Source organism: Nyctibius grandis, chromosome 11, assembly GCF_013368605.1.
Source record: "Nyctibius grandis isolate bNycGra1 chromosome 11, bNycGra1.pri, whole genome shotgun sequence".
NCBI lineage: Eukaryota > Metazoa > Chordata > Aves > Nyctibiiformes > Nyctibiidae > Nyctibius > Nyctibius grandis.
In genome coordinates this window covers 12,912,257-13,056,435 of record NC_090668.1, presented here as the reverse complement: position 1 = coordinate 13,056,435, position 144,179 = coordinate 12,912,257, and the positions used below count along the sequence as shown (strand labels likewise).

The following is a 144,179-nucleotide window of genomic DNA, read 5'->3' as shown; positions in this document are numbered from 1 at the left end:
CAAAAATCCACCAGAAGGAACTTTTGGGGAAAATTCAGTCATGGTGAATATATGCAATCACTAATCACATATTTTCGCTGTTACATACTTCTACACCTTTGGAACATGGCCACTGTTTTTAAATAGCCTGCAGTATGTCAAAGCATATAAAAGTATTATAAGTTGAAGTAATTGTCCTCAGAAAATAGAGCTGTTTATATTACTTTCATTTTCTTTTTGAATATTTATAACTATGCCAGTAGTGCTCTGTAGTGTGGATGAATGATCTGTATTTCATATTGATCTCAGGGAACTCAGCAAAGGCTTTCTTTAATCTATAATTAAAAATTAAAACCTTTAGGGAAGCTATTCATCTGATAGTCAGTTTTCTTCCTGCTGCCCTCTGCCAGTAATTAAGTTCTGCTAGCACTTTCAATTTTTATAAGGACTTAGTTTGTTATAATTTTCTTCAAATTTGTTGCCACAAAACACCAGAGGCTCATGTGAAAACAACTTCCATTTTAAAAAACCCTGCACCATAATAATGATAATGTATTTAAAGTGTTTATTATTACCAAGCTGTGTTCTCCAAAAATCTGTACTGCATATCCATCTGTCTTTACACTACTCCTGTTACAGGTAAAAGCTACAGTTCGCAGAAAGCAGAATGTAGGTATCACCATTCTGAAATCCATTTTGTTAGTTTAAAACTGCCTGGGTTTACCTAGTGTCTTTGTTTAGTCCGCACCTGGGGCTAAACCATAACAGTTTTTCTCTCACCCAATATCCCTTTCCCAACTGAGGAAGGAAATTGGGAAAAAGAGGGAGACTCATGGGTTAAAACTAAACAGATTTAATAAAATAAAGAAACCAATATAAATGCTAACACAAAACACGCAGAAGTCTACTTAGCTACCGTTTGCATCAACTTCTCCAGGAATAGCAATAGTCAGCAATGAGGGGGGGGGGAAAAAAAGTGAGGCCAGAAGAAAGGAGAGCAAAAACAGCCCCACCTTTCCCCAGCAAGCCCTCCCTTTTATAGTGAACTTGATTGTTAATGATATAAAATACACCTGTGGGCCAGCCAGAGTCAGCTGCCCTGGATTTAACTGCTAATGGCCCTGCTCACCATGGCTGGCCACAAACTGAAACAAAATCCCAATGAAACCAAGACACCTAGTAAATTCAATCCACCTGACTAATAATAAGAAAGGATTGATACCACAAAACAACACCTAGTTACCACGTTGAAGTCAGAAACGTGTGCTGATGAAGTCTGAATGTGTTTTGTGCAAGAGTATTCCTTCTGTGCTGCCCCAACGGGACTAACGCTGATCTTTGTATTAACCGCAACATTTTCCACCTAAAGAGCTCAGTATTAACCGCAACATTTTCCACCTAAAGAGCTCAGAGCACTTCTCTAAGGCTGAGCATAATATCCCCATTTCCCAGGCGGGCCAGGCACTCCCATGACTAGCCCAAGATCCAATTCTAAAGAAACAAATGTTTCTCTAGATTTTCACCAAACCTTTTCACATTAGACTAGTTAATATGCAGAAACACCACCAGCAAAATGTCTCAGTAATATCAAACAAGCAGGGTATTGAACTCCCTCGCTGCCTAAAAAATATTTGCCTTTCATCTCTGCTTGTCAAATCAGAAATCATTAGTTTACAATAGAGAAATCTGGCACTTGGCACTTTCCTCATTAGAATGGGAGCTTGGGCAGAAAACATGATACGAACAGCTCTGCAGCAGCACACTCCTGTGATTAGGATATTGGCATGTGGTGCTTGACACTGCAGGTCTTGCTAGAAGGAAAAAACTACAAAGCAGCTACCAGCCTTCCCCACACCTATCATTAATTGTAACCTTAGGACTTAAAAAATTAATAATAAAGATAGGATCTGAATACCTTCCTGCTGTGTTACACAGTTTCTCCAAAAGGTTCTCAATTACTAGCCTGCAAAATGCTATAGGAGAGATAAAAATTATTTCAGTTAAACAGCCAGGGATACACAAAGGATCATAGCTAAAGCAAGCAAATCACTGTGCTGCTGCATTTCAGTGAGCATTTAGAATTTCAGCCCACACTACTTATTTTTTTTGTCAGTACAGATAAAGAAACATTAAAGAGTTTAGATTTTAGCCAGATTTAGAGTGTCAAACCCTGGAGCTAAAATGTTCAATGTCATCAACACTCTTCCCACTTTTATAACATTTATTCGAATGCAAAGCAAAGCTAAAGGCTCTAACAGGCACTCAAGCAAAATAAAGTAGGTATTTAGAAAAAGTCTTTGGCATGCCTTTTCATGCCATACTAAGAGGTTAAATATATGTCCATGGGTAACATAATTAGTCAAAACAATTCTGATATGAAGGAGATAAATTTCTCTTTGGTCTTAACCAGAAGAACATGGAACTTAATGTGTATTATCCCAGAGATAAGGCTGTAAGTTTAAAATGTGGGTGCACAGAGGTAAAATTGAAGTATTTGGTGAATCTGATGCCAGCATTACCCCCAACAGTTACTTTGCTTCAGTTCCAATTTAAAAGCACACAGCTGTGAAGATAACTATTTTGAAAGACATTTAAATTTCTTAAGAAATGGAATGAGAACATGAAAAAAACACCAGCGAAGTAATCTCAGCAAAAACTCAAATCCTGTGACATTGGCAATGCCCTGAGGATCATAGTCATAGCTTGGAAAAATCATATATTTTCTGCAGAGACAGTTCTCTGTTTCAATTCATACCCTTGCATATTTGTGAAGCCCAAGAAGGAAGTGACAAATTTACTTTGTAGGAGGCGAACATGTAAACTGGATGCTGGGCCTGCTTATTTTACCTGGGATAGGAGGATTACAGGAAAACATTCCTGTAATTTGACAGTCTGTGTTCACTGACTATCGCCATTATAGTGTTTAGACATATTTAACTTTCAAAAAGGAAAATGGCGTATACCAAAGCTCTGTTTCAATAGTCTGAGATCTCTCGCATTGTACTATTTCATATTTTTCTGAACTGAAGCAATAATACTGTCCTAGATCCTCCCACCACCAGCATATGCCAGAAGAACAAAATTAGAAAGATGTTAGAGGTTTTGGCTGTTTGGGGCTTTTTACCAAAGGCTGCTTTTCTTCTTCATTATTCCTTTTTCAAGAGTCCGTTTCTAAATTGCTGGACATATTAGGACATAAATTCTTCTCCTTTGATTGCCATATATTACAAGACCTGAACTGGCCAGTACCTCAGAGTGGAACTGTTTCACCACTTCAAAGCCAAAAGGCACCGAAGGGTTCCAATCTGCAAAGCCAGGTTTCATTAAAATGAAACATATGGAAAACTAGACCAAGGTAACCTTTTAAAGCAAGAAAACATAGACCTGCTGGGATGGACAGATTAAAATTAAATGAGCTAAGAACAAACCTCTTTTTCCCTTCCTACCGTGTCCTTGCACAGTGCTTCTTTCCACTGCTCTTAACTTTCTAATACAGCAGTTTTCAGTTCTTCGTGATTTACAACAAACTCCTCAGGCCCAGAAGCAGCCCTTATGAAGGTGTCCTCTCTCTCAGCCACAGGGCTGACTGTGGGCTGCTCTCCTGATGCAGGTTCCCGGTGGGCTGTGCCTCTCACCATGGCTGCTTGCCTGACTGTCCTGCGTAATAAACACAGTCTCCTCTCCCCCACAGCCCTGCTCACCCTTCAGCACAGGGCCTCGACAGGGTGGACAGGTTGCCCTCCCCCTCCCACCCGGCTGAAGCTGCCTGAGCTGAAAAAAGTACCACACCGTAAATGCAGTTCTGACATCCCTCGCACATACAAAACATTATTTCTGTCTTGATAGCTTTTTGTGAACCAGCATATTCCCAAGTCATCCAGTGAAGCAACCCTCTCTCCCTGCTGACGCCAGTAGGAACGCTGATCTTACTCTCTGCACCTCTCATAGCTGTAGCCCAGGGAAAAGACAAGACCTGCATGGCCACATGACAACATGCCACAGTGAAAAAGAAAGAATGCAACACCCATTTCTGTACAGGCCACATGTTCAGAGAGGAATCAGCACAAGCTATATAAAAGGCATTATTTCACAGAAAGCAATACAGCCCTCACACTCAATTACAAGCATCATTCTACTATGCCAATTTACGTTTGCTCATGACAAATACATGTTTCCATAAGCAAAAATACTTTCATAGCACTGCAGCTAACATTGCTTTGTTTCACTGTACCTGACCAAGCAGCTCTCATGGAGAAATTACACTGAAGCGGCAGAGGAGAGAGTATGTGCCGACCTTGTGAATGGGAGGAAAGTAAATTCCTATGTTTTATTTTTTCTTCTAGAGAACTTCTACATTCTGTTACTTCAGTGTCTCTTTGCATGATTCACTGATCCTCAATCCCAAAGGGACATAAAGTTTGGCAAGTTTATTTTCTCTTGCTTCCTTGTTTTCGATTAGCTGTTAGTGTGAAGATATTGGATTTTTTCTTTGATCCATGAGAAGAACATCAATCTTTCTGAAGAAAGACAAGCAGAGAATTGTCTACTGACAATCATTGTTCATTTGACTTTTTCCTGTTATTTGGAAGGCAGCAAATGCCTCATTCTACTGTAACACTACTTGTATTAACACCAAGTATTCTCCAATGTTTTCCATTTTACTACTTTATGTAATCTTTATTACATAAAAGGCTTAAAAACTATAAACTTCAGAGTTCCACCTCATGTCCAAACTCAGCCATTTTCATATCCCCCAGAATGGAATCTGACCCAGGAACCTGCTGTGAGTGTGGCACAGGTGATCTGTGCATGGGCAATAAAGCCAATGTTTCTGATACATACTGTGTTTGCTAGCTGGGCCCATATGGATGAGCAGCCCATGTTGGCATGGCAGTAAGGTGTACAGCCTGTTGTGGTGTTTGGAGCACAAATGGTTGAGAAAAGAGCAGAGGAGGCTCTCCTAACATCCTAGCCTTCTGCTTTGTTCAAGCAAAGTTTTCAAATCTTATTTTTCTAGGTGTTAGTTTGCTACAATCAGTTAGTAAGCACTGCCAAGTAAATTAGAAAACATAGAAAAATATTTGCATCTGGTTAATAACCCAAATTTCAATCAGAAAACTTGGAAAATTGTCTGAGGTAAAGTAAACCATGACACGAAAAATGATTTGCACTGGAAAATTTGCAGAAACCAGCATATTGTCAGTAAGTTTCCTCACATGAATATGCAAAGCTCTTGTTAAATTAAGGAGGGAGAGACAAAATCAACAACAAAGTATATGAAGATTAGTTATATTCAAACATCATGGTATACATTGTTCTTTTTTCCCCTGGGGTCAGACAGTAAAGTTGATTTTAAAATTCTGTTCATCTGCCTATATTAAAAGTGATCATCAAAAAAACTTGATCTCCCCCAAATACTATCCCCTTTGGTAGTCCCTCTGAAGAGCAGAAGGGAAGGCATTATAACTGACATGTCAACAATACCGTAAACAGCTTTTCATACTTCAGAGGTGACAAGGATGTAATCGAAATTCCATGCTTAAAAGGCAAGGCAAAGAAAGCAAGACAGCTGCTATGAACAGATCTGCTAAAAAGAAATAAATAAATAGATAAATAAATAGAAGCCACTTTTCTGAGAAATGAGGTACAAGACCCCGCAGGGCAAGAGGTGGCTTCATTAACAGTGGCAACACTGTCACAGAGAGTAATAGACACCATTCCTCTTGGGTACTTGCAAAACGAAAACAAGATGGGCATTTTTAGGGACCTGTAAATGTACACACTGCAGAAATCTCACAGGGTACTGTTAGATTGCAGTAAAAAAAATGTTAATTCCTTAAAATCTGCTCGATTAATTCAGGCGTTTTCAGAGCGAAATCAGAAAATATGAGCTCAACAAAATGGACCAATAGACTAGTCTGTCTCTAGTCTAGTGAAGAACTAAGTGAGAGTAGTTCCAGATTTTATAGTCAGGAAACGCTGTGACTACCCCAGCCTCCTAGAGCGGTCTCCCAGGGTATCAGTGGAGGGTACCAAGTGCCCTTCGCTGAGGAGTCCATGTCAGAGACCACCTTGCTGCCCTCACTGAAGCAACCTGCCCTGGCCCTGCAACCCTACTCCAAGGAGCACGGAAAGTGAGGTGACAAATCCAGCCTGGCAGGGAGGGTGCTCTTTGTTCAAAAGCAGTGCTGTTCCTCAACAAACACAGACAAAAATTTTCCATCAGAAAAATCCAATCCAGCAAAATTTTGCAAGGACAAGTCAGTTTAGTCAACTCTAATGACTGAAGCTTTCTGGCTTCCTCCCCACTCGCCTGTCTCCTTGCCGTCCCACCTGTCCCAGCTCTTCATAGCATTTCCCGGTTTCCTGCAATAAAACTGGCAGCCTGGAAGAGCCATCCTGAGCTGAGATTCCCAGGGCATCACCCCTTCAAGGCTGCAAGTAGGGCAGGCATCAGGGGTCCTCATCTATTATGATTATTATTACTGTTGTTGTTGTTATTATTTTAGTAAAACATACATTCAGAAGAGTCAACGAAGAGCATGCTGAGTATCCAGGTATCTTCAGTAATGCTTCTATCTGCCGTTATATTAAAGCCCAGAGCTCCAATATAAGCGGTCAAAGGAAGGGGTCCTCTCAAGAATATCATTCATTTCCTCACTAGACGCACGTTTACAATTAGAAGATATGTCTACAGCCCAATTAGCTGCTGTCAGGACTTCATTAACCACTGCCAAAAGCAACCATAGAAAATTAGAAGTGCTGATGTTTTGTATATTAATTTCTAAATATTTTCTTTCATGGAAAAGAGATTCTTTTCCAGTAAGATGAAAGGGAGAAACACAACTGAGAGAAGAGTAAGGGAGAGGAGAGGATTTAATTCAGAGAAAGAAATTAGAGCTTTTTCCCCCATAAACATACATTTTTTATTATTGTCACGAGACTTAGGGCATGGTTTACTGCACATACAACGTATATGTTAACTTCAGTCTACTTTAAGTAAGATTTTGACTAGCTATAGAAAATTAAGAATCTCACTGTGCCTCCTATAAGAGCAGGGAATCAGTCTGCAATGCAACCAGAAGACAACATTCAGGATGGCTGCAGAAGTTTATAGAACTAAATCATTTTCAGAAGTGATTGTCTGATTAAAAGAAGAGTATTTTAAATGTGTAACAGAAAATATTTCCAAATGAGTTTACTATTAGACAAGGTGTTGGCTTGACAGTGAGCCCCTGTTTTGCTGGTTTTCATTGTTACTCAGTTCATCACAGGCACAGATATTTGCTTTCACCCAGTTCTTCAGGCTCAGTATATGCCTTTCTGCACTGATGGGATACACTGACAGCTGATACTCTGGGCTTCCTGTACATCTTGCAAAAAATCAAAACTGAAGAATATTTTAATACCTCCCTGTAAAATGTAAACCCTAGTAATATTCGGTTCCTGTTAAATTCCAGCGGGAAAAACCTTTAGGAATCTATGATCTTTTGTTATAGAAAAATATATTTTGGAAGGAAGCTCTATAGGTCTAGTTCACTTTTTTGCTTAAAGCAGGCCTAACATTAATGCCTTTTTTTTTTCCTGAGATACTAACTTACATTAAATCACATTGGAACATATAACAAGGAAAAAATCCCAAAAAATGTCAGAAAAGGGGGAAGGGGGCAATCAAAATATGTTTAAAGGTCAACTGTTCCAGCGTGAACATCCATGCTTTCATGCAAATTAAATGATCCCAGTTTGCATAACTTGCCCTTTGAATACTAAGTTTGTTCCCCACCCACACAGCTATAAGTAGTTGCTTCCCCAAGGAGGATTTTTCCAGGAAAGGAGGGTCTTGCATTGGTATTCCTCCTGAAAAAAACTCACAGCGTTTTATTAACTGTTGCTCCTTCAGTAGGTAGGTAAGTAGGGAGATAAAGCATGTTTTTATACCCAATCTAATTACATAACTACATTAACTGAGCCACTTACTCTCTCATTTATTTCTGAAGTTGCTAATGTTTATAGCAATTCAGTGATTGCACAAAATGTATAAAAAGAACCTAAAGATATTCTAGTGCCACTATTTATTTGCCTTGCTACAGACTTTCCATGACTTTGTGATATTGATTTATGTTGAAAGGGCTATTTTCATCGTAAGAACTGCAAACCCTTTGAGGGTAGCCAGGTTGTTTGTTCTGTGAATGAGATGCTGACAGCCTCACCAACATCAGCTCCGAGATTTCTCTAGGAGCGAGAGCTGAGCTCAGATGATTTAATCAAGAGCAGTGCTATTATAACAGTGCAAGACAAACATTAATTTTAGTGATTTATAGAGCACCTATGCTGTCATCTTACCTCTCATGAAAGAGCCATCAATTACCTGATAGCAGTTTCACAAAAATAACTCCTAGCTTAATTGCAAATACACATTAAACATTCTCTGAATCCAGCCACTTGAAGCTTTACGGCATAAATTTTCACTTATCTAGTTTTTCATCTGATGATGAGAAATCAGTTTACAAAGCTTAGTACTGAAACAGTTGGGGTCCCAAGAACAAGGAGAATGTTGTAAATATCTTAGACACTCAACTAACCTAGTTATATAAATAAATAAAGGAGAGCCTTTTTAATGAAGATGGCCATATCTCACTTCAGACAACTGGGCCTTGAGAAAACAGAGGCACAGAAACATAAAGATAAGGGAGTTGAGACAGCTGCCTCGAAGGACGTGGCCTACATGATCTCCGCACTGAGTTTGCGCAGAAGCAGGGGTCAGTCAGAGAACACAGTGAGGAAGACTACTGGCCTTCATCTGAAGACCCCTGATGACCACCAGGGAAAACGACTGCGCATGCAGAGCGTACATTTGCATATTTCATGGTTATGTAAATGAGTTCTCAGAAATCCTATGACTATGTATAACTTTATGGTACATATTCTCTGAAAATTTGCCAAACCGGTGGAGCACTCATGGTGGATAATCCCCAGTGCTGCCCAGTGCTGCAATAAAGAATGCCTGCTTAATAACACTCTAGTGTTATTGAGTTTCCTTTCAGACTCTTTACCCAGCTGCACCTGGCTTCCCACTTCAGTGAGGAAAGTTAGAAAGCAAGGGGGTTTGGAGATTTCCGATTTTTGTATCAGTATTTTCCCAATGCTTCTACAAGTTGAGTCTCATTATCATCTCAGAAACACGTGCTACAAATTCATCAAAAACATCAGAAGTAGCAACAGAAAAGGCTGATGTCTAACATAGATCACTTGATTAAAAAACAGTTGATTTGCAAGCACTATTGCTTCAGCATAAAAGAAGGCTTTTCTCCTATTTTATTATCAGGCTTCTCTCTGTGGAAGACCATCAGCCTGCAAACAGCTGTGCTTTACTTGAAGAGCAGAGGATTCACTTGGGAACGCTGCATTGAGAATAGTTCTTGCTTTTAAGATAAAGGAGCCGTGACCAGTTCACAGGGCCCTTTGAGGCATGAAAGAAGTAAACACGTGTTGAAGGTCAGTTCTGAACACAGAAATGAAAACAAGGAATGGTTGTTGATGTTTTGAGCCCAGAACACTGTGGCTCTTCCCAGAATGGGTGATGAGTGCTTAGCGTGTGAATGTTCATGTCTTCAACTGCATAGTCCAGCTCCTGCATTGTACATTTAAATAGGGTAGTGGAGTAACAATAAAGGAGCCTTAGGCCTTTCGGCTTTTGGCCCTTGCCTCCTCGATTGCAGATTCTGTGCCTTCTTTTCTGCGCGCCATATCTCTCACTTGTAGTAATTAAGTATAATTTAAATTCTGCTTTTTAATATTTATTAAATTATAATAAATAAGGCAAGTAAAAGCTACCGCATTTCTCTGTACTTTATATCTGAATCTGAATTTAAGCTCTTTATCTTCTTATTATCCAGATTGCAGAGCTTTATTTTTCATCTTCTCTTAGATAAGAAACAACCAAGTATTTATATTTAAAAGAAATGGCTAAATATAAAGTATTTGGTGCAAATATTCAATTAAATCCTTAGCAGAAATGGAAGAAATCTCCCTAAATGTTCCAACTCTTTTTAAACTTTTTTCAGTCACAGTTCTTTGCAGTTACATTATTTCAGAAGTACAACAAAGAAGGTTCAGTGGAAGATGAAAAGTTAGCATATGCTGCACAGACATGGACAACTGTAATTTGTACAACATAAAACTTAGCTCAGCAGATATGTATAAACATATGTAAAACTCAAAAAGTCTCAAAACAGTAAGTTCTGCAAGTAGAGCCTTGCAGTCCTCTCTGGATTTTACCATCTGGATTTTATCTGTATCCTCTTAAAAAGTAAAGGGTTTTTTTCCCCCATCTGGAATTGCACAAGACCATTCCATAACAGGCTTTTTAGACAAATGTGTCTCTCCTTGCCACAATAAACTTAAAAAAAAAAAAGTAAGGCAAGTTATTTGTTGTATTCATGTGGTCTCAGTGAGATTCATGGTCCTCTGGGAAGGAGCAGGGCCTGGTGGAGAACCCCAGAGGAAGGGGCAGACAGGACCCAGAGAGAAGCACAGTGATGTGTGGGGCAGGGGAAGCGGTCAGAGGCCCAAGCAGAAATACAGAAAGAAACAGGGAAGAAAAAGCTGCTCAGGGTAGAGCTTCCCAAGGACTAACGGGAACTGAGCAGAGTTTGCTGGCATCAAAATTTGTTGACTTAGACAGTACAAAGCATTAGTACATAGACTCACCTGCAAGGACAGTGGGCTGGAGAACCATGTATAAACTCTAATTCCTGCTCCATATTCTCTGGGCTTTTTGGATTTTTTTTGTTTTAAACTTTAAATCTTTGAGTTTAATTCTAATAAAACGTTCTAGAAGGGCGTGGTTTAAAGCTTTTTGCGTGTTCTGGGCACCTCACTTAGCAGACTGTCTAGGCAGGTACACTTCAAAGCTCTGTCTGCCTTGGAGCCCCATCACACCAAAAATTAAATCAAGAAATTATCTTTTTTATCATTTGAATGTATATCTGTTAGTAGATGTAAGCAAGGAATGTCAAGTTTTTCAATATGTCCATTTTTAATTGTTATTTGTTCCTCACAAAGTCCTTTCTTCTTGACCCTCACTCTCTCAAAATATAGCCCTTTTAGTGTGGCAGTTACAAACTGGTGAGAATAGTTTGCAGCCAGAAAGAGAGTTAGATGGAAGATGACAGACCAATGGGGTACACGTAAAGGAACTGGCCTTGCTGCTGTAAGGCAGTAGTCAGAAAGCAAGGAAAATTACTGAAGGAGAACTCAGTGCTGCAGTAGGTCACAGAAAAGTGTTGGATTTAAGTTAGCCTGGCCCAGAGCCACTCTGCTAATTGTTACTTGCTGTGAGCACCCACCCTTTCTCCTGTTACTGCTGTTTTGGAGTAAAAGACCAGGGCTGTGTGAACTGCAATCACAGCAGCTGCTCTGAGCATTCAGAAAATGCCACTAAAATATTTGCTGGGCATCTGTCACAAACACTGACTTTTCCCTGAACAAGTTTTTATATCAGCTTACAATTGTCAGTGCTGAATCTTTATGTTTAGACAAGAATAATATTTTTAAAATTATGGCTTGCTGAAACATTTCATTCCAAATCACCCCCCTGCCAAAGCTGAGTTTTGTCTTCCTTGAAGCACAAATCATACCACAATACACAGCATTAATACAGCCTGCATTATTTATAACTGTCACTAGCTACATTTTAGCCCTACTAGAGACAGTCATAAGCCTGAAAAATACTGTAGAGCATTGTTTCAGAATTTAAATTTGAAGTGTTTGGGGTGGGGAAAAAGCTGTCTCTTGTCATTTAATTAATACAAAACCAAAACATATACCATTGCCTTGATTCCATTTACTTTTATCTTCTTCATCAGAAAAATAATTTTAAATTCCTAACTGGTTTTATTTGTTTGGGTTATGGAGTCCCACAAGACTGCTTAAAGTCAGATTATTTGTAACTGAAGTAATTTGGCAAAATTCCAAACTAATAGGTGCAATTTGTATTGTGACTGAGCACTAGGAACTCCCTGGAGTGCAAACTAAGAGCATTTGTGATACAATACCTTTTCCAGAGTAGAAAATTTATTTTCAATGGAGCTCAGAACAGCTACAGAATAAAGGACACCTCACAAAAAAATCTGCTTTTGAGGGAAAATATAAAACTTCCTTGCCTTTGTAGCATAAAGTTGCCTCTCCTTTGCAAAGGCGAGAAGGTTGGAGAGGGAGAGATCTAGAAAGAGCTCAAGGTTTAAGACTTCAGCATTTAACAAAATGTGAACAAACATATCACAACACATTGAAACTATGGAAAGATGAAAGGAAAAATTTTATAAACAGGTTTGAGTGTCTCTGTCTCCTCCCTTTAGTTAGACTGATGGACTGCCATAGCCATTTACATAGGAGCAGAATTTAATACACTGTTACTAACATCAAGTAAGTGCAAAACATGTCATCACTGAGAATGTTTATCCAAGCAGACTGATCTGACTTGCACGCATACAATGCCCAGTTGGAGAAAAAGCACCAAAGAAAAATGAAGTATTACTCAATACTTAGTTCCAATGCTCCATCAGAAAAGACTGATTCACTGATTGCCTGCCTTCCAGGCAGTATAAAACACGCCTGTCCGCAGCTATTCAAAAGCTTGAGAAGATGTTGTAATTACTGCACCACTGGCCAAATCTCCATTTTTCACAGGCTAATTGAATTTCAGCGCCAGTTTGGGCTCTCTTCTGCCGTGACTCATTACTTCAATCCATTACAGTAACAGTGGAATGAAGACGTTATTTAGAGGTAACCAAAGGTTATAAGTAGGACTAAGGCATAAAATGGAGAGAAAACTCCAGATGAACTGAAAATTGTCCCTACAAATTGTTACACAGAGAGCAATTATAGTTTACTGGGAAGTGAACAAAAAAAAAAAAAAGAAAAAGCTCCTTTAGGTGTTTGGCATGCCAACTTTCTATGCTTGTATTATGTTTTCTGTGGAATTTTTCTCAAATGCACACTTTGAATAAGGTGAAAAAGAGTCTCCCAAGCACTGGGCTGGAGAGAAACGCCAGACTGTAGAGAACCTGCTGGTGTCTACTGAGGAATTATAAATTATATGGTGTTAGCTTCCCTATTCTGATTATAAACTGAAATAAACAGATATTGTAAAAAGTATTTAATGACTTTTCTGTGCATAGAATTGATAAAATAGAAGTACACCTGAGAATGTCAGAAACCTCTAAGAATGTGCAGCACAGCCTCTGAATTTTCTTCAAATACCGTAAGAGAAACACTGAAAAAAACAAAAAATCTCAGGAGGTTATTTAGGCAGATCTCACTGTCCATAAAACTCTGGGGTTTAATATTTGTCCTAATCATTCCACATGATTTTTTTTTTTTTTAAAAAAAATAGTGATACAATCATGATTCTCTTTAGATCAGACCTATATGGTTTCAGAAAAGCTTTCCTCCTGAATCTATTATATTCTTTAATCTTTCCTGAAGGTGGCAAGATTACCAGAGACATATATGAATGTTGTCAGTCTTGAATAATTTTGGGTTTAGTGTGGAAACCCAAGTGATGAATACGCAGACCTCAGAAACACCTTGAATCTTTTAAAATTCAGCCACAGAAAGGAAGGGGAGAAAGAAGGTAAACTAACAGCCAAACATTTTATGTGTATTTTAAAAGTTTTTATATGAGTGAGTAGAAGTCTTTTCCTACACCTTACCAAGTCACACTCAGCCTACAGTTAAAAGATTTCTTCTTAATAATATGAACAAACCGGCACCACTTAGTAGCCCAAAAAAACTTCAGTTAATTTTCATTTGTTTAATGCACAACAGAAGTGCAAAAGCAAACTACAGCCCTGAATGCATTCCTTTATATTACAGTACAGACCAAATTACTCATTAGCTAACTATTAATATAGCTGTAATGAATAAAGTGCCAGCCATTCTGCCTTCTCCAAAAAGCTGGCATCTCCCTGGTGTACGATTTGGGACAGTAGTTATCAGTGAAGAAGCCCATTCTCGGTAGATCATTTCTTTCCAGGGTTTCCATCCACAAATACCTCTTTATAAGGCTAGTCATGATGCAGCTCCCAAGATCACCATTGTAAATTCTTTTTTCAACATGAATTTCAATGTAAGACAAAATTCTTTTCTCTCCAATGAAAAGGCTTATAATCATCAGGAAACGTAATAATATTCATGATAAATTACACACAGATTCTGTTTACCTTGACAGAAAATGTTTTGCCCAAGGGACAGTAAAAGCTAAGAGTTACATATGCCACCATGGATTAAATGACGTTAGACAACTGAATCTTTCAAAGACTGACACTGTCCAGCTGATAGGACTTACAATTCAATATCCTTCAGAATAAAAGACATTGAACACTACAGAACACTGAAGGAAACTTCAGTATAATAGCATTAAGATTGGTACAAGTAAAAATTTTGAACTTGCATTGAGAGGAGATAGAAGATTATACACAAAAGCATCTGCTGCTTTTCACCTCCTAAGGGTTTAAAAAAAAATTCAAACAAACCACCAAAGCTACAAGACTCCAAGACAGAGGTTTTTCTTTTCTACATTTTATGGATATAAAATCTCAAGGATGTCATACACTAGAAAACAGAATGAAGAAACAATTTCTCCACAGTAAAACGTGTCAAAGGCACTAGTTACCAGTCCTACCCAGGTTGTCACTGCTTTGTAAATGCAGCAGTAACAACCTGTGCTGGGCATTTGGAAACAGAAGTCTGAGAAGAGGTCAAGTTGGCCAGACCTTTCTGCTGGATCTGGTTAGACCTTCAAAAAAGCAAAATAGAAAAATAAACACCCAGAAGACCCTTATACTAATAGATGGAACTCAACTCAGAAGAGAAGATAGAGACAAGATTTGCAGACAAGATTGCTCCTGTCCCTTGTCCTGGCAAGTGGCCTTTGTTTCCAGGCTTGCCACTTCACCAGTTTCTGAGCTGCAGTAAACTCTGCCCAGTTCCCTTTGGTCCCCAGGCAGTTCTGTATTTTCTTGTCCTAGACATGGCAGGTTGCACCCTGCTCCTCTTTGCAATTTCTTTGCACAAGGTGCAGACACCCAGCTCCCTGCCATGCCTACTTCACCTACCGTGTAGTCTGTAAAGCCACCTCTTCCCCAAGAGAAAGGCCAACAAGTCTCCACAGCCTCAAAGGTTATCTTATGTCAGCTTCGAAAGAAATAAACAAAGATGAGCAAAAAAGAGATCAAAGACATAGGACATTACAACAGAACTGTTTAAATAGTAATTTTCTGATACTCTTTGTCAATACACGCAAATGACTAAGCCACTTAAAACTAGACTATTTTCTTCCTTTAATCCATATTTACAACACATTGTTAATGTTTAAGTACTACTCCTTGAGGGGTTTGTTTATATATATAGACCAAGATATTTATGCATCATTGATCAGACTGTGTTTCAGTTTAGTCCCTAGAAACAATGCAGCCACTATGGAAATGGCTTTAAATAGTTTTACTATTTGAGATGATTTGCAATCTTCAAACTGAGGCACTTTCCTCAAAAAAATGAAAAAGAGTAATTGAAATGTCAATTAGTGCAGTTACAAGTAAATTTGTTCAAGTGGCTTGATTTCAAGACACAGGACTAGACCAAAAACCCTTAATAAAATGCTTGTTTTAAAACAATGACTAAAACTTCTAGAAAATGAAGTTGTTCTTGGTTCTATTTTTCTAGTTGAAAATGAAGTTCCAGTTCCTCCTAATTTTGTCTCGATGGTCATACCAGCACCGTCCATGCCAGCATCAACCTACACAGTGTTCTACAAAGCACATTCCAAATCACAGCATCCATGGAATGACTGAAAGGGAAGCTGTTATCATATCAACTGGAAACTATTCAGTAAAATAAATTGTGAATATTTTTGTTGAATAAATTTTAACTGAACTATATGAAAATATTAGATAAATATAGTTTCTTTCTATACTCTTCAGATACTATTATCAGTCAAAGCATTTGGAGTGACAGAACAAGCAAACACATCAGAATGGAGTCAGAAGTGTGCATTCAAATATAAAGATTTCTAATTTGTAATTATGGCCTCAAACAAGACTAAATGAGCCAAACCTCAGGGAGATAAAATAGTGTTTAAAGCAATATTGTAACAAGCTCAATATTTTTCTTATTCCTAGACATAAATGTGATCCCTGGTTACACACTCAGCTGGTTTAAGGGCAACCTGAGGAAGACGCAAACAGAACACAGAAAACCAATCTTAAAGAATTTGATTGCTCTGCATTTCTTTATATGTCAGTTATCAAAAAAAGTAGTTGGCAGACTACTGCATAAACCTCTAATTTGGTGCTATGCTATTGATTTTCCCAGCAGGTCTCTATACAGTTTGCTATTTCAAAGAGTCACATTATATTGTCACTAGGTGAAATTTACTATATTAAAAGCCTTTTCAGTGAAATAATAATCCCTGTTTGCTGAGACAGTCTCCCACATGAATCAGCACAGAAGAGACAAACACGTTCACCTTCCTCTAATTTGCTTTCAATTGCCATGTAGTCAGCTACATAAATCAATACACCCAAACAGACAATAACTGTTTTTTTACTTTAACATTTACATAACAATGGATGCACAGTAACCCCGTTCCCACTTATTAGGAGCACTATTTGCAGTACTACAGTTATGAATCTGTCAGTTCAGTAGAGAAACCTATTTACAAAGGTTTATGACTACATGACAGAAATTGTCCTCAGGCGGCAACATAGTATAAAAAGTTTCAGATGTGGTTTTTAGGGGCTTAAAATAAAGAGGAAGGGGAAATAATCTTGCTTCATAATTCCTATATCAGATGCCAAACAGAAACAGCATGGGAACAGCTCAGAGGGTTCTGACTCTACGGACTTTGGTGTCTCAGAAAGATCAGCAATCCAGAGTATTCATCACCATTACAGATTCTGTGGCATGTTTTATTATGGCTAAAAGGTGTTCATGACAGTGACATGCCCTAGTTCTGATCAAAGAGAATATCCTGCTCACACAATCTTTCTGGATAGTTTCATTTGGACAGAGAACCCATCCTTGCTGTAATCCAATCTATAGTATTGTGGACTTTATTAATAAGCCACTGTGGTGCACTCCAGAGACAGCTGCTCATTAGCAAGTTAAATTATTTTTATATGTGATTATTTTTAGAAAGAGCTATGCCAAATGCCTCTGTCCTTTCCTGTTTCTACATTCGGATCGGAACACCATACACAGAGGCTGTCCATACCACACAGCAGCTGACTGCCATTCACCTGGAGTATGACCTCAGGGAAGAGGTGGGCAGGCAGAGACTTGTGCTAAGGTTTACAGGAGACTTCAAGTGCTGCTAGATCTGGGGCACTGGCATAGGCTACCTATATCCCTGTTTATTTGGTGTAGGAAAGTTTAATTAGAATGTTTGCTAGAACAGTTTTAGAAGAAATGCTAGTACTTTCTTTTCAAGTAAGTCTGATGCTCTTAAAACTTGCCTGTGTACCTCCACTTTAACCACAGTGTGTATCCAGAATTCCCAGTTCAAGGGAAAGAATGTTCAAAAATAGGAGCACACCTGAGCCTTGACTTGAGAGGGCCAAGAGCAGTACAGGGCATCCAGTTAATTTAATCTTTAATATCTGTGCTGTCTGTGTCAGCCAGGATAGGAAACCACAGCAACTGATAGATTTTTTTTTTTTTAACTCCCCACTCACCCTGGTATCATGGTGACATGCTCTCCAGACTTAGCACAAGGCAAAACCAAATACACATTATTGCCATTCAGGTCTCAGAGAATAATTGCTTTCAGGCAATAGTCAGTAGGGGCTTTCAAGAAAGGGCTATTAAAAGCCCTTTGTCGTCTTCTGAGTGACCTGAACAAATCTATCTTTGCCAAGTGCTTTAGTATTGCCTTGCTTTCTGCAGGATGTGAATTAAATGTGCTCTTTTGCAGGGGAAATATAAAGCTGTGCAGAGTTCTTAGTCACCATTCTGCAGAGCTGCTAATACCTTTCCCTCTCACAATACCTAGCAGGAACTTGGAGACATAAGGCAGGCATAAAGCAGACAGGCTCCACAGGCAGGGACAATCAAATACAGGGCTTTTTGCATTTTCTTTGCTGTCATACCTGCTATTTCTACAAGGCCAAAAGGATGTTTGAGTACTGCCAGAACTTTTAGCCTTTTCCATGACTTAACAGCTCACCCTGCTCTAATTTAATTCTACAGATCAAGAACAACAGATAGATAACATCATTTTGCATCACAGGCAAGAATTTATTTTTCAGTTTTTCAAATTTGATTTTTGTGACAATTACCCTCTGTCCTGAGAGGTCTAGCCATGCGGCACGAAGGAAACTACTGAAGTCCCAGTACAGGTCCCAGTGGGCATGGAAGCAGAGAACCAAACTACAGACGTGATATCAAGTCTCCTTGTTGTTCAGTAAAAGCATTCAGATACAGGTGGCCCACGTACCTCTGCCATACAATGATCAACGTGTTTTCTAATACAGGAGCTATCCTCTGCCACATGAGTCTCCTTGATGGCTGAATAATTCTACTTTACCAAGGAACAGGAATCTCTTCACCTGTCTTGGGTCCCCTTGATGGAAATGCATAAGAACAGTAGCATTTTTTAAATGCTGAGTTGCAGAAAGGTCTGATCACGCAGCAAGTATCAGCTTTTCTTCTGCACACTGAAAGGTGAAGATCATTTGTAACTCCTTTTAAAGCAAGATCTGAATCAAGATTACTTAGCTCTTCTCAGTCTGCATCTTTTTTTTCTGTAGGGCACTACCTTTGCCTGATTTTACAGGTAGAAAAAACTGCTAAACTGCAGTGGAAATACTAGGTGGCCAGATATAGAGCCTCTGGAATACCTCTCTCACATATCACACAATATTCCCCCAATTACAGAACTAGAAGACAGAGTGTTCAAAATATGAAAAACTAGAAGACCCAAGATAAAAATCAAGGCAGATAATAATCTGTATTTTTTTAGCTGAGCACTTCACAAGCTGTGGAAATCTTTGTCATTGTTCACTGTTCTCTATAAAGCATCACTTTGTAATGAGGGCCAACCTTGAGGTCTGTTTTGTAGTCCAGCTCTCGAAACAAAAAAGAAACCATTTTAAAGCAACAAGCCCATTTGTAAATGGTGCATGTGAAGGGACTAAAACCAGACTGAGCATGCTATAATACCTAAAATACAGGACTGTATGTCAGACATAAATCCAAACACTAGTGAAAATGAAACTAGAAAGCAAATTCTATTATAATTATCTGCAGAAGAAAAACAAGGTAGACTGTTGCAATGCTGAGGCACCAGCTGGCTCACAGAGAAACCCTTAATCTAAACAAAGATGTCAAGAAGACTTGAAAAGATATGCAGTAACTTGTGGTCTGCATTTTAAAATCACTAAAACTTAACTTAAATCCACTTTGCAAACACACAGTGGGACACAACATTTTGATCACTTTTCTATACCCATCAAAAATGCTTTGTCTGTATAAACGGAGTTGAGCAATTTTTAATCTCTGGAAGACCACAATCAACAGAAGTTTCCATTTGTGAATCACTTTCTACAGAAAGCTGTATTGTACTATCCTCCTGATGGGGAGGGAGAGCTCATATCTGAAATCTGATCCCTACTTTAGATGGAAGTTAATTTTGCACGCTTTGTATTAGTGTTTTTCAGATCTCCTGTTCTGACACATGGCAGTTTCAGGATCTACCCTATTAAGTTACAACATTAATTCCAAAAGCACTTGCACAGCTGAAATGTCAATCATTGGCGAAGAAAGGAAGGTGAGGGCAAGAATTCCATTGAAAACATGGCATGGTATTTCTGGTTTATACCCTTTCATCTCAAAGATACAAGAAACAGAGATTGCCATCCTCACATCTAATCTGTAACTCCACTTATCACTACATATGAAAAAATATCTCCTGACTGTAATTTTACCAAAATGCAGAAACCCAGCAAATCCTACATCCTCGTCAATTGGGAAGTATTTCAAACCCATCTAAGACCATACAGTGCCCTCTGCAGGTTTTCCTCCTACATTACAACTCCAGGAAGTAGATGTCCTGCAGTCTCTTCACAATGGAAAAATAAACTGAACTTTTATCGTAAAATTCTATCTGCTAATCTTTGAAATAACAGCGTAAGTACTGTAAGCTGAAAGGAAGATAAACTAAATAGAAATATTCTCTTTTAAAAATAGCAATAATGCTGTTAATTTATCTAAAAACCTTGGAATTACAATAGATAATAATGTGCAGTTTTAACTTATTCACTACTTAGGTGACGGAATTGAATGACAGCACAGAAAATATGTAACTGCTACCTAAGCATGTATTCTCAAGAAAAGTCTGATAGTAGTTTTTACAGGAATTCCACTTGGTTTAATTGTTATCACTTTTAGCAGGAGCAATTACCATTACAAACTCAATTAGCACTTAGAAAGTCAGAAAGAAGATTAAATCCCATCATACCAATTTGCACAAACCTTTTCCTTCCCTAGCACCTGGACGCATACAAGCTAAACACTTAAAGCCATAGCCACTTTGGCCATTACACTTAAACACACAGCCCGAAACTCAGAGGTGGTAACGCATGAAACAGTATAGATATAGCATGACAAAACTTGTTCCTTGGCCTACTTTTTCACATAATGGAGAAGACACAGATACAAGTTATTTTTCATTAGTTGCATTACACACACAAGAATAAATTAGTATTCATGAGAAGTTAACTCAGCATCTTTAAAAAGATTTACAAAAGTACATCAAATTCTACTCAGTGCAAAGGTAAAACTTACTGAACTTCAGTACTTCTACTGAATTGCGCCATGTTGCAGTAATGCATCACAGTAAATTTTGCCAGCAAATGGATCAATGACAGTGACAGGAGTTACTTTCTTTTTGAATGTGTAAAACCCAGACAGAAATAAAGAGGTTTTTATCTGAGGAAGCAAGGAAAAAGATTAATAATGTTGTCATTTTCCTTCCTTTGTATATGGTATGATTCAGTGGCATGAAAACCCCTGTTAAAAATATCGCTGAGCAAGAAGAAACGTCATCGCAATAAAAATTAGTTTCATGACTACAAAAAGTATCCTTTGTTGAGGTAGTTATGCCCTGCATCGGAAGCATGGCAAATAGATACGTGGATTTTATATAGGTATGTGCATGCACATGTAATAAACAAACATGCAATGGTCAGTTTGCTTTATGTAGCAATTCTTTTTAAGCTACTGAAAAGGAAAGTTCTAGATATATACCCAAACCACTTCACTAGAATTTCATGACTCAGGAAGAGCAGAGCAAACGTCTGCTAACTCATCAGACGTAACCACAAAACAAAGACATCCTGACAAGCCACAGAGCAAAATGGAGTTAATAACCCAAGTGGCAGCACTCCAAAAGCAAACCTGATGAATTTGTTTATAACCTCCAAAGAATACCAGCAGACTCTGGCTTTGCAGACAAGATTAAAGGAAATACTGTCATTATTAATATGCAGCCTTTTGACAGTTTCAACACTAACAGGAGCAACATTCCATTAATATTTTAGCCACCTAGATTTTTTTCCTAATATGCAATAGCATTTTCGCCTAAGAGAAAAATACTGATTTTTCTACCTTTTCACAAAATGCCTAATGCCCCCAGCAATCCTGGGTCTCTAGCAATCCATGGTTTCTCTCCCTTGCCTTTGCTAATGTGAGGGGAAGAACAAGCAAGAAATCTTAAAGGGAAGAGAATGGACAAGTGTTGTTATCCCAGCAGATCTCATCACCAGCTGGGTGCTGCAAACTGCTCCGAGCATAAAAGTTTGAAAGATGTCAATACCCCAAGACTCCGAGATACACCAGAAGTTCATCACTGATGACTAGTAGGGAAGCTGCAATCTGACTATTCATTGTCTTTTGAAAGGACAGACAACCATGCAAGAATGGGTTATGAGAACTGCAACACTTTTCTGATGGCTGTCCTCACACAGCCAGTGTCAGCATGAGAAGGGTAAGTCATGTCCAGGAGTGCCATCTCCCCTAAGGTTCAATCAGAGGGGCAATAGCACTCTGCTGCACAAAGCCAGAAAAAAAAAAAAAATTGTTGAGAAAAAGCAGAATCAGCCTCGTTGTCCCACTGGATAAAATTATGTCCGGGAGAGAAGAATGAGAAGCAAATTGCTAGCTCATGTGAGAGGATACACTGGTCACGTGGTATGTCCCCTTGAGAGGGGCTGCAGCACAGACTGGCTCCTTGACTGCAGCTCTAAGTGGATTCAGCTCCAACAGCAAAATAAACACAGGTTACACAGAGTGACATGTCTGCAGTGCTGCTGATGAGGAGCAGGCTTACATGCTGCATTACAGTAGAAAAGTGAGTGATGCTTCACTCAAAACCTACCAGTATAAAATGGCATGTTTTGATTTCAGATGTTCATTAAGCAGGACGTTATCCATTACACAAATGAAACACTGACAGTTCAGCCTTCCCTCTGTGCTGCCATTGCTGCTTCCTGGCAATGGCAGCCTTCACCAGGTCGTTTCAGGGTAGTGGCTGTCTTCTGTGATTACAGTTTACTGTAGGGGTGATATCCTCCAGGGAGCCTTGCCCTGTGACAAGGAGTAAGATTCAAGAATTAAACAACTGTTCTGATGCTCAGGTTGATGTTTATAGGGAAGGCAGATTTTCCTGCTTTACTTCAAAGCAGGCTTTCATTATTTTGTTAGCACAGCATGTACTGAACCATATGGCCCCAGGTCGCTGGCTTTCACTTCATAATTTAATGTTAAAGAAAACCCAGTATCTTACCCTCTAGCTTTCAAAATATGGACACAGCAACCCAGATATACCTCAGGGAATTGTATGATTATGTTCCCACAAGCCTGTGTGTGTATTTAGAAGCAGAGCCTGTAATTTGCCAAGTGAACAGCTCAAAGTCAATTTCTCCATTGCAGACGACTAATATTCTCAGCCAAGGCCCTGGTCACAGGAGGAATTCCAAAATGGGTGTTCAGGCGGCAGCCAAAAAATTATATTTTGTTGTGTTCCAAGTAGAGAAGTTCATCAGGAATTAGCCATATGTTAGAAAACAGACCCAAATCCATTTGGAAATTAAATGAATATTTTCATTCCTGATAATCAGTGAAATATCAAGTATTCTGGTGGAACTGCAGATTTATGTATTTTTTATATGTCTTTGATGATCTCTGCATTGCTTACTTGAGCACAGAAGTGCACAAGCTCGGTGCAGCTGCTACAGGTACGACAGATGCAACTGTTTCCTATGGCCCACACACTGTATGCAGACCCTGGGTGACGTCAGGTGAGCTGCAGAGCACCTCAGTCTCTTTGTCACAGCACTGACTTTGAGGACCTCTCCCAGTATTGCCCCTCTCCTCCTTTTTCCTTCTCACAATAGACAAGAGCTGAACACTTTCTCAAAACAAGCTGGACCTGGCAGGGGAACACAACAACCAGCACTCACACATGCATTTAATAGAAACTCTCTTATCACAATAAGGCCAGTTTTCACTGAGGCATCCTGACATACAAAAAACCCCACTTCTGTCTCCTCGAGAGCAAGATAAATATAACCATTACCATTTTACCAACAGGGAAAGAGAAGATGACTTTCCACCAGCACTGAGCACCCAGAGCAGGACAGCATGCCAGGCAGAGCTGTCTATGGAGATTTGCTGCCTCACACATGCCTGCTGAATCTGGATGTGGATAGGGACAACCACAAGAAACTGATCTCTGAAATTAAACTTTTGGTAAATTGAATAACAGTTTCTTCTCCATGTCAGAATGCAATAGGCAGTCAGACTGCAGCTGACATGCAAATACAAAAAGCAAATCACAGTAACTCAGAAAAGCAAGATGAAATAAAAGACAGCTTGCTTGTGTCTACAGCTCTAAGGAGACAGAAAATAGATAACTCACTCCCAGAACCCTGTCCTGCCATCCTGGGCTCTCATATGCCACAATTATTCATAACACTTCTGTGCCTCAAGAAGCCAAGAGCTGAATGTCTCCAGGCACTCAGTACTTGAAATACAGGAATGCCACAAATGCCAGCATAAAGCAACTGCTGCAGTTCCCAACCAAAACCAGTGGACTCTTCTCTTCAGAGTCTACGTTTATGTCTTCCTTTGGGTACACTGAACACCAGATTTTGAAGCCTGACTTTGCAGTTGGATGCTGACATCATCCACTGCCAGGAAAGCAAATCCAAGTGCCTTCTTGAGAAGCACCATTTTTTAGTTATTGATGAAACTCTGTTTTGCCCTGACACAAAGTAATATTTTGCATGTACTGTTCACCAGTAACCACCTCTGAGCCTAAATATGACTGATCATTCAGGCTAATGGCTTGTCCACAAAATGAGTCACACTACTCTAAAGTAAGTGCAATTATTTTTTAACCAAGTTAATTATTTCAGTACAGAAGGTTGAAAAGAGTTGAGTTTAATTCAGATTGATTTTAGAAGTCAGTTAGGAATATACTGATACTAAACTGAAAATGAGAGTATAGAACAAAGAAGTTTCAACCAAATGAAATAAATCAAAGCAAGTTATATATCAGTAGGCCTATAAAGGCCATACTTAGGGTAATAATTTACTCCAATTATTTTAACAAATGTAGCAATTTCACACTAACTATAGTTTTAGAGATGCTTTAGAGGATCTTTAATGGTTTATATTCAAGTGTTATTTATCCTGAGACCTGAAGGTCAGTAGAGTGACTCTTGAGAAGTTTATTTAAATCTTTTTTCAGAAACTCAGAATATTTTCTCACACACAAAACTTCATTTAATCTAAAAAATCAGATTTCCTTCTACAGCTTTAATTACAAACTAAACCCAAGTTGTAAGCAAAGGCAAATCTATTTTTAAAGCTAAGATCACTAGCACACAGAAGAGCCACTAGCCTGTCTTCCCCAGGCGGTTGAACACAATTTATACTCTGCTTGTGAAAAGTTGTTTCATAAACCCTCGATTTTCAATGTAATGTGTACCAATTAACATAGTATCCTAACTTAATGAACAGCATTTAGAATTTAAATAAATCACTCTTTAGTGTATTATCATAAACAAAACTGCTGCAACACCAAAGAGAAAAAAAGCAACAAAAACAGAGCTCAGCCAGTATGCAGGCTCCTAGCCCTTTGAATGAGAAGACAGCCACAAAATCCAGATTTGAATACATCTCAGATGAAAATACCTAGGTCTACATTAAGACTTTACATCTAACTAAAACCATTTTTTTTCATTTAATTTGAGATGACACAGCTAATCTGCAAGGTTTTTCAACAAATTAAAAAGTACGTATCTCACCAGTCAGTGAAAAAGAGCTAATGAAAATTGTACATTCCCCTCCCCATCCCCCCCCCCCCAAAAAAAAAGATATTTTAATGAGGCAAATAATTCCCTCTGCAAATTTCTGGTGTACTAACTAGCAAGAAGGGATAGACATATATTAATTGCTAGGCTTCCATACAACAATAACAACTTAAAAATTTGCATTTCACAAAATAGGAGAGCTTAAATCTCCAAAAGCCTAAGTCTTGCATCATAATGTTGCCTCTTGTGGTGACAGCAGTCAGAATCTGATGGGACTCTTGTATGTTTTATTCAGCTTTCAGTAGAAAATGGCTTTAGTTCCTGTGTTATTCCTGTCACTTTAGCAGTTCCATATGTAGTCATTTTCACAAGATATTAGAAGTTATCAGAAATTAAAGGAAGCTTGAATTTTTGAATACCAGGTTAAAGGTAGGTAGCTTGATCTCTGGTATCCACCGAGCATTTCATAAACATCAGCAATAAATTTGTAGGAGGAAAATAAACTCTTGATTTGACAAGGAAACAAATGAGAAAATTAAAATTTGCAAGACAGAGATTTCATCGAATTACTAAAACCTGCAGTGACACAAGTGAAGTACCATGGTGATGGCCTGCAGTAGCCTCATATGCTTGATTCTATTGTTTGGTCACGAAAACAAAAGACTTCCCCACAGACAACTTACATGGTATCTGTTTTTCTACCAAGAATTCAAAGAATGTCACCAGCAGGCTGCTATAAAAGCAATCACAGCAAAATGTCTTCCACCTCACAAAGCATCACAAATTCAGAATAGAAAATTGGAAGTGTTTCTATATTTTTTAATGATATTCTAATTTTGAAGTTCATCTTTAAGATTATGTTTAATTATTCTCCCTGGATTTTTTCTGTATTCACTACATCACAAAGAAAAATTATTACACTAACAGTACAAATTGTTTCATGGTTACTTGTTGCTTCCTTCTCTCTCTAGTATTACATTTATCCAGTCTGAGCTCACAAAAATGACCCTGAATAGTTTGCAAATGAAGTTCACAGGACAAAGGTGCTTCCTGATATCCACAACTTGCTACCATACCCACTTCAGATAATCATTTCTTAAACTAAAAGAGTTGCTCTTGAACTCCCCTTTGACTTCTGCTATAGTTACATTGTCCAAGAGTTTTATTCTCCTGACAGTTAATAACTTTACTTCCAATCCAAATTTATTCACTGACAGTTTATGCCCATTACTTGTTCCAACATTTATCTTGCAAAACTTTTTCCCTGGAGTTTGTTGTTTAGGCATATTTATATAGTAACACATCCATTCTCAGGCTTTGCTTTCCTGAGCCGACCAAAGCTTCCTCACAATATATATTCTCTGTTACCTGATGAGCCTCGCAATTCCTTCTGCGCCTGCTCCAGCCTACACCAAAAGGGCTGTACATACTTGCACTGCTAAGGGCTTACCAGGGCCTTGAGCAATGGCCCTCAGAGTTGCTTGCCCTCATCCAGGGCAAGAGGAGAAGCATGAGTGTAATGCCAGCCTGCAGGATGCTTGGGCAGCACAAGAGAAGCAGGCGAGTGTCCCACACCTGGTGCCCCACTAGCTCTGCAGCCCTACCACAGCACAGCCCCAACACTTACATTGGCAGGGCCCTGCTGGCACCCCGTGCTGTTAGAGCATCCCACCCATACTAATACATCCATCCAGCACCAGCTGGGCACTTAGCCAGCCTGCATCCAGCCGGGCTGACACCAGGCATAAAACTAAACCACTTGCATCTGAGCAGCTCGTTTGGCTCAAACCTACCACAGGAGCTGTACAGCCAAATTCCAGCAATGCAGGCCCACAGCTGACAGATCCCGCCAGAGCCGAGCTGGATCCATGCAGTGCTAAGCCCTGTGTCTCTGACAGTGTGACCCCATCCATCTGCAGCTGAGGTTATTCACCCATGAATAACAGAGGGTCAGCTGTACGACCCTCCAGAAACATCTCTGTATAGATTTATGACTCCATCACACTGTCTCATACTCAACCTGGGCTGCTACAGTGCAGAAATCAAAACCAGTCGTATTCTGCATTTCCTGTGGGACTTGGCCATTGGTTCATTTCTTTGTTGGTTTATCAACAGAAAAAAAAAAAATGGTGTGGGTTACAATAATCAATTTCTTTCTAATCAACTATTGATTTTTCAAGATTTTTTTTCTGGACAGTAGCCAGCCCCACAGGGCAGTAGCCAGAAAAGTTTGAGGTTGGTGCCCACAAGCACATCTTGCATGTCCCCCCAACACTGGAAATGCAAGAGCAAAACAGCTCAGCTGGAAGGAGACCTTCTCACTGCAATCCAATTCTGCTAGACCCCAAAAGACCACTACAGTTATTTCAGTTACGTTCTTATGCTGTATCCATCATTGTGTGCCATTTGCTCTTTCACCAATACAGACGATACATTACGGAAGCTGCAGTCTGCATGCCAGATTTCGAAATCCTTTAGCAGCTGTTTCAATTGACAATAATGCCATAATGCATCAGGGTGTTGAAACAGTGGTGTGTACCTATATGTCCCTCTGGCAACACCCATCTGGTGTGACATTTGCCTGCTGCATCTTTCAGTCTAGAAGAAAAGCCATCCTCTCAGTCACATTGTGTTCAGTAAAAAGCTATGCTGCACGAACTAAGCCATCAGAGGCAAAAGGAGAGACAGAAAGGAAGAAGCTGAGACTAGCTACATGCTGCATGTATTTCCTGACCTTAACAAGTCATGAATAGAGTCTGCCACTCTGTAGTGACAGATCAGTAGGAAGGTATCCTGGATAAAGGAAGGAGATAGCACTCCAGTGATGGAGGAGAGAAAAGAATGAATAGGGGAAGAATTCAGAAAGGAAACAGAAGAACTGGGATTCATACATATAACAATGGGGGGCAAATGAGGGGGAGGAAAGCAACAGAAGAGTAGCAAAGAAAAGAACACGGAAGACAAGGATGGGGACTCGAAAAGAAAGAAAAGTGACTTTATAAACACAGAGGATGAGTCAGAAATTATTCCCGATTTCATTGGCAGCAAGTTCCTTTGCACAATAATTGCTTACAAAGCTGAACTGATTTTGGCAGCTGCGTAACTTGAGATAGCAGGCCTCACAGGTGGCAAAAGGAACAGGAAACTCTGCATGCTGGTGAAGCAAGCTGAGGCAGAATTGCAAAAGGAGAGCCGAGACTCCTTCGTTCCAGAGCTACATGCACACTAATTTCCCTCATTCCTCTGTGTTAGTGGGGAAGAGATCCTTTGCAATGGCTGAAGAACAAGGCAAATTTTTTTGCACGAAGTTGTATTTTAAGAGGTCTCAAAATTCGGAAAACGAACGTTTGTTTTGCAAAGACTTCAATAGATTGGTTATTTTAAAAGGAACAAAAGGCAAGGTCCTGTTACTGTGTAGGTGCTGAGCACGATTATTTTTCCTTCACTGGCAACTCCAGCATAAGCAGCTCCAACCTCCATTCCCATTCTGGCTGCTGCTCATCCCTATCCCAGGCTCCCCCTCCTGGTCCTTTTGGGACACCAGTCAGTGGGAGCCCTGCTGTGAAACAGGCCCAGAGAACAAACCTGCCCTCAAAAATCACCACTGCTGTCAAAAGAAATAGACACATACCTCTGAATTCAGTTCAAACCTCAAAATCATTCAAGCAAATTTTTAAAATGTTACTATGAAAATTAAGAATTTATTCCGTGATGAAGCGAGCAAAATGGCCTCATGGCTAAAGCACAACTCAGTTCCTAGTTTTGCCAATGAATCCTCTGGGACCTTGTCACTCTCCTCTGTGCCTCAGTTCACCATCTGCAGACACAAGCTTTGCAAGAACCCATTCAAGATTGTTTGGGACATCCACACTTTAATCATGACAGCCAGAGACAAGCACACCAACCTTTCAAACAGTAGGAGGAAAAATTCTAGGAATAATAAAGAACCCAACTGCCAAGCACACAGACCAGAGAAAACCATGGGTGTGATAAGGAAAGGGAGGAAAGAGAAGAAAGAAGACTGAACACATCAGAAGTGCCGAGTGTTCAACCATGGCAGGGGCCACCCTACAGAGGAGCAAGAGCCACGTGCCCTGCAAAAGCAGCACACACATTTGGGAGCCAGTTCTTCCAGATCAGGACCCCCAGCTCTCTTATTGCAGTGCTGGCTGAGAAGAATTTGCTAGTGCCAGCTGAGATAAGAGACATGCAGGTGAAACGGCGAGTTGGATTAAGATATATAATCACAAGGTGCAATAACAGAATGGTTGCCAGTGTGGTGGATAACATGGGAAACACTAAAAGTCACTTTCAAAACAGAGGCCACTATTTTCACTCATAAGAAAAACAAGCGATTTTTTCTCCAAATCACCAGCTGCTAATAGCATATAATATGAGCCAATTAACAGAAATAAAACATTCTGTAAAATACAGTTTACATCAGCTGGGGAACTACAACAAAATCATTACAAGTCTCGAGACAATGGAACATATCCTTTCTGGTGTCTATTAGTACAGTTCCCTCTATTTCAAATCCAGTTTACACCAGTTAACTCTTGAGAGTCACACCACCAAACATGTGCTAACAATAACACCAGGCATGTTATCTATCAAAGGGATGATGACAGGCACTCTAATCAATGTCAGCCACTTGTTCTAGTAACTGCCGAGAACCTGAAAAACAGGGAAACATGGGGAACATTCCTCTAGTAGAAGTCTACATGAGAAATGTGGAATAGTACGAGCCTATAGGCATAGTCTGAAGATGTTGGAATTAAGTCTAGTGCATTTTTTCACTTGTGTTGTGGTGTCTGTGCAGGGCTAGACTGTGAATGCTCAGGGGGATATCCAGGAACTGATTTGTGAAGTGAGATGTAGGTGCCTCACTGGAGATTTCACCTGCCTGACTTTTTCTGTCATAAACAAGTTGAGTGCAGACAAGAGGCTGTCTCTTGACATCAAGGTCAGTCTTTCAATTTTTCCTACTGCTGGCATTTATCTTCTTGCTCTAGTGAGATTTGCAAATCAGTAAAGGTATTCTACTATAAAGTATCTTGGGAAAAGCAAAACAAAAGCATGTGATGAAGTATATATTTGCTTCAACAGAACTGCATCACTGCACAAAAGATGCAAACATCTTCCTAAACATATTGCAATACTAAGTTCTGCTTTGCAATCAAATCTGCTTTAAAACTGTATTTCAGCTATACATTAGAATAAGACAGTTTGTACATGAAACTGCCCACAGAACAGCAGTTTCCATCACTTTCAAATCCCTCTCCATGAAAATGCTCATTCCTCTCCCTTTATATTCTTCTGGCTGTGCTTTTATTTTTACTCTTCCTTCAACAAGATTATCAGCATCTTTTTCTAAGGCAAGATAAATGAGGAGGACCTTCTCCGTCCTAGAGAAGGTCCACCAGCAATCACACTATTTTTTAATCAAAATCACCAGTCAACCAATGTGTGTTTCCAATGAAATTGCACTTTTCTTTGATAAACCTCTTTCTATGATTTTTATCGAGGTTTTCCCTGCAGCTGATTTTGGCTGATATGCTTGTAATTGACAACTTGACACAAGTCAGTACCTTTTCTGGATGCTCATCATGTGGTTTACTCCCTAGTCCTTAGAAATGTAATACTAAAAGCTAAAAATATTATTTTTCCCCTCTCAAAACTCAGAGACCTGGTGTCAAGATTTTTAGGCCTGATTTGCAGCTGCAGCAATATTAAAACTAAAGCAGCTTTGCTAAACCTCACTTTTATGTAGGCAAATCACCTGCCAATATAGCCATGAGGTGGTAACACTGAATAGCTTTGGCCAGCAGGATCAAGCTCCCAAAGACTACTTACTCACATTTTACATATTTACCATCAAGTTACACCAATATTTTCTCTCAAGACACAGGAGAAATGACTTTTTTACTCTAGCTACTTGCCTCCTTGGCAGGTGAGATCACACCTTACATGGGCGGAATTCCCGGGGTCAATGGAAGATTTTACAGAGCATATGAAACCAGGCATCACTAAAGACAAATTACCAATAGGAGTGGTATTTCTTTATTGCACATTCCCAGTTCCCATTTATCAGAGGATTGGTTGTCTCTTCTCATGCCCTAGCTGCAACATACTTTCAGCAGTATATTGTAAACAACCAGCTAGGGCTTTTTTTAGCTGTGCAATTAGAGGCCGTTGCTTCTCTGTTTAATTTCTCCTTCTGTAATATAGCTCCCAGTTATTACCAGATGGCTATTGTTACTCTTATTACTGACCCTGCTGTCTAGATACCTACTTACACTTATTATCCACTCTTATTTTTCCAAATAAGGACCTTAATGAGGACAAGCATAGTCATTATCTCCACAATTGTGTATTAAATATTTCAACTTTAAAATTCCGATTGTAAGCAGTGAGAGAGCATATGTTAAGAAAATGTTTTTTGAAAGACCTCCTTTATTACACTGTCAAATGATTAAGTACTAATGATATTTTTGCAGTCGCTAGAATGCTGATGTTTTATAACCGCTACCTTATTTATTGTACAGGGTTTATTTCCTTGGATTCGCTCCCAAATAGCTTTTGGCTGTTCAAAAAATTAAAAAGATGTTGTTGAAAAAAAATGCATCCTGGCTTAGCTCTAGAAATGTGTCCACATCTTCAGCTTTTTTCTTAAAGGTTGTTGTTCCCCTTGACTAATTATAACTAAAATTTGATACAAACTATTTTTCTTCTCCCACAAGCTCCTCTTAATTATAAATTTTTATATTTAAAGATTTCCTGATCTTCTTTCAGTCACTGTCATGGGGATGTAGAGGATCCCAAAACAAAAAAAATCACCTCATTACCTTCAGTGTCCATGACTTCCATCCAAGTTGTCCCTGCTGTGTCAGCCAAAAGAAATGTATCACTTCTCCCCATCCACCAGCACCATCCATCAACGCCCTTTTCTGCCACGCTTGCTTTGTTTGCCTATCCCTTTGGCAAACTTTGCACTTCAGCACTTTAACATCTGAAGGTGGCTCTGAAGAGCTTGGTACTGAGCAAACCTACCAGGCCCCATGGCAGGAGGGCAGGTAAAAGCAACCCGCCGGGGCACCCTGCTGAGGCTGGTCCTGGGAGGCCAGCCCAGCAGCTATACACACACCTACCTGAGCAAGAGGCATCCGATCTTCCACGGAAAAAACACTTTATGTAAGTGGACGATCTGCTTTTGTAGCAACTCACTACCAGTTGTGATTTAACAACGTACCAACATGAGCTGAAAGCTGTAATTCTGAGTATATTCTTGAAGCTTGGGATACAAAGCTCAAGATTACATAGCAAGAGTTAGTGAGGTTCATAGGGAGCATACTCAAAAACATAGGCAAGTTTTAGTGATATATAAAAGAATATCATTAATATGTTCATAGCTTGGATGAGTATGCTGTGTCAGTAATAGTAATACTGGATATATCTAGGGAGGGGATTGAATATTTTTCTTCAATTTTTAAATCAGATATTCCTGGCAAAAAAAAACCATTCAGCATATACAAGGGAACATAACAGTAACACATTAAAATAACCGAGTTACATTCATTACAGGTTTTAGTCAGCAAATACTAACAAGCACCATTTTCTGCTTTGCACACAGCCTTCCCTCAGTATTGGCCTGGGGAACTTAAGAGATAATTGAATTTATTGTCCACCAGAGCCCATGCTGAGAAGGTTCTAATTAGTTATGAAGATGCAAATATCTAAGCCCTAGTATCATCTTGCACAGGCCGCTGTACAAGAGAGTGAAATCTCTTGAAGATAGCTCATTTGAAACTTACTCACATTAGCAACACAGATGAAAGCTCAGACAAGACTGTCAACAATACTTGGCATATTATCCCATGAAATTTATACTACCCCACTTCTAAAAGTGCACCACTTATTTTGGCTACAAGTCACAATTCATCAGAATTACAAATTATTTCAAGACACCCTTAAATTCTCCTCCCTCACCCTCATTTAACCTAAATTTTTTATACTATGCATCACTAGCAGCTACACAAATTCTCCTCTATTTTTTCTTCAACAACAAAGGTATTTGCTAGCATCACACCAGGACATGGCATGAATACTTATGAAAAGATTTATTAGCTTAAACAGATACATTTATAGATTCATTTGTTTTTGTCAAAACAATTTGTACCATTCATTCTAATTCCCAACCTGGATAGCTCTTTGCTGACTCAGAAGCTTGCATTTGCAATGCCTTTCCAACTGGTACGATGCTGAAAATATCTCTGTCCTCCATCAAAAACAAGAAAAGCCCCAATTTTATTGAAATTTTTCCAACAAGCTACCCTTGGATCAGCCAAGAACGGTGCTTTCACTGAGAATTAGCAAGTAAATTCCTATCTCAGTAACATTGCAAAGATGTCCTCAGCTACACACTAAACAATTCAGTAACAATCTGAGAATTTGAAGCGCATGAAGCCTGGCTCTGACAACAGCAAGACTAGAGATCTGATGACTCAGCAAATTAAATTTCCATAAGGTTTTGATTTCATTGACTATATTTACATCAACAAAAGAGAAAATCTCAGAAGTCATAACGTGGATTAGTGTAGTCTAATGAAGCGCACAACAGAGGGGAAATCAACTCAATAGTGTACCTTCTATTTCCCTTATTCTAACTAGTCATTTGATTAATCAGTGAGTTAACAGCATTCTTGGTAAAAACCTCCAGGATGAAGTATTTTGCATTGGGTGCACATGCAGGTATGGCCATTGAGCAGGAAGTCCCACAAAGCAGAAGCCAACATGCAGGCAGCATACAAGCCCTTTACAGATGGCACTACAGGGCATTGATCATGCTTTGGGACTAGGGCTTATCCCCACACCTCCAGCAGCTGTCTCAGTGTGTGTGAAACCAGGCTTCCCCCTCCTCATTGAGGGAGGCCCAGGGTAGGCAGCACCCACCAGGCATGTGGAGAGCACCTGCAGCCATCCCGCAAGCCCAGGCAGTGGAGACAGTTTACAGCTTCATTCAGTACCAGAGGTAGCAGAAAGGCAGAACTGAGACGAAACAGAAATATAAACTCAGACTTTCTTGCCATTTTTTAAGTTTCTTCCATGATGGCAGGGTACAAGTGCAAGTTCTTCAGGAAAAAGAATCTTCTGATTAAAAACACTCCACTTAGGGGAGCCAGGGCTGAAATGAAAAACACTAGCCAGGACAGTTTGAGGCTTGGGAAAGGCTCCAGCCCATAAATCTAATCTCTTGATGTAATGTCAGCCCCAACTGAGTAATAGTCAGGCTTCAAAAGCCAGAAGCAGAGCCATCCCTCTTCCCCAACCCCAGTGTATGGTGGTGGAGATGTATCACCTTCCTGCAATTTAAGGCCCCCGGTCCTGACAACAGGGAGAGTCAGCAGCGCTCTCAGAGGACCCAGACCCCACATAACTGCTTGCAGGCAGCCTTGTTGCCTAGAAATGGCATCCCCTCCTTCTTGTATCCTAAATAAACTCATTCTACACCCAGTTTGCCCACTGTAATTCTAAGGGAATGATCCGTTCCCCATAGTCCACCTCCAGACTAACCTTTAATTATGTAGTCACAATCTCTGCAAACAGGCTCTGCTCTTTGATCTTCAGGTTAGTGCTGCCATAGATGTTCTTAATCCCTTTTTTTCCAAGTACACTCGTAAAGGCACGGAAAGGAGAATAAAGCAGAACAAGTTCCTGTTAAAGCTATGGGAATTTTTGTCCCAACCTAATAGCAGAACTGCTTTGAGCTGCTGGGGCCTCTTCCCTCCTGTCTCCTTTGACAAAATGGAGATCCGCATGTGGAGATGGGCTGAGTGAGCACCCAGGAACCTGTTGGTGCAAAATGGTCTGAAGACTGTATGCATCCAACAGGCAGAGGTTACATACACCTAATCTCTTCATTTTCAGTTCCTAAGTGGCCTATCCTGAATAATAATCAATGGAAAATAGAGGAAGCAATTATTTATATGGGCCTTCTAATTTATCAAAGCAAGAAGCTATAGGTTCAGCACACATTAGGTCAGAAGGCAGACTACAGGGAACTTTCAGCTTCTTCCAGCTACCAAACTTGTGATTAAATTAATTCTGTGGCTACTTTTCTCACACAGCTGGGCACCCATCAATCACACCCCCACAGGAAGTCCACTTCCCTCAGCTTATCTCCAAAGAGCAGTTACGCATGCACAACATTAGCCACTTCTGGTAGACCGCATGCTGTTAGCAGGCTGTTTGAGAGACACAACCACTGTCCGAGCAATGATCACTCACTGTTCAGTCCCCCACCACTCCCATCCTGTCTGCATAATTAAAAATCTGTTACCTTCTCTTACTTGGCTAGCATTTGGTGGCTCTTTCACAATAGTGCTCAGCACACATAGGGCTTTAACAGATGGTAAGACAATGACGTAGTTCAAAAATCTAAACGTGATGCCACAAGATGAGACTGGTGCAGATTTGGTAACAAACAAAATGAAAAGCATGACAACTGCGGGACCAATAAGCTATAGATGAAAAAATAAATGAAATGCTCCTCTCATACAGTAGGGAGTGGGTGTAATTTGTTGAAGGATAAAAATAAGAAGCTTGCTTCTCTGGTGTGTTGCAGTATCTGTAGAACCTCTTTATGTTTCCCTACTAATGATACTGCAAAGCAGTATTAACCAATAAAATAGCTCCTCATATTAAACATCCAGGCACCAAGAATTAAAAGATGTAGTACATAGATTTCATTCAAGTAATTTTGCTGTACATACCATCAGCTGTTTCTTATAGAGGTAATGTACCACAACTAAAAATGGGGACTGAAACTGTCTTAAACATGCTCTGATTTTGCACCTTGCTGCTTTGCTAAAAGTGAAAGCATGTGTAAAAAGATTAAGTAAATTGGATCTTCTGTTTTCATCTATCACTATCAATATTCAGAGAAGACAGGCTGAAACAGACTAGAGAACGTCTGAGATCAGATCAGGATAACTCAAAAGAAATGCTCAAAAATGGATGTGAAAAACAATGTCAAAAATTACTTCTCTAATTTATGAGTTTGTTAACTTTTATGCAAAAGTGTTTAAAACACCAGCATCTCACGCTGTGCTTCCTTCATATCAACTTATATGAAATTATGCCTTTGGTTCTTGAGCTTTTGGATAAACAACCAGTATACCACATGATGGACGAGTACCTAAAGACAATGTGAAAGATACCTATAAAACCACTAAAAATCCATTACATATTTCAGCACTTAAACCATGTATCACATCTCTGTCTGGAATTATAGGCAAAGAGCAACACAGCAATTATTACACACCTAGCTCTTGTGGCCTAGTGTTTTCTGCTGCTGTCATCATCCGAGAGTGGCATTAAATCACCCAGATCATGCAACAACAGTAAGAAAGTTATCATGTAGGATTTATTACCTATGTCCCCATAAAAGTTCTGGGCTGCCAATACGTGAGGTAACTGAGTAAGACGGCAAATGTACAGATACAGACAAGTAGAATACTGTGTCCTTGCCCCAAGGCAAAGCAACATCATGCCATTTTAGGTCATTTTAGCTCATTCAGGAAGTTAATATGCTTCCTTGGAATAAAAAATTCAGGTCAGGGATTGGGTTTCACTTGAACACTTTTTATATGGAGCTTTCAAAATGCAGCTGAAGTATTGATCATGTGTTACTATTTCCCAATATGTGTTTATCATAACAGCACCTATGGACTAAGAAAGGTTCAGACACCACCATGCAAGGAGACAGAGGGCAGGTATGGAGGGAGCTGCAAGGAAAGCTGTGAAGGATGACGATGATGGCTGGAGTAAACAGCTGCAGGGCAGCAAGAAAGTACAAGAGAATCTTCTTAATTATTGAAAGCTGTTGCTCTGGCTGTTACACAGCCTGCACAAAAGCTGCTGTAGAGTCAGTCCCCCTTGAATAAAGGATGCCCTCAGATCCAGTTTGCTTCTTTCTAGCCCAAGACATAACACATCCAAGACAGACTGGATGTTATCCTTGCAAAATATTTAGCTTTAATTTACAGATAAAACAACAGCAGCAGCAATGAACTCCCATTGCACAGAAAAATCATCTCTAGTGCTCAAGGTATCAAACAGTACTTCCTCCCCTCTCCATGGCTCAGCCTACACACAAACCCACTGATTCCACCCAAGATTACTACTGATCTTCAGGATCTTGAAATTAGTTTCTGAAAACTGATGGTGCCCCTGAGGTACTAGGATTAACCAGGCCACTCCGACTCTCACTGTAGGTCCTAGCACTCTGAAGGATTTGGGTAAATTTCATTGTATCTTTCCTGATCTCCCTGCCTACATACGCTCTGTGTTCCCAGGGCACTTGGACACCCAGATTCCCTCCATTCCCTCCCCAGGAAAGCCAACCTTACCCAAAGGATCCTTCTAGAGTACTGTAAAGCAATCTGGACGTCTATAAATCCATGGGCCCTGATGGGATGCACCCGCGGGTGCTGAGGGAGCTGGCGGAAGTCATTGCTAGGCCACTCTCCATCATCTTTGCTAAGTCGTGGGCAACAGGAGAGGTGCCTGAGGACTGGAGGAAAGCGAATGTCACTCCAGTCTTCAAAAAGGGCAAGAAGGAGGACTCGGGTAACTATAGACCGGTCAGCCTCACCTCCATCCCCGGAAAGGTGATGGAGCAACTTGTTCTTGATTCTGTCTCTAGGCACATCAAGGATAGGGGGATCATTAGGGGCACTCAGCATGGCTTCACCAAGGGGAAGTCATGCTCAACCAACTTGATAGCCTTTTTATGAGGATGTAACCCGGTGGATAGATGATGGTAAAGCTGTGGATGTGGTCTATCTCGATTTCAGTAAAGCGTTTGACACGGTCTCCCACAGCATCCTCGCAGCTAAACTGAGGAAGTGTGGTCTGGATGATCGGGTAGTGAGGTGGATTGTGAACTGGCTGAAGGAAAGAAGCCAGAGAGTAGTGGTCAGTGGGACAGAGTCCAGTTGGAGGCCTGTGTCTAGCGGAGTCCCTCAAGGGTCGGTACTGGGACCAGTAATATTCAATATATTCATTAATGACTTGGATGAGGGAATAGAGTGCACTGTCAGCAAGTTTGCTGATGGCACAAAACTGGGAGGAGTGGCTGACACACCAGAAGGCTGCGCAGCCATTCAGAGAGACCTGGACAGGCTGGAGAGTTGGGCGGGGAGAAATTTGATGAAATATAACAAGGGCAAGTGTAGAGTCCTGCATCTGGGCAAGAATAACCCCATGTACCAGTACAAGTTGGGGACAGACCTGTTGGAGACCAGCGGAGGGGAAAGGGACCTGGGGGTCCTAGTGGACAGCAGGATGACCATGAGCCAGCAGTGTGCCCTTGTGGCCAAGAAGACCAATGGCATCCTGGGCTGTATTAGAAGGGGTGTGGTTAGCAGGTCACGAGAGGTTCTCCTCCCCCTCTACTCTGCCCTGGTGAGGCCGCATCTGGAATATTGTGTCCAGTTCTGGGCCCCTCAGTTCAAGAAGGACAGGGAACTGCTAGAGAGAGTCCAGCGCAGAGCCACGAAGATGATTAAGGGAGTGGAACATCTCCCTTATGAGGAGAGCCTGAGGGAGCTGGGTCTCTTTAGCTTGGAGAAGAGGAGACTGAGGGGTGACCTCATTAATGTTTATAAATATGTAAAGGGCAAGTGTCATGAGGATGGAGCCAGGCTCTTCTCAGTGACATCCCTTGACAGGACAAGGGGCAATGGGTGCAAGCTGGAACACAGGAGGTTCCACATAAATATGAGGAAAAACTTCTTTACGGTGAGTGTGACCGAACACTGGAACAGGCTGCCCAGAGAGGTTGTGGAGTCTCCTTCTCTGGAGACATTCAAAATCCGCCTGGACGCGTTCCTGTGTGATATGATCTAGGCAATCCTGCTCTGGCAGGGGGATTGGACTAGATGATCTTTCGAGGTCCCTTCCAATCCCTAACATTCTGTGATTCTGTGATTCTGTGAAACTCAATTAACCTGCAGGAGAACAATTAATTGAAACAGATTCTGCACAGCATTCAAAAAATCAATCCTTAATTACAAATGGGCAGCCTCCAACCTCAAAGACTGAGGCAGGTGAAATAGCCTCACCAAAAAGCCATAAAAATGGATTACAAAAGATAGAGGGGTTTAAAAAAAAAAAAAAAAAAAATGTTTAGGTCTGTTTTGACAGAACTTCTTCCACTCCCCCATTGCATAAGATCTAGGGCAGTTGATGCTGTAACTGTCGCAAGTTCACCAGGTACTGACTTTTACTTTTTGCAGCTCTTCATCCCCACATCCACCCACACTATCTCCAGAATTAAAATTTATTCTGCAAACTCTAAATCCATAGAACAAAAGCTTTTTCAGGGCATTATCCCAAATGTTTCATAAAGGTGTTTTGCATCCTCTCCCCAGCAGAAGCTTTAGAATACTACAGAGGAAAAACTACAGCAAAAAATAAATGTGCATCTGACAAAAAAAAAAAAAAGGAGTAAAGTTCTTTGTTAACTCCCAAATTCAACAAAGCACCTAAATATGTTCCTAACTTCAGGAAGGAAGAGGGATTTGAGTAGTTATTTCAAGTCTTTGCTGAACTGAGGTCCTACACACAAAAATTTCTTCCTTTTCCCTTTCAGAACTTTGAGTTTTCTGAAGCTACGTGAGCATCTTTAAATAAGTATTCAGCAAAAAAGATTCAGATCACAAGCTGAAATAGCATCAGTAAGCTCAAGCTTCTGATAATGTTTACCTCTATTTCATTTTCCAAGTACCCAGAATGCCAAATCCCACTTGCTTTTCATATGCAATTAATCCCAGGAAAATCCCTTGGGACTACTTCTGAAAGTAAAACGAGCAGGATTTAGTTTATAATCCAACATCAACAGGATGGGAAAATGTGATATAGTATTTTATGCCTAGCAAAGAACCCTGGCACTAAATCCTCATGAGTGATTAGAGCGTCAGTGCATATTCTGCAGCTAATCTGGCAATGGGGCAATTTCCTGTTTGTAATTTATATTTTTGCCCAAACGACTGTATAGAGACAGATGGTCACACCAAGGGAGGATAGTTCTGGAAAGTAATCTCCTTCCCTCAGGAATACTTCACAAGATCAGTCTGGGGACTGCCAAAGCAGGATCTTTTGCCAGGCAGCCAAATCACAATACACTGAATACCTTTTTTAGGTTCTGGCTTCTATATCAAATCCTTACCATCCAATAAATATAACGCCAAGGAAAGAAGAGCAAAAACACATTTCCGTGACTGGAGAGGGCTTTGAATGCTAATGAGCAGATGTTGAGACTCATGTCAAGTTTTTATCATCCAAGAAAGCAAAGCTTTTCTTACTGCATTTTCTGCATCCTTAGGAGTGCACCCTACATTATTGATTATCTGGGATCCCATCATCAAATTTTCAAGAAAGGTACTTGTTTCCTTCAGGCTGCAACGGCTCCAGCAGATCAAGTTTCTAAAGCACAGGCCATACAAATCTGATTTCAGCCAAGTGCTTTATCCTCCCTCATAATTTTCCAGTTCTCTGACACCAATTAACTGGGCCTTCTTTGTTTTGTTTTAAAGAGAAAATGAGGAATTATCTACAAAAATACATTATATAGTTAGTATAGCAACCCATACATTCTTTATTTGAATGCTGAATTTGCCTTTCTCTGAATTTTCAATATGCCAGAGAGATTTTTATCATCAACAACAACTGCAGCTTAAAAACTTTCAGGGTTTTCAGGTAGTAAGAGTGATTTTTGGACAGTGAGAGGAAATCAAATGCTGATGTGATCAACATGCTGAAGAGCTGCCAGTTTTGATTTTGATTAACCCAAGTTTCAGAATTAAAACTCGATTTAGAATAGCGGAAATCTGTCTCACCTTTTATCTCTGCATTTTGCTTGTCTGCAGACTGAATAAGACATCACTTCTTTAAGGCATTCATACTTGGCTGAGATACATTCTTCATAAGCTTGAGGGCTAAGGAAAAAAGTTTTAAATTACATTTTAAAATACTGGATTACATTTCATGCTGTAAATCATGAAATCTGCAACCTTGGAATCACAAAATACATGTGACCATATCCTTAGTGAACAGTTTAGGAATATTTCAGCTCTTTTGTCCTGTCTCCCTGGTGATAATAAATACAGAGATTTCACTGCTAAACTTGCTTGCTTACTAGACTTACACTGGTCTATTAGGATTTCCAAATTACTTAAGTAGTGAGACTTTCTGAAACGTGGCTTAAGTGAAAAAATCATATAGAATACAAAGTGTTACTAGGTACAAGAACTACTAGAATTTCCAATTAGTTAACTTCAGCAGAAGAAAGAGAAATAAGTAAGATGTCCCATGCCCTAGGCATTCACCTAGTAAAACGACAGTCAGCTTGTTTGTGTGGGAGCTTCTTTACTTCCAGTCAGGTGTTCAGGGTCTGACCAACAGTCATTACTGAATGGCACCGTGTCTGATTTGTATTATACTGATTTGTATCAGGCACACACATTAAGTCTCATCTGACTTCCACAGCAACCAGTAAAATGGTCTCATGAGTGAACCTGGCCCTAGAGGCCCCAGTCAGTGACACAAACCTTCTTAAAAAAAAAAAAAGAAAAAAAAAAGATGGAAAGGATGAATGAAAGAAACTCTGTCTGTTTCACAGCTGGGAAAGTAAGATTGAAATTACATAAAAAACATCCCATAGGCTTCTAAGATAAAATTAAGGTTAATTGCTGGGGTAAGTCCCACTTCAGTTCCTTACTATGTGTGGAAAATTGGAAGAGAGGGAATGTACTCCTTGGGATCAGGTAGACCATTTTAGACAGGACTTAGAAAAGCTGAACACCTTCAATAAAATTACTGAGGAAAGCAGAGCCAGGAATAAAATTCAGGTCTGCTGACTTGTAGCTGTCTACTCAGCTATTGCACATAATCTGTGGGAAAAGAAACGGCATACTGTATTTAGGGTGTCAGAATTTACTTCTAAAAAGGTAAATTATTCATAACACTCCATACTAGTGAACACTTCCCTGCATCTATGATGAACTATGCTCAAGCATTTAAAAAAGCAGCACCACTTGCTTCCAAGTCACAGTTCTCATGAAGGAAGAGCATTCAAGGTGATATTCTTGGCTTGTTAAGAGCAGCAGATGCCCATCTGTTGAGATCTGTTTTGACACCTTTTGTGTGGCTGTTTATTTTTTTATAATGCTGTCTATCTTGCTTCTCTTAAAAAGCAAAATCCTAACCATGATGTCTGATGCATTCAGGTAGCCATGGACTTGTCTGTCTGTTCGCTAAAGATTTAGAAAGAGAAAACATAGCAAATGACCGGGCAAATTCTAAATCAAAAGAAATGTGAACAGCCATAGAAGACTGGTTCACCAGCAATTTCCAAAGAAATCCCTAAAATACTGACTGTTTGAATTTGTGAAGATAAACCATGGAAAAGGTCACTCAGATGCATGCTCTGTTATACTTCTGTGAAAGGATTTGTCATACTGGCCACAACTGCTAGTACTAGGTTAAATGGACTTCAGATATGAACCAGCATGAAAGTTCCTCTATTTTTAGTCTAAGGGCTTTAAAGGTTTCCAGACTTGGACTCAACATGATTGTCATGAAGAGTGAAAAACTTAACAAATTTTGGACAAACAGATGAAACTCATGTAAATAACACAGATTTAAATGACTGCTAAAAAATCTACACAATCTGGGAGAAGTACTTCAGCAAAAGTTGGCATATCATTAGAAAATAAGGAGAGTACAGTTTAGAAGTTCCTCATATGACCAGGTTCATGTAGATTATTACCTATGATACAACAAGAAAATAAACTGAGTGAAGTGCAGACCATGATGATCACTGGAAAAGCTTGCAATATTGCTGCCTGCAGACACTATGTTCCTATCAACAGAGAAAATGGATAAATTTGTTATTAGAGTCCTACAGGTTTTTATCCTGCTCAAGCACCTTTAGTTTGACCTAAGAATGCCTCCTGTGTTCACAGCTGTATGTTTTTAAGCAGAACCTGAATTCTATATATCTGCTGTAGAAAGCCTTCAACAGCCAGTAAAAGCAATTTTCAGAGAGCCATCTCCTTCCTTTTTGAAACAAATGAATCTACATCAGCTGTGAGAAGTGATGAATGCTTCCTGTCACCTTTGTATCACAGACTTCTGACAGCACCAGTGACAAAATCTGGAACACAATCTCCTCCCAAGTCAACACCAGACACAGAGGTAGATATCTATGGCAAAAAAAGCACAAGTTCTTTAAAAGCAGTATCACAGTATTCCCCAGATATCCTGGAGGATCCTCTAGATGAGGCATCCCAAGCAACAGCAAGACCATGCCCTAAAGAAATCTGGATTAGAGCGTGCTTTGTGCATAGATCATTCTAAATTTATTCCTAGCTCAAGGATAAATACTATTTCTTTCTAAATATCACACATAAATTAGGATCACATATCTGTATCTTCTATTTCAAAAGAAAGATTTTCCCCAGAGATTATTTACAAACTGGGCAGAGCTAATCAAATTAACCTTGAATGACTTTCCATCTGCACCCAGGCACAACTAACCAAACAGAGAAGGCAGGAGCAGCCCAGCAGGGCAGCCTAGCTGGTTCTTTCCAACTTCTAAACCCACCATCAGATTGCTAGGCTTGTTAGATGAAAAAGCTGTCTTCACAGCTGCGTCTGAAGATTGCTGGGTTCAGGTCTGCCACCCTTATGAATCATGATAAACCTGTACAGCCTGTACTACTCTGTCCCCACATTTTGTGTCAGGGAGTAAATAAAGCCTGAATACACAGGGATTTGAAGTGCAATCTGAGCTTGCTCAATGCTGGGAATGGCAGGTGATGGTGGTTGTATGAGAGAAAGTGGTTTGGTCTTTCCACCGCTCCCTTACCCAGCACTGCTTTTTAGAGTCAATTTCTGCAGTGAGGCTAAAAGAATGAAAACATTACCTTTGGCAATATCTTGCCTAAACAGAGATACTGTAACCAATGCTAGCTTCAACACAAGAGAGAATTTCTGACAGCTTTCTATTTTGTCAAGTAGTAAGAAATCTCTCAAATTCTCCACTCAGGAATCACTGCAAAGTGGATTACCAAAGCAATTCTCTTAATCAGCAAGCTTAGTGCACAGTGGAGCCTTACAGAAAACAGCTTATGTAACTGTAAACAACAATTTCTTTTCAATTATGCAGAGACCCTGTCTTGATTCCAGGTGGTAAGCAGTGGATGCACATTATTATTGCCTTATAAATAACACATCTATTTCCACTCAGGAGTCAGTTCCCTGTACTGAAATGATGTCTCTAATAAATCACACTGCTTATAGAGCTAGAGCTGATATCCCCCTTTAATCAGTACATACCTTTACTGCCATATACATATATGTAAGATAAAATGGTCTCTGAGTACTTTTTAAAGGTGCAGCAATAGCAGTTTAAGAAACATGAGTGACTTTACCAAACTAAATATAACAGGAAAAACCTATGTGAGGAAAAAAAAAAAACACACCACAAAAAAAAACAAAACCAGCAAAGAATACCTTCCAACTCACCTGCCTCTAGAAATCCTTGTTTCTCCCTCTGTTCCTACCCAGTCTCAAGTAATGCTTCTTGTTCAAAACACTAAGGCTAAAATCAGGTCAATTAGGAAAAAAAAAAACTTCCTTGTATTTAGCAAACAACATCGAAGACTAATTATTACTGATATCAACAAAAAATAATCCTAGGCATTTCTCCGCATAAGGCCTTTTTAAATTGAGATCTAAAAACAGAGAGACAGACAACAAGCAGACTTAAACAATTTTATCAGTGGTTGATTTATTTCAGCTTTCTGCTCTCCCTGGTCGCAGTTCAGTGCAACCCATAAATAAGTTAGGCTGGTGAAGGAGATTGCATTTTTGAGGCCAGAACAGTAATTGAGGAATCGAACAGCCTGGAGGTTGAAACACCATCTCCTGGGACATAAGCCTTTGGACCTATTAGCATCTGTCTATATTGCTTTTCCAGCCATTGACACATATGGCCATGTCAACATATTGAACTGATTTATAGGGGTTTTTTGTGTCGCAAAAGGACAGATCTTGTACGTGTTTTGGGCTCCATCGCACTGTTACTCTAAGAGTAAGAACATCTCAAGTCAGTTAGCTATGGAAATTACAACACATGCCAACATTTTCCTGCAAACTAAAAGTCACCAGTCACCATCAAGTTTCTCTGAGGAACTGTTTTTCAATATTTAAAAGGCATCCAATCAAATCTAATATTTAGGAGGTTAGAAAAAAAGGTTGAGCAAAGCTTTTAAGCTGCAAGCTTTTACAGTATAGTTACAGGAAAAGAATAATCTTATTTCGAAAACGTGTTTACTGTATCTAACACCATTTGTTTCTCAGCTAGTTTGCAAAATTACCATTAACCACAAAAATATCAAAGATTTTTACCTTGCCAAGTACTAAAAAGCCACATCTTTCAAAAATATGGGAAGGCCCAATTTCCTGTGAAGAAAATCTGCACCAGTTCAGCACAATTTGATTATACAGAAAGCAGTAATTTTCACTTTTTCTACACTATATTTGTCAGGACTTGCAAAGGAAAGACTGAAAGGGAAGCCTAAGAATGTTTTTGCTTTTTTTTTTGTAAAAACAAACCAAGCACAACAAAAAACCCCACCATCACCCACTTCTTTTTTTTCAGTTGTCCTCTCAGGATCAAAATTTCACAAGAAAACAAGAGCCTCCACAGACAACCGAAGCAACAAGCAATGGATTGCAAAACCAACCTGTGACCAAAGGCAAAAAGAAGTATCTCCAGGTCTTACTTCGTAGGAAAACATGGAAATTACCTTAGCAAAAGCGCAGGCCCACAGAGGACACCCGAGCTCTCCATAGGGTGCAGCCGCTGTTTCGGGGCGACCTCAGGGGCCTTTTTACCTCAGGAACGTGCCCCGCCCCACCCGGCAGCTCCGTGCTGCCACCCCATCACTGCTCCTCCACATCTGGCCATAAATGCACATTTGATTCACAGACCGATACATGGAAATAAATACTTCTTTCCCTCCCTCCCTAATTCAGCATCCCACGAAACCTGAAGCAAATGTTATTTCTAAGATGGCGGCACTCAGCACGGGCCACAGGCCTCTGAGGCGTGACAGAAACGGCTCCCCACACAGCACCCCTGAGCACTCGGGTTTTGGAGAGTTAGGATGACAATCACATACCAAAAAAGAAACAAACTTGATAAAAGATCTAAAAGGCATCTCTGGAGTCTCAGGGTAGGGCTGTAAACCCCGGGGGGGCCGCAGGCCTACTCAGGGCTCTGCAGCACGAGGAGGCGAGGCAGCAGCCAAAATGTGTTAGCACGAGGCTCGCCTTCTGCTGAAAACAAAGCCAGCCCTTAACTTGAAATCATTAAAGTGATGGATTAAAAAGGGGAAATATGAGAAAAAGTCACGTCATAAATCACTATTAAAATCCACATTTCCACCTTTTGTACAGTCTGTAAAAAAGGAAAACATACATATGTGTTTGTTTTGTAAGAAAAGACAACAGCAACTAAAACTAAAAAGCATTTCTTAGAAATAGAGTATCACATTTGTTCTGATCAAGCCCATCATACTTTGTTTTGAAGAAAGGCTCCCAATGGCACCAAGTACAAACACAAAATGGCAAGAGTTTGTTGGATCTAGTAAATGCCAAGCAAGATGCACTGTATACTGGAATTAAGTGCTACTAGTTATTCATAAACAAATTATTTTTCTGATTAAATATTGAATCAAATGGACACATCATCATCTGCCATGTAACAGACTCTACTCATAGCACCTTGAGTAGAGCACATAGCAGAGCATGTGCTCTGCTCCTACTAGATCTCAACATAGACAGGATCAGTGATTTGGACAGAAAACACTAAAAGAGATATCTCTTATGAACAAAGACGTGCTGCTCATTAAATACCATCTCTCTGACTTGCTATTGAAGGGGGAACTGATGGCATGTCCTACCTCCCCAAAGGGCTGGGCACTGCTCAGCCCCACAGTCAGGAGGCAGACAAGGGCTCCCAGTTTGCACTCCTCTGCAAGCCAGTGTCTGAGCTAGAGCTGTTCAAACAGAAAGAGGAATGCTTTTACTTCCTGATACTTGGCAGTATTTCTCCATGACCACCAGAATACTGCTCAGTTGGACATTTTCTCTCTAAGTCTTGTAAACAAAATCCAAAATCTAAAGGAATTTTCAGTCAGCTTTGACTTAGGTGAAAATTTTCATCCTAAGCAAGCAAAGAAAATAATAACCCTTCACCAAAATGTCTCTGAATTAGAAATGTGGTTCGACAGCAAGTTCCTAAAAGAAAAAAAAAAGAGAAAAACCACCACTCCTCCACAGCTTAGCATCTCCTTGGGAAGGTCTCTGCATGCAGTGGGTTATGCAGAGGTGTGGAGGATGGAGGATTGCCAGCCCCATGTTGTTGCTCAGCTGCAGTTGTTCCCCCCCTCACCATGTGCTGTCTCAGCAGCATCCTGCTCCAGCTGATACAGACAAGAAAACAGGACACTATAGCAAATGAAAATTAAAAAAAAAAAAAAACAACACAAAAAAAACCACAAGGGCACCTTCAGAACAGGTGCTGTAACCATGTTACTTACGACAAATTTTTAAACTTAACTACTTCCTACATACTCCAAGGTATACACAGTAGGCTGCAAGTCTCTGCTTCTCGGGGAAATAGCACACCTGCACAATGATGGACAACTTCAGTATTAACCTTCAAATAGCCTTTTCTTGCAATTATACTATTACACAGGCTGTAATAAGGTAGGCAGCTTAAGCAACTCACACAACTGGCAGGATGTTTAGGATTTATGGTAGTAGTGTACTCCCCAAATGGCTCTTCTCAGCTGCTGCAAAATGACTGCTTCACTTACAGACCCTTCATAGGAAAGGGTTAACAATCCCACAGACTTTTATACAGCACACAAACAAGATGAGTATTGCAGTTCATTTAAAGATATGTGGACAGAAAAACTACAGATACTACATAATATAAACTATTTAATGCTAAAAGTCATCATATGAAGTAAAAGATTGTATATAAATACTGCATAACATCCAATAGGATTCATCACCTTTCTCTGCTTTGCACAGATTCACTTTACTATTTTTGGATAAAATTAAAACTTAGCACCCACTGAACATCATATCTTTAAAACTCAGTAAATAAAAAAATAATCTGTAATAAGATATTTAGATAAAGTATCCCACTTCAAGGATTAAGGACATCAAACGCTATTGTAAAACAGGCCACGCAAAAAACACGTTTCCCGAGCTGAAATACTGAGTTAACTTGTATAGTCACACATAAACATACTAATTAACTGTCTACATTTAGCCTGCACCCAGGGCTAAACAATAACCAGTTATTCTATCACTCAAGACCCCTCCCCAGATGAGAAAGGAATTGGGAAAATGAGGGAGACTCATGGGTTGATATTTAAACAGATTTAATAAAATAAGGAAACCAATATCAATACTAACATGAAAGACACAGAGTTATACTCAGCCCATACAGTGGCAGCAAGTTCCCCCAGGTATCACAACTTTGAGGAGAAGGAGAAAGAGGAAGAAGAGAGCAGAGCAAAGAGCCCCAGATTGCCAGCAAGCTTTCCCATTTATAGTGAACGTGATGTTAATGATATAAAATACACCTGTGGGCCAGCCTGGGTCAGCTGCCCTGGATTTAACTGCTAATGGCCCTGATCACCATGGCTGGCCACAAACTGAAACAAAACAGAAAATTGATTCTATAAAATTTTATCCCTGCAAAACCAGGACATTAACATTCTGTGAAGGTGTCCCTTCACTATGTCCAAAGATCACACTGTAGCACCTTAGTGATTTCATCCCATTCACAAACGTTTTCTGGCCAACCTACCATATGCTTTTGAGATGTTATTTATATTACAGTTTACAGGGGAAATACTTATCAGCTATCACCTTATCAGCAAATTTTAAATTATCGCAAAATTTTAGACAGAATTACATATTTTTATTACTATAATTCAGTTATTTTTATCTCACTAAAATACAACAAATTTTTCTAAATATCTAAACATAATTCATAAATCAAGAGATGAAAAACTGAGTACAATGCCTGTTTATTTCACACACTCCCCACTGCCCCTTTTCATATGTTCAGATATGACTCTTTTCTGAACTACACAATACACATGTAGGTGGTAGGTATGATGAAGTTTTCCTGTGCTTGATATAGCACATACCGAAGTTTGGAATAGAACTATAAATTACTATTTCTCAGAATAGCTAGCACTGACAAGAAAGAAAACATTTTAAATGCCTTTGAAAGTCTTCTCTGATCACACTGTTGTAGATAAAACTGCTGACAGTTTAAAAAAGCAAAGTATTTATGTCAGTACTGATGACACACTGAACAAACATAAATATCACCACAATATGCAGAATACCTACACTTTAACATGATCATCTTTTTCATCAAAATATCACGAGTGGTAGGTAAAAAGCCAAAAGCGTGATTTAGTGAGCATTTCAGCCTGATTACATGTCAGATTTGAATTTTGGTAGGTCAGGAGGACAGCAGGTCCAACTTCAGACTGGATGCTCTCACCATTACTATTTTCCAAACAGCAGTACGTCCTACATCAATGTTAGCTTTGCCAGGCTTAGGTGTCAACTGCAATGTAATCCTGGTGAAGCTGACATAAAAAGTAGATAAAACAAACACTATATACATTCATAACAAACTGAAAAGTTTTCCCAATGATGAGAGTGAAAATAAGTCTGGACTACACTTGACTGATGAAAAATAACACATCCTGCCCCACCTTGTAACCATTAAGATACATTTTTATCTGCTTTTACCACTATGAAAGAACAACAGACAAAACAGGAAAAGCTCAGGGCCAACATCTTTTATTCCTTGAATTATCAGGGAAAAGTTATCCAGAAAGAAAGTGTAACTTTCCAAGGAGCAGAGAGCATCTCAAACAATATGCCTTATTCCCCATTCAGCTGTCAAGGTTTTCTCAAATTACATAATTATAAGTACTGCCCAAAGCAGTATCCATCTTATTATTTTTTATAAAACCAAAAATAATTCAAACCGTAAATGATCACTATTTATTAAAACGTGTTTTTCTTCAGCTGTAAGCACAGTTCTGAATATCAGGTGAGGCAGTAAGGAACGTAACTGCTGAAGAGATATAAATAAAAAATAAAAGCATTTTAAGAGTCTTCTTCCATAGCCACATCCTCTTGTAGCTTCTGCACCATTTTGTCCTCCAGCTGTTTTGGTGTGCCTTCAAAGCAAAGAAAAAAATAAATTCAAGATGTCTCTCTAAACCCAAATAACTGTTTCTCTTTGAACAACCTATGTGTCTATTCTAGGTGAGACAGCCTACATATATTGCTTAAAGAGTTGTTTAGGAGTAAACCCATCAAGCTTACAAGTATTCATTGCTAACCTCCATCACCACCTAAAACTACTGAAGAATTGTTCTATGAGAAAAACCGATGCAGTTTTTACGCAAAATCTGAAATGCAGTCACCGTGTACTTTCACCTAGTATGATGAACTTTGATACAGCTGGCAATACCTAGCAGAGCCTTGCAAAGGACTATAAAAATGCATTACTTTTAACAGATCAATGGCCTTCATACATTAGTTTTTATATAAAGATTTAAGCCCTCCTGAATGCTATGTTGGATGGCAATAGAGTTATCTCTCAATAATACTACCAAAAAGAAAAAGAAAATAAAATCCAGGATTGACATTTGATTCTGCTTTGTTTAAGGCCCATCAGGAACTGGAAAACACTGAAAAGGGAGCTGTTGTTTGACCAACAGATGTACTATCTGCTATTGTGCATCATTCATTTACCATAAGCAAAGTCAAACCAAAGAAATAAACACTCAGGTTTGTTCTTCTGAATTCAGACCTTTCTTCTCTTTCTTCCATCAAAAAACAAGGGACAGATTAAACCAAAGTTTAAATATATCCTGACAAAACCTTGTTTCACATATATACAATCTTAGACTATAGCTAATGCAAACTGGAAGAAAAAACACAGAATTCTAGTTAACGTCTAATAATACGTCACATCTACAGCCATGGAAACAAAATCACTAGTAATTTTTATAAAATAACTACCAATGGGAACATTTTTAACTTCTCTCCATTACTCTACTGCATTAACTCTATTTTAAAAAAAAAATCACCTTTACAATCCACTTTTATCAACATCATCTAACACAAGCTAGTACTTGTAATAAAGAGTTTAGAAATCAGAAAATTATTTAAGAGAAACAGGTTTCTCCAACTGAAAAACTCAGTTCACTAACAAAGAATATACATTATTATACCTGAACTAGGCACAGATTTTAGTGAAAATTTGTAAAATCACCATGGTATTTAAAAAAATGTTAGGCTTACACTGAAGAAACAGTATTTTCCTGTAAGTTTCATTATACACAGTTAACTACAAAAAAAAACTACTCTCACAATTAGCTAACAAATTCAAAAAGTAGAGTTTAACTACTGTATTTTCTATCAATTAGTGGTCCAGTCTGCTGAGTTCAAATAATCAATTCAAAGGGAAGACTTAGGTAAATGTACTGGTTAACAAACATGCAGTTCAGAGAGTACCAAGTATTGAGTGCAGTTTAAAATACTCAAATAAGGAAAAGAAAGGATGAATGCAAGACTACATAAATAAAAAGGGATGTTTGATTCACAACAAAGATACTGTTTACATTTAGTAGCAAGAGCTATTCTCCATATTCAATAGACAAATTAACTGTAAGAAAAAGGCACAGGATTACTGATCTGTAGAATTAGTCATATAAAAAAAAAATCAATATTCATCATAAAATTGTATACACAAGTTAACCTAAGCAAACGAGGTAAAGCAAGTTCTTACCTGCATGTGGAGCACGAAGAAGGTGGATATTCTGTTTGACTTCTCTGATGTCTTCTGCCTTCTGCAACTCTTTGCTCTTCTTTAATCTGGGGAGGGGGAAAATTAAATTTAACTACCTTCAAAGAGGAGATGTATGTTTTCATTTTAAAGCATGACACACATCTTTAGCTAAAGGTATGTAAACTGTAAATAACTATGATTATAAGGAAATGAAGGTAAAAAGTATTTGAAAACCAATTCAAGCATATACTGGATACAAAACCAGAAAAAAAGCCAGCACTATATCAACTCTTACCAGAAATTTGTTTAAATCTAAGAGTCTATATTACAAACAAGGAAATATAACTTATTATCATCAAGTGTCCAAAAGGTACATTTCATTGGACAGCCAATAAAGCATAGTAGTTTGGTAGCGTAGTAGAACCTACTCAAACTATTTTACCCCATCACTTGTACAACTGTGTATGTACAAAGCAAATAACCATTTAAAACTTTTGATCATAATTTCTCTGGAAAGTTTGACTGTCTAATACAGATTTGTGAGAGCCCCCATAATACAAATACTTCTCCTCACCTGTTCATAATAAATCTAGCTTGGCGTTTTTGCTTTATTTCCTCCACTCTCTTCATTGCATCAACTGAAATAAAGCAGAAGTTGTTTTAAATGTGCTTACATACCTCCAGTTGAAAATGCACACTGTTTTGCAGAGCAACGCTACCAGTATTCCATAATACCAATGTATCAGAGGCAACTCTTATACTATAAAGTTATTCCTTCTTCAAACAGCAGAGTAGGGGAATATTCTATGTACCAACTATCATGAATTGTATTTTAAAACTTATTTATGCTTCCACTTTTGTGCCTACACATATTTTCTACAATTAACCATCACTACAAGTTGCAAGTTACTACCTTCTCCTTCGTGGCATTCATTCATTACATAAGCAACTCTTCCATTTTATAGCAACTGATTTATTAAACAAACTGAAGTGAAATGAGCGGAAACAAAGAAACAACAGCATCAGTATAAAAGGCTTACACTGGGAGACTCTTAAAAAGCTGGAGAACCACTAACGTTTTTTGAAGATAATAATTCGAAATAGAGGAATTCTGCAGCTCATTTTCTAACCAGTTTCTGAAAAAAAATTAAATCAAGTAAAACTCCACACCTGTTCACAACTCAAACCTCCTCCACACATAAGAGTTTGGTCATGATTCCAGTAATTTCAAACACAATGACTACAAAGCGTCACTGTTCTAAGAAGTCTTCTGAAAACATGTTCATGTAGAGTAAAAGTTCACTTCCCATAGTTCATCTTTTGTTTTGTTTTTTTTCTAAAATGACTCACCAGTCTTGTTCCACAACTCTCTCTGGTATTTCACTGGTTCATTTCTACGTTTTTCAAACTCAAAAGAATTATCCTATATTAAGAAAAAGTAAATATAGATTATACATAGAAGCATATTTAGATCAATACATTCTTACTATAGCACTCACGCATATAACAATATTTTATGTGATTTTTTTTTTCCCCTTTCAGAATCTCAGTTCCTATACTTTAACAACCTTTAGAGATTACTAAACTAGAAGGAAATAGCGTGGAGTGTTTGACCTCAAAGTGTCAGAAGTCACAGTGATTTGTCTGAAGAGACCTCTTTGCCAGAACATCTCCTTCGGCTATTTTCTTTTTTAGCAACACAAAAGGACAGAGAAGACCAATGCAGAGTAGGAAATAGAGAGCAGACTAGACAGGTGGAAGGCAAAATTGAAAATGTGTAGAGTCAAAAGCATTTAATGCAGGTCAAGTAAGTTCTACTCAACAGCCTGTAATTTTGAAACAGTTCAAAAAAGAAACATTATTTCATTTTAAGAATATTGAAACAATATAAAGTCACTTGAAATTGTGAAATATTTCAATTGATGACATTGTGGTGTTTAGGGCAGCTGGGGGTTTTTCTTTTTGTTGGTTTTTTCCTTCCCAAGAGTCTAAGATAGAAAAACAGTTTCCTGGGTTTTTTTGCTAGGCATACATCAAGCAAAATATCTGAAATACAAGCTGTAGAGCACACAGTACACTAACATCTACGTGCCGTTCTTATTCTTAAAAAAAAAAAATAATCTGGTAATCCAGATCATCTGATTGTGCAGAAACACAAATACCAAACGCATATGTACAGAGGGCAGAAGATTTATAGACGACAAAAAAAGTGTCTTGATATGGGAACCGCCACGTATAACCGACGTAGACACCTGATACACGGGCTTCCACACGGAAGCTGAAGTTCCAAGCTTCATGCAAGCTAAGTGAACAACTCTCTCTGAAGAAAACTCTCACATCCTCTTCCACAATCCCTCTTTTTTCCACTTAATCCATCCTTCGTGCTCGCCTAATTAAATGATAACGCATTGAGCTAGCTAACCCAACCTGTCTGCAGCTGGAAGAGGCTAGATTTCTGCCATTTTAGTGTATGGCAGAATGTAAAGTGTAAACCAGTTTAACTTCTTACCACTGTCAATTCTTTGCCAGCTGCTTTCCGGAATGCTTTGGTCCATCTCATCTTTCTGGGATTTCGCTTCTTTTTAAAGTTTCTGTGGCATTTTGATTTGCAGAATCTAAATATCTTGAAGAAAGAGGGGAGGGGAAAAAAAAAAAAAGAAAAAAAACACAACTTACAGTCAAATCATGTTATTCCTGCCCCATTGCAAGCATATCAAATACCGAAGCTTCTCTACTGCTCACTGAACTAAAAATATTGAAATTTGAAAGATGAATGTCATTTTCAAATATAGCTATTAACAAACAGAACTTCAAGCACTATTCTTGTTTTTTCATTATAAAGTCATTTTCACAGTTGTCAGGGACATGCACAAGTACTTACAACTAAGCTGATTACAAATAAAATATATCGGAGTTGTGAGAATTATCATCTGTAAAAAAACCCTATAAAACTAAACCTGTCCTATGAATAAACAATTTTCTATACCTATCAGCACTTTTTAGATACAGTGCCATCCTGACAACAACAAAAAAACCCTCACACCTCTCATGTAACGTTTTTCAATGCAATACACATACATACACACACACCAAAAAAGTCTATCTTCTGGAATGTAGCTTTAAGCCTTAAAGAATACCCTGCAGCAGGAGTCTTAAGCACATTAGTTAAGTCCTGGACTGAATTTACTGAAAGCTGTTAAAGCATATATCAAAACATTCTAACTGTGCTTTTTTCTTTCCCCTCCTTTCCATTTTTCTACATATTCTACAGAATGCTAGACTCATTGTAGGCACCTGCCACTGCTCACCATGGAAGCACCTTATGTTCATCCAGGTGATGTTTTCAGGCCCATTAAAGATGCATAAAAGAAACTTCACTATCCATACTTGATATTTCCCTTCAATTAGTATTGAAATTATGTAACTAAAGGCCAAGCTAAAGAACAACCCCCTATCCCAAACTCTCTCAAATCCAACAGACATTTTCCAGTCAAAAAGAATATGGAGCAAGATGGCAGTAAGATAAGACCACCAGGGCGGGGAAGACATAATCATATCCCTATTTACAGTTCTTAATCTTCCCTGAATTTGTGCATCACTTTGAACTACCCTGGGCTGTCTAGTATTCAGAGCAGAGCTGAAAGTTTACTTAAGAATACTCAAAATTACATTTGTTATTCATGAGTTTTTGAAAACCCTATTTTTCTTCAACCATACTCTCCTTCCCATCTAATAGTCACTTCTAAAGAAAACAAATAGAAAATATGAAACCTCTAGTAAAGGTAATAATCTTCAATTGTTTTTTTCATTCTTCTATCATATTTTTTCACCTTAACTCAGCCAAATCTGCCATAGTATTTTGCTCTTTCATAGGTTATCTGTCCACAACTAACCTACTATTGTATTTTTTTTTTTTTTTTTTTTAAAACCACACACCTTGTGGCCATTTTCTAGTAAATGGAACTGTGTCGATCTACATCTACCTGTAAATTCCCAAATGCTGTGACTCAGCTGAGCAATACAGTTGAGCCAGTATTTGTTTTGACATCTGAGCATAGGAATGAAGCTATTTGTGGAAGCTTCATTTCACACTGGGGTCTCCAATGCCCTATAAGAGGGATAGGGAGCACAGCAGAGGCTGGGAAACGACACACAACATTTTATGTACAAAATTGTCACCATAATGTAAAGCCCGATATGCTATGCACATCCCGTTATGACAGCCTCAATTAGGCAAGTCACATCAGACATATGAGTCAGTCACAACTTTTAGTACAGTACCACAAGAGACATAAACCATCAGCTTTAGTACGCAGTGCCTGTGACCTAGACTGTTCAATCACTTGCTATTGATGTGAAGCCTCCAATTCTCCAAAATCAGAAAATTAAACAATGAAAGTTTTGCATTGCTCTGCAAAGCATACAATTTCTTAATAAAAACTGAAAACAAATAATTCAGCCCACACTCTTCCTGACAGCCGCAAGAGTTGCTAAATTACACTATCGCCCCGCACAACGGCTCCCACACAGCACACAAACTCGCGCCGTAGATGAGGCCACCCAGCACCTCCTCCTGAAAGCCAGCAAGGCTGGTGGGCTGCGACTATGGGGGCTCCAGCACGACCAGGGAAACGCTGCCTGCCGTCCCCGACCTCCTCAGACCAAAGGAAGCTCGGCAGGAGCATAAGAAGCTGCACCCCGGCCCGGGACAGGGGCACCAGCCCCAGGGTGGGGGGGGCGGTTCTTGGGCCTTGGCAACGGTCTGTAAGCGAACCGCGTGAGAAGGCGGACACAGCGCGTGTGGAGGAGAGGTTCCCGCCCCCGCACGGCCGGTACCTTTTGGGGCCTCCACATGCACAAGGGGAAGCCCCCCGGCACAGGCCCGGGCCAGCGCAGGACAGGTCGAGAGCGCCCGCCGCTAGGCCAGGCCCAGGCAGGCTGCAAGAGGGGAGCGGGTCTGGGCCCAGGGCACCGCCGCCGACAGGCGCTAGCCGCACCCTCCCCGCGGCGGGCCGGTACCTTGCAGTCGTTGCGCACGAACATGACGCCGTGGCCCGGGTAGATGGGCCCCTGAGCAGAAGTAGCACTTCTCGATCCGCATGGCCGGGCCCCGCCGCGCCGTCAGGCCCAGCCGGAAGGGCGCGCTCAGCTTGTACCGGAAGCGGCGGGCGCCGCCCCGCGAGATGCGCCCACGGCGCCCCCTGCCGGCCGCGGGGCGCCAAAGCGCCCGCCGGGGCGGCGCAGGACGCAGACGCTCCCCGTTCGTCCCGCCCGCCGGGGGAGGCTCCCCGCGCCCTCACAGGCCCGGCGAGGCAGGAAGGGCGCTTCGTTGTAGTGATTTAGTGGCGGACCTTAAACAGAGCCGCGTCTCCAACGCAGCGCCGCTAACCAGGAGCTTTAGCAGCCCCGACACAGGCACCTGGCTGGAAACAAGCAAGTGCTCGCTCCGGGTTTCCGGCCGAGCCAGCCCGACTTGAGTTCTGGGGGCGACGGAGCGACAGCCAGCCGTAACGCAGGCAAGCGACAGCCGTGTGAACTGCTTCCGCAGCAGGCACAGACACAACCCCCCCGCAGAGCCGCCAGGCCATTTCACATCGCATCGATAGTGATACTAACACCAGCAGCATGCTAGGTGTTAGAAAACGCACTCTGTCGCTGGGTATCTGGCACAAGAGCCAGCGGCCAGCCCAGCCCCGCCCAGGGCCCCAAACAGCTCATGTTGCACCAAGGACGTATAACAGACCAGGGCCGTATCTCTGCACCACCTACTCGCTGGGAAAACGGCACTTCCGATTGTATCAGGGGGCCGTGGAAGCCTCTCCTCACACCTGCTCCTCTGTCGCACAGTATAGGCACCTCAGGGACCTACCCTGCTGAAGAAACCAGCAGCCTGAAACTAAAGCGATGCCCCCAAGTCGTCTTGTAAATAGGATGACATAAAGCCTACCTGAAAAACAAAGAGCTCCTTTTCTGCACATGGTTGAAGAGACCAGACACAGCCACTGTTCGTGATCACAGTCTCTGCCAGACCGAATTGGAAATAGGAAAGACGGCTCCTGTTGGACATAAACCCCTTTACAGCACGACATAGGACTGACCCTTCACCTCACCAAAACCAGCATACTCCTGACTACATTCCCTCACAAGGAAAGAGATTCTGGAAGAATGTGTCATTTTTTAATTCGGGGATTTTGGTTTAACTCTTGAGTAGTAGAGTAGTGTAAGCTTTTCAAATTGGTCTTCATTTCTTAGGCAGGATTTAACCATTGTGAAACAAAAGGACCATGAAACTTATTATGTTTTAGCAAGATCTCCTTAATAAAACAGATCAGTCGTATATAAAATGTGGGAGATTACTGCTTCAAAAATGAGAAACTGGGCCACGCAGCCACCACATGAACAATGCTGAGACTATAGTTTGTGTGGAAGTTCTCACTGCTGTGCTTTCTTTGAAGCTGTCAGAAAGCTCCATTTATTGGCTGATTGGAGCCACAATTTCTAAATCATCATACAAACAGGTTACTGGGGGGAAAAGGGTGAGAAGAGTACCTACAAAAGCAGTAATATGCCAAAACCCACAAACACGCTACATTCACTCACCGGATATACACATCAGCCACATGCATGCTAACTGTAATCCATTATATTAAGAGCATGGTCCGTCCTTTGATGTCACCAGAGAGAATCCTGTTGAAAGCTGGAAGATACTCATGCTCATGAAAGTATTAAAAAAAACAAACAAACAACAACAAAAAAAAAAACACCAAAAAACAACCCATACACAGAAACAAAGTTGGGATGAACTATTAGACAATACTGCATCTTTAAAAGTAAGCTGACTTTTCTTTTTCCCAAATGACACTCTGCTTCCCTGAAACATACATTTATATCTTTGTATCGAAATTAAATACAAATTAAAATATTTTGTGATCAGTTTGTGTTTGATCCCCTCTGGCTTCTCATTATAAATGCAAAATATTGTTCTAAATGTGAAAGATGAATGAAGCTGAAATGGCTCAGTATTAACATAAGGATAGAGAACGTAACCAAGAAAGGAAAGGGAGTCAGACATAGTTTTTTAAATCTACAGCTGATTTACTCTAGAATTCAGGCAAATCACTTGCTGCTCCATTTCTGTATTTGTAAGATCCAAGTCTTCTACAGGGGAATTAATTTTTAAAGCAAACTTTGAAGTACTCTCTAAAACCGATGGCTCTGCACACATTACTCTAAGGAACGTATTACTCCTTCTGTTCCCCCCTCCTACAGAGTTACCTGTTTATTGTCAAAGGACCTAAATGCTAGGCTCTGTACCTTCCCAAATTTTTTGGAATTTGAGAGGGCTCTTCTCTCTGATCTTCAATCTTAGGATGCTGTCCCAGCTCAGTCTGAACCCTCCTCACCACATAAGGCTTTACCACCAGAATTCCATTTAAAAGAAATTAACTGAGTTCACTATTTGGTGAAAAATCCATGTGTTGAATTGCATGTGCCTTTAGGGCAGTTTTTGCTTTCTGGTTTCTAGAACAACAAAAAAGGCAGTCAGCTTGGGGCTATATTAAGAAAGATGGAAGGAAGAAAAAAAACCTGCTTTAGCACAGTAGAGTCACTAGCCTTATCAGCACAGCACTTGTCTCCAATCTTCTTGAAAACCAGACCTCAGCCACATCCTATTGCAGGAGACACAAGCTACACCATATGACTGGTGACTAGTACTCACACCCGGCCCGAAGGAACAACAGCTCCGAACTGACTCGGAGACAGAGAGCAAGATAGGACTGTGCAGGATATTAGTTAGTCTCATGCTCCATGTCAGAGGGAAGGCTCTGTGGCTGTGACAGAAGATGGCAACCCAGCTGATAAGAGGAAACAGTAGAATCACATACACAAAGCAATTTTATGAGGGAAGCTATGAAGACACCAAGTTTACAACTAGAGGCAAAACCAAATAGTAAACAAGTTTGCTTAGGTCTAGTGCTGCTGTGCTTTGGCATATGCAATTGCAATCCTTCTTTTTCAGTTTGATTACTTTTGCGTTTCCTGCCCATGTGACTTTTTTTGCCCATGGGCTGTATTTATTTCACTGAAGACAGCTTTTTTCCTGGCAGAGTACTGTATTGTGAAGTCTTTGGTGGCTTCTACAATTTAAACACTGTGGATTACAGACTGCCACCAACGCCTCCAGCAGACAGATGGGATGCAAGAGCACAGTGATACTACAAGTATTTACAATTGGATTTTTTTCCCCCTCCTTTTTTCATATCAAGGCACTAATCTCCTCTTCAAGTACAAGCCATTATGCTGTGGATTTGAAGTGCTTATTCCTCATCTAAAAAGGCAATATAGATTGAAGGTTGCTGGAGCCAGAATCCAGATTAATTATCAAAAAAGAATACATACTTCTACTCCATTAACAGTTATTCACACACAGAATTAAGTATCCAGCTGAAAAACAGCCTCGCTGGAAGTAGGGGTTTTGCAGCAAACTGAGTGGCTCATTTGTTTGATTTTTGACACAGATTACCAGAGCAAGAATTGTTTCACCAAACATCTCAACTCAATACCTTAAACTCACAGCAAAGCTCTCGTCAGCAAATATTTATGTACTTGTCCAAGTTTCCTAATAGAAGTAAAAGAACTGTCATATACAGCTCATATAAACTGTCATATATAGTCCTATAGAAGAACTGACAAATGTCAGGCGTGTGCATTTGTAGCATTGTGTTCACAGACCATATAATCATGTTGGTTGGAAGACACTTCTGGAAGTCATCTAGACCAAAGTCCTGCTCAAAGCAGGACAAATAAACACCAGGTGGCTCAGTGCCACATCCAGTTGAGTTTTGGGAGTCTTCAAGGATGGAGATTCCATAACCTTCCTCAGCTCCTGTTCCAATTTCTGACTTGTGTATGGTGTAATGTCTAATCAGAATTTTCTATACACCAACTTTTCTCTGTTGCCTCTTTCCTATCCTTGTGCTCTCTGAGAAGCATCTGGCTCCCACTTCTATATACCCTCCCATGAGATAGTTCAAGACAACAGAAAGGACACAGACTGATATTGAACTGAGACAACAGGAAATGTTACAATTCAGGTTCAACAAATGCTGACAAGGTTCAGATCAGAATCAACTATTTTATATTAATAAGAAATCCTAGGACAAAGCATCATAATGGAAATCCTTTCCAAAACTTTGTTCCACTACAGTTCAACATTTTTGTCTGACTCTGGATGGAAACAGCTTTTCTTGAAATAAGTTTCTCATCATATGAGAATTCTTCTTTGTTTGTTAAAACCAGTCCTAGACTAGTAAGAATAGTGTAATTCCCTGTCAAGAACACTTACCATGATTCTCATGAGAGCTAAAAAGGGAACAGAAGTTTTATCATAGCATAATTCAAGCAGATAAATCTTACGGCACATTTCAAAGCCTGACATCAAAGCAATTTTATGTAGACTCTCTTTATACAGTAAATAGTCACATATAATATGCATGACAAAAATATGAGTTTCAGTATAATATTTAATATCCAAACTAAACATAAGTATTCAAAAGGAAATATTTTTACACCATTTCAGTAGTCACTTAGCTCAGTAGTTGGCTGCAATAATCCTTACTGTTTTCAGGAACTGGATGGAGCTATAAGCACAAAAACTCCCATTGAAGTTTAATGCACGACAAAGTTTCACTGCAACCTTCTGAGAAGCAAAGAATTACATTAAAAGAAATCCAGACACTGAAGTACATTGGAATGTATTGTGTCCTATAGTAGAGTTAGTGACTCTACTGGTCAGAAACGTGATGGGAACTTCAAAAGGCACTGAGTTAAACTACAGTAACTCCGGTCCACGAGCATTTTAAAATCTTAGTATTGTATAGTAGAAAAAAACCCTATATTTACTCAATATAAATTGTTTTATTCTCTGTCCTAGCCCCAGAGCAGTCAAATTATATTGCACTTTTAAAATATTCTGTGTAGGCTGTGATAAAAATCTAATATTTACATGTTGTTTTTATTAAAGAATAATGCATTACTTTGTAAAATATTTTAAGAACCAAGTTTCAACACTTATTGTTGCATTATTAACATAACCAGAGGCTACATCAAAGATACATATATTTTTTTTATGAGCTCCTATTCTAGAAACATTTTTGGTCCTTCAAAAAATTTGTTATGCTGCAATTCATGTCCACAACTGGTATCAATGTTTGCCTGAAACTGCAGTAGTTAGAATATTTAAATAAATAAATACATAATTTCTAAATAAGTAATAGCTTTGGAGTTTTGTAAACAAACTGCTGTGATAAGTCCATAAAAAGATACAATTTGGCATGTTACGACTTCAATTGGCAATACTTTACACTTAGACAACCTCTGCCAGGGTAGAAAACAGTTTGGTAGGCACATCTTATAAATCAGTCTGGAAAAAAGACCCCCAAAATACTGGTTGTTTCTTAGGTTGTATGAATAAATAAAAAAATATCAAAGAGTAACATGATCCACTGAAACCAAAATTGACATTTATGTGATCTGTAGGGAGGGAAAAAGAAAAGCAACTCTATTCTTTTTTAAATACAGCCTAAAGGAAATGAACAAGCCATAAATGAATATATGATAACCAAGATGTACAGGACACAAAGGCTGGCAGAATAAAATGAGCATTATAAATTTATAGAAATACTGAACTAGACAGAACTGGTATCTTAACTGCATCTCACCAGAAGTCAATCATCATTCATTTTTCAATCCAAATTTGAAGAAACATTCCAAATCTGTGTTTGGTAAAACAAATTCAGTGCAAAGCACTAGCTCTTATGAAGTTTTGCTGACATCTAGGTTGCCCTACATTCCTGTTAAAACATGAGTGGTAACATAAAAGAAACGTAACAACAGATGTACAGCTATGGCATTTAGATATATGTAAATGCATGTTCTAGAAATGCAAATGATGTCAGGAGGTCTCATAGGCTGTGTTGGATATATTTTATATAGTACAGTTGTAGTTTACATGTTCAATTTCATGACATACCCAAAGTGCTCTACATATGCACCCCTGTGCTTCTCTGTAGTTTTTTACCCTGTTTAGAATGGCTTTCTTTTGGTTTTCATCACTAAAATCTGATGGTTTCAGAGAGCAAGGAAAAGCTACTCACAGGCTTTTGTGGAAAACACAGGATTTGCTCTTTAAGATTGTTATTGATTGATGAAATGATTAAATGTTTCTGTTCAAAACCAGGAACCATGTTGGTAAGCTTGCTGTTAGTAGAGACTAAGAGCTGTCACAATATCTAATCTAAATGCCTAGTCTGTGTAGTTAATGGAGCCTTCAAAGGGCAATTGAAAATCCTTCAGTTCAGAAGCCCACCCTTTCTCATTGCCCATAGAGATGTTTCTGAATTTGGTCATGAAAATTCCTCTCCCTCCCTTCCCCCCAAAGTAGAAAATTAGAGGAATATCCAGTGCTACACCAAATTAAACCTCTGTCCCATCTCTAATAAACTGCATACCTTGCAAGCAAAGGTCAATGTTGTTTGAGAGGAAAAAACAAAAATTAGTATCAAGAATTAATATAGCTCATTAAATAACTACACAGTGTGATTTGTCCGTAAGTTAAACAGTTAAGCTGCAACTGTACTATACTTTAGCATATACATTAAACTTAATTGTAACTGAGTTAACAGCTGCATTTGCCTTTTTCTTCCTCCTCATTCAATTGTTCTGTAGAGCTGTGCCCATTGGAGCGCACTACCCCTTCTGGGATCCAGGATTTATCCACACACCGTTCCATGCGCTTCATAATGAGGTCAAGCAGAGTTTCAATGGCTTTGTTTACATTATTCCCATTAGCTGCACTGGTTTCAAAATACGGTATTCTGCAGAAGAGAAAAAACACAAACTTGCATCACACAGTTTATATTCATAGAAAAAACAATACAAGATTACTGCCACATACTTAGAAACCACGTAAACGCTGTTACTGCTACTCCATAGCAGTAAGACACTAAGTGGTCAGTGGTCTGAAATGCAAAAGACATTAACGAAATGGCTGACTCTGTGGTAGGGCAGAGATAATCTTTAATTTACATCATGGAGTCCACAAGTTACAGAGGCACTGGTCAGTACGAGTTCCCAAAGTTATGCTCCTGAGGTCTGTATTTTTTCAGCTCCATTCCCCACAAGAGATGCAATTACTTCATATGGCCTTGTGTGCATAAGTGTTCTCCTTACTGATTTCTGTCTACATCAGCTAGGGAGTCACTGCAAGAGAGGGAACACTAGTATGGAGTTCCCCTGCAGGCAAGGCAGTGAAGACTCCTAATGTGGAGTTTATCACTACAAAAGGTGACTGTTTCTTCTGTTGACACCTCAACTATAAACTCTCTTACATTTTAAAAAAAAAAAAAACCCTCAGTGCTCAGACCACCTATGTCTTTGTTAACAAAAGTTTCTGGGCTCCTTAGTATTGAAAATACATTGCTAGTTTTCATTACCATTGTGGGTCACCATGTTTCAGTGGAGGGTCTGTAGGCTTTGACCTTCTGTGCTCAGTACTCCCCACAGGGTGGTGCTAGAGTGGTCACATTAGTGTTACTCCCCAAGTGACTGATATATATAATCACTTGATAATTTTAAGTATTTCTTAACTTGCAAGATTCAATGAGTGGTCAAAAATATTCTATTACTGCCTCAGTGTGTATGTGTCCTGCAATCATTTTCAAAATACATCATTTACCAGTACAAGGTCTTTCCACAGAAAGAGGATATTAACTGTCTCACACTTTTATTCAGAAGACTGTTCGCTGCAGCAGGATTTATCTTGCTTCCCCTCAGGAGTGACTCCTAGCAGCTATCCTGTCTCAGCTCTACAGGGCAGAGAACTTTGTAACCGCCTACAGATTGGATGTGATCTATAACTTTGACTTTTACCTCCCTATTCCTAAATTAAGTTGGCATTTTCAGCCACACAGATAAACATCTCAGAAATTATTTCCAGAAGTCACATGCAAAGAGATTTCTTTCATATCTTTAAGAAATGGCCACATGCCATCTGCTGCTGTTTACAAGTTTTTGCTCCTTCACAAGCAGCTGGTTAAAGTACTATATGCACTTGCTGTTGGCTGTGTGACGTGGACTTCAAACAAGCATTTTCACAGGAGAAGGAAAAAGAAAGAAGGTAATATTGCACTAAACCCATTTGTCTCTAATAGACATATTGCTTCTGATTTGCCTCCAATGATTCTTCAAGGTCAAGGAAAGCTAATTTGTGGCTATGTGACAGGAAACAGCAAGGCACAACAGGACTAGAGACCTGCAGAACAAGGCAGTTAGCACTGAGGACCTAGTGTTCACACTATGCGTGTTTTGTGGGCTTTACTTTTGACGAGCTCTGATCTATTCCTACCGGACTGAACGCAGATTACTGGTTGGAGAACATAATCTAGTTTGGTTTTCAATTGAGAAGGAATCCAGCTCACATGCTAGAAAGCTGCTCCACTATGTGAATCGAACCACAATAAAGGGATCAGAAGATTTGCTTTGTAAGTGCCCTTCTGATCCACGCTGAAATGCAAAGGTAATCCAGAGATGAGACCCATGGAAAAGTTAAGGGGGTATAAGAGTACTATGGGACTAATTAGTATCTGATAGGAACAAAGATTTCACATAGTTCCTTTAGGGAGACGTGACCTGTGCCTGTAGGGAAGGGGAAGGGCAGGGCTAGCCTGTCTCCCTGCTGGTCTGACTCAGTTTTCAGACTCCCTGGGAGTCTGTGAGAGTTCAGATGCCTGCAAGACAACATGGCTGATCCCTTTGAGGCAAAGTCACTAAGAATTCACCTAAGGTACAGTCCTAACAAAATTGCTTGAACAGTTGAGGGAAGATTGAATGGGGAGAGGCAGAGAACTGGGGGAATCATGGTCCGGACAAGAACCGCTCTTCTGTGGGAACCAGCAGACTCTCTGAACACTGGTGAATGGGTCCCAAGGCTCTCAAAGAAACTGAGGCTACCTGTTTCCATGGCCATGCCAGAGAGAACGGCTACGCTACAACAAACTTTTGTAAAACAACTCAGCTTGTAAATTAGGATATCATTGCTTGGTATTACTTTTGTTTTCCCTAAAATCATCACCTCACCAAATGCTCTTTTGGATTTCACTTTGGAAGAGACGTGGGTTTTCTCTGCCCCATAGAAAGCCTCAGCACAAGGAAGAGCAAAGAATTAGACCGCCATCATTCACCTGCCTCTCCAGCTAAATTCTCTTTTCCAGAATGTTTGTGAAAATTTACTTTGTTTACTGCCAAGAAAAGAAGATGATTAACAAATCTGCAGTGCAAGATTATTGCAAGACTAAGTATGAATTTTTAGGCAATGCAGAAAACATTAATCCCCGACAGAAAAAAAGATATCATACTGGCCAGTTAAGCATTCTAAAACACTTATCTCACAATAATCTTTCAGTATACAGAAAAAGCCTTACAGAAAACATTTCATTCTGCTTTAAACATAGCAATAACTGGAAGGAAGTTACTTACCCGTATTTTTCTGCAAGTTCCTTAGCCGCCTCTTCTTTCACTGCTCTTTGGTCTTCCAGATCACTCTTGTTTCCACATAATACAATGTCAGGGTTTTCACAGTATGCATGCATTTGTAGCTGACCTAACATCAACAACAAGAATAAGGGTCACAACTTACTGTCACACATAAAGCTCACTAAGGACACTACCACATTTCAGGGGACACAAAGTCCTTCAGAAAAACGACTCTTTGAAAGTCAGAAAACAAGTACGTTCTCTGTTATCTCACAGGACTTCTGCTATTGCACTGAGGAGCCAGAGAACAGGTGGACATTCACTATCATGTACCCAGTGAAAAAGCCAGGGAACAAGCTAGGGGAGCAGAAGCCTGACATAGCACAGAAGCTGGGTATTTGTAGCTTAAGGAGTTATGCTCACCAAGCACCTTCAGTGAGCTGCCGGGAAAGGATATACTTCCCTCTCCTGATGGATCATGCAGTTTGGGAACTCCTTCACCTAGATACACCAGGCTAGTAACATTTGCCTTCCAGTAAGTTTTGCTGACAAAGCTTCAGGTGAGTCAAAGTATCAAGTTATGCATAGGCTTTCCACATGCTTAAATTACTGAATATCACCAGAGCCAGGGATATGATGTTCTCTCAGCTTGCTTTTATATAGGCTAAGATTCAAGTTCAGTAGGCAAAACTGAATTTCAGGTAAGCACTAGAAGCCACCACTAGCAGCTATTACAATTATGAATGCAACATTTACTTTCTTTTACTGAACCAGTATTTTCAGTTCTATTTCTCAGTGAGAGTCCATATTTACAAACATAGCCCCTCCTCGCCCATGCAAAGAAAGAAAGAAAAAAGAAAGAAGAAAGAAATGACATACTTATCCAGTTCCTGACATTCAGAAAGCTTTGCTCATTTGTCAGATCAAAGAGTAGAAGAAACCCCATGGCATCTCTGAAGAAAGCTGTTGTCAAGCTGCGAAACCTAGACCAGCAAAGTGAAATTAGTTGGCTCATCTGACAAGTTACTTTGAAAATATAATTGCATACAGTCATAAAACTGAAGTAACTTAAGACTGAATTAACTAGAATGAAATATTCATCATAATTGTTTTCCTGATGTAGGGAGTGCATAACAAGAATTGCTAACATTACTATAGTCTAATCAAGGCCTAAGAAAGTCTAGGAGACATTTCACCCAAGCATGAGAGCTTTAGACAAAGTCTTCTACTATAAAGCATGACTTGATCAAGATTCAGAAATTAAAATAAGAATTGAAATTCAAACTTTGAACAGAAATTTGTCCCCCTATACACATCAGTTCTTGATTTTAAGACTATCAACCTCTAGGATGCTAGTCTTTTGATAGACAAATAGAAAAGAATCCTCTGAGGTGATTTTACCTGTCTGACTTTCCCAAGATCTCAACATATTTACAGTAATTTAAGGAAAACTGAAAAAATAAAAAGCTTTAAAAGCATCTATATGCATTGGCCATGAAAAAATAAACTGAACGTTTCCAAAATACGAAAAGCAACAATTACAGTTTTAATGTTCTACAGTTGTAAGTTACAGTTGTAATTTAATGGGTATTCATAGGAAACTTTCCATCACTGTTAAAATTAAAGTAAGTGCGCTTTCCCATGTTGAGTCATACAATTAAAATGTAACAATCAATAAAAAGAATTCATGTACTCAGTTCCATTTGAATCTAGCTTGATGACAACTGCCTTACTTGCTAGGTGGGGCGTGGAACATACCTTTCCTGCCCAGCAGTATCCCAGAGCTGAAGATGTATCCTCTGTCCTCTACCACCGATGCCATCTGGCCCATTGGGTCTATACACCTGTAAAAGGTAAGTTTGCAAGACTGAGTGTTAGCAGTGCAGCCTCTATAGCGCACAAAATAACTGACATTTAAAGTTATTAAATGCAGCAAAACTAGAATTGCTGATGCAAAGATCCCAACTACAATTCAATCCCTCTGCTTTATAAGGAAAAGTAATATGGGCTGCATTTTAATTTTGCATCCAATTGAATATTTAAAAGTAAGGGTAAAAGCAAAACTGGAAAACCAGTAATAGACTATGGACTCCAAGCAGATATTTAGAGCAACCATTAAGTTTCATTAGACAAGCTTAATTTTAGTATTTTGATTTTCTGTTTATTTTGCTATTATCTTGTACCATATTCAAATTAAAATATAAGAAAGCAACAATCAGATCATGCAATCTGGCAATATATTTGTACCACTAACAGAACCTCATTAGCAAACAGAATATACTCATAAAGATGACATCTCTTCTTAGCTGCCAAAAGATTGATGAAAAAGAGCTGAGGGTAGATCTTATCATATCATAGCTTAAAAGCAGAAATTGGATGATAATAATAAAAGCTGAAGAGTTTACTCAGCTTGAAAATATAAATAAGGGCATCTGTTAGCTTTGGAAAGATAAGAGAAAAATAGATTCATTTGTTGTTTACAAGACTTCACATTAGGTCATCTTCTTTACCTTCAGCTGTCTTTGGACCTAAGATTACCGGAGTTACAAACATATTTTTAGAGATATATAAACTTGCTGAATTTGTGGATTATATGATTCAGGTTGTGAAACCTAAATCTTATCCTGAGTTATCAAATATGCTGATCAAGTAAACCCACCATGTTTACTATCCCACAAAAGGAACACTAACTTATTCAAGAAACCAGTTTTGCATTTCACTAAGGTATTTACTCCTTGCACTGCTGTGGTGCACGTCATCCATCAAAAGCCAGTCTGCACAATGCTCATTGCACCATCCAGATTTCTGGACACTTGTGAAATCATCAGGCTACACTAAAAGGCATTTAATACTTATACATAAGAATGAAAAAAAACATGTGCCAACCCAATTTCTCAGTGCGGTAAGGACCAGCATCCAACTGGTTATCATAATGCAATTCTCTGCTTCATTTGCCTTGTTTAACAACAATTCAGGGGTTAAAAAAACCCATACCTACCTTATTTTTCATAATTCCTCTCTGGTAGTGGTAACTGCTTAGGAAGCCAGATCAGCTCCATTGTATCATGCTATCCCATTTAATTCGAATGTTTTAAAACAGTTTTAAAATCAACATTGCAGTCTTCACTAGCCATTTCAGTTCACAAACAGCAAAAACATTTTTACTACAGCCCAATCTTTCCTCATGAAGAGAGTCCAACAATAAAAGTGCTACTCCAGGTACTATGTGCACAACTCACGAAACAGATGCACCCATCAACACTTGCTGAGCAGTAAGAAGTGGTTGCTTAGAATCAGCTCTTCTAACTTTGGGGGAAATAGCGGGGGGACAACACAAAACAACAACAAAAATAACCAAGTAAAATGAATCATACAATCATAGAACAAGATTAAGTACAGAGGATCTATTGATTGCATGCCTACACATAAGGATCGGCAAGTCAGATTTTTAATAAAATCGATTCTAGCCATCACCAAGACAGATATCATTTTAAAGTAGCACACTGTTTGTGAAAACTCACCACTCTCTTTTCCCGAAAGTCAATGCCCACCGTCGTAATAAATTTGGAATTAAATTTGCCATCTGTATATTGATAAAGAAGGCTGGTCTTTCCTACTCCAGAATCACCAAGTGCTAGAAATTTTATGAGGTAATCATAGTCCCCATCAGACATAGTGAGAATTCAGAAGACACCTTAAAAAGCAAAGCAAAAAGGATTAGTTAGTTAGCAACTCTGCCAAGGCTTCTTTTGACATATGTTTAAAATACAAATCACTATCTGAACTACAAAGCATCCAGCAGTGGGACTAGTTCTGTACTCTTTTACACAGGTTTCACTTTAAACTCTCAATTATGCTAATTATCAATATAAAATTCAGCTGTGACTGAAAGTGCATAGTTAATTTTATTACATTCCTCTTACTAGAAAGAGAAGGGAACACAATTTTAACTTCTTCAGGAAACACTGAAAATCAAGGTCAAAGTATTCAAGACATCTTGAACATGAACTGCAGAACTGTTTTGACTCTGTGTGGAAGCTGGTGCAAGCTACTTAAACGTACCAGCAGTGCAATTCTGACCTCACACTCACTGTGACATTATTAACATATGCAAAAAAAATTTTTTCCCAGACTGCCCACTAGATTTAAATAAAAATTACGATCATTTTCTATTAATAGCTATTTTTCAGTCTTGAAAAAAGTTTTTTCATACAAGGAGGAAAAATAACCAAGCAACATTTTGTTGTTGGTGGTGGTTTTGTTAGGGTTTTTTTGTTTTGTTTAGAGGACCAATTTTCAAAGTTTTTAAAGTTTTTATCATGATGCTAGTTAATCAGTTAAACTAAATCTTGATCCTGAATTGCCATTAAACAACACGCACATTTTCCCATGGCCTGTACACATGTAAGAAATTTCTCTCTATTCTTTTTGTGCCTTTGAAAAAATAACCATATTAGATACAGTCTGGTCAAAGTGCAGTAACAGCTAGAATGCATAACAAAAATCACTGGCAAATTTCGTGTATACTAGAGAGAGTGATGTAAGTGCACTAGTACTTTCCCGTTGAGTAGCTACTGAGCCTCTCTTCCCCCAAAACAAACAGTAGAGAGCTGCCTTATGGTGTGTTCAAAGACATGAACATGAAAAGATAAGCCTAAAATAACCATTCTAAAAGCAACATAAAGGTGGCATTAAATTGCCTCTTATGAAGGAGGAAATAGATACCAAAATACAAACAGTAATACAGGATGATGAAATAAAATCTAAAAAAAAAGTTAAATCTGCTGTTTCAACTGTAAATAAGTATTTTTGGAACTATTATAGCTTGAACTAGATAAAATTATTAATTTCAAGTGAAACACTGCAGTAGTTTGCATCAATGGCAAAACAACCAATTCATTTCTTGAATATCAACTCACAGCTTGAGGTCTGGAACAAACTCTGCATCTCAAGTATGGGGACATCAATCACCACCATTAAGCTAAAACCATAACTATCTTTAAAGCTTCAGCTTCATGTTAGTACTGTTCTTTGTTACAAGACAGAACTGTGATTAGTCAACTTGGCCCATGACTGGACTTACCACGGTCAAACGCAGACAGTGGTCAGGTTTACCACCCAGACACTCTCCAACTGAAGAGTCAGTGGAAAGCATGTGACACTTTTTTTCCATTTCCAGTTTTGGAATCTCCCTTTCCTCTGCCAAGGCATATTTTACATTATGCCATCAATGACTGCAAAACCTTGCAGGAAAGGGGTTTTAGGTGACAAGAGTTCACATTCACTAGTGTGGCCACAGCCAGCTAATTCATTTTCCACTTCTGTGTTTTAATACAAAGTTTTGCAATAGAGTAAAAGATTGAAACAAAAAAAACCACGGTAATAGTTATCAGTGAGCTTTTTACATAAATACACCACAACTGCAGGCCTACATCCACCCCACAGGTCTGAAGGAGCAGCATATTCAAAGTAAGGCAAGTTGAACAAAGCAGCCACACACTGACATAAGAAGATCTTAGAAGAAATTAAAAGCCCTGATCCATTAGAAAAGCTCACACATACCAGCAAAAGGGGTTTTTTGCATTTTTGTTTATTTTTTGAAATCCGCCCCCCCTGGTCAGGAGGAAAAAAAAAGTAAAATCAGATTGCCTGCCTTGTAGCTCTACAAAGCCTTTTCATTGAAATGCACTAGAAGAAAGGGAAAAATATTTTAAAAAGCAAACAAGGAGGTTTTTACTAAAGACTGGATTTGATTTAGACTTCCATCTCATATATGGCGTTTCCTTTGCCCTCAGATGTTCTCCAAGGACAAAGCGCTGTGTAAACTCCCCCTCTACTCAAGCACATGTTCTTTCAGCTTCAACACCCTTAAATTAATTGTTGCTTAATAAGCCTTAAATGCAATTCTTAGGGCCAGTATATTATACAAAGACAAGCTAGCTTCGTGTCTTTTACTATGCTATCGCACCTGTACAGAAGTATTTGCCTTGTCTTGTTGGTATTTTCTTAGCTAGCTATAGGTATATAGAACATACTTTTAATAACAGATACAAATGATAGTGCCACGTAATCATTCCTAATTTATGTTGTAAGAAAGCTGATTATCTTGCGCCCTGTGCAAGACCTTACGGAGGAAGAAAGGGGTGCTACAGCTCTTGGCGCTGTAAGAAACTGTTACGGTTCAGCTGCACCCTTCCACTGGACACAGCTGGGGAAAAGCTCTGGTTAAAACAGAAAGGTCAAGGTTAGACCTTGGGGAAGTAAAACCTAAGGGTATTCCTAGTGTCATATCTGATTTATAGCGTATCCGTTTGGACAAATGCACCACATCATTTGGACCACTTAAACCTCAATTCTCCATATGGCTGGTAACAAATACAATTTGCAAATGACTAATAGAAGACTAGGAGCCCTTCACAGGAAGGGCATAAAAATTGCCTTCTAAAGGATTTGCTTGAGAAGGAAATCTTCTCCTTAGGCTTTTGAAATGCACACACCTTTCACTGCTACCCCATAATGTCAATCTATTATTCAGATATCTCCAGGGAGTGGTTATTGTGAAAACCCTGCACATTAACCTATCCTTAGAGACATGCAAAGAGCTATTTTCATAGCTGTTTCAAGCCTTGTCCTCCTCCCTGTACAAATATTTAAAAAGCGATCTCCACCCTCTACCTGCGAGACCTGCAGTCCTAGTGCCCAGACACATCCAGCTCCACACAAACAGAAATAAGAATATTTTTCACAGCAAAGTATATTCATAGCAAAAACTGCTGTGGAGTTTTTAAAAGTCATGACCCTGTTTACTAAAAAACTCATCCATTTTTTGCTTTCAATTTTGCTTTTTAAAATTAGGCTTCATAGCTTCACACCTTCCAGTCTTTCTTCCCACATTTCTATACCTCATATATCAGGAGAGTGGGAGGTAGAAAAGGAAGAATCAGAAAAAATTGATGATACAGTTAGAATTCATCAGGTCACCAAAAGAAAAAAAATCTGAATTAATTTTAGAATGATCATTCCCAAATCTTGCTTCTAAGAGTAAAAACTCCTTGCTGAAAAAATTCACAGATGGACATAGTTCTAGGCTCCCCATCAAGCCCTCCAGGGTTTTGCCTTTTGTAAACCTCTCCTTAAATCCCATTCAGCTCTGGCTTTGCACTTCACCTAGGATGCACACGGACAGGGGCTACGAGCAAGTGCTGGAAGAACTCCACTGGCCTTTTCCATTGCTGACAGGACCCCCACAGCCATCACTTAAGCTGTGCCTGTACAGCTGCTGCTCTGGAGCCTCCACATACAAGCATATCCAGATCATGGCTTGCCAAGAAGGGATGCTCTGCGAAGCAAGTGCTGCTCTTGTTCAGTGGATTTCCTAGTTCAAGGTACTTTGACATTAACAGGCATCGACATTAACAGTCTCGTATTTTTGCCTCCAGGACACAAATATCACAACCCTATTGTGTGATAAAACATTCAAGACTATGGCAGTGTTGCTCTTGTATAAATTAAGGAAACTGGCTTGGCATGCAGGATTTCCCCTGTGCGGTATAAAGACAGGGAATATGCTTTCTGAACCAGCCTTGCACAAAACATACAACTCCTGTGCTGCTACAGAGCTGGTGGAGGGGAAAAGGAAAAAGGAGGAAGGCACAAAGAGATGAATAAATGAAAACACAAGACAAAAAAAAAAAAAAAGCATCGAGCTGCAAATAAAAATGTGTACACACACGTGCGCACAGCGTAAAATTCAGGAAATCTGAACATGCTTTTAATCTCAGTCCTCAAGCACATCAATTTAAAGTAAAGTATACCACTTACCCCAAACTCTGCTAAAGGAATAGTTAGGGCACACTGGAGATAGTACTTCCAATAGGAGTATTTTTCTAGCACCACCTCTTTAGCACACAGCCAAGAGGCTTACGTGTCACCTGTTTGCATTCATGTTGATGGGTGCCCAGAGATAAAGAGGTGTGCCTCATGTCTCCATGTCTAAGGAGGGTGCTGCCTGACAGCATGGCTGGGAAGCAATTACACCGTTCACATGTCCCATTCATTCCTAGAGGCAAATAGCATTTCAGAAGAGATTTGTATATGACCTACCTAGGAGCAGACCTAAAGTATCTGCTAAATCACCCACACACCTTAATACAATTACATTGTCCCTAACAAGTGTTTTCATACAAAAATATATTAATGATGGAGTATATGGACCACAGCTGTTCAGTTCCATTCATAGCTTTACATCCTTCTCTCTCAGGTGCAAGGAGGATACAGCAGTCTCTAATGCAAACTGCTGTTTTCTTTCTTTCTCGTACAGACTCAAGGACACTGCGCTGCCCTACGGGTACCATGGTGAAAGCCATCTTTACCACTGATTTCTAAACAAGAGAAAAATTATTCTTTGGCAAAGACTGGAATATAAGGTATTACGTCTGACGTGACTTCAGACCACACCTGCAATCCCACCCCATTTCGCAGAGAAGCAATACATATTTAACAGAAGCAGCTTTTTGGGGGTGGGGAGTCCTCCCCACACACCACCACCTAATCAGCCCTTCCAAGAGAAAAAAAAGCCACTATTCTGTATGAAACTACTCAAATAAAACCATTTGTTTGACTCAACACACTCTTCCCCCTCATACCAAGTGAAATGACTCTCTGTACAACCCAGACACCACCCCAGCATCCCAGGTCTGCAGTGTACTCAGCCATAAAGCCAGTGACTAACATGGTAGGATATACCACACGACTGTAAAGAGACATATTAATTCGAATTTGCCAAAACACAGATATTAGACCAATAATTGATTCATATTTTAAGATACCACAGGATTTCATCACATTGTCCTTTTGGGGATGAACAGCAGACACTCAAGGGTTACAGTTAACTTAACAGTGTCCACCTTCTGCAAGTATCACTCAGCTTTCAGGTAGATCTTACAGACAAAGACAGACGAGTTGTGTCTTGGCCTTGCCTGCTTTGCTGTGGGAGAACCAGACCTCACTGGAATAGTGGGACATTCAGCAGGCTGTGTCCTATAGGTAGGAGCCAAACTGCAGTGAAGTGTGGCATATTCCTCCTGCAATGGTGATGCAGCCCTCATGGACTGAGGGAGCTCAGTGATGGGTTACATGGCATCTATCACAGCAAGCGCAGTCTGTAATAGGTGAAAAAGTTGGAGTCTGCTTAAGAAGGTTCCACTGTATTCATATATAATCAAGACATATTTGTAAATATACCATGAAAAAGTCAATGCTGTTTAGAGTTCAAAACTGCTTTGCAAATGAAGGTTTCCGCAAATATGGCTTTATTCTTAAAAAGCAGTTGAGGCTGTGTGCTCATGATTAAAGAGCTGACGTGGGCACTGGGGGAAGAGGAGTCCCAATCCCACACAGGCAGAAAGGAAGATTCTGAAGGTCCCCTCAATGGACAATGTGTAAATGCAAGTACATGGTAATAATGCATTTGTACAGGTTTGATCATTCTGCAAGTGCAAGTACATTTATACTAAAAAAGCTTCTCACCCAGGCAGTACACAGACTTAAACAACTTCAACAGCTGTTTTATACATCACCTGATCTGTTACAGCAGAAGCACTGAGAAAGTGATCTGGACCTCAAAGGAGTAAGTTCACTAATCCTGTCATACCAGCACTCCCATCACACTACAGCAAAGCAATAACCCACATTCTTGCCTAGCGTGGGTGAAGTGTAGCGAACGGCCTCACCCTGCTCTAAGGCTTCAGCAGCACCTTAATGCTTGCAAAACTGGTCACCATCAGACACTTGCCAGCTCTGTCGAAACAAGGGACAGAGAGTTAAACAATGTTCCTACTCAGTCAACACTTTATGAGTAGTGCCTTTGGCTAAAGCTGCCAGATATGTACAAATGTAATATAAGGAAATTATGACAACAGTTTTTTTATAACTCAAGTAACTGCTATGCTGGGGGGAAGAGTTAATAAGCCCTTTACTGAAATACTCTGAGCGGCACTATTCTTTTCTTCAGAAAATATATGACCTAGCTTGCTTTAATTTTGGCCAAACTATACTTTCTGGGACTTCTGGGACTTTTCTGTAACGTAAATAACAAGAAGGAAAATACTCCTTCCTCTCACAAATGAGAGGAACGGATTCAGTTCCTCTGAGCGTTTATCTTTTGGTTACTCTCAGTTGCTTTACTTGACATTTCACTGTTATGACCTTTTTAATTTCAACTATAGAGGAATTTTAAGGAATTGTAGTATGAATGTCTAAGGATTGTCTCTTTCTTGTAAGGATCTAAGTCATTTTAAGGATGCTCAGGATACATGAGAGTCTGCAAAAATACACGCAAAAAAAAACAGGGTGCAAGGCTTTAGCTTCCAAGTGCTGATGTCACTTCTATCTCAGCTGAAGATGCTCTAGGACACTTTGTCAGCTGCCAGCATTGCTAGAACTGCAGAATTTTGAAGAGCAAGAAGTGACAGGCACACAAAGCACTCTGAGAATGAGTTATAATGGGAGATGCCAGGCATAAAATCATGATCCTACCCAGAAAGGCAGCACAAAACGGGTAAGTGAAGCAACAGGTCTGCAGATGTGGCGAGAACCTTGCACAACAGGTCGTGCAAGGAAACAGCAGATTCTGGATTTCGTTTCCAAAAAGGCAGGGGAAACTGGGAATGAAGAAGCAAGGAAAGGAAACAACAGTTAGTTTTTCAACTACCTCTGCATTTCAGCATAACTAAACCAACGAAAAGGAGGCTGAATTTCAAAGAATGGCTCAGTTGTATAAAGGATGAAAGACAGCATGGAACAGGAAAGAAATGGAAAATAAAACCAGGAATGTTGCAGGTGATACTCCAACGTGACTCATACGGAAGGATCTCTGTGCAGTTTCAACTTCCCCGAAAAAAGCACAGCACCATCTCTACAGTTTCTAACATTTTCATGCTTCATAGTAAGACAATACTGTAGATTGGCAACGATATCTGATGAAAACAGTTGAACTCTCTTCTCAGAGGACTTGTCTCCCTCCTGGGAATGAGAGCTTTTGCCTCCCAAGTTACCTCTTTGAACTCTCATCAGAAGTTGCTTTCAAGTTGTAGCAGTGAAGCAAACATCTGTACTATGTGAATAAACCCTAGAGTAGACTGACAAAAATAAAGCAAAGGATTTTTTTAAAAAAACAGCTCCATACTAACTCCTTCCTCAACCATTCAACTCTTCCTCTAACAAATACATTAATACAAATTAACGTGCCATGCTTTTTCACTAACTTATAAACAGGAAATTCAGAGTGATGCCCAGCATCCTTCCCTGATGTGACAATTCTGACCGCTTTGGGACCCAGCTCATAGCTTACCCACAGCCTAACCTTAACATTTGTAACACATCACTACACTGTACCTGGTCTTGACAATATCAAGGAATTATGAATGACAGACTTACATAAATTTACACAGATTCCAACTCTTTCAGTCAACACAGGAGCCACCAGGATTTCACCCACAAAGCTAGAGGGTATTCACAAGAGGGAAATAACCAAAAGTTTGCCCGCCCATTCATTCAGCAACACTTCCAACTGCAGAAGAGTAAGGAAAAAGAGTACACTTCTATTTCTGCCCTCAGAAATACCCACTGAAAGGTAAAGGAGAAGATAGTAAGAATCACACAGGATCATAAGAATTGAGCATTTCTCATATTTTTCTCCTCCAGGGCAGGAAAGTTCTCAGCTGCCTTCCACCTTGTTTTGTAGGACAGATACCTGGAATACAGGTAGTAATTCTCCAAAAGGTCACACTGCCAAGCTTATGAAGGGTACAGATATATGTTGCATTAGAGGGAAATAATCTGGCAAAAATAAATGATCACGATTAGGTCAATTAAAAGTCTATGGAGAAGGTCAGGCAACAGACAACCTGAAGATATACCTCCTAGTCACTGTTAAATAAAGTGAAACTGACACAAATAAGATACAAATGGGACTATAAAACTGCATCATTCATCTAACGTGATGATGGCAAGTGTACAAAGGGGTGAGGCAGGAAAGAATGTCAGTGCAGAATTTAATCCACCTTTTCATCCTTTGCGTTGGGAAATACCTGCCTCTCTTGTTTTTTCACAGGAGGTAAACTGTTCCTTGCTAACTCTGTTTTTTAATTGGAAGATGCAACAAAAGTTACTTTTTTTTGGAGCTGCTACCATTCTTCACCATTACTGCTTTTCTATAATATTGTGATCTGTCCTTATTTTTGGTGCAAGTTACTTGATTTAGTTCAACAATAAATAAAAGGGGGATGCAGTATATACATTTCCTACATTTTGTTCTGGCTGTTTGTTCTCAGGAAGTTAAAAGTTTTCTCATTACTTAGATGACATTGAAATATCCAAAGATTTTTAAGTCCATCAGAAGTTAGTCTGTCTACACCTGCCAAATGGAAACAGCTAACCACAAGGCATCATGGCCTTTTGGAGCAGGACTGATGTGTCACATCACACATCCAGCCACCAGTGAAAACATCCTGTTCTTCAGAAAACTTTCTGTTATCAAAGTTATTGACTGAACAACTCATCAATACCCATTTCTAAGGCGGTGGAAAATCTCTATTATCTATGAATATTGGCATGACATTAGGAATGATAAGTTAATTTGTGGAAATATTTAATTAGAATGGTTTCTTAAATGGAACTAGCAAAAAGGGGCAAATAAATTTATAGGTTATCCATGGGAAGAGCAAGGGAAAATATCTGTTGAGAAAAACTCTTGTCCAGTAACTAGAAAAGGTTATTCCTTCTACTCCTTAATCTTGAATCTAATGTGATTAGACTTGAATACAAGGGACAGTCAGAGATGCTAAGCAGGGAAGTGGTGCACATGGGACAGAGGTGCAAGGATGTACTCTAGTTGATAAAACTGAGGCTCACAGCTAGCATTCACCTCTCCCAAACTTTTAAAAATCATAAAATACTGACAGAAGCATCCTTGCAGGTGCTGATCTCACTGGGCTTACTCCAGATCATGCTGGCAATCACTGCAATGTGGAGACAGTCGGAGCACTGCAGGCTGGCAGCATGACACTTCAAAGCAATTGAGAGATGGGTCAGTTGTGAATAATCTGCTCCTAAGAGGTCTCAAAAAGGAACTGAGCCTTTGATTTCAGAGTCTGTAATAGCTACAGTCTGAGAGCTATTTTCAGCCAGCACTGGGCAGGATTTTTCAGTAAACATGTCTGGAAATAGCAAGCATATGTGATGCTTCCATGTTTATAAGTGCTATGAAAAGGTTAGAATAACTTGCTGGGCATACTGAGAATAGACTCTGGGCAAAATTTAACTTGTCCATTACATAATAAAACACCATTTCCCCTTGAAATAGATCAGGTGGTACTCCAATAGGCCACAACCTGTTCTCTTCAGGAAGTTACTAATGTGCAGCAGCAAAGCAGAAATCTTGATCTGTGACAGCAAGACACAGTCCATTTTGGAGCAACACTGTGGCTCAAAAGTATCACTCTTAAACTCTTCTAACAAAGCAAAGTTAAAACTACAGATTATTTTTTTTTTGCAAGAATTTAAGAATAAGCCCATACTTTCAATGAGTCACCAAATCTTCCACTTGAACGCTCCAGAACTGCAGCATGTATTAACACTGTCCAAGCTTTCTATTGAGGCTCTGCAGTCTGCCAAAATATTCAGACAGTGCTTTGGCAAAATGTTTTCTTCAATTCGTATCCTAGCACAGCTTCTTTTCTAGAGCCTCAGGGAAGGATAATTCAAAAGAAGTACCGATTAGGCAGGCTGAACTGCACAACACAAAGCTTCCATTCAAAAGCCTGCTGTTTTTCAACCAGAGTTGCCAACACTATTTATCCTACTGCTCTGATCAGAATCCCAATTACAGCATGAATTATAGTTAAATCTTGATATACAGCAAACACTGCTCAGGATAAACAGCACTGCAAACTAGAATTTCTTACACTAATTCTTGTCGTGGAGGTATGCATGAGCCCTGCAAGGAAAGCAAAAAGAATCACAAGTCTAATGCCACAGTTTGCCCATACTATTTGTTGTAGTTATTCCTAGATTGAAAGAGGGCCGCAAGATTGCTGTAGAGTAACTCCCCTGGCTGAAACCTGGCAGCTGTTGCCAGCTTTTCATGCTGTAGGTGCCTTCCTGCAGAATTCTTTCTTAACATTTCATGCAGACATACAGTGTCCTCAAGGTTTCACTTTAAACTGACCTACAATAATAGGCAATTTCCTACCTCTCCCCGTAGAAATCTTCAATTAAAATTATTATTCAGAATGTTTCTGCTTATAGCTAATTACTGGCATAGCAGCAGTGAGCTTACAGAACAACCACCTCTAGTAACTCCAGTTCCAGAAAAAAAATACAAAGTTATTCTAAGAAAATAAATTGCCAGTCAGACTGCTCTAATTGATCCAAGCAGTGAAAGTTCCCTGTAGAAAACCGCGTCAAGGAAATGCATATGTAGTTTGCATTCCACAGTGAATTCAGACTGTGCTTTCTTGACTTAACACTAAGTACAAAACTTTGCATACTTATGAAGAATCTGAAAACCTCACGCAAACTGACAAACCAACTTCATGTAATGATTTGCAATTTTTTTGCCTTCTACGTTATGACTGAGAAAGGCATCAAACCTCTGCAATGAAAAAATGGGATATAAAGTGCAAGTAGATATGAAAGAACCTATTCAGCTATGGCACTTCTGTGCACAAGTCACAAGGAACTGGGAGTATGCACTGGTACTGTCCAACAAGAGTTTCTATTTGAAAGGACTCATTAAAGTAGGCGCTGCTGTTTCACCTTCCATTAAAGACTGACTTTGGCCTTGCGGTGTTTGGATTTGATTTTAAACCAGTGCATATGATTTCCTATAGAAGGAAATAAAATGAGATTCCGGTAAAAAACAAATTCAGTATGTGAAAAAAGAAATCTCAGCTAGCACTCATCAGCACAGCTGCAGTGCCTGTAGAGGAGCTATGCTAACATGCACCAACCCACTCACTCCCAGAGAGTTCCCACCACACCAAGATCCCAGTTCTGCTTCTGTTTATACCAACAGGTTGCACCATAATGCATCAAAACTGAATTTTTGTAATGAAACTTTATCCCTATGACACAGTGTTTAAACAAATTCAGAAGCAGGAGCTGTATTATTTCCCTAGTCATGATGTCAAACACTTTAGACAAAAGAAAAGTTACCTCTTAACTTTTCTCCTTAAAAAGCTAGTTGCTTACTTCCCTTTGACTAGAGCTTGTTTCCCTCATTCCACTAGGATATGTTCCAGGTCTTTTTCATTAACTGCTTTTAAGATTTTTCGAGTTCATTCTTTAAATTTTGTATAGTTTCAGAATTTTTTGTTGGTCTTCTTTTTTCAATTTATTTTTAAAGGCAAAAAAATTACAATTCTCTTTGATGCCATTCTTAGTGAAATGTTTAAAGAATTCCAGCTTGACTTAGATTCCTAGTTTGTCTTTACCAGAACTTAATTACTAAGGGTGTTTTGTTTAAGATACTGTTGTAAACGAAAGACATACTGGAAAAAAGCAAATATACCAAAACCCACTGGGAGTATGGTGAGGGAAAGGGGGGCAGCACCACATGCTAGAATATTGTTTTGCTCTATACAACAGAATCCTAACATTATCAAAATTTAATCCCCAAATAACTTATGCTATTAGAAATCACGAGCCTAAAAATGTTGCTAGAAATTGTTTCAATAACACACATTCAAAATGCACATGTATGCAGTAACTGAAAAAGCATTATATAACAGTAAATTACAATGAAGCAACTATGACAACCAATCCATCCAGCACAGAAAAAAAACACTAAGTCAAGCATCAACGTTTACAAAAATCCATCCTCCCAGTTATTTTATATAAGCTTTTTCATACACTGAGGATGTCTATAAGGGAACAGCAAGAAAACATATTTATTTAACTATATTTATGAATTTGTCACTTCTTTCTCATAAACACAAGTCAAGGGGTGGTGATCAGGACTAGAAAAATCATCTTAAGATACTCTATGCTAGACATCAGTTAAAACCCTGGGAAAGATTCGTGACCTTCCCACAGAAGTGGAAGAGAATACTGTTTTCTGTTCTCTGAACAACTCCTCCTTGGCTATTGACAGTCTACAAAAACTGGAGTTTTGGTCCATTATTAGAAAAATGCTGGTAAATACATGGGCTAGAACAGGTGCCTGATTACAAATTCATGCTTGGGGTGGCAAGGAATGACCTAGTCAGATGGGGACATACATTTTGAGTTTCTTCCAGAGGAGATAGAAAACACAGTAGTAACATCCCACTCCCATATTGCCTTTACCATAATTAATTTTAAGATTGAAACTATTACTATATAATTGAACAAGGAATGTGAACTAGATGAGCTCTCACAGTTCCTTGCAGTCCAGTTTCTTTTGCTAATTAAAAATAGCAGACTGTGCAACACACCATTTTTATTCTTTTTATCATCAATACATTTAGTATACATGAGAACAAACATGTTGGTGTGCAACCCAGTTAAAAAAAACACCATTCTAAAGGACTGTTTATTAAGTATAATTTATCGCTATATGTTAGTGAGAACACAGGAATAAATAGAGGGATAAAAAGTTCGAGTAGTACAACATTTACAAATACTGAGTTACTTTGTTCTGTATTATGAAATGTTATTTGCACAGTACACTTTACTGTCAATTCCACCTTCTAACTGTAGAACAAGTTTCACTTAACACAGAAGGAAACGCAGGCTGATGACTTGGGACCAGAAAGGGCATCTTACAGTTACTGAATCCAGACACTGGTCACCACAATCATTTATTTTAATCTTACTGATAAACTTACCCAGGTTTGTCTTTAAATCTGACTGATTTCTTTGTGAAAAGTAATGACCAAAAGACATACCAAAGAGCTGAAGTGTTCATTAAACCCAAAGCCTATATTTCACATACCTGGTATACTTCCCAGGTTTAAGTTTACTTTTGCCTCTAGAACATGAGGATGCAGCAATGCTGAACTGTCTCTGAATATCAAAATATTTCACGCAGTTTGTCAAAGTACAGCAACATTGTTTCAAAGCTCTTAACAGAGGAACAGCTGGCACACCACACCTGTCAGCTCAAGAAAACAATGTAATAAATCTTATGAAAATAAATAAAAGAAAGTTGTTTACATACCTACGCTTAACAGCTGCAAATGGATCTGTAGTTTTCCAAGGGTACTTCAGTGACAAGTTTCCTGAACACAGTTCAGATCTCTTGAATACCATAGTCATGGCAAAAGGAGCCGTTTCTCATCTACAGGTAGTATCAGTAGAGACAGAAAATAAAAACAAAATAGTGTAGTTCAGAATAATAGCTCTAACATTCACACTGACGTGCAAAGCTGCCAGCCCCACACAACCACCCTCCCCACTTAATCACATTCAGCTGCTTGTCATGTGGTCTTGCTGACCGATCAAGTGATCTCTTTTCCTCCTTTCACAACTTTGTAACGTAGTTAACTAGATCTCCCTAAACCAGGTAACAAACGTTGAGCCTTTGCTTAAACTACTGACCCTCCTCCTTCTTGTCATAGGGAGAGGGAGTTGCAGTATGTTTCATTACAAAAAATTTAAATAAAATACAGCAAACACAATAGTCTGCTGTAATGAAAACACAGCGAGCACCAAAAGCTCCCAAAACCTAATGGAGAATTTCAGTTTTGAGCCTGCTTTTATTGTATGCCTTTACAGATGGCAGAAAAAGTTACCGATAACAAAATTGGCACAGATGCCAGAGTGAGACCACATGGGAAGGAGCTCGAAGGATTTGGGAGGGCAGTAGCAGCAGTACCCAGGGCTTTGTAGGCATCCACCTCCAGCCCCTTCTGCTGAACCACTTCTGATGGCAACATGCTCCAACAAAAGACCAGAGTTAAGATGTTGCCAGAAACTTTCAGAGCCATTGCACCCGCCCAATCCTAAGAGGCACATGCATACATTTTAAACATTTAAATCATTTCAAGGAAATAAAGTTACTGATTTTACATGTAAACCAACTCTTCCTCAACAAGAAGTCCATTCATCAGGGCCTGTTAACACAGGCACCCAAACAGGCAAGATTCACATGTCCGGCCACATTACAGCACTGGCGCCTGCACCAAGGCACTCACTGGACGGAGGTCCCTGCACTGCGTCCAAGGGATGAGAGAGGAGCTACACAGCCGCCTGCAGTTTCGTCCTCACAAATGCCCTGGACATTACAGATGCTAACAGTAGAAGACTGAAAGGGGTGGACAAAGTGAGTTTTTCACTCACTATGTAAGATTTAGCAGATGTGAGCTTTTACAGAAGACAAGCTGCCTTGCACAACCCTTTCTTCTCTCAGTTTCTTTCCTCACAGTGTTTCAAGAGCAGAGAAGTAAGAAAGGAAATTAAGGTTTCTAAGACTACTCTCCAGTCTTATCATTTAAGAAGTGCTGCAGACAGCCTGCTACAACATTTAACGTAACCTTAATGCATTGGTCTACCAGTAACAAAGTCAACTCCACAAGCTCCTTAATTCACTTGTTTCACTGCTCAACTATCTTGCCTCCTTTTCTGCAAATCAAGGCAATTTTTATTGCCCTTTCCCCAGTGAACATCTATGTTCTGTTACACAGAGCTGACAAACAACTATATGTGGTGGAACACTTTTTCATGTCCTGCCTTAGCATTTTTCCAGATTTACCTAAAATCCATTTCTTTGACAGTTTGTTACAGGTCATAATTTTTAACTCTACCCATTCTTGGCTCATTCCAATCTTCTATAAATTTCACCACCGTTTCAGAAGAATATAGAAATCCATTTTTTGCTCCCACATGCAATAAATGTTTGTGTTCAATTTTCAGCAACATGAACATTTTTAATCTTTAACTGCTTCCCTGATCAATACCAGCACATTTGTTTATTGTGAAGAAATATTCAGACCACAAACACCCGAGAATTTCTGGTAACTGCTTCACAGCACAGAAGGAGGAACAGGATAAGAAGTGTTGACAGACAAAGCAACTCTTCTGCCATGTTGCAAACAGCCCTGGGGGTGGCTACACACGCTGAACACAAACTGCCTGTCTGGAAGTCTCAACCATCAATATAAATGGATATCAAACTCTTCCACACAGTAAGATTCTTGCCATCTTTAAGGCGAAAGCAATTCATAAATAATTCCCAGACTACAGCTTTTTTATTTCAGGACAAAACAAGGCTGCTTATGTTCCTCTTACCAACTAGGTGTGAGGAATACCAACTAATTTTCCCTTCCCCCTTCCAGGAAAGGTTTTATCCAAAACCATAAGACTTTGCTAGGAAGGTACCAGCTGAAATAAAGCTTATTTTCTGACGGTGAAGTTATATTGATTTCAAACTGCAGAGTTAGTACCAAAACAGAGGGCCTCAGTTTACAAACTGGGAGGACATCAGTAGTTGGGTTATTTAAAGTCTCTGGTTTTAAACAAACACATTTGCAGCACCTCAGCAAATGCCTGCACAAACAGCTGAGCCAACCCTACTGCGGTGACAGGAAGCGCACGTAAATGGTACGCAGCAGCTGGAACAGGAACCACTGCAGCCAGCCCAAGGTAAGCCTTCCTCTCGCTGCTACCCAAATCTTAGGGGTTTATAAGAGCTTGGACATTTTCTACATTATGCAGCGGATCAAAATTACACCAGTAAAGTCCTGAAACTGTGAAATGTAGTTTTGAAGCTACAGCTCTACGAGGGGAATGGCCACCTATTTAGTTATTATATCTTCCCACCATTTTTATGAACAAATTTTACGAACAGGTTGTATGAACAAGATGACCTGAATGCATGGAATTTATGGCCTTCTTGTAAAAATGATCTATGCTATACAGGCCGAGGAATTTAGGAGGAAATTCGAGGAAAGTCAAACACAGCAGACAGTGTGGAGCATTCTTCATCACAAACATCAGAGTATTTGCCTTCATACATTCCATGCTCTTGAGAAAAGCTGCAAGTGTCCGAACTGTCCTGTAGCATGTGTTTCCCCTAGAAGAAAATGCTGGATTGTCACCTGTCTCACCATAGTTCTTGCAGGAATTAAGACATCTGCCACTGGAGACAGAAATAGGGGAAGAAGAGGATCTAGCAACAGTCCATTTCAGATAATGCTACAGAACAACTCATCTCTGTTTTCAAAGCCAAAAGCTGTGAACTTGGCTAATATCAGTGTCACCCACCTCTACTCTCCCCCACTCCCCAGTTACCCAATTCTGTTGGAGGTCTCCTCTTCAGCACTCTGACCAGTTAACGGCTTTTTCCAACGCTAAAAACTCACCATGCCCTTACCAAAGCCATATTTTTCACACATGCATTCAACAAATGACCTGCAAGACTATGGAATGAAAACCAACCAGCAGGCAGACAAGAGTAATGTTATTTGTTAGCATCCACAAATCTTATCTGTGCCACAAAACCTCTACTGGCAACCAAAGAGGAAACACAAAAAATGCAGGAGCAGGAAAAGCAGCCACTGGGACACACTGCCTATGAACTGATTCACATATAAGGTGGCAAACTTCAAGAAGAGCCAGAGCACGTGCTATACAGAAATTATTTCACAGTGAATTATCCTACAAAATACAAAAAAAAAAAGAGGAGAGAAAAAAGTACATAGAAAAATATGAACATATTAATTGGTACAGGCAGATTCCTACAACTGTAAAACAGAATTATAGTTGTTTTCTGGGAAGAAAGTCAGCTTCTCACAAAAAGACACTCTGGAAAAAATAAGAGGGGCTGATGGGATGCACTGCAAAGGAAAATTGACCAGCTGTCATGTGAATGGGCTTGCTACTTACTGCCGCAGCAGGCCGTAAATGCAGTAACATGCCAATACCTCAAGACAGAACTAAAAAGACCTGAAATGAGAAGACAAAATCTTTTATATTGAATTTTTTCTGCTTTCTTCTCACCAATAACCCTCCAAGAAAAGAGGGATAAAAAAAGAAAGAAAAAAAAGAAAGAAATGACAACCCACACTCAGAAGATCAGCTTTCACACCAGAAATGTAATAGTGAACTTTGCCAGCATCAAATCATGAAATACCCCTTCAGTGATTAAAATTAAAGTAGGTCAGGCAGGCCTTCCTGCTACCCAGAAAGCACATCTGCAAAAATATAGATTAAAGTAAAATTTTCATGTTTTGTTCTTTCAACTATAAGCCAATCTACGCAGTTTCTAGCAATGGTGACACAGCTTTCTTTTAGCATTGCAAGAGATAAAAGTATTGGTATGTTTAAGGTCAGCAGCATTTTACACAGAAAAGAGCTTCTCAAAAATAGTCCCCTTCAGGAGAGGCTCTAGATGACTAACTTCCAAGAGCTACCAGGGTCTCTTCAAGAATAAAAAACACTAAAATAATCAACAAATTAAAAGCATCAGTTTTGTTTTCATGGAACATCATACTGCCTAAACACAGGAATCCTTCCCAGCAATTGGGCACTCAACATCAGCACTTTTGAAAACTTGAGACCAAACTCTGTCATCTTTTTCACAGGAAAAACATCAAAAGATTGCTTCCTGAAATAAAATTTACTTACATTTGAAGAACCTGTTAGTATCTAAGAGAAGACTAGTAAAATTATCCCAAACAAATGGATCTGATTTGTCAGTTCTGTTAAACTACAAGTTTACTGCCTCCACACCACTTTCTATTAATGTCAGTGTAGGCACAGTTTATCCTGAGGCAAAGCCAAGAGTGTAGGTGCTTGCTCCAAATCTGAACGAAAAGGGAAAGAAAAAAAAATATTTAATTCCTGAATCAGGTTCTCTCTCTTATTAAAGTTCTGAAATATTAGAAAAAAAAATAGGAAAAAATAGTGTCCACATACAAGGTGTTAAGACACCAAGAAATGGTGAATAAAAAGTTCTGTATTTAAAACAGCAATAAAATACATTAGAACAAACATGATTATTCATTTTGACTGAAATGAACAAGTTTTATCCTTTTACACGTAGGAAACAATATTTTGGCAACATTCACACTATTCGAATTACATCATCTGTACTTAGAAGAGGAATATTTAACCTAAAGACAGATGAATTACTCGACACGCTACAGCTCTTCTGTGAGACGTATGTTGGTTCCACATTTTGTAAAACTTACGAAGTGGGTGCCTGATTGCATGAAGAGAGCACCTAGAACAGTAATGCACGCAGATAGAAGTGTCCCTGCATTTTGGTAAGAAGCTGTTAAAGCACGCCAATAATCTAATATCTCTCTCTTCAGTCTGAAGAGTTACAAATCTCATTTTAGATCAATGATTTTTATCTACATATTAAAAGGGTTGATGACTAAGTGTATTTTTTTAATTAAAAAACATAGTAGCTTTACAGGAAGCTGTTGTACCGATGTAAAGGAACATGTGCACTACAGCTTCCTTAGAAAGGATTTTTAATGTTTTACAATCCTATAATAATAGTTTTGAAAGCTGCTTTGATACTTTTTTCATGCTTAAGCCTAATGGATATGCATTTGTTCTTTGCATTACCTGATCCAGTATGTCATTGCCAAGTAAAAGACACTGCTTTTTAAGACTGAGCAGAGTTTCAATTTGGACACAGATGGCTTCTCTTTCCAGCACAAGACGACCCTGTTCACATCTTTTGTAAATCTACTTAATAGGACAAGTCATCCTTCATTCTCCTCATAAGCTGACAACAGTGTCTTTTACACTTTAAATTTGCTCTCAGGAGGAAAAATTGAAAGGCTAATTATCTGCACTATTTGACAGATCCAGAAGTATGCCTCTTCTGAGCTACAGCAACGTATTCCTTTTGTCCTATATTATTGTTTGATGTTCCACGCAGTGAAGCATATGAAACCTAACTAAACACCTGTGATGCCTATTCTTCTCCTTTACCATTTCTTAAACCACGAACATCATTAACATTAGAGCTCCTTCATTTGCACATTTATTCAGTGGCTCCTTAAGTTAAGTATAACTAACCTGACTGTTTGATCCTATTTCCTTCAGAGTCTGCAAGAGGAATGGGTGGGCTTGTAAAGGTGGTGATACTGGAGTACATTACCAAAGTAGGTTTTTCAGTTCCATTGGCCTTATGCCACTCCCTATGCGACTCCCAGTTACGAAAAATGTTACTGCTCCCATTCCTCATGATCCCTCAGGATGCTAGGCTGAAGAAAAATTCCCTAAGGCTCCACACACCACCAAAGCTCCAAATTTGCAATGCAAAAAACAAAGCTGAAATGAGGACATGCCTGTTAGCCTGCTTTCCTAAGGAAACACAGCTTATTAGAGAGAGGGGCAGAGACATTGAATTTCTGTATTTTCTGCGTTCTCCCCCAACATTTGACTCTGTTGATCAGTTTTAATGCTTCTTCACAGAGGGGAAGAAGGCACAAAGATATAAAGTTCCTATACACGCTCTGAAAAATTGGCAGCTGGATAAAAGAAAGAGTCAGACGCATGCCTCCACTGAAAGCTGGCAGTTACAGTTTCTCAGTTCTATAAGGGGCACCCACTAGCTGGCCAAGTTGTACACACATTGCTCCAGACTAGCTGCAGCACATACTGTGACAATCATTCAATTTCACTTACTTTCAATTTGGATTTAAACACATTTTCTTTTTAAAAGCAAATTAAATTTAAGCACATCTATTATTAAAAATAAAAAGTTAATAGAATAAAAACTAGTTAAGTTTCACTGTATTAGCACTTCAAATATTTGGGGGTTTTGTGGGTTTTTTTTGTTTTTAAACCTACTAAAAAGCATGATTCTACTTTTGCAGCACGTTCTTTTCGTAGGTCTTCCAAAGCCTGCTCTTCAGCTTCTACTGACACACAGCAGGATCTCAGGCCCCATCCTGTGCATTGGATGCTACATCCAAACTGACAATTCTAGAAAAATATCAAAAAAAGATTTATAGTCACCTCTTCTACTTCACAGCTAAAGAACTTTTAAAAAACTACTACTTTAACAACTCCAACTTAGGGCTACATTTATCCAAACTAAAATTATGAGAATTTTGCTACCAAATTCAGAAGAAATACAATCAAATTCAGACAGTACTGCCTTCAAACTTGGATGACACCATCTCTGTACAGAGATGTCTATCCTGACACCATTCTAATGCAAGAAAGAATATGGAAAAATTAAGTACAGCCAGACAGTTCATGCCCCAGCAGAAAAGATCTGTCAAATTGAATCATTGTTAGAGGAGAAGGTCAGCGGAGCGCGTGCCATTACGTGCACAGGATCTTAAAGTACTGGACGAGAAACACTCTGTTGCAAATGGATGATACCAGCAGGGCTAGAACCTAACCTGATACCTGTATTTTGGGTCACATTTAGTCATGCATAAAGTTTGGTTTGAAACCACAAGTGGGGGGAGAAGACTTAAGATTAGCATTTGCACCTAAAAAAACCACAAAAAAACCCTATCCTACTTTTTGTCATAATCCACATTCTGAATGTTAGCTAGGCTTCAAAGTAGACTTGGAAAGCACCACCCATTGGCAATAGCTATTAGAGAAATTCACCCCTCTCGTGCAAACCTCACATAAAACAGTTTCACAACACAAGCAACTCCCACAACTTCTAGCTTTGAGTGATATCCTGAAGTTTTCAAAATGCATCACACTCCACACTCCATGTTAGTCATGCAATTATCAGCACGGATTTGCAGAAGGAATGTAATTTCCCTCAGCTACTACAAATATGAAACGTTATGCTTGCAAGACTGGCAGAAACACACAAGAAAAACAGAAAACTTGCATTTTTTATCATAAAAATGAATCAACTTTTCTTTTCCTCCTACCCAACATACACGCTTTATTAGTCCTTATCACTAATAGCAGCTTTCAGTCTAGTTCAAATATTCTCATTCGCCAAGGATGTTACTGGAAATAATTGTTTTCTTCCTTTTCAGTTCCTAGAGCAACCTTTTTCCTTACAGCGCTTTGACTGAGCAGCTGAGAGAACCAAATGAAATATCCAACAGTTATGAAAATAATGCGATAGGCCCTCAGAGTAAAACTCAGTTGACTTTGGAGAGCACAATCTGTTCACTTTCATGGTTCTATAGCAGCTACCATGACAGCACTGCCATTTTAGTGTGTTTAATTAGAAATGGGAGGATGCCTTTAAAACAGTAGTACTTCTGCAAGAGAACCTTCATCACCTTCTAACCACATATCCCCGTGGGTTAATGTGCTTAACAGAAGTACTATAAAAATCGTGTATCAATTATTTTCAATTTTGTTTTGTATTCTGCTGTTTCTAATTCAAACCTGAAAGGGGCTTACACACCTGAACGCTCACCTACCCTTTCCAAGTTAGTCTAATAAAAGGCATTACTTCTACCCACGGACCTCACCTTACCTGAAAAGAAAAAAAATGAATCTTGAGTAATACTTAACTATTTTGCTATTTATTCCTTTATCCTTTTATCACCTTTTCAACTGATAGCTGCACACACAAGCAGTAAGATGCCCAGCTGCAAATCTGCAATCACAAACTCCAAAGTTAATCTGGAATCAGCTACTTGATTTGTGTAGCAGTTGTCCTTATACCCATCCAGTGTTTTATCTGCATATAAAATATTTCAGCTAGGTATACTCCTTACAGTCCTTTCATTCACATACCTCTTTTACACAAAAAATCTCTGCAGAAGTGTAGAGTGATTTTCAAAATACTATTTGCAAGTGCACACAAATTTAATTTAAAAACACTGCTTATCTATTTACCAACTCCTTTTTCCACTGCAAACCACAAATTTCTAGAAAAGCTGTACTCCTAAGCTTGTAAGTTCATTGCTGCTTCCTGCCCCTTTCCTACCCTACCACCAGTCTTCATACTGTCTTCCAGAACTGCCTTTATCTAATATGGCTTAGTCTTACCCATTTCTTATCAGTAAAAGTATCAGACATAGAGAAAGGGAACAGCTATGGGAAATGGGCCTGCAAACTCTGCAAAATAGCACTGCATTGGTTTACACATTGATATTATCTTCAGAGTGATAAAAGCAAGAACATTTGCTATTTTTTTTCCCCTGCAGTAGTTTAAAATACTGAAGAACTTGTCAGGTCAGGTCCAAAGTGCTGGCCAGTACATGAAAAGGACTCCAACGCCCAGTGCTATGCAAAACTCTCATACATTTATCAGAGTATTTCCAACCCCTTGGAGCCACAGCAACATCACAGGAAAAATTATGCGGGTTGTATGTTATATTTTAATTTATATGCCATAACCTAATCTTCAAAGCTTATTAGATTGGAAAATAAATCACAGACGTTGAAACTACTTATTACAATAATCAAAAGTAAATTCTGTTCTATTACGTATGAAAACAAAACAACATAAGGATGTTTCAGGAAAGAAATTAGGGGCTAGGACTTCTCATTCACTATGGTTTTACCTCCACTGGAGATAAAAGGGTATGATCTCAGCTGATTTAATGTGGTTGAAATTAGCTGTCCCTCCTGACAGGGATGTGGTTTTCAGACTAAGACCAAAAAAGAAATGAGGAAAAGAAACCTCATAACCAGATGCTATTCCCAGAGGAAGACTGGCTGGGGATATATTTGTAAAAACAGAAAAAAAATGTGTTTCTGCTATTAAAAGCTGCTTTTTAGATAAGTATTTCTTAAATCATGCTGTACTTGAACAACTTTTCAGCCATGTTTGAAGTCAGTTCTGTAAACATAATTGTATCTCCAGCACGAGTGGTATCTGCAAGACAAGAGGAGCAAAAGCAAGTCCTTGAGCACTTGACATGCCCAGCCCAGCAAATGCTTAGCTATAAATATGTAAGTAACCTTTTGAAATTACTGAAGAACAAACTTAACTACCTGCAGGATCAGATCACATGTGCAGTGGAGTACAATAATGCAGCTTTAATGCAGAAGAGAGTATTTGATGATTAACTATTTAAATCATAAGTTTAATAATTTTAAAGGCACCTTGTTATAATTATTTGCCAAGACATTAACAGGGGAAAAAGAGTTGTCATTCCTTATATTCCGTCTCTAATGCTAATTTTGCCTGTTTCTAAATTAAATTCTTACTAGTCCTTCGTTGACTATGACAGACTGCTCTTAGTAATGGTGTTTATCTGCAAGTCCAGGGTTATGCTGAAAACTGACAGACTAATCAATGGTCATTATGCCAGCACAGCAAATACCTGTCAGTAACGGAACAACCAAAAATCCAAAGAAGACACACAAGGATTACTGCTCATAATACTTGTTTCTGTAAATGCCAAACGCTACTTAAAAATTCTTTTATCTCACCAATCTTCTCTTTGAAAGAAAAGGAAATGTGTAGTCAAGTGATAAAATAACGTGTTCCCATGTTTAACGATAGTGATGAAAACAAACTCACAATCTGTTTTTAGATATCTGGTTGCAGATGAGAAATTTCATTAACTGTAAAAATAAAACAGTGTAAGTTGTAGCATATCCCGCACACCCAGAACTCCTTTGTGCAAGAGAGCAAGTAGATGTAAAATTAGAACCCTGCCCTAGAAACACAAGAACATGCTGCTCTTTTTTCCATCTTTTTAAGCATGCTTTTGAGACATCCATTTAGCATCACAAATACTACTCCTACAATTACGTACCAACATTTGAAATGCATATTGTATTATATGCTTTTCCCTGGCTGGAAAATACTTGGAACAGTCACAAAAGTAGTGTAAGTCTATGAAAATAAATGAGGGCTGAGAAGACAAGTCTACATAAGAATAAATTTCCAAGAAAAGGCAGGCAGAATAGATTAGAAACTGATTAGCGCTGCTAATGCATTTTATGTGTGGAAATCAACATTTTGTTGAGTTTCAATAAAAAACATAGAGAAACATCACCTTGCCAGGAACACCTAGCAGAACTCCTAAGTCCAAACAGGCATATGTGTTATCCTGATAAAAAACTCATAAGCACTAATCATTAGGGAAAGTGTTTGAGGAGTCATGTGATCAGAAAGCTCAAAATACACCTGGTGCATCTGTAAGGAAAGACAAAAATTAAAGCTGGGTGGTTTCGACAGTTCTAGGCATGTCTTTTATAGTTTGCTAGCACCATAAAAAATACTACTTATGTATTAATATAATCTAGTTACTTACAGAGCTAGAAAACCAAGACATTTTTCTGATGGATTTAGCTCTCTTTAGATCCAAGATCATCAGAGTGTTAGTTTAGCCCAAGCATTGCAAATCAGGCTGAAGAGACCTCCTGAACCCTCTTAGCAAGCAGACTCTGTCAGACAAACATGCACTGTTCAGAAAGAAGCAACAGATGTGTTGATACTCAAATACAAGATTTAAGTTCTGGATAGATAAAACACATTCCCTCAACAATTTACTATTTTTAAAGGGCGCTTTTTTTTTTTTTTAAATCAGACATGAAATCCTTTTCTCTTTTTTACAAAAGAAATGCATGTCTCAAGATGTGGGAAACTTGCAGGTCCTACAGCTGCTACATGTGAAGGCCTGAGAGGGACGATTTGTGTAGTCGTGTTGACGGCAGCAGTTGTGAAGTTAAGCACACGCACGGGCAGCCGAAAGGCCGAGGCTCCAGGCTTTCTCCTTCAATCTCACGAATGAGCCCCCTTGTCAAACACCCCAGGGAGCGAGGCTCGGGAAGCGGCCAGCCCCGCCGGCGCGGAGGGCAGCGCAGCGGCGGTGGCAGGTGTGCTGCCTGCGCTCCCGCTGTGCCACAGGGCAGGTCCCCGCCGGCAGGCCGGGACACGGGCCGGCTCCCCGGGCTCTGCAGCACTGGGAAAGCGCTTTTTCCCAGTATGTCGAGTTCCCTGCCCAAAACACTCGTCCTCAGATTATTTATTAACTCCTTTGGCAGAGGAGACGTTTCTCTGCAGCCCCCCCGCCGTGCCTCCCGCAGCTGCAGCGGCCCCCTCGGAGGGTGACAGGGCGGCGAGAGCCCCGCGCCCGCCGGCCCCGCCGCCCCCCGGCCCAGCTCGCTGCCCTACCTGCTCGCCTCCCCCGCTCACCGGGGTTCCCGCAGCGCCGCGTCCCGCCGCACCTGCCCTTTTTTGGGCTGCCAGCGTGCGCTTTCCGTCAAGGCGACATCACTTCCCGTAAGGCCCGAGGTAGGGGCGTGAACGGCCGCGGGGCAGCGGCGGGCTGGGCAGGGCAGGGCAGGGCAGGGCAGGGCGGGCAGCACCGCCCCGGCGTGCCTCGGCTCGGCCCGGCCCCCCGGCCCGGCCCCCGAACCGGGCGCCCGCTTCGGGCAGGCTCGGCGGGCTGGTGAGCCCGGCCCGAGGGCAGCACCGTACCGCAACGATGCGGTTGCTCAGGCACTGCCTCCTGCTCCTCACTTCAGAAGGCCATTTTTAATTAAACAGGCTGGCTCTTCAGTCGTACTCCTCCTCACTTCTCTGCAAGATCACATGCCGGTTAATACAAATTCATGAGAGGCAAAACAGGTTTTGAAGAGAAAATACGTGGTGCCAGGTAATGTCCACCGCAGTGGATGTAGGGAGCTGTTTCTGCCGCCTGCTGGCTACCTTCCCGCACCAGAGGAAAGCGCTTTCTGCTATCTCGACAGCTGCTCAATAAACCCACTTTAAATCCAGCAGTCTCCAGGATTCAGCAAGCACAGTCTTAAACTCAGTTGCATCAATAACCCCTTCTGTCTGCATCAGTTCAGGCATCCTCTTTCTTGAGGCTTTTCAAAATCAACTGCCATCTTTACGGACAAACTTCCAGCAATTACGTTCACAAAGAAAGTGCCTACTAGACCTCAGTTATGCCCTTTTAAAAGAGCCTTTTCAATATATAATGGTCTTGTAAGCAAAGGAAGCTGCTGGCTCATCACAGACTTGTGGCATTTCCTCGCATGCAAACTAGATTTATCACACACTCAACTGCACCTCCCAGTCCACCTTCTACTGCTATCCTCTCATCTTAGCTTCTGTAAAGAGTCTATCCACTGCCTCCAGCTGTCACATCATTCCTGGCTTTAAATAAAAGCACATCCAGGGAAAGGACTTCTTCCCTCATGCTGTCCAAACAAGATTCTGTGTTAAAACCAAAATCTGACCAAAGTTCCTCCCAAGATCTGCAGATTTTGGTTTCTTTTTACTCAAGTCTTGAAATATCTACCGATCCAGTTTCCCTGAGTCTCACATTCTGCTCTCTTTGTCAGACTGATCCACACCTATTGTAGAATTTATGCTGTCCTACTGAGCAACATGCTGAAGCACTCCTCCAAGCACAACTTGACTTTCAGGCAACGTTATCTATTAAATAGCCACTCTAGCCTCATTCTGTCAGGCATGAAAGACGTGTATACGCATGTGTGGTACGTGTATGTATGTATATATATACAGCTATAAATATAAGCCAAGGACACCAAAGTTGGGTGCAGTTCCTTTCTCAGCCATCAGTACAACTGCATTCCCAACAGAACTCAACAGAAACCGTGACAAGCAGGTAAAAACGGTGTTTATCACTTGAAGGATCACATCAGAGGCAATCCAAAAAAACCCATGAAGTGTAACCGTACAACAGCAACGTTCTTTTTCCAGTTCCCTGGTGGTTGTTTAAACTTGGACGTGAAGACATACCTTTAAACATTAAGAATTTTATACATATTTCAACATTCACGTCCCTACAAGCTGGTACCAAACAAAACCGTATGCAGTCACACCTTCAGCTGGCAGATCGCTTCAGACCAGGGCCGGGCTGCAAAGGCCGCTCGGGACCGCTACGGCTGGCGCACGGCGCAGAAGGGACTTTCCCCGGCAGGCGACGAACGCTCCGACTTCGTGACAGGCTTGCGCGCCATTGTCTCTGCGGGGAGGCGCGGAGCCCCGGGCTGCGAGGCGGCGCCGGGGAACGGCGCCAGGGCAGCGGCGCGACTCACACGACTCCCTCAGGGCCTCTTCTCCGGCGCGGCGTCCGCCGGCGGCCCCGCCGTGCCCTCGGGGGGCTGTTGGGGCCCGGGCGGCTGGAAGACGGGCCGGTAGATGTAGAGCCCGCTGGCCACGCCGAGCGCCACGGCCAGCGCCACCTGCGGCAGCGGCAGCCGCCCCCACATGCCGGCAGGCGGCGCTGCCGCACGTGCGCCCACAGACACGCGCGTGAGGCGCCGCGCCTCTCCGCGCTCCTCGGCGGCACCTTCGCCCTCAGGCGGGGAAAGGGCAGAGGGGGCGGGGGCAGGAAGGTCGGCGCTCCCCGCCCCGGAGTGTTCCGCCCCGGGACTGCTTCGCCCCACGACCCCGAGCAGCGCCGTGCCAGACCCGGCGCCCCTCACCCGAAGGATGGGAGACCAGAGAGGGGAGCCCTCCCGTTTGCTAGAGCGACCGGAAGGAAGTGCCGGCGGTGTCCCCTAGGCCGTGAGGTTGCACATGCGCCGCCGGCGGAGGCCCGCCCCCGCGGATGGAGGCGGTCGGAGGGCTGCTGGCGCGGGCCCGGGCGCGGAGGCCGGAGGCGGTGCGGCTCCGCAAGCGGCGGTCGGTGCTGTACAGCGCCCCCGGCGGCGCCGCCGGGCAGCGAGGCGCCGGTAAGCGGAGCGGAGCGGGGCGGGGGGGCGCCGCTCGGCGGGGCCCGTGACGGACAGCCTTCCCTTCCGCAGGCGGGGCCGGCGGGCCGGCGCCGCTGCTGGCGCTCACGGTGGCGCTGAGGACGCTCAACTGCTTCCTAGTGCAGACCAGCTTCGTCCCGGACGAGTACTGGCAGTCGCTGGAGGTAGCGCATCGCATGGTCTTCAAATATCCTTCGTTGCTCCTCTCGGCCCCTCGCTGCCGCCGTGGCTTTCTGCGGGCCGGAGGGGACACGGCCCCGCTCCCGAGTTTCACACCGCCCCGGCGTGACCGGGGAGTCACGGCCGCAGTGTCGTGAGCGGGAGGAGCGCTCGGGCAGGGATTTCCCCGGCAGTAAGGCGTTAGCTTGACCAGTAACAGAAAGCCCACTGCTTTTGGGTGCAGCGTAAATGTCTCGACGCGGACAAGTCTGAGAATAACACAGCTCGAATAGGAACTTTGTTTCATAGTGTATCCTTAATATTAATAATTATGGCTATCTGACTTGGGAGTGGGCAAATGGCTTAAGGGGCTATTCGTACCCACTGATCTTTGCAAGCATCTACAAAGCTTTACAGCTGCTGGCTAAGGATGACGTGCAGCTGCTGGTGAGTATAACAAAAACAACACATCCACTACTAAAATTCAATTTAAAAGCGTTGTATTTAAATTCAGTGTATTCTTATCATTGTCCAGGTAAAATACAAAGCCTTAAATCTGGCAGTTAGAGATGTATGAGCAAAGAGATGTCACTGAAGCGTTTTGCACGGGTGCAGAATTCATTCATAGATCTCCAGTCACAGTAGTGATGCCCGGGACTCTGGACCTTCTTGGCCTCCCCTCAATCTCCTTGAGTTTCATACTGATACTGTTTGCCACTGCATCGTAATTGCTCAGTGGTTCAGTTCTCCAAAGTGTTTAATAATATATATTTTTACTAAACTCAATAACAACAGCCCATCTAGACTTCTGTTGGAGACGAATGGCAAAGAATTCTACTTTAAATTTCTGAACACTTTCAGTTGAATTTTAGACTTATTTTGTTTTGGCAGAAATACTAGTAATACCAAAGGACCTTACTTTTTTTTTTAAAAATCGTAAAAAGATATAGAGAGTATTCACTAAATCACGTACTATTTTCATGTCTGAACCAATTTTCACTAGTCCTCCCTTCAAACTTGGAATTTAACAGGTTTGTTGCGAGTACAATTTTCTCTCTGCTTACATAGATATGGGTCCCTAGACTTGCACAGGCAGTGCTCGCAGCTTTTGCTGATGTGAAGCTTTACTCATTAGTGCGACACCTTGAAAATGCAGAAACAGCAAAGTGCGTGGTGAGTCTCAGCCTTTAAAAACTTTTATGCATGTTAATAAACAGTCTGTTGCAATGTAAATAACAGCAAAATGATAGTAAGTCACACCCTGAAGAATTATCACCTTCATTTAAAACTACATAATTTGTAATAACGTTTCTCCCTGTGTATCCTGTTGTTCATAATTATTTCCAGTACTTCTGCCAGCTGTGTTCCTGGTTTACATGGTATTCCTGTACCAGAACTCTAACAAACACCATGGAAACTCTTCTTACCATTTTTGCTCTTTCCTACTATCCGATAAAAGGTTCCAAGATGGGGAGCAGGTGAGAAACTTGCTACTAACAGTACTGATAATTTTTGGCTTGGGATAACACCAACCTACTGATACTGTTTAAAATGCTAACTTTTATCTTAAAATACAAGGCAACCAAAACCACCTCATTGATGTAGCAAGAGCTCTAGATCATGGAAGGAACAACAATTGTTGTATTTCCTCTGAAAGTTTTTTTGAAGCCGTGATATATCTGGTTTATAAAATTACTATTCTCCACTTCCCTTACGCAAAGTATCCCTTTATGGGAAACTTTAATTTAAACTTAAAAGGACTAGAATTGGTGGTAACTTGGGAAAGGATAACAAAAGCTTGTTTGGGTTCAGACATAGGTGAATTTGTGGTCACAACTTTCTTTACTAGCTATCTATTTTAAAGCAAGTATGTGCTTCTAGTTAGCAACTCCATTGCTACTAAAGAAATTATATAGTTGGCGGGGCAGCCGTTCCAAGCAAAACAGAGTATCTGCACTGAGAGAAACAAAGTTATCTGCAGTATGAAAACTTTTGGTCAGACACATGACAGTATTTAAATTGTTGAAATGTCACTGTCTGCAAAAGAATTGACCAAACTTCTTATAAACTTCTGTTTTTCTTATGTTCCCGCATTCTAGTTTGCAAATATTTAGCTTTGGTAGCACTTGCAATTGTTATTCGTCCCACCCGCTGTTATCCCATGGATACCTTTGGTCTTCATTCATTTTTTGCAAGAACAGAGGAAAATAGACCTTATCCTACACAAATGCATTCCAATTGGGTAAGTTCTTTTTGAATTTAAACTATGACTGTGCATACCTATATCTTAAGATTGAGTTTACCACCACAAAGGCAGACAACCCAAAAAAAGCTGATTTCATGTAAAAACCAAGGAAAAAAATAAGAGGCCTTTTGCAAAAGTTCAAAGAAGGGGCATGCTTCCTTTAAGTTAATGTATAAGCTGCAAAAAAGCACGAGGAGAGATTTCATGAGGATGAGACATGAACAGCATTCTAGCTTAATCTGGGATCGTGCCATGGATACCAGGTGATGGCAACTGACCACTGTAAAATGGCTATGAGTATGGATGGATAATCTCAAGAAAGATGAGGAATAACTGTTCAGGGAGTTTTGACAGCTATTTGGAGAAGAGTAGAATCCGATACAAAAGCAATTCAGGCAATACCAGTGCAACCAACTTTCCATTTTTGCAGATTGGTCACAGTAGGAACCTCTTTAATAATTGACCGTGTGTTTTTTGGTGAGGTAAGTTGCTTTAAACTTGACTTATAAGAAGAAGGTTGTTTTTTAGCATTTTAACATAGACGGATGTTTCAGACTTCTCTGTTATTTCCGTGACTGTGCCTGGCCTATGAGCTCTTAATATATCTTAAGCCATAAACCCTTAAACACTGACTTCTCAGTTATTTTAAATATTTACTTAAAATCAGTATGCTCAGCTCTCAATAAATCAATAGTTATCAACAAATGACAAAAATTATACACTTATGTTTAATTGCTAAATATAGGAAGTCTGTGACGAGTCTTAGTAGAAAAAACATACGTATGAATGAAGATGCTGTATCATTTAAGGCCAGTGATGACTGTGTAATCCAATTTAGCTGTTGGTTTTCACTTTGGATTTGTATTTAACTTTTTCTACCTCCCCTCCCCTAAATCTCCCAGTGGGTACTGGTTCAGCTGAACTTCTTGAAATTCAACGTGGTGCAGAATTTGGGAACATTTTACGGATCTCATCCTTGGCATTGGTACTTCACTCAGGGACTACCAGTCATCTTGGGTACCCATCTGCCTTTCTTTATTCATGGCTGTGTGCTGGCACCAAAAAGGTATCGCATCTTTCTAATCACAGTTGATTTGGGACGGTGTTGGTATACAGGTTAATTTCTCCTAAGTTTAACTACTATCTTTCACTGGTTGTGTTCTTTTCAAAGCTCATGTTCTCTCTAGGACAAAAAAGCACAGTATTCACGTTAAGTGATAGAAAACTGTATTCAAATACTCCAAGAAATGCAGTCAATTATACAATAGTTCCTAGAATTTTATGTAATACTATTTCTTGTACCAAACATGTATTTTTAGAATTGATTAGACCCCCTTAAAAATAAAATAATTCAGCATAAAATTCAATGGAAAATTAAAAAAACCAAACACTCAATCACCTAACAGGTGTTTAAGCAACAACAGAACTAGTTATTAAACTGTGTTTACTAGATGCCTGTTAATGAAAATACCATTTCATTTGGTTCTTCAGTACATCCCCAATAAGATGAGACGTTCTTAGGCCTCTAAAACTCACTCAATTCACAAGTCTACATTCAGCTCTTAACATTTATCATACGATTGTATGTCTCATTTTAAGCTGAGAAGTAGAAGAGAAGGTAAGCTGTTTCTAAAGCATCAGAATTAACTGTAGATTAAACACAAATTAATAAATACTAAGTAATAAATGGTATTGGACTACAGTAATAACAGAATATAGCAAAACAGTAGCGAGCCCACAAATGACATCTCTTCTTTCAATCCAACTCAAAACTGGATGTAGTTCTATTGGTTTTAAGCCTTTTTTGTCTCCCTTAGTCTTATAAGAACCTGTTTCGTTCCCATAACACAAGTCTTACAGTAATCCCCAAAAAAGCCCCAAAAGTGGGCATGGGAAGTTGTGTGAAGTTGTATTAGCAGAGATGAATGTTAGTTTGTCACATACAAATGTGTACTTGAATCTTAGCTTACCATCCACACTTTTTATTGTGCTTTATTAGAGAAAGCAAATTTGTGAAGTCCTGCCTAAGTTATATTTAGTAGTCATAGAATCAGACCACTTAATTGCTAGAGTAGTAGCCAGGTACTTTTATTAGTGCTTGGTTTAAACTGACCAAATAATCTTAATTTGAAAGTACTCATTATGTTCTTAAAAAGTGACAATTTGCATTTTTACTCTAAACTGCTTCAATGTCAAAAGCTTTAGTACATGCAAGTGCTTTTTGTCATATTTTGTCAACAGAACTGATGCATTTAACTTTCTTGCTGTAGTATTCTCTCTCTTTTATTACAGCATGCTGAGCCATAAAGAATTCAGGTTCATCTATCCAGTACTACCATTTTGCATGTTTTTTTGTGGTAAGCATTGGTTTCAAATATCTTGCAATCTTCCCTGTATATTATTTTTACCTAAAGAGAGACTGTTAATAGTGAATGTAGGTATTTGACAAAGGATTCTTAGAACTAGCCTAACCTTTTCTTACAGCTAGGGGGAAAAAAAAAAAAAAAGGATAAGGAACAGCAAGTGACTGAAATACAGATGGAGAATCCTTAGCATGGATAAAAGTACTTCCTGCAAAAAATACGAAAATTGCCTCAGCGACTCCTAACCTTTTAGCAATGCCACCTTTACAGTGAATTTTGTTCCTTGGCTCCTTTGTAGTATTTTTCCACCTGCTTCTCTCAAATATGCCTGACAAATGCCTTTGAGTATGCAACAAAAAAATATTGAAAACTTAAAATTATCCTTTTCTAGATTCAGGTGTGTTAGTAGATGATGCTAGTTTTCTGTCTGCTCTTGATCAGCCACCAGCTGGAGGCTACTTCCCACAGAAGTTGTAGAGCAGTTAATGTGATAGCTTTTTCCTTCAGGCATAGTAAGTTGAATTTGTTAAAACAGGAATAAGGTCCCTAAATTAATTCAGTTAACTTAAAGAGTATCTGTCCACAGTTTAAACTGGAAAGCATATTGCTTTTGCTAACTAAGATTCTCCTGATACTTTAATAGAAACTTTCACAGTATTCATTTATCTTTTTTTCCTGTTTTGTTTTGTGGGTTTTTTTCTTTTAAACACAGAAAAGAGGCTAATAAGGAAGTATTTTATATTTTACAAAACTAGGTATTAGAGTGTATAGGTATCTAGTGTATCTGTAGGAACAGTGTATCTATAGAACACTAGTGTATCTATAGGAAAAGCAAAATCATGATGTAAAGTCTAGTATGCTGAGAAGTTACAAAGGAAAGATTAAAACTTCTGGAACATGAAGCTGTATAGCTTTAGTTTAAATACAAGTTCAAAGCAGATGAATCAATGAAAATTGTAGTTTTCTTTAACCTGTTTTGCTAGTCTGAACAAAAGTAAATCTTACTTAAATAATTTTGCTCTCTACTGAGATCAAATATGTAGTATGTCTTGGCTTACTTCAATGTTCAGTTCAATAGCAGATTTAGGATAAACCAGTTCTACCTCACATGCAGAAAAGTTCCAATCAGACCACTATTTCTTGTTAATATCCCTCTGTCATGTCTACAAGAGAATGAGGTCATTTCCTTGATTTATCAAGAGCAAAGTATGATCTGTTTGGACGCTTTAGTAAAGAAAAAAATTACTTAAGTTCTTTCTGATAACTCAGTGGTTACAAGGAGGTCTTTAAATTGCTCAGAATATTATAAATAAAAGCAGAAAAAAACCCCACATGAATTTCAAAGTAATTTCCAAGCACGCTTAAAGATAAGCTGAGGGTGTTTCACAAAAGCAGTAAAAAAATGCCTGTAATAGAATGTTTCCAGTCATGTTTAAACCACAGACTAATTAGTGGACTTTGTTTTCATCTGAGATAAAGATCTGCAACTTGTCAGAACAGGCCAGCCGAAGACTAATTTAACTTACTTGTTACTGACTTCTGAAACAGGCCTATTCTCACTTGTTTCTTGTGATTCAGTAAGGGTGCTTACAGAGCTAGGCTGCATAAAATATTTTTATTTCCTAATACTGACAAGCACATGACTTAATAAGGGTTTCCAGACTGGTTGCGATGTGAAGCTGTCTTCTGTGCCAGGTTCATCTAAGTTGTGGTTGTGAGGAGCGGGTTTATACAGCTATCTCCCACCAGGAGAAATGTCTCTTCCTATTACTAGCTCCTTCAAGAAAAGCAGGGATGGCAGATGGAAGAAGATTGAGGAGTAAGCTTTTCCAAGGATAGTAGCTCAAAAATGAACAACAATAAGGGAATGCTGTAGCTTTCAGCATGTTGGAGAGAAAGAATATCACAGCCATACCAAAGCACATGTAGTTACCATTTATTCTGGCTCTACTTGGATATGTATGAATTAGAACACAGCAGTAAGTTGCCACATATCATTCATCCAAACTACTGAATGGACTATTTTTTTCCCCACGAGAAATTAAAATTAAGCTCTAAAAAGACAAAGCACTGGCTTTAAAATCATACTTCTGTACTTCAAGAGACAGGTATGGGCTTAACATTTACACCGTTAAATCTGAGAGTTAGTAAGGGCAAAGTGTAACCGTTGGATTTCCATTTAAAGACTGAAAGAACACTGTATTAAAATACCTCAAAGCAAGGTATTGTTATCAACTGAGTAACGGTTTTCCAGTAAGTTATGGTACTTTCAAAAGTACTGTGTGGAACTGCTAGTATTTGTTTCAAACTTACTCAAATGTTTCTCTAGGATATTCTCTGAAACACCTGAAAGCATGGAAGAAATCTGCAGCGAGTTTCCTGCTTTTATCAAACTTGCTCCCAGCCCTGTATACAGGCTTGATTCACCAGCGGGGCTCTCTTGATGTTATGAGTCACATACAGCAACTCTGTAATAATTCTTACCAGTCACAAGCTTTTGTCTTCATCATGATGCCATGCCACTCTACTCCATTTTACAGGTATTAAAATAGTTAACAGTGTACTACATTAAAATCCATACACTTAAGCAGAAATTAAGATTGTTTTTTTTTTTTTCTAAGCTTAATAAATTGAGATGGATAGATGTATCCAGGAAGTGTTTTGGTTTTTCATGCAGTTAATACAGAATGAATAGGGGAAATAAGCCAAATGCTTATATCACAGAATAAAATTCAGCATCTAAGCTTTATTCCGTTTTTGTAAAATAGCTTTGTATGAGGATATGCAGTAAGTCTTATGACTTCTGAAAGTAATTCATACTGCTTCATTATGGTAACTTTTGTAGTAAAGACTAATTGTTACAGTCAAAATGTATTAATTTTACCTTCACTTCTGCTCCTAGAGAGTAAAGAAATGTAATTACAACATACAGTGACTGAAGTCACTATTCCAAAAAGTTTGCAATAGATCCTGGCAAGTAAACAAAATGTTAAAGCAGATACAAACAGTGAAGCTGATATGGAAAAGTACCTTTTTAAGAAACTGATGTAATGCAGATGGTATTTTTATTAAGATAAATCTGCTTTCTGTGAACTGCTAAGAACACAGTCACAGCAGTTTGGAGCTGAATCCAGTTGTTCTACTTTTGATTTCATATGAAGTACAAAAGGGAAGAAAATATGACTCTGGGGGGAAAAAAGTAATTACTCAATTTTGGTTTTGACTGAGGTATCTTATATTGGTCAGTTTATCCTGAAGTGTTTGTTTTGTTTTTTTCCCTAGTCATGTTCATCTGTCCTCTAAAAATGAGATTCCTTCAGTGTCCCCCAGGACCTAACCGGAAATGAGAACTATATTGATGAAGCAGATGTATTTTACTCTAATCCACTTGGCTGGCTTAATAAGGAGTTTTTACAACGATACGTTATTACCCAGTCACTTGATATTCTTCAGTGTGCTAGAAACAGGTATGGTAACTGCAAGATGAAACAAACTAGTTTTGAGGTCAAGTTACAAAATGAATTAAGGGAGACTTATTATTAAGATTTGTGAAATTGTTGTCCATAACTTTTTAAAACACAGCTTAAATGAAAATTGAACTGTCTAGTCCATAATATAGTATAGATACCATTCCAGTGATATATACTTAACATTCATGTATGCCCTCTCCTCTGTGCAAATTCTACATGCCATGAAGTACTGTTTTATGGAATTCTCCTCAAGCCACATTAAAATAAATGTGCAGTCTGTCCCCAGAACCATACACTTTTAAGTAAGCAACCATGACAAGCAAAAATGCCTGCAGTCAGAGTACCTTTTTCCCCTCAATTCTTTTACGAAGTCCATGTACTCAAAACAACAGTGTCTTGGTGAATATCCACCCCAGACAGATTAAACGGAATAGGTACCTCTTTTTCTAGCAGTCCTTCCTAAAACAAAGGATAAAACTTCCAGGGGACAGTTGAACTGATGGTTTTCAGAAGACTTTGGAACACTGTTCTGATGCTCCCAACTACACTTTCTGACTGTGGAAACTAATGTATGTTCATTTACAGGACATATCATCATTTCTAGCTTTAAGGGGCTATGAGAAAATGGCCACTGTCTTTCACACTCATGTACCTCAAGGACGAGTTGGAAGCCACATCTACATCTACAGGAAAAAAGACTGAAATTAATCATACCTGAAGATCAGTTTCTAGAACTAAGACCTAATGAGATCAGTTTTGCATAGTAGTACTATGCTTAGAAGATCTTGTACTGCAGAGAGGAGAGAATAGTGAGTCTGAAATGGGGTAAGTCAAATGGGAAAGTCTGATTAGGCAGCTTTTGGCTGGCTGGAAACAGCTAAACCTCTTCCTGAAGGCACCTTCAGTAGCAGTATGGCCGGGTGGGGGTGTTGACCTGCTTTACAACACTAGAAAACATCAGGAAGACCAAAGTTGCCATATGACTACTTAAACAATAAGAAATTAGACAAGACTGGACCATTTTTATAGAACTGTACAGCTATGCTAGGTTTGTTTTATAAATAAAGACTTTTACCCACAATGTCTCTTTATTTTTCTTCTACAATATGCAAGACATTTCAAGTGCTTTCATCAGCAAGCTCATAAGAATGCAGCACACCAAATTCTTCACAATTCAACAGGCTCTTGAACCCCCCCAAAAGACAAGAAGCAAGTACAAGATTACAAAGCACTAACAAATACATTACACCATAATGTAGACCTATTTTTTGAAGGATGAGATGAAGTTAGTATATCAAACATTGGACTTCATTATTGATACGTTATGCATGACTAAAGCTTGAACTACACTAATGGAATGCAGTTAAGCATAGTTTTCATACACAAGTCACTGCATGCCTAGTTTCTGCAACAATACTGCTGGCACCCAAACTATCATCACTTCCAAACAACAGTTAAAGCAACAGTACAGAATATGCAAATTAAAAAGCTTGACTTCTGCCTTTTAACAAAAATGTGTATAAAATCAAATTGTTTAGAGAAAAAAACTTGCTGCTTTGTTGAAAAACAATTAGTTTTCCAAGAGGATGTGAATTATTAATTCTAATCTTATTTTTACCATAAATTACTCAATATTTTGGATCAAAGGGTAATTGCCCCAATTCTATTTCAAGATTTGCCATGTGTCTTCCATTAGTGCGACCATGTTTATGCCATTTACCTTCTCTTTTATTACGGTGGTGGTGCTTCTGAGCTTGTTTTTCGTGTCTGGAATTTTCAGTTTGTGTAAAAGGTGGCCTTTTAGGTCGACTGCAAGGAGTAAACAAAAGCTTATTACTATTATGAAAGCATCTCTCAAGTCATTTTGAAACACACTGTCAAGAACAGCTTTTACCATGCTAAGGTTGACTGGAAAAAAGAAGTAGTCCTTTCTCTTGTAAACAAAATGGGGGGGAGGTATTTGTTTAAATCATCAATAAGATTGTATATTTCAAAGAAATCCTTTCTACAAATAAAAATGCTCTGCAGCTGGTTGCCTGAAGTTCTTTTTAGAATAAAGCCAGGTAAACACCTGTTTGATTATCCCTACTGTAATGCTTGAGTGAGGTCTCAAATCTGTTCTTCAGTTATTATAGTGAAAACTTTACAAACCCTTAGGAAAGCATGCTTTTTGTAAACACAGGCACTTCAGAGGTTTTCGTGTACAGTAAGTACATTTATACAGAGAGAGGGGGCACTGACAAAACACTGCTGCCTCACCTGCTGCAGTTTTTGGTTGCAAACAGTCCTATTATAGTACATGCTGTTATGACATGACTAGCGTCTCTAGCATTCTGCTAAGCTAAGGTTATTTTCATCCTCAGAATCATACAAACTTCTGTATAATACTACCAGTAATTGAATTTGAGCTTCTGTTTTTCTGCAAACTGAATTAAAGTGCTCAAAAATTAAGTATTTAAATTAAAAATTAAAGTTCATTTTACTAATAAATTAGTAGGAAGTACTTGGTCTATAAATAAAAACTTATGTCACTTGTTGGCCAAAATTACACATTGAAAAGGCTACTTGGTAGCTAATAATAGGAGTATCATCCTCATGGTTCAACTTTTAATAAGAGAAAGTACTACCTCACATAATATTTAGTAACCCCAAAGTAGTTAAGTATTCAGACTTCCTGCTGCAATAAAACACATGAAATAATAAACAATACAGGTCCAAAAGACAAGCCTGACTGACTGAAGAACTGCACCTTGATCTAAATTCCCTGTGCAAAGCATATTTAGAAAAGTTCAGTTATGTCTGCAAGGACAGCTTCTTGTGTATTATAAATTAGTTAATATATCACATTTTTTCTTACCTGATTGGAATAAACATTAACACAAGAGACTACATAGCCAATTTTGTAATAGCAATGATATTAAAAGCCACATAATATATACACATAAGTGTTCCAGAAAGAGCAACTTCCACACCATATATTAAGGCTGCTTTTTTAATTTTCTTTCACCGAAGTCTATGCAGTAGTAACAGTCCACCATTGGGCTGGCCAGGCAGCATACCACAACTGCTCTGTAGAAGCCCTGAGAATACCATTAGATACAGGAAAGTAACGTATGAAACAATTCATGCCAAGGACCTTTGTAATCAAGTCTGAACAAAACGTAATCAGGGTCAGGATCCAAACTAAAGCCTGCCATTTGAGTAGCTCTGCTCTGGGCATACAGACTATCTCAGTATTATACTAAGCTACAAGAGAGTAGTGAAATCCCTGAAAAGCCAGCGGAGAACATACTTGCCAGAACAAGGCTTTGAGACTGCTCAAATATATCCAAAAACCACCTCATTCAAGGAAGGACAACAAGGAAGTCCTAGTTAATGCTTCTTCTGAGCTACTTATTCATTCCATCAGATAGGCAAATCATAGCTGTTCAGTCTAAAGTAATCCTTCTTGCAGGAACTCAGTAGAAGTATTAAATTGTGCTATGTACACTGGATCTGTAGTGCCTCCCAAACTAACATCACACACACAAAATTTATATATAAGGTACTACAGATCCACTTTATATAACACAATCTAGTATTTCCATTGAGTCCTTCAGAAAGTCTTCCAGCATATATATATATACACACACACATATACATACATGCTAGAAGACCACCTATTAGAACAAGGACACTAGTCATTACAAAGACTACTTCATGGTGTTAAGTTCAGGAAACATGGAAACAAACCTGGGTCCATATTGGGGTGAATTATCATAATGAAAGTAGTATCTGTAGATGTATTTGTCCAAATCCTCAAAAACCTTTTCATTATTATTTTGGTATTCCTTCATGTCTTCCAGGTAGTCCTTGACATCATTAACAAAATCAGTGAACAGCATCTGGTCATGTATAAATACCCCATTATGAAAAAACTTATTGATGAAATTTTCTAGTTCTCTCCAGTGATGAAAGTTATGTACACCTTGTTGCAAATACTTTTTCATTAGCCGATTAAATTCATCCACCCTGATAGGATCCGATACTCTGTTAAAGAGACTAATGAATTCTTGATGAGCGCATTCAAAAATACCAGAGCAGCCCTTTAGGACAGACGGATGTTTTCTATTACACAAAGGATCATCGAGATGTTTCTGTGAATCTGTATCTTTTTCAAATGTTGTAAACTGATGCTTTCTTCCATCTTTGAATTCTTTTGGCATGTTAGGTCCCCTGTAATGCATGTGCTTCAGATTCTCATAAGAGTTATGTTCTCGGTAAAAAGTTCGCGCTTTCTTGTTTGCCTCATGTCTTCTATTATTTGACTTCTTCTCCTTTTCATCAAAGATGTTTTTTGTGGTATCTTTGAAGTGTCTGAATGTAGACTTTACAGAATCAGAGAATTTTTTCAGGTTTTCTTTCACTGCTTCTTTAGCCTGCTTAATCTTTTCTTTATGGTGTCTTACAAACTCTTTCGTGGAATTTTTCATAGCATCAAAAGTTTCTTTAACTGAACCAAAAAATGATTCCTTTGATTTCCTTTTAGTCTTACTTTGCCCTTTAGCACCTTTCTTTTGTCCCTTTTCATTCATTTCTTGTTTTTCAGTTTGGTGTTTCGCTTCAACATACAGCTTCTCCCATAAGTCAGAGCGTTGTTGCTCAAAGTTTAGCTTTTTTTCTAGTTCTACTAGTCTTCCTCGCATAATTTCTATTTCTTGATTTTCTCTCAATGTATCATCATCATTAGCATTGTCAGGTGTTTGACGAGAACTTAACTGTTCCAGTTCTTTTTTTAGAGCTTCTGTAACATGACGTTCTTTGTCCAGTTCTCTCCTTAACATCTGTGCCTCTGCAAAGAGTGTTTCCTTTTGCCTAAGAAAGTTGTGGTTTCTTTGCTTTTCCTCTTCCAAATGTTCCCTTAGTTTCTGATTTTCCACTACAATAGACTCAGCGCTAGTACCTTTATCTTCTAAGTTTCTAATTTGTTGTCTTAGCTTCCTTAATTCTTCCTGAAGTGAGGCCAAAGCTTTTTCTTCCTTCTCTAGAGATTCTCTTAAGTGCTGATTTTCTGCAGTAAGACTTTTTTTTTGAGATTCAAAGGATTTCTTCTCCACTTCAGTAGAGGTCAAACACGTAGCAAGATCTCCTTTGAGTGACTAATACACAAAGAAAACAAGCAAAAATAAAACAATTAGAATTGTTACAATTTCAGCTAGAAAAATGAAGAGCAAGGTGGCCCAATCAGAGTTTACTTCTTGTTTTGGATGCAGTAACACATGTTGCAGCAAGATGCAAAAATAGAGCTAGTTTGTTTATCTCACACCAACACTTTCTTGGCAACAAAGACCACGTGAGAGGCTCCCCCTTCCAACTGGAGGTCATCACCCTCGCTTGTATTGGTTTAACTAGCTGAAGGATAGTAAACTGGGTACGTGAATTGATCCATCTTAAAAGGAAACGAAAATGTGCACGTCTGCTGCTGACTGACGTTCAGCAAACTGGCTTTACAGATTACAAAACCAAATACATTAGCAGAAGCAAGGGCATCCAACAGTTGGGGCAGACATTCAGGAACTGATTTTGAACCAAATTTGTTGCTGAAAATACACGTTCATGTAACTGTATCCTAACACAACAGTGCCAGTCTCTTGGCATCCTTGACAAACTCTAGAACTAAACATATTGAATTATGTGTAAATGCTGCTATCAGCAACATAAAAGAAAACTTTAAGAAAAAAAAAGACACACAAAGCACTCCTTAATGTTCTCTCTGAATGATCTAACAGTAAAAACCTAACAGTACAGGTTATGTATTTAAAAAATTAATAACTATTGACAATTTAGAAAGCAAATTCACAAAACCTGTAGGTTCAGCCTATAATAGTTTTTTACCAGCATGTTCTACTTTAGCTGTCTTCATTAATGACAACCTGGCATTATGTCATAAGGAAAGAGACAAGTCTCTGTGTCCAGATAACTCCTAGACTACATACATAAAAACAGTACGTTTAAACACATCCCAATAACAAATTTGATCAAAATAGAAAATCTTTGTCAAGAATTCAGGGGAAAGAAAAATGACAGTCTCAGAAAGAACTTACTAAAGAAAAAAATGTAATGGATTTGTGTGATAAATCAATTTCATTTTGTGTAAATTACACACATAATGACAGAATAACTCAATGACTTCCAGCTAAACTCATACCTACCCCCACTTTATGATACACTTTATCTGCTTGCTCTTGTTGGCACTGGTAAAGGTCATCTTTCAGATCCTTTAATTCACGTGTCTTTGCCACCAGCTGCTGACGTTTCTGGATCTGTATTGTACCTACAAAGATGAAAACTTTCTTTTGATAGTCTGACTTACATTATGTAGTTAGAGGAACAGATGAACCTAAACATCACCTTCATTTTCTCTGCAAATTCAAAACCATTCTTACCTTGCCATTTCTGCCTAGTACTTACTAGTAACTGTTAGCTGTAACAAAATAAAGATTATAAAACCAGACTGTTACATACTGATTCTGTTTCTTCCAATGCTAAACAATTTCTCAGACCCAAAAATTTGCTATTACACTGTCTTTTATTTGACGATAACAAATGAAGGAATTTTGGAACACTACATAGAAATAAGTTAGATACAAAACAACAAAAGTTATGCAGGAAAGGATATATGTGATTTTTTTGTGGATTTTTTTTTTTTTTTTAGTAACATGCAAGCCAATCAGGATAAAAGGGAGACCGTTAGTCCATGCATTATCCATTTCAGAACTACAACTTTTACTGTTAAGTAAAGTTACATGAATAAGAATAAGAGGATATTAGCACAGCAAGTATTTGCAGGCTCTATGTTGTCATTCTTATCCATGAGTGAAGGCTGAAGAGTAAGCAAATATCCTATCTTTCAGTTGTCAGATAAATGCTGAGACACACTAGTTTTCTGAAAAAATACCTTCATTGTACTAGCCACCAATTTCTCTGTCACGTAAAACTTCTTCACTGATACTTCCCTACCTATACACATTCCGTAAATCCTAACACTGATGTAGTTTTTATTTCTTTGCTTTTAAGATTCTCTTGAATTGTCTCTACAGCAGATGGCAACAGCAAGTGTTAGGTATTTCTTTCAAAACCAATGCAGCATATGCAGAGTTCTATTTCTGTATTTGAAGGGGGGGTGTGTATTATTAAACAGAAGAAATTCTACAAAACTACTACACTGAGGAATTTTTTGTGCTCTCAATTTCTATTAAATGCATGATCAAGTATGACTTAAACCAAGACAGTGCTCTATTAATCCAGTTGAACCTCAATAATTCAATTCAGCTAAGGGAAAGCAACATTTTTACAGCAATGATTTTAAGTTTGCGACTCCTAATAAACATTTATTGAAGTATAGATCGTTGCATAAGTGAATTTAAGTATACTGACAGTAAATTTGGTTATCATATTTACGTTTTATACATACTTTTGAAGTAGTCCATTGATCCTAAGAATCTGAACATTGCCTCTGAAAAATCATCATTTAGTGTAAAGGGTTCATGTTAAAGAGGAACCTGAATTACAGAAAAACACTTAAACTCTGTTTGTCTCCTTATTTCCTTAAAAGGAAATCTGAATGCAAGCACAGCATCCACAATACATCACTCATGGTTCTTACCTTCAGGTTTACCTAAGAACAAAAGAAGTCAGGGTCAACTGAAAATTATTATAAATCTCAAAATAAATGTCAAAATTTAGACCCCTAACAATTAGTCAAACTCAAATCTTATTAGAATCATATTCACAGTCTCAATTGAATCACAAGTCTTCTTATGAAGGCATATTTTCATAAAAAACTAAAACTACTCAGGAAATATTAGATAAAAATAAATGCCCTCTATCACTTTTATCATAACACACATATCTTAGAAGATCAGGATTGCACTACGTAGATTTAGATCTGTAATGAGTTCTGCTGTTTTGTTAAATGTAGTAACAATCTGTGTAATGCTTAACTTCAGGCAACACACTGAACACAGAAAAATTGCTGCTATCCTGGATTCCCTAAACCACTCTGGCATTGCAAGGACAACTACAGCGTATTTTTCTCCACTGGAGAGAGAAAAATATTGATACTATGAACTCCTGTAAAAAATATGCCTTGCTCTTACATTTCCCAGATAAGTACATACGGGACAAAAGCCTGAAATAACTCTGTGAATGCTGTTAGGAATTACAAGCGCTACCACAAATTTATTTCAAAAGAAAAGATGTGAAAAATGAAGGGTACATACTGCATTATGAGAACAAGAAATATCTATCTGGAAGGGCAACCAAAAATTAATTTTATTTACTTAAATTTGAAAGTAGCGTATATTAAATACAAGTGCACCACTGAACGGCCTCCCTATACCATCCATACATTAACATTCGCTTTTTCTCATTTTAGGTTTAGATTGTTAGCAGAGAAGAAGAAAAAAAAAAATCAGAGTCACAATAAAATGGTATTTGTTATGCAAAATGTTGATTCTATGTATTTTATTTTCTATAAACTCACCATAGAAGTGTCCAAAGCCCATGCTGATTGCAATCACCAAAGCTAGTATGATGCATCTGTTAAGGCCGCTACTGAACTGGCGTTTGTGCTGCTCTTCTCTGGGAGGTTCAGACTCTGGTTCAGCAGGTGACTCACCCTCAGCCTCGAAGCTAGAGATCAGCCTCTTCTTAGCCCAACGTTTTCGTACTGTGGGACTGGACTGATTGCTAGTTTCATCACTACTCGATTCATCATTGCTAGCCTGAGACGAAAAACTGAAAACCAACATAGAACAGTCTTTAAAATGCATTAATTGTTGCAAAAAATCAATTTGAGTACCAAAATCCATCATATTTATGCAAAATGTATTTGGCATTTATCTTACAGCACATTAATAAAACAAAATAAAAATTCTCAATGTGATAGTTTATGCTGGATATTATGCAAGGAATGCTTGATCTCCAAAGTTGAAATTTCATTTTTTAAAAGGAAAAGATACAGTCATGACATCATCAGCAAAAAACTGTATGGCACTTCCCCATACCTTATCATTCACTCATAAGCAAGTGTTTCTTTCAGACAATCCTGCCTCTTAAAACACCTACATGTACTGCCTCTGCAAATTCTTGAGAGGTAGAAAGGTTAAGAATTCAGTTTTCCTTCTCTTACAGATATTGAGACTGAACTATTTAATAACAAAAGAGCAACAGAAAGGCTTGCTAAAAGAAAGCCTCCTAAAAGACAGACATGGTTTTATTATATACTCTGAAAAAACTTCATTCTGCGACCTACATGCAGCTGCAGACAAAATTCCATTGAACTTCCATTAATGTAGGTATTATAAATACCCAAGCAAAGTTTTGCATTGCAAATTTATTTAAATATGTAATTTTGTTTACATTTAATATCTACCATATACTACCTATTAATATCTTCACCGGCCTTTCAAAAAAGCCATTTTCAACCACTACTGCACAGGAAAAGAACCACTCAGGTGCTTCTGTGTTTCTCTCCCTAAGACTCTGAATCCAAAATGCTTCTATTACCTGACTGATGTTTTGGAAGATTGAATCAGCCAAGATAGAGATAAGAATAAATTCTAACCATAAGAAATCTCTTTTATAGCATTTTTGTAAAATGGTATTTGTGACACCATTTGTATGTGCATGTTCCTATGGCCCAAAAGCCATATATTCTAACTGGGAAAATAACAAAAGAGCCATAATTGTTTGTTGCTATTAGTGGTACAAATGCTTGCTGCATATATCGTAAATAAATTTCTAAAATCCAGTATATAAGTAATGATTATTTAATCTCCCTCCTTTGAAAGCATCATTTTCAAGTGTAAGGCAGATATCATGGGGAAGCAGTAGCAGGATGAAAAAGCAGCTTTCCAATATCTATGTTGATGTACCTTATTCACATGCCTGAAATAGACTCAATGTGATCAACGGAGCCTCCAGCACATGTCGAAGTGCTACTGCTCAGACACTAAATTTGATGCCCACAATTACGCAATGCTAATGCTCCTTCTAGAAATATGGTTGTTCATTCTTGTATCAGAGATCATTGCTCAAATATAATATAAATACAGAGTTACTGTCCTTGAACATTTCACAACTGAAAATCATTTCTTTGAGCAAAGCCATGCACCCATCACTGAACAGACAAGAATGCAAAGCAGTGCTAGCCATTATCTATAAAAAGCATTACCGATTAAGATTCTTCACTGAAAATAAATTCCAACTTAATAGAAGTGATTGCATCAATCCCCAAAAAGATTGCCAATTAGTATCTAGAATACATGTCTACTTTCCAACTCCATGGACAAGCAACATGTCAGATAATGAAAGATAACTTCCTCTCTTACTAAAAAAAATCCATTTTAGTCAATTAGTCAAACCAGACTGACCAAGCAGACACTGCGATAAAGACAAATCACTTGAGCAGCTACTCCACATGCAGATTCTTAAATGAATTTATATAGCTTGGCAGAAAAGGACACTATTTTAGAATCAGTCATTTAAGCAGATGCATACATAATTCCCCAGTCCTGGACAATAATGACAAGCATTCAGAAATTAGTCAGGAGAGAGGTATTTTACTAGAACGCAGAGGTCAGACATTATAAAGGATTATGCAGGACATATTTCGTAAGACAGTGTTATTATTGCTTTTTTTTTTTTTTTTTAGGATTTTTCAACAACCAAAGAAGCTTACACACATGGAATACAAAAGTGGTTAAGGAACAAGCTGCTTCTACCCAAATGGGAAATTCTTTGATATACACTGGACAGCAAAGTATAGGAAAGGGAAAAAAAAAAAAAAACAAACAACCAAACAAAACCCCAGACAATCAGAAAGCAAACAGAAAACACCATAAGACACTTAGAGCCATTCATAAACACTTACTGGCAAGTTGTCAAAAGCATTACACTTTCAGGCAAGAACGACATTGCCTTACAGCTGCTGTAAGAATGCAGTACAAAGCTGTACTCTAACATTCACACGATAAAAAGGAGTATAAATGAAACAAAGTGTGACCACAGTAGCAGTCCAAAATTCTAGCTTCTGCTATGATTTTGAAGTGTCAGATCTACACTAGAAACCAGAGGAAGTAACAATGTCAGTTAAGAATGTGATTTTCTTCAACGTTTCTCCACAGACATGTCTCAAGCCTAGATGTAGTTTATTTCAGTATAGGAGCGCTTCTGCTAGTTAACTTCATTCATGAAGCAATATTAAAACATTTCTGTTTGCATGTCGACAACAGCCTAAACAGGAATTGGTTTGCAAGTAAAAGTGGCAGAAAATCCTTGTACAATGTTTTAGTATCTACACTAGGAAAATCTGAAGCTCATCCTTTTCCAGTACAATAGAAAACTCAACAAGAAGTGGATGACAAAGATTTCCATTGCCAAAAAGTGGCATGAAAATTTTGACTGCTAAAACTCTGGCATTTAAAATAAATGCAAAAGTACTCCAGACATTTTCTATAATACTTGGTCAATCAAACACACAGCACTAAGACCATGCTGAAATCAGCTTAAGTTAGAAGGAACATATTCTTTTTGCCAGTTACATATAGATTTGGAATCCAACAAGAACCATTCATTTAAATGGTCAAGCATACATATTAAAATGTAATACAAAGCTTACTGACGCCCATTCCAAATTTACATATAAGTAACTTTTTGCAAAAAAGCAAATAAAACACTGACAGCTTAGCCAAATTCTTCAGTGAGGACTGACTTTCAGCATCTGTTTGGAATATCATTACTGTAAGATCAAGTCAGATTGCTACTGATAATTTTAAGAACACTCCATGCAAGCCATACGCAATCAGCTTTACACAAGCTGATCAAATTTAATCACACCACCTTGGAAAGGAAGACTGTGAGACACATGCTCTTTCACCTCATTTCCCCATCCCCTTACACAACCAGGAATCTTCCTCAGCTTCTCCAGCCAAGTGACTTTTGTGTACAAAAACATGGGGGGGAAAAAAAAAACAACATTTTTAGAACTCAGCCCTAAAAGAAAAATGTCAACCAAATTTTAGAGTGAAAATTAAGTCAAGTCATCCAGAGACTTAAAGAAGGCAACAGCTTTTTTATAATCATCACTAGTCATAATTAGATGCTAAGCTGTGATTTTCTGATTCCAATGGATACTATACAGATATATGAACCTTTAATGATGCTTTATTCTACTTCTAAGATAAAACAGTATTTTAAGAAAAATCCTGTTCTTGTAATAAACTTACTTTGAAAGGTAAAAATCTGTTACACAGAAGTGTTATGGAGAATAAAGAGAATAGAAAAGATTACAAATAAGCAGCCAAACAGAAATAAAATGAAGACTAGAGAGCTAGAGTAACACAACAGTAAGGTTTTTTTGTTTGGGTTTATTGGGGTTTGTCTTTGCTTGTTTGTTTTTAATGGGCCAAATGTTCATATCCTTCCTCCTGAATATCATGTGTTGCATTTCTGCTTAGTACTGGGAGTTTCTTAAAATATATGTATGTTCTACATAGCTATGAAGGTAAGCAAAAAGTTTTTGTAGTCATGCTGCTATTAGCCCTCATGGCCCCAAAAATCAACTCTCTCCCAGTTGCTAGTTATTTATACCAACTCTACAAAAGCAAAAAAAAAATTGCCAGGAGAAAACCTACAATTTTCTATGAACTAAAAGTCATTTTAATTCTCAAAAATATGCTAGAAATTTAGTTTCTATTTAAAAGAGTGAACACTTAATGGGACAGAATGCTTTCAAATAAAAAGGTTGCAGACATATATTTGGACAAAGTTTTAGAGTTAGGGCAACTAGAGTTGTCCTAGAGACTGCAAATACTCGGACATGTACTCAACAAGACCAATTTTCTTCCCCTCTCCACACAAAGAAGGTTCCCTAAGCAAAACTTCCCCCCCACCCCCATGACATTTTTGCACAGAGCTGCTTAGTAATTTATTGCTCTTACCAGTTTCTAGATGGGAAAACGCATATTGACTGCTAGAGGAGGAACCCATGTTAAAATCCTCTGAACTTTGAGCTTCTTCACCATCAGCTGGAGCTTCTTCCTGACTTTGAGGGTCTTCTGGTTTTGGAGCTTCAAGTGTAACAATGTCAGAATCATCGCTCATAGTTCCAACGCAGAATCCATCATCAGGGATTTTTTCTTTCTTTCCCTAGGGAAATGGACAACGTAAAAATTATTCCGATACATACAATATAACGTAATCTAAAAACAGAAAAGCAAGAATTCTTAATGCTTTACAAAAAGGAAAAAAAAAAATCAGTATCTTTATTTTAACGCCTTTAAAACATTGTTTGGCATTGTCACATAGGGCTTACAGAAGCTTCGGAATAATATAATATAATTTACCTCTGGAACTGTCTGAGTTTCCTCAAAAGCAGACAGAGTATTATCTACCACTGGTATCTCTCCACTGTTGCACTGAGCTATATAAACAAAAAGAAAAAACAAACAAACATGGGATTAAAACCAGTAACTCCACAAATTATGCCCACTCCCATATAATATTAAAATATGTATAATTGTGAGAGATTTCTAATATCTACTCATATCAGGGAAGGTTTTCTAAAAATACACTAAATCTCATTTTTAATATCCCTCTAACAAACATCAGAATCCAATTTGTCATTGTGTAATACAAAGTTTTGGAGGACACAAACTCAAATGCTCATACTGATCATAATGCAAGTAACCTATAAACGAAAAACACTGATAAAAACCAACACTATACCGTAAGTTGATACCACAGTACATTTGTATGCTAGGAGAATTAAAATATTTTCCAGATAGTCATTGGAGTTTGAGTGTCTAGTCCTGTTTCTACAAGGAGAGGTTAGGAATTTGCAAACATGGCCAAGCTCAAATTCAGTCAACTGCACGCCGAACCTATTGAGTCTGTGTTTTCATGCCAGTATGAACAAAATGAGTACTAAATTTAGTAATTAAAATAAGTGGCAGGATTTTCATTATATTAATATGCACCAGACTTACACTTTCAAATCAAGAAGTGCTAACACAGTGCCAAAATGTTATTTTTTAGGTGTAAAAGCATTGATGGTTCCTTCCAAATTACTCTTATTTGATCTATGACATTATTAAGGAACGGTTAACATAGTAAATTCCTATTATCAATAACTCTTCGGTAAACTATCTTCCAGCAACACCAGTGCATACTATTCTATAACACACCTAAAGTATTGACAAAATGAAAGACATTCTACTAATTTCATCTATTTAATGAAAAAAATACTTTTATAAAGTTGATGACTGAATATTTTCCATAACACTGATTGAGCAAGCACTTTGACAGAGGCCTACAAAGCATACAAACTCTATTAAAAATACTAATTTTGTGCCAATGCTACAACAGACACCTATTTTATGGAACTGCTCCTCTTTTTAATAGCTTACCTTGCAAACCAATTGGTTGCTCCTCTTCTTGCAAAGAAGCGTATTCTTCTGAAACAAACTCATGGTTATCATTTGTGCTTCCATTTTCTGAAGTCACTGTCTCTATGTCAGAACCCTAGAGTTGAGTTTTAAATGAACATTACAGTTACTAGGGTTTTCATCAGTAAAGTAGAAGGAAAGGGTTACAAAAAAAACAGAACACTAATAATAATAAAAACAAAAGAAAAGAATAATAACCTTTAAAACTGAAGAAGATTTTAAGCAAAGAAAAGCTAAAAAAAAAAAAAAAAAGGCAAAGAAATACCAAGTAATTAACTAGAGGGAAACAACTGCTAGTGTGTAACATTTAGGATCACCACTGAAAAAAAGGCAAAGGAGGAGAATTCTAGGGGAAAAAAAAAAAGGCAATTTAGGCATCAATTAACAACTATGCTAAGTATTTTAAATAACTATTTTCTATTAGCTTTATTAGATCTTATTTATTAAATAGAATTTAGAGAAACAGAGGAGGTGGTCAAATGAGTTTTGAATATGTGATCTAATTCTTGCACACATGTCCATGTATTGGATGTAAATACACACACCTCCAAAAAAAATGGAACTTCAAGAGTACCATCATGAACTCTGGTAACAGTACCAGAAAAAAAAGGTATAACTCTGCTCCATCTCAAATTCCTGTCAGCGAATTTGAATGACTGTTTTAATAGTACATCTCTGACACCAGGAAAACAAATATTTATACAATCTCTAAATTGGATTTCTGTCTTTAATCCAGAAAGGAGCCTTAGCTATTAGTCAGCTGCCAGTCAGCAACAACCTCAGAGCAAAACAGGAACTGAAAATAAACAACGCTTGGAGACTGCAGGGCACTAAAGGCAAGGTTGACAACTCTAAATATTTAATATTCATATTGTAATTTTTGTTTAAAAGAACAGATGGAACACAAGTAAGGTTATTAGAAAACTATAAACATGCAACACATAACTGAAAAATACTAAGTCACTCTGATCCATAAATAACTTGAGCTGTTTTTATAAACAGAGATAGTTATTTTTGCAATAGCAGGTGTGAAATTACAGTAGTAGTAAAACCTCCAGATCAGTTTCCCTAGATGTCTCAATTCAGGACTCAAGCAAACATCTTTTTGTTTTTAAGAGGAGACTGTACTTCAGGAAGATGAGATACCTCAAAGAGTTGCATAAGATACGTTCTACAATCACATTACAAAGTTATGTTCCTTTTTAAAAGGCTTCAAAAATTAACTACTTTAGTAATTTGACAAATATTTTTTTTTCTTTTGACTACAAAAGTATCACAATTTTAATCTCACATGTTTTGCAGAAATTCACCACTCAATTATAAGTAACTTACTAAAATCTAAGTGAAATCTCAGGAAAGAAAATACAAAGTTATTTGGGGTTTTTGGCTTGATTAAGTTTTATAGATAGGTATATAGATTTATTACATGACAATTGTTCTCTGGTGTAATAGAACCATTACTTTCATTTCTTAAATTGTGAAGAAGAAAAAAAAAACAACAAAAATTTAGTCTGCCCAGGCTCCACAACAAGGCAAACACCAAGAACGTAGCTTAAAACAGATGAAAATTTTAGCTAAAATACCAAGAAACTGGGTTAGCTGAGTACAAGGTAAGCCATTCTTTTTTAAACATGTGCCGTTTGGTGTGGATGTCTGAACTCTCCGATTCGCTTTATTTGTTGCTAGACCTCCATCACCTTTCCATTTCATCAACAGCAAAGAGCTTGAGAAAGGATACTGTTACTTCACTACACTCTTTTTCCTACACTCCTACACAAAATTCACAGGTCCTTTCTTAAGAGCAGTCCAGTGATACACACCATCACTTCTCTGTTCAAAGCAGATACTAAATTCAGCACACACAGCTGTCAGTTCTCTATCACAATCAACCCAATTGCTATTTCTTGCCACTCTTGGTGTCTTTGTAAATGGCAAAACAAATGCAGAAACTGATTCTGTTGTGTCAACATCAATACAGGTCGCAATAATATGCGAGAAACTAATACTATAGTATTTCAAATTTGTTTAATCCTTAGCTCTTGCCCTTTCCTAAATATCCAAATCATTTTCCTGAAGTATACAGTAGTCCACATGTCACCCCTTTCCTGGATAACAAGTGTTTGAAGGGTATCTAGCCATCCCATTCATTCTACTTTTTTCATCATCATATTCAAAGCTGTCTTGCTGGGAGAACGCCAATAATGGGAGCTCTTAAATACCAGTGTTTTCCCACCCCAATCAGAATGATTTTATTTCTTTTAATTAGGGAAGAGTAACTGGTAACAGAAAATCCCTACACCACAGAAACCTGTTCTGCTTTGGCTAGACAAATCCCTGCCTTCCTACAATTTTTTATTATATTATTTATTTAGACTGCATAACACATTTTCAGGTACAGTGTAAAATAACCATCCCAAGTATGAAAATAAAGCCTGCGATTTACAGCTGAATAACCCAACTGTTGTAGCCAACTTCTAAATCCTTCCACTTTTATTAGAAGTCTCTGAAGTCTGGCAGCCTGTGCACTCCTGTGCCCTACTTGGTCTTGAGGACCGGAGTGAGTGGGTTTTCTGTTTCATTTTTGGTGACAGGATTCCTAACTTGTCATCCAACCCAAAACAAGGAAAAGAAGTTTTAACCATCTCTTAAATACTACTTTGCTGCCAACAGAAGTGAAACCATAAGCCACACACCATATCTCTCACTTTTGAAACTGAACTGAGCTTTCAAAACTTGAGTACAATCACAAGCTTGCAATGGCTTGCCTTTCGAATTACCCAGGTTTTCATTATAATCTGCAAATAGGAGAGTGTGCACTGAAGGAGAAACAGCTGATCACTACCCATGATCTCTTCCCATTATCTCCTGCTTTTCTCCTATGAATGAAATATCTCAAGTACTGTTCCTTGAAATGTTTTGGGGCAGGCACCAAGAAGATACAGTCAATATTTAAGCGTCATTCCAGGAAAACAGTTAACCAATCTGCTCTGAGGATTCTGGCCCAATAAACTGCTCAGTTTGCAAGGCAATGCTAAATACTTAAAAAAGAAAACAAATAAAAAAAAACAAACCAGCCCATACTATACCCACACATCAGCCAAGATCTGAAGAGATAAAAAAAGTCCTCAGGACTAAAGCAGAACAGTATATTGGAGGTCCACACTAACAGGTAGGGCCCCTGAGAGTTTCTGAGCAACTTAGGCCTGCCTTGTTCACCCCTAGGAGAAAGTACAATAAAACATTAATCTCACCTAACTTCAAGTGTCTACACCTGAGCCAACTCTTCAAGGCACCTTTACGATCAATACAGTCAGTGGGTCAAGACAGCAAGTCATTTGATCAAACGTAAGTGCTGACCTTAGCTGCTCTCTAGACTACATTAATTCTATTTATTTAATCTATACAATGCAAACATAGAAACCAACATCAGATTTAGACGCCTACCCTGCAGACACCTACGCAACAACGAATCCCTTCCCAACAGACTTTTAATTGCTTCACTTTTCGGAAGGAAAAGAAGAAATATATTAGAAACAACAGACAAGTTACATAGAATGTCAATGTTTCCTGGAAAGATGGAACAAAGGAGAGCATCTCATAAAATTCTAGCAATTCTTCAAAGTAAAATCTTTGAAGAAAAAAATTATTCCTTTAAATAACAAAATTCGTATCAGCTACAGTAAAGGATACACGTTTTTAAACAGTAGGTTTATGTTTTCTTATTTATAAATCTCTTCTCTATATTATCTGTTGATATGCAAGACCCACATAAAACAAAAACTAAGAAGCTGAAATAATATTTTACTGCATATGGCTAGTCTTAAACTGACAGAACTTTTTTAATTTGAGATTGGGTACCTCATAATTGATGACAGTCCAGCCACAAGATGAATCACTGTCACTGGAATTTTCACACATTTTCAAAGCACACTGCAAGTAAAAGTAAAAGTAAAATCTTTTAACATGCAAGACACGTAATTTCACTGCTCTGTTGAAAAAAATAAAGAAACAGAAAAATCCAAATTATGATGTTATAGAACACTATACTAACTCATAAACAGTTATTCTGAAATTGGGGAAAAAAAAAAAGAGATAATAAAAGTTTAGAAAGAAAATATGTTCTTTTGTACGTATTTCCTACTATCTTTTTTATACTTGGAGCAAATATGGCTTTCCTAGGTACATACCTATGTTAGCCAGCCAAAAAGCTCTTAGACTAGCTAAAAACACACATGCACAAGGCTAGCCAATAAATCAGTAATTAAATTTAAAATTTGTCTGTAGAATCATTAAGACATGTTTCAGTAGGTGAAGTCATTTCTGAATTACTACACGCACAGAAACTACAGTTTATTCAAGCAAAACACTTTTTTTTGTGGAGAAGACACAAACTAGGATCTTTTGGAACTAATTCTCTCCAGCCACTGGGCAAAACAGTATTTCATGTTTCTTCCACTCCTTTCAAGTACTCTTAAAAATACTGATTCTGAGGAAAATTGAGAGAGTACCGGGAGAGTACAAAAACAGAACGAAAAAACCTGAAGTACAAATTTTCCTTGTTACAATACTACTGAATGACTTTGGTAGTTATTTTCAGAAGAGAGCTGTCTGGCTGAAGCTGCCTGTTTATTTTTTCTCCTGTACCAGGACTACAGAGTATTCATTATTGTTACACATTCAGATTATTTTTTAAAGTTCTTAATGAACAGAAAGACTTTAAAAAAAAAATGACGCATTTCTTGCTCCTTAAAATAAAAATATATTAAGTTGTTAAATAAAATCTACTATAGATTTATCTTGGGGAAAAAAAAACACTTCCCAAAAATAGAACAATTTCCAATCAATTGTGTGTTAAGTTATGCATCCAATGTAATAAAACAGCAAAAGAAATCATGGTTCAATAAAGCTGTCAATACAATCATCATTTTATAGAAAAGCAGAGAGTTCTGAGAACTTCAGACATCTGCTTTATTTCCCACACCTAGTTACTTCCAGTAAGAACACAGAGAAAAGCACCAATTTGTTTAAATTTATTTACTCTCTACTTTATTATCAGTTCTGTCTTTACTCCCAGTTAACACAGAAAATACACACAAACCTTGAATTAGAACATCTAAATATGCCAGTGTGGACAGAAATTTGCACAACAAAATACGAAACTTTCAATTCTGTTTCGGTTTCTTAAAAAATACACTAAACATTTGTCTCATATCTCTGCATTATGGTAGTTATCGTACATTTTTCTAACATAACATCTTTTCCTCATCAACTTCAACTAATATATTTGGGGTTGCTCTGTAAAAGAGGCAATGGTGACAATCACAACCACAGTTTATAAAGCAAAAATATTCACTAACAATCCACTTGGGTATCAAACTTACAGAGAAACTGGATTTCCATTTATTATAAAGCCCTACTTCGAATATGGTTGTCATTTTCCTTTAGATCTTTTTCTTCCTTCATTAGTGCTTTTCCTGGAATCTCAGCTAGGGAACATCGGGGTGGGGGGAGCTGTGGGGTTTTTTGGGGGTTGGTTGTTTTGTTTTGTTTTTTATAATCATACTGTATTCAATCAAAATTTTTTTAATCATTACTGGTTTTTAAATCATACTTCTTCAATCATCAAAATAACAAATGTCCAAATGGTAAACACTGTGTTCCAGAGTTCTCATGAGACATCAACATCTGCTTGCCGTCTTTAAATTATTTTGAATTTTTCCAGGCATTCAGCAGCAGTATTCCTTTCAGAGGAAGGTAACTACCAGCACCAGAACTTGCCACCTATCAGAAACATCTCTGGCTATGTTGCAAAAACTGCACTCGTGATCTGAAATTATCTTTTAAGAATTCTCATCAGTATAAAAACATTCCTGTTTAATTATTCTACAGTTCAGTGAACAGAGCGATCATAAGAGTACCAAATTTATTGTCATTGAAAACCAAGCCTTTTGTGTAACCACAGGCGGCTACCCAGTACTTACTAGCGAGCCTGATCTCCACTGTGGAAGAAATTCAGGCTGAGGTTTCATAACATGGCAATTCTAGTGTTAGTGTATCTCAGTGCTGGATGAAAAACAATGAAGACACATAATGCAAATCCTTTAATAGACAAAAAAAAAATCTGTTGATACAAGTCATTTACAAATTTTGAAAGGGCAAGTTTTAACAGCAGACTCTGTGCTGGACATTGTAACGTCTGTCTTCCTCCAGCTAACTCAGCATTTCATCATGGGCCCTGGCTAACTCAACATAAATGCTATCGTGTTCTCCCCCTCCATCCAGATCACAGACTGACAGGTAATTGAGCACTGCATAAAACCAAGTCTATTGAATACACAACCACAGCCCCAGGATCAGAGCATTAAATATCTGTCTTCCCTTCCCAAACCAAAGCTTCAGGACCTAACTATGTGGGTAGTGGCATAACCAAAACATATTAAAAAAAAACAGAGGAACAAGCAGACAAACAATCATTTTCTGTTACTTGCTAGCCTTGATAAATGGCCTTGAGTTAAAAGTCCCTTATCTCATATTCAACCAGAATATTATACTAATACAGCATATTTAACTGTATACAGGTGATCAATCTCCAAAATAGAAAAATTTTTAATATCAAGAAAAAGAATGGAATAAAAAAAGAATAGTTACAAAATCACTGAGGTTTAGGGGTAGAACTGCTAAATTTATCAAAATTATGATGATAAAACAGCATGACATCAGACTGAAGGGCATCTCTAGGGTCACTATATTCCTAAGAAGCACATTCAGCAAACATACATGTGCAAAAGAGTTATCAAAAGTAAAGCATTTTATTAATTACAATTAGTTAGCTCTAAAAGAACAAAACAGCCTAAAAAGCTTTAATAAAAGTACCTAGGTACAGTGTTCCTAAACTTCAATCAGCTAGAGTAAACAGCTGTTTTCTGTAGAAGATTAATAAAACCCATATAGTCATAACTAAATCTGAAGTCAAATCCAGTCACTTAAGTAAACTGAAATACAGAAGACTAATCTGAGCCCAATGGCTAAATTGACCTACTCACAAAATCTTCACCAGCTTGTATTCTCCACCACCAAATGACAAAGACCCACTAAGAAGCAGTATGCTTTTCCTACCAGCCCAAAGGTGCTGCATACAGTTGGTACTGTCTTCCTGAATGCAAGCTATTTTTAAAAAGTAGCTTTGGGCAGGAATTAAACAGACATGAAGCCTTCAAACTTCCTAATGAATCAAGATGATGCTAATGGGTTCTAGTCCAGTAACAGCAGAGGTAACTGGAGGATAGAGTATTCCGCATCTCCCGTATGTCAGGCCAAGCCAGAAGCAAAGATTGAAAAAAAAAAAAGAAAAATACACCCCCTACACACAGCTTCATTGGTTTGGCTTCTCACTAAATACCTCCATTGCCACTATTTTTCAAAAGAAGGTCACAGTTCAAGTTGTTCTATACTCCAGTTTAAACTGGAAGCAAAGCTGATTCTAGGCCCACGAATGTCCTACGCTCTCAGTGACATCGCCTTTTAAATTTCTACCTAGACAAAATACATATCCATTATACTGAGAGTTCAACCTCTATGTATTTTTATTGGGGGTGGAGGCAGGGGATCAGAAGTGTGAACTACCTTCCTAACCTTAGTCAAATGCAAACCAGAGCATAAGGTGTAAAAGTTTACAGCCATATGTATTGTTGTTAATGTAATACCAAGTTATCCCATATATCTATATAAAAATAAACACGAGACACCACATCCTATTTATCCACTGTGAAGCAGAATAAATACCAGTCTCTCAAAGAATAACCATTCCAGTCTAAACAAACTCCCAAGTTCTTCCATCTTAAAAGAGGATTTCCTAGACTAAAAAAAACCCCTCAATAAGCGTTGACAAAGAAAAAGATGAACAACAAGGCACCGATAGGAATCGGTGTTCTCTAGAGTTTGCTGTGCTGTCATTCCAAGTAAAAACTCACAGTTCTCTTCTACAGCAGCTTCTTTGTCGAGCAGCAGAAATAAAAACTTGTTATAGTGATATTATACTTCAGGTTTTTCATGCAAGTTTATTATTTCTACTAAGCAGTATAATTTCTTTCCCAAAGCAACATTCTTCTTTATGAATGCATTTAGCAACCCATAAAGACTACTTCCTTGTTATGATTTCCAGTAAGGCAAACGTGGCTTCTAAAGGCCAACCCACCCCAAAGCCGGGCACTCCCTGCTCAGCACCCCTTACTCCTCTCTCATAGGTGTTATCACACCTGCCACAGAAAGCGGCACGGTGCCAGAACAGTTAAAGCGACAAGAGCACAGTTTATGAAACAGAACGCCTTGCATCAGCCAGAGAAGCAAAGGCAGATGACGAAAGAGAAGGAAGTTGGCAAACGCTGGCGGCCCGGGCCGGGGCCGGGGCCGGGGCCGGGGCCGGCACGGCGGGGAACGCCGCCCGCGGAGCCCGCTCGGCCGCCGCAGAGATGCGGCCGCCCCGCAGCGCCCCGGTTACTCGCTCCCTGCGACCGACAGCGGCTGCCCCGGCCCCAGCGCCGCCGGGCTTTGCCCCGCTCCAGGCAACCCTCCGCACCCTCGGCCGCCGCGCTCCCTGGGAGGCCGCGCACCGAGGCCAGGCCGGAGGGCGGCCGCCCCCCCGCGGGCCGGTCCCACCGCCTACCTGAGCGCGGCCCCGAGCGGGGCCCTGCACGGACGAGGGGCCACCGGCTGCAGCCGCCAGTGACGCCGTCGAAAACACCACCGACCCGCCCGGCCCGGCGCCTGCGCACGGCGGCGCCGCCCCGCAGCACCCTGGCGAGCGTAGTCCGCGCCCCGCCGCTGCCCGCCGGCCCGCACGGGGCGCGAACTGCAGCGCCCGGCCTGCACCGCGGCGGGCGGCCGCCCCGCCCCGCCGGCCCGGGGGCTCCCGCTGCTACGGCAACGTCGCGCCGCTGAGCTCGGGGCCCAGCGGCCGCAGAGCCTCCGGACAGCGGCAGCGGGTAAGGGCCGGCGCGGCAGGACCGCGGAGGGAGGGAGGGAGCTTCGTAGGGGGGAGGTGCGGGCCTGCGGGCCGCCCGGTGACGGTGTTTGTCCCTGAGGGAGGGAGCTCGGAGGCACCTATCGCGCAGGGAGCGCTTTTGGTATGTAATGACAGGATAACCAGGCAAAGGGACCACCAGCTCTGGGGGACGCAAGGCCTGTGCTAAGGAAAAAGAAACAACACACCAAACAAAAAAACCTCCAAAACAAACAAACAAAACCCCACCAAAGAACACCCCACCCCCCAACAAAAAAAAAAACTATGGACTAGAAATATTTGATCCTTCTAGTCTTGGACAGGTGGAAAAACTCTGACGACTGCGAATTAACTAATTTGGAAAGTCTCCCAACAGCACAGATTTGGAATCGGACGCCTGCAGCAGAGCTGCTTCAGGACCAGCTGTCCTTTCCCCAGAGCCACTCACCACTAGAGGTAAGGCAGCTCCTACCCCGACCACGCACCTAGAGCACATCTCATCAACAGGCACAGTACAGAGTAGATCCTAAAGCCCAGAGATTTAGGCCCCACCAGTGCTCTAATACTGGTGCAAAAAATAAACAGGAGGCAACAACAAGCTTCATTAATAAACAAAGTAAAGGAAAAGTCAGAAATTCTTGAGTTTTATCTAAGCTAGCAACTCAAATGTTTTCTTCATCTCTTACATGACTGAGAAACAAAGATTTCATTGCACCTCTGAAGAACAGCAGGTTTTGCATGGCTTGCTCAGCAAAACTAAGGGAGGTACCTTATTCAGTGCAGCTTTTTCAGTGTTCGTCAATACAGCATTAGAGCACTTTCCATGAACGTAGTAAGAAGTATCTGTCGTATGTTAATTCACTATCTACAGAGAAAAAAAAATGTACGCATGTGAACATGAGTGAGGAAGTACAGTCATTTGGAGGGTTGTTTAGGGCTCTTACTCTCATATTTTTATTATCCATACTAATTATTTCTGCCCCACATATTAAGATACTTTCTATGTTCAAGATTATCACTAATGCAGAAATTGATGCAAATTCCAATTTTTACTATATTTCATAGTCAACATGAGTCCGTTTACCACTGTCCACGGTTTACTAAATAAGGTCAAAAGTCAGCAGTGTTAAGTTCCTCACTCTCCACCGTGCATGTATTTCAATACACGTCTTGAGCAACATTTGCTCTGACCACAAACATTTAACAGCTTTGAAATGCTTTGCCCTGTTATTTGAAAGGCTGAATTAAAATCCATCTCCTTTGTAAGGAAAGAAGATGACTTCTGCCAAGAAACTGCCATGAAGTCTGAGCACAGAGCAAAACCAATCTCCTCATCTGCCTCTCTGCACAAATCCTGGCAATCTGGTGTTTTCCTGCATGCTGGACCCCAAAACAGTCATGACCAATGCTTCTTTGGCAAAGCCTCAGATTTTACTGTTTAAAACAACTTCAAGTGAATATGGTGCTATACCACCTGTCTCACAGATGGTACCCTGTACTTATCCAGTGAATCAAACCTTTTCAAAACACTTACTCGCTTGTGGGTCATTTCAAGATTGTAGTTTAAACACTGCCATTGACAGAAGTAGGGTATATGACTACCCCAATTTCCAGCATACTCTGTAAAAATGCATGTTACGACCTGGTCGCAACTAGTTCATAAACCCCTTGGAGTAAATTAAGGTGGAATGACACCAAATAACTGGTATGAAATTAAGAACAATTTATTAATACAGGGAAAGTGGCGTGGTGGTGTCTTGGGTTTCTAAAGGTATTGCAAAAAAAGAGAGAGGAAAAGTGATATCCCCACCCTTGGATCCAGCGATGTAACTTGTTTGTAGAGTTGATAAATGGTTTGCAGAGTCGCTCCTCCAGTCAATGGTGTGCAGGATCAGTCCTCTGGTCAGGATCGGTCCTCAGGTGGCGGGCCGGAGCGTGCGCCAACATCCCAAGCGAGAAGTTCTAAATACCTTAGGTCATTTGCATGCGAGATAGGAGAGGGTGGTAACATCCCTCTTGCCTCCCCCCCTGCTCGCTTCTTATGCTAATTGGGACTCCTACACATTTGTAGTCTTAGATTGTTCTCCAAATGAGTCGGTGGTCCCCCAAGGGGTGTCTGGTGGTCGTGATCCCCCCCTAGTTGCGGTGTCAGCTGTAGGACCCCGCTTCTGCGCAAGCATGGGTGGTGCCTTCATGTTGCAAAGAAGTTGCACATGTAGGCTGGCCCCAGGGAAAAGATACCGTTCTGCCTCCACAGGACTTCTCTCTTTCTCGGGCCAGAGCTGTAAATTATGTCAATTAAGGCACAGCAAAGGCATTGTTCTGCTCCCAAAGCCCTTATCTCCTGCCAGACTTGCGGGCCTCTGTAGCACCCATCCCCTCCTCCAGCCAGAGTTGACAAACAAGTTGTTTTAAGGCATACAAACTCTGTGACAGTCACAATGCATCTCCATCTTTTTGTCATAGACTCAGACTAGACACTTAGCTTTAAGAAAACAAATCTGACTTATTTCAGTCATTCTGGGAACAGCTGTCAATATCAGATTTATTTTGGTTTTGCTGGGTTGAATAAGATGTATCAAAAAGGATGTAGCCCACTTGATGATACACTTCTCTCAATCAGACCTAAACACATAAAAATAAAACTTTTGAAACTGGTATCATAAATGTGGAACTCTAATTTTATAGAAAGAGTTAAGTGAAAGAGACATTGACCTGAAGGTTTGTTTTAATTAAAGGTATTTTCTGGTTTTAAAACTTAAAATCAGTCTCCACATTCCTACATCTCACGACACTAATACCAACGTAATGTGCATGACTTTGGTACAGTGTACACGCTGTCTGCTCAGGTATTGAAGTCAGAAGTTTAACATCCATTTGCTCCCAATAACATCCAATTGCTGCCCAATAAACAGGCAGATACTGTTCACGCCACCAAGCACATTTCCTTCCCGAACCTTTAAAGGGGGCACTGTTTCTATTTCATAGCAGTTGAAAGAGGTGCCTGCCTGTATCAAAAATAGCCTTGAGTAGCTGTAACAAATCACTACAATACAAATAGCCTATACAGATGGTTCTAATAGGCTTTGGAACCAAAACAGAAAATCGGGAACTTACAACCAGTGCCTGCTTCTTTGCATTTTCTTTTTCCTATTGCCAGTGTCTCTCCTCCTTAGCCCCCACTTCCCCTCAGTAATTACATGAAATAAAATAGCCGTGTTTTGGCAAGTATACCATTACAATCAATTGAGGCACTAAAGCTCTTGCACTGCCCTCCTTCCAACTGCTATAAATAAAGTATTTTCATCCCCTTCCATCACAATGCAGTAGGTATCTATAGGAAAGAAGGAACAGCAAGCTACCCCAGACATTTCTGACTCACCTCAGCCCTCCTCTCAAGGCTCTAAGTAAAGCAACTGCAATCAATACCTGCCACCTTCTCCCTGTTCCAAGAGTATGACATTTACACAGAATAACGTATATCTGCATAATAAATATTCTCTTCTAAAGGCAGAAATCAGTCTCAAATGGTATTCAGGAAACAGACTGATGTGGAAAATTCAGAAGTCTGCTAAAACTGCTACTGAAAGGAGTGTAGTTGAAATGGTCACAATTTGGACAGAATGCCTAACAAAACAGAACCACTTCAAGTCCAGTGTTTCAGGTTGTAATACAAATGCTAACACTAACACATATGTATATATAAACAATACAATTCTGTATTACATCCTTCCACTACCCAAAACAACAAGTGCAAGACTTCAAAGCACAGTGTCATGCTTCATGTCATTTTACAACACTTGTAACCTCACCAGGATGGTCCCATTTTTGAGAATCTTTAATCACACCAGTATTCCTGAGGTACTGGCCAATGTCAACAGTGTTCAAATTAAAATATTAGCTAAAGACAGACATATATTCTCATATAAATAATAATGTTTTTGATTTAGAATATGCTTTACAGCTACACTGTAAGATTACTAATTGTAGTAGGATGGAAGAAGTACGTCATAGTCATTGATAGGACAATTTACCACAGGATTGATTTACCACTACACTACAATACGACACTACAGGTTTATAATTTTCCCAATTACCTTCTTTGGTCAGCCCAAACAAATGTTTCAAAATAGACTGAAAACATTCAATGTACATTACTCAATGTTAAAAAGAATGTTCTGCACTATATAAAATCTACCTCTATGCTTCCAGGTGGAGGTTTTCCAAATCAAGTGCCTGAATTAGAGTATCTAAATTCACTGTCTTTGTTTCAGATGTACCAAACACTATGAACAATACGAAAAGAAGAAAACATACAACCATAACCATATAACTGTTTCAGCTTTGGTGGAGAACAGAAAGGTAAGAAGTTAACAGGTGTTGACTACATGGAGCTACTGAAGTTATATGAAAACCCATTCTCTAGATTCAGTATGTATTTCCAGACAAATACTTCATTTAGTTATGAGTAACTTTAAATCAAGTACCAAAAGCATGTTTTAATATTCAGCCCATCAATATTTCACAGAAAGCAAAAATACGACAACTTTGTATCAAAATGATATAAAATCTAATAATATTTGTTATAATACTGTACTCTCCAAAAATAGTAATTCATATATCCAATCTTCTACCAATTCTGTATGCGTTCTGAGTGAAACAGAAAAATGTCTAGTTAACAACGTAACTGAAGAGAACTAAGAATCTTGCATTGTTCCTTGAATTAGGTGTCGAATCTTCTCAGCATCTTTTTCTATAGTTTTATTTTTAGGATCAATCTTGAGAGCTGCTTCATAATCCTGGAGACCTAATATAGACACATTAATAAGAATGTCAATCAATAAGGCAAGAGCATCCTCTTTAGCACCTAACTGGAAATAACTGCTCGCTAGTCATATGCGCAAAGTATTGATCTTGAGTTTTGCTATTGAGCAAGATGGAATCAGAATGACATTAGGTTTAACTTTTGTCAGTAAATAAATTTATATTTTGTTTATATTATTTTACAAAACATTTCAGTGAAAACACTCTACTACATAAACATTTTCAGGTATTGAAACATGAAAACAGACCCTCTTCATTCACATACATATATATATATGCGTGCGTGCATGAAGGGAGTGTTCAAAAGTGTTCTGCAGGAGAAAAAAAATTGAATGACAATGAAAGTGCATGAAAACAAGAAGGAAAAAAAAAAGACACGAACTGTCAAGACGAGAGCTTGGGGGGAAAAAAAAAGCAAACCATGAGTACAGGAAGCAAAATAAAGTCTTCTTTAATTGTCTCCAAGTGCAAATAAAGCTGTAAGGGAATGACAAAGTGATTCATATGTAGAAAAAGGTAACCGATGGGAAAAACTTAGTATTTCAACACTGACATTTTGAATAATCTTCACTTTCTATTATCAACTTTCATTTGTAAATTTGCCTTACAAAACTAAACTGATACTCATAGAGAACTCAGTAGGGACACTTAATTCAGGTGTTTTCACACAAATCACACGTACTTGATGAGACATTTTGCTCATCAATACAAATTTCATACATAATTTTACAAATATATGTTACTAAGCACTCCACAAGCAAATATTTTAGAAATATTTCAGGTTAATTAAGGTTAATTTGTTCCATAGATGGAAATACTGTTAATAAAATCTCAAGACCAATAAAACATTGCTTCATCAACAGCAAAACTAGTGCAACCCAGTTTCATATCAGTTTGCATCCTACATTTGAATGCTTCCTAATGCAAATACCTCATCTCTGACCTCTCATTCGTTTCTCACTAATACCTTCCATGGCCACCACGCTGCTATGGCCAATAGCTGGCCATTATGCACAGAAAGACTGACTCAATAGACCAAACAGAGGTTACACAACTCACTAAAGCCTTTTCCTCAATGGAAAAACTAATTGGTACTCCTTAAATTAGGAGTTCAATTAATTTTCTTAAAACTTGTAAAGATTTTTCAAGTGGAATTGCAATTAGCCAGTAAATTAAAAAAAAAAAGAAAAAAAAAAAGATTAAGGAATGTGGTATAAAGGTTCATTAAAAAAAAGAGACATAGATTGTATAGGCCTCCTTTAAGGTCCCTCCTGAAAAAAATAAAAGCATAAGCAGTCTCATTGAGCTAAACAGAATTACTTGCATGTCACTATAAATCCATGTGCATGTTTTCACAAAATCAAGGTCTCACCTTCAGTATATAATTCCAGCTGACAAAACGCTGTTCCGCGTCTCACATACGCTTTTACTCGAGCATTCTCATTATCAGGAACAAGTGGTGTCAGCAGTTCTAGTGCCTTTACAAATGAAAACATCCAAAATATTTAGAGTTAGATTTTCCATAATTTTGTTTTTTTCTCATTTACACTTCTCTCACCTAATTACTATTATTATATAATAACTATTCAAATAGAAATAGAAAATAACTATTCAAATTTAACTATATGGCTTGTGAATCTACTCGTTAAGATTTGTATCTGTCACCTTACAGTTTGCTAAATACAGTTTCATTGCCATGGCTAAAAACTGACAACTACTGTGTTAAATGTTTATTACAGTCAAATAATGTATTCTATTTTCACACATGATATTACATACCATGCTATAAAAAAAACAGCTGCCCTAGAAAAGCACATGAGTTGTAGTAGCAGTTACTAGAAAAAAAAAAAGAAGTTTCAAGCCTCAAGTACTTATTAGATCAAAAAATAATAATTCTGGGACAACTTTCTCCAAATTATTCAGGTGCCATTTGAGATCACTCCTCTCTCATTGCACAAATAATGGCTGCTAAAACATCAAGATTGTACAGCCGTTCTTTAAAAATGTCTGGTTCGTTGGGGTTTTTCTAAGGTATCCTCCTCATCACCACGACCTTTTTTTTTTTCTTCTCACCAAATGAAGAACACCAAAACATAATACAAAAGGTATCTGGGTATATTTTCTTTTTTTTTTTTTCTGCTCAAAGTTGTCTTTTTTTTTTTTTTTCAATTGTATACAATATTTTACCTGTAAAGAAACATTTACTGAATCAACATATGGCCGTTTGTCCCAAATGTGTGGAAGCATGGTTTGTTTTTTTTGTTGTTGTTGTTGTTTTGTTTTGAATTTCTGAAAGTTCATTAATGAATCACTATCAAATTTTAACATTTCACCATGGCTTCATGGCATCACTTTTGAATTTAAAAATTTTGAATCGCACTAGTAAGTATTTACAGATCTGCTTGAAACAGAAGCATCACAGTAATAAATCACAATCATGTATCAGATGACAGTCTGAGAACCTATATATTTATACCTTAGAGGAATCTTCAATAGCTTTATGTAAATTTCTCAGTTTAAGGTGGCAAGCAGCACGATTCAGATACAGTAGGGGAAGCTTATTGTTTAGCCGCACTGCAAGGTTATATGCGTTTACAGCTGCAAGATAGTTTCCCGTTGCAAACATTTTGCTAAATATAAAACAAAAAGTGAAACATGCACTTTAAACAAGGTGATAAATCACAAAATAAATATCTACTTATTGGTAACAATTAGTTTTCAAAAATTTGACTTTTTAGCAGCTTTTCCTTGGAAATGGCCATTTATAGCCTTTTCTGAGAACAACATAGCTGAAGTTCAGTCAAACTTGATGCTGACAGTATATCACATAGACACACAACAAAAATAGTCACTGCTTAAAAGCAATGAAGAACAGTAAGAGGTGGACACATCTATGCAGACACAGGACTAATTTTGAAAGCTATGTCTCTGATTACGATGGCCTAATCAAACCTTTTTGTATAACACAGCCATATAAACATACCAATATTTTTATCAAATTCCTAAAGTTTGTTTTAGACTAATGTTTAACCTCTCAATAAAAAGTACAAATGAAAGGAAATCCAACTAAGTATAATATTGCACTGACTTAACTGTCCTCATAGAAGAGTATGCATTATGTGTTCACAATGATTTTGTTCATCATGAGCATCAGCAATTGCATCTCATGGGGTTTGAATCTGATAAAGTCACAAGCTATCAATAAATTCTCTACTATGTAGACATTCACCATCTGTACCTAGGACAAACAGAAAATATCAAAACTACACAACAGACACACACTATATAACTAATATTTCATTTTAAATACATCTTCAAATGGAATCTAACTTACTTTCCTTTGTCCTTTAACCAATCTGGATTCTTCTCCTCCTCTTTTAAATCTTGCAGCTCAGACAAATCAGCACTTATGGTTCTTCGAGCTTCTGCTTGTTTATGCAGCCACTGTAAATATACAACATGCAAGTATTGTTTCTGAAGGAAAATTCAAATCCAAGAAGGATTTTGCTTTCATCTCTTCATTCACTTCTATCAAAAGAATTCTATTTGCCACATATTTGGGACAGAGAGAAATATTTAATAATGTCAGATACGAAAAACTTCCAAGTTTCCCCAAATATTTTATTACTAGGTGAGAAGTAAGGTTACTGCATCACTAATACATTTTTGTTTGCTTCTTTGTTTTGGAACTTCCAAAATTGACTCTTTGTGTTCATTCAATAGAACTCAAAAGAGCTAACTGTGAGCTTCTTTTTAAGAAGACAGAACCTACACAATCTTAAATATAAGACATTTCAAATTTTGTACTTCAAGGCATTTAATTAACATTGCTGCCTTTTTTTTTTCCCTCCCAAAAAAAGGAACATGCTATTTATTAATCTGCACAATTACATGTTTGGTGATAATAATTTTTATATAAAAGTGTTTCTTTAAATCTTAATTTAAATAAGACTGCCTTCCTTGGAAGATAAGAATATTGCACAGGTAACATTCCTTGGCACAGGTGACGTTTTTGTCAACTTACTGAATACATGGTAAATCATTCAGCACCTTGGAAGACAGCAGAAGCATCATACTAAAACACAGAGCAATCCTTACCTCCTCCTCTTCTGCGATGCGAGATTCTCGCAGAGCTGTAGGAAAAACGCGTGATGTAAAGTTGATTTTAATTGTAGCAGCAGATCGAGGAGCTGGTAACTGTTCTTCCTGTAAAGTTTCTGAAAACATACTATTGGAACCATGACCTGTGAAAAGAATTGGAGTACTGGAAATGAAAAATGAAGCAAAAGAGATTTTTCTGCTTTTCTACCAAAGTCCAAAGTACACGTAATTTAGAAACTCTGCACATTAGAACTAAACCTCTAATAGTTTGAGAAACGTTTAGACTTGTTCTTTTGAAGGCAAGGTTCAAAAAAATGTTTGTTCTTGCTGTATCATGCCATCTATTTACGGGCTACATTAACTGTCACAAATGAATTTAAACTTATCTTACACCACAGTCTCTGTCATTTACATGATCCTCTGACAGGGCAACTGCAAGAGCTAAAACTAACCTTACTAAAACAAACAAACAGAACAAAAATGAAATAGTTTCTGTTTTAGTTCCCTGAATTGGCTCTCTGTGGGGCCAACACATGGGATAGAGAGAGCGAAAGGACATTGCCTATGTCTGTGAAAACCAGCAGTTAGGTAACTTGGGGTAACATGAACTCCGCTCTCAGAAAGTCTACATTACACTGTCAGAAAGGCTTTCTCATTACTTTTCTAAAGCTTAGAACTAAACTTGCCCTTGTATTTCCAAAGACTTACATGAGAGCTAAGAACTCACATGCTTTAGCTCAATAAAATTGCCTGAAAATAAAGACACTAAAATAACTGCAAACTAAAAGAATTAGTTCAATATCGTGGAGACAAAGATAAATTATGAATTAGAAACATCTAGGAATAAAGTTAGACCCACACTTCAAAGAATGATCAAATACACTCCAATAATACAACCTTTAGTAGGTTTGAGTCTGGTCTTAGAAGTTCCTTCATTAGAAATCCCAGTTTTTTTCATTTTTTCCTTTTTCTTCTCCTTTAATTGCTCTACTTCTTGCTGTAGTTCCTCTTCTTTTTGTACCTGCTTTTGTTTCTCAGCATCTTCTTGCTGTTTTTTCCATAACTCCAACTCCTTAGTGACCTTCTGCCGCTCCTTTTCTTTCAGATCTTCAATTCTTTTTCTTTCTGCTTCTTCTAGCTGTTTGAATGATAAACCAATGAGATATGTAACATCTGATAATAGTAAGATGACGAAGTTACTATTATTTTTCCAGTTTCATATCCCAAGCATAGCATCATCATTAATGTGATCGTACAAGCAGAGTTATGAAAGATGCTTAAAAATTATTGGGAGAGTAAAGATTTCTAATTAGGTTTTAAAAGTCTTATCTTTTAACTATTTTACTACCACTGCTAAGGTATGATCCAGAAACATTCAGTAAGTTTTACTTGTAAACAATTAAAATCCTAGCCATATTCCAAATTTCTGGAATATACTGAAATGTAAAATACATGGCTTCATTTTAACAGACTATTTCTTATTTCTCCTCTTCTCTCTGAGATTATTACTCAGGCAGAATAGGTACAGTGTTGCTACCAAGAAATTCACTAACTGCACTTCATTTCGGTCCAAATTGCATATGCAATCTTAAAATTTCATTGTATACTTTTAAAAATCCTTTTAAACACAAACGAAGTGACTAGAGTTTTTATATACATAAAAATTTTGAAGGAAAGAACGTATCTCAAAATACACATAAAACACAGAACTAAGATACATACACACAAAAGGCAATGAACAGCAAGTCTGATATAAAACATAACAATGAATAAATAAGACTTTTTTTAAAAAAAAAATCAGTATTTTTGACAGTGCCAAATGACTAAACACTTGTGCTGAGGCAAAGGCCACAAAAGATTATAGTTTTGCCACATTACTGTAGTCTCCTTTCAACTGACAAAAATCTGAGCTCCTCACCAAGAATTTTCATTAGTATTACTACTGGAAAATGGCAACTTCTAAGTATTTTTCCTGTACCATTTTCATTTTTGGTAATAGTTATGTTTTAAGTACAAAGGAATAACAAGGTTCTCTACCACTGTAACAAAAATGAGTACTTTTCATATTTTTTAAGGCACATTTAACTGGGCAGCTGTCAGATTATTTGGTAACTGTTTACATGCGTATGCCTTGTAAAGTTCCTTCTAAGCGTACCTTCATTGTGGCCTCCAAAGCATATTTTTTGTGTTCCTGTTTTGTAACTTTTTTTGCTTCTGTCTCCTCTTTTGCCTTTTCATGGGCTTTTAGAACTGCATTCTCTCTTAGATATTGAAGTGTCTCCTTGTTAGCTTAAAAAAAACAAATAAAAACTGGTTTAGTAATTTAGGCCTGAAGTTCTACTGTTATGTACCATATTCATAAAAACAGGATTCTTTTTGCTAGTTTGTCTGGTAAAGTGCAACATGGTTCAAATTTCACAAAGCAGTCTCTGTCAAGCCCATATCTAAAAAAGAAAACATAAAGATTTGCTTACACACAAAATATAAGTTTTACAAGAAACATTGTTTTGTGCGCACTAGAGCCAGTAGACGTTCCCTGTCTGTTTTCATAGACTTTCTATTTTTAGCAATGAGCAAGAAGGTTTAACTTAGCAGATATCTAGTAGCAGAAGTTTCACATTTCTTATTATAGTTTGGAAAGTTTTGGCACAGTTTGGGTTTCTTACATGCAACTTACTTTTCACAGTAGAGAACTTACCATTTGCTAGAGTTAGGGAATCCCACATGGCCACTTCTTTTTTATACAAAGTGAAGAAAATGACTCCATTTCCAATCTTTGCTGTGCTATTTGTCTCATCAATAGGCGCATATAAAACGGCTTCAAATAAAAAGGGAGGGATGCTTACCTATGAAAATATAATTAATGTGTACTAATATTTACAATTGTTAATTAAATCTCACATATTCAGTACAAGCATACAGTAAACCTCAAGAAACACATGCTATTTACAAAACTAATTTGCTTAGTATGCAGTATGGAGGCTATATGCTTTATTAGACCAGATAAAAGAGATAAAGAAGTTGGTTCTTCAGCACTGCAACAGAAGCCGTGGACCTCAAATTTAGAATTATTATTCGTAATACGAGCAGATGTGTATAATTCAGGCCACTTATGAGGGAAAAGGCAGCTGGCACCTACTGAGTAGCAAGAGCATTAGTATGGAGAACAAACAGTGGTAAAGCCATTATCTCTAGTGGGACAGGTATTTAACAGCCTGCAGCATACAAAGGGACATTATAGATTAAATATTATAAAAGATTATAAACTTGACAGCGCTGCCATGGTGCATTAAGCGTGTGCTTTTTAACAGAGCTATAAAGCAACGCCAAGCCACAGGCCCCAGGGAGCAACACATCTCAAGGCGGCGACACTGCACGACAGAAGCCCCGTCAGACGACCGAGGGCGCGGTGCGCGGCCGCCCCACCTTCAAGTACTGGTCGGTGCAGAAGATGTTGGCGGGGGTGACCCGCAGGCCGTGCAGCGGCAGCGAGAGGTACACGGCGGAGCCGCTCTGCCGCCAGCTGTACTCCCGCAGCCACACCGGCATGGCCGCTCCTGTCGCTACGGGCGCCCCGCGGCCGTTGCTAGAGGCAGGAGAGCTTCCGGTGCTCTCCAAGAGCACTTCCGGCCCCCTCCGCCCTGCCCCGGAAGCTGCTGCAGGCCCACCCCCGGCCCCAGCCAGCGGCGCCCCGCGCAGAGCACGCTGGGAGCTGTGGTCCCCCGAGGCGGCCGGGCCCCTCAGCCCGCCCCCGGCACCGCGGGCCTGGAGCGGAGACCCCGGGACGCCGGTTCCCCTTCCCCGCTGCTGCCGAGGAACACGGCGACTGTAGCGCGATCCGCAACGCGCCGAGCGCCAGGTGGGGCGGGAGAGCGGCGGCCTGGCGGTGCCCGGGCAGAGGAGCCAGCCCCGCCGGGGAGCGCCCCGCGAACCACGGCACCGAAGGGCAGCCGCCGCTCCCGCCCGAGCCTGCCACCGGCCCTGCCCGGTACGGAGCCCAGCGCGCACCCAGAGGGGCCCTGCCCGCCCCACTGCCCGTGTCGGGCGAGAAAGGGGGGGTGCCGGCCTCCGCGAGCAGCGAAGTGGTGCGGGCCCCGGGCCAGCGAGTGCCGGGCTCTTCCCGGCGCGTCCTGCACAGTTTGAAACAACAAAAACTCTGCCTGGGGCTCCAAGTACCAGCGCAGGAAGTTAAGCAAACGTACAGTACTTTTGACTTTCTAAAACTTAGTGAGATTAGTTGCTAGAAATCCTGCCGTAGATACCGGCCCACGGACTTACCAAGATACAGCGCAGCGAACATAGGGCACTGTTCTGGTTCTCATCACTCGCACCTAGGCCGAGTAGGAAGCAATGCAGCTCTTATTATCCAAATACATTTCCATGAAGAGACAAATTGCTTTTAGTTTGAGAATTTCTTTGAGGACTGATTTAGCAATACACTGAAACTTACAGATGTCCTCTAAAAAGAATTAGGTCATACCAGTAGCTCCATGCTTATTGCCACGTAATATTGTCTGTTTTGCTGTCTTAACAGAAACTCAGGAGGTAATTTGCACATTGTTGCTCAACCTCCCTCAAACAGTAACACCGTATCTGCCAAAATAAAGTCTAGTATATAGAAAGCAACTGTTTCTGGGGAATATGGGTTGAAAGGCAAGACAAACACATTTGGATGAACATTCAGGTATGTGTAAGTTCCTCAAAAGTATAAAATTACTTAGAATTATTTGGAAAAAATCCAGAACGAAAAAGTCCAGTTTTCCCCCCTTTTTTTTTTCTTTTAGAATATGACCAAGAAAAATTGAGTTTAACATTGCAGAGCATCAGAGCTAAGATCTCTGATGTGTATCACTGAAGATTTAATCTTTATGTTCTATTATCTATATTCCAAAGCAATGTTCAAAAGGTAGTGGTTACTATTAACTAGTATATATATATATATATACAAGTAGATATCACAGAGGTTTAAAACTTCTTCAGAGCAAGAAATCCATCATAACCGATATGATTTCTGGGTTACTCTCTACCCTCACTCACCCACATCAGTATCAGATGGATGAATGCTTGCATGGACTGGAATCTGAGAAGTGA

General features: G+C 39.1%; 7 protein-coding genes and 1 long non-coding RNA gene across 11 annotated transcripts; 3 read left to right on the top strand and 5 right to left on the bottom strand.

The window, feature by feature from the left end:
* Window positions 1–50,314: 50,314 nt before the first annotated feature.
* Window positions 50,315–57,451, bottom strand: RSL24D1 (ribosomal L24 domain containing 1). The gene is given in 7 exon segments (XM_068410305.1): window positions 50,315–50,716; window positions 52,336–52,421; window positions 52,910–52,973; window positions 53,686–53,758; window positions 54,845–54,958; window positions 57,355–57,405; window positions 57,407–57,451. Coding segments are annotated over 7 exon segments (492 nt in total). The 5' UTR covers window positions 57,437–57,451; the 3' UTR covers window positions 50,315–50,642.
* A 4,390-nt stretch (window positions 57,452–61,841) lies between these two features.
* Window positions 61,842–84,156, bottom strand: RAB27A (RAB27A, member RAS oncogene family). Of its 2 annotated transcripts, XM_068410206.1 has the most exons (7): window positions 84,068–84,132; window positions 74,689–74,926; window positions 70,389–70,561; window positions 68,626–68,711; window positions 67,747–67,850; window positions 66,871–66,994; window positions 61,842–64,211 (listed from the first exon to the last, which is right to left on the bottom strand). In XM_068410206.1, exons 3-7 carry the CDS (start codon window positions 70,539–70,541, stop codon window positions 64,013–64,015), a joined length of 666 nt encoding a protein of 221 aa, XP_068266307.1. In that variant the 5' UTR covers window positions 70,542–70,561; window positions 74,689–74,926; window positions 84,068–84,132; the 3' UTR covers window positions 61,842–64,012. The 2 variants fall into 2 exon arrangements, with proteins under 2 accessions (XP_068266307.1, XP_068266305.1); XM_068410204.1 differs by lacking the exon at window positions 74,689–74,926 and having other exon boundaries at window positions 84,068–84,156.
* A 13,185-nt stretch (window positions 84,157–97,341) lies between these two features.
* Window positions 97,342–98,237, bottom strand: LOC137668579 (protein PIGBOS1-like). Its single transcript, XM_068410207.1, has one exon. It carries the CDS (start codon window positions 97,951–97,953, stop codon window positions 97,789–97,791), a length of 165 nt encoding a protein of 54 aa, XP_068266308.1. The 5' UTR covers window positions 97,954–98,237; the 3' UTR covers window positions 97,342–97,788.
* Window positions 98,021–107,757, top strand: PIGB (phosphatidylinositol glycan anchor biosynthesis class B). Its single transcript, XM_068410209.1, is given in 17 exon segments — window positions 98,021–98,418; window positions 98,491–98,623; window positions 98,925–99,045; window positions 99,667–99,771; window positions 99,946–100,076; window positions 100,699–100,747; window positions 100,749–100,840; window positions 101,274–101,325; window positions 101,746–101,947; window positions 103,114–103,200; window positions 105,536–105,746; window positions 106,489–106,498; window positions 106,500–106,535; window positions 106,537–106,614; window positions 106,616–106,678; window positions 107,262–107,366; window positions 107,368–107,757. Coding segments are annotated over 17 exon segments (1,653 nt in total). The 5' UTR covers window positions 98,021–98,294; the 3' UTR covers window positions 107,422–107,757.
* CCPG1 (cell cycle progression 1) lies at window positions 107,746–129,943 on the bottom strand. Its single transcript, XM_068410208.1, has 10 exons — window positions 129,828–129,943; window positions 125,024–125,095; window positions 121,127–121,241; window positions 120,065–120,141; window positions 119,660–119,867; window positions 118,532–118,655; window positions 115,201–115,454; window positions 112,868–112,989; window positions 110,409–111,814; window positions 107,746–108,485 (listed from the first exon to the last, which is right to left on the bottom strand). Exons 2-10 carry the CDS (start codon window positions 125,081–125,083, stop codon window positions 108,305–108,307), a joined length of 2,547 nt encoding a protein of 848 aa, XP_068266309.1. The 5' UTR covers window positions 125,084–125,095; window positions 129,828–129,943; the 3' UTR covers window positions 107,746–108,304.
* Window positions 129,944–130,054: 111 nt separating this feature from the next.
* Window positions 130,055–142,731, top strand: LOC137668400 (uncharacterized). 3 transcript variants are annotated; one of them, XR_011048932.1, is made up of 4 exons: window positions 130,055–130,146; window positions 130,540–130,619; window positions 134,438–134,525; window positions 142,400–142,731. It is a non-coding gene; the product is annotated as an uncharacterized lncRNA (long non-coding RNA). The 3 variants fall into 3 exon arrangements; XR_011048933.1 differs by lacking the exon at window positions 142,400–142,731 and adding an exon at window positions 135,214–136,701; XR_011048931.1 differs by lacking the exon at window positions 142,400–142,731 and adding an exon at window positions 134,923–135,200.
* On the top strand, window positions 131,439–132,895 carry PIERCE2 (piercer of microtubule wall 2). The gene is given in 1 exon segment (XM_068409844.1): window positions 131,439–132,895. A coding segment is annotated over 1 exon segment (351 nt). The 3' UTR covers window positions 131,790–132,895.
* DNAAF4 (dynein axonemal assembly factor 4) lies at window positions 134,147–142,696 on the bottom strand. The gene is made up of 9 exons (XM_068409842.1): window positions 142,515–142,696; window positions 141,787–141,934; window positions 141,244–141,377; window positions 139,986–140,226; window positions 139,086–139,231; window positions 138,322–138,431; window positions 137,464–137,617; window positions 136,360–136,465; window positions 134,147–134,970 (listed from the first exon to the last, which is right to left on the bottom strand). Exons 1-9 carry the CDS (start codon window positions 142,635–142,637, stop codon window positions 134,861–134,863), a joined length of 1,272 nt encoding a protein of 423 aa, XP_068265943.1. The 5' UTR covers window positions 142,638–142,696; the 3' UTR covers window positions 134,147–134,860.
* Window positions 142,732–144,179: the final 1,448 nt, after the last annotated feature.

Coding starts and splice junctions, on each gene's coding strand:
- RAB27A (XM_068410204.1), bottom strand. CDS start 70,541: ATGTCTGATGGGGACTATGATTACCTCATAAAATTTCTAGCACTTGGT. Junction 67,851..68,625: donor GATACTGCTGGGCAGGAAAG/GTATGTTCCACG, acceptor TTGCTGGTCTAG/GTTTCGCAGCTTGACAACAG. Junction 64,212..66,870: donor GAACTTGCAGAAAAATACGG/GTAAGTAACTTC, acceptor TCTCTTCTGCAG/AATACCGTATTTTGAAACCA.
- LOC137668579 (XM_068410207.1), bottom strand. CDS start 97,953: ATGTGGGGGCGGCTGCCGCTGCCGCAGGTGGCGCTGGCCGTGGCGCTC.
- CCPG1 (XM_068410208.1), bottom strand. CDS start 125,083: ATGTGTGAAAATTCCAGTGACAGTGATTCATCTTGTGGCTGGACTGTC. Junction 118,656..119,659: donor GTTTTCCCATCTAGAAACTG/GTAAGAGCAATA, acceptor TGTACACAAAAG/TCACTTGGCTGGAGAAGCTG. Junction 111,815..112,867: donor AAGTGTATCATAAAGTGGGG/GTAGGTATGAGT, acceptor TTTGTGTATTAG/TCACTCAAAGGAGATCTTGC.
- DNAAF4 (XM_068409842.1), bottom strand. CDS start 142,637: ATGCCGGTGTGGCTGCGGGAGTACAGCTGGCGGCAGAGCGGCTCCGCC. Junction 141,935..142,514: donor GCACCGACCAGTACTTGAAG/GTGGGGCGGCCG, acceptor ATATTTTCATAG/GTAAGCATCCCTCCCTTTTT. Junction 141,378..141,786: donor TTCCCTAACTCTAGCAAATG/GTAAGTTCTCTA, acceptor GTTTTTTTTAAG/CTAACAAGGAGACACTTCAA.